Here is a 144,179-nt window from a genome sequence, read left to right on the forward strand (position 1 = left end):
GAAAAAACTGCCAATACAATTGATGTAGCCATAAAACCTGTGAACTTCATTAAACATGTGCTGTCCATGTCAGCATTGCCATTGAATTATGTGAGGGTTTGGGCCACCAAGACAGACTTCTCCTCTTCTGCTCACACCCTGCAAAGAACTCCATGGAGAATAACTTCTCTGAGCCAAAGGTATCCATGACAGCACCCAAGATGTCTGCAGTGCATATTGGCCATTAATCTGACCCCTGATTCACTTCTGATATGCTCCTGATTTTTGAACTCATAAGCAGTTAAAATCCTGTTGACTCCAAAGATGTGTTTGGGGATTTCCTAGGCAACTACATCAAAGGACTAAGATAAGATTCAGTCCTGCGGTAAGCAGCAGTGAGAGATTGATTCTAGAGGGATTCTGGTCATGTAATTTACAGATCTGAAAAACTATGCTAGAATTAAATCCAGTGGCCTTGCTTTCTTCTGTCATATCAGATGCTCACTCATCATTGCTGTGAAATGGCCCACAGTGAAATTTTTCCAACTATTCTGTCTGCATCAAAGTGATGAGAAATGTTGGAACGAAGTAAAGAGATTATTTGGAAGATCAGTGCTGTTCTCTTCATTAGTTGTGTTACTAGATGGCAGCCACTTAAGAATCACAGGTAATGAAAAAAAATGATTCTGAATTGTCTTTGCTGTGCTTTATGACATCTGTCTTAAGCTTCTGGTGAGGTTTAAAGCTGTTGCAGGCACTTACACAGGTGCTTAACTTTGTGTGCACAAACAGTGCCATGAAATGGGAATTCAGTGGGGATATCCCAAGCACAGAGTTCACTACATGCATTACTGCATAAAAGACGGCTTTCCAAGGCAGAAGGATTTTTTTTATTGCTCTTCATTAAAACCAAACTCTGCTGTAGCAGCTAGTTTTTAAAAAATGCCTTCAAGAAAACTATGGTTGAAATAACTGAAGTGCTCTATTGGGGATCATATCAAGAGGAAGCTGATGTACTATCAAATATACAGGGAATGGCAGAAGGAGGCGAGAGAAGAGAGGGAAATTGTTCTTTGGAAGAGCTGCAACATCATTTTAAAGCTTTGCTATTGCTTCATTTGACAAGAGGAAATAATAACTGGTGAACTGATATAAGATCACAAGAGCAAGGAGAACAGAACTGCTTCAGTTTAACTCCAGGCTTATACTCAGTGTAGCTTACTGAGGCAGAGGGGTAGCCTGGGAATTGAAACCTATCTTCTTAAGATGCTTAATCACTGTGAAAAAAACAAAAAAGAATAAACTTACGAAAGCACCTAGCAGAAGAGAACACACAGAGTAAGACATCCACTCAAACAATGGCAAAAAGAAATTAAATTAAAAAAAACCTCAAAACAGCAAAACAAGCAAACAAACCAAAATACCTGAATCATGCATTCATGGTCACTTCTCTGGAACATGAGCAGAAGAGATGTCATGGAGGTATAATTAATTCTCACCTAAAAGGAGCAAAGGCTTGTAGTGTGGTCTGTTCTAAATTGGTAGCTTCAGGAGTGGGGATAATGGTCTGGATTCTCTGAATTTCAAAAATCCAGTTCCATAAGGCACTCTTAAACTGAGTTTTCTATACTGTTCTTCTAAGAAGGTAATTCTTTTGCGGGGAGGAAGAGAAAACCAGCCAGATCAGTGCCCAGTAACCACAAGCAGTGTGCTATAGACATTTCTGCTTAGAGAAGTATAGTGAACACCCATCTCTTGTGCTATCCAAGCTCAAAACCACAAAATACTTGTCAATGCTCCATTTAATGCTTCTAGCACAACAGACCAAAAACCGTATACAGTACTGTGCACTAGAGGAGGAGATCTGAGAGACGTTTGAGCACATAGAGTAAAAAAACATTCAGACAATCCTAGGAAGGTGGCTATAACCTACATGACGAAAACAAGGAGCAAACATAATCAGGAAGCAAACAGAGATCCTAACCAACTTGGCCTGGGGGAAAATCATTTCTAAGGGACTAATTCACATTCAAACATATGATTTCTACATGCTCATCTGTACCTCAAAGACTTCAACACAGAATTGGATACTCAGTGCTTCAAATGTCACATAATGACATTTTACTTTGCTATTGTTTGCTCGCATGCATAACAGAGGCTTTGTGAATGTAGGTCTCTCCTTACGGGACACATATCTCTACCTTCATGAAAAAAACAAAAAAGTAAAAATCTGTTCATCAGAATAGGCAGGAAAGCAAAGAGAAGCAGAGCAGCAGTACAGACTGAATACCTGTTACCTAAACCTAAGCTAAATTTCACTCAACCAGATTGAATGTGAAATTAAATCTGAGTTTTAAATCCATTAAAAACTTCCAAATGATTGTTAACTTTCTGCGTTCTCTGGATACTCATGCAGGACACAAGCCCTTGGACAGATGTCCCATGCATGGGGGAACTCCACAGCCCTGAGCACCCCCAGGGAGAGGCCCACCTTGGGAGCTGGTGGAGGCAGCTCTGGCTCCCATATCTAGAGCACAATCCACATCACTCTCCTGGTGTGGTGGTTTCTGCTGTGTTACAAGTTCACAGGATCATAGAATGGTCTGGGTTGAAAAGGACCACAGTGATCATCTGGTTTCAACCCCCCTGCTGTGTGCAGGGTCACCAACCAGCAGACCAGGCTGCCCAGAGCCACATCCAGCCTGGCCTTGAATGCCTCCAGGGTTGGAGCATCCACAGCCTCCTTGGGTAATCTGTTCCAGTGTGTCACCACCCTCTGTGTGAAAAACTTCTTCTTGAAGATTCCTCTTCTTCTAGAAGAAACTCCTAAGTTTTATATATGAATCTTAAAAAAATATTGTTTTGGGGTGGAACAATTAGTTTTAAATAATCCCACATAAGGGCAATGTGACCTTAGAGCAAAGAAAGACTGATGGTATCCTGGGCTGCATTAGGCCAAGTGTTGCCAGCAGGTCAAGGGAAGTAATTCTTCCCCACTATTCAGCTCTGATGAGACACATCTGGAATGCTGAGTCCAGTTCTGGGCATCCCAGCACTGCAGAGACATAGATATACTAGAGGGAGTCCAGTGAAGACCATGGAGATGATGAAGGTCCTGGAGCACCTCTCCTGTGAGGAAAGGCTGAGAGATCTGGGCTGCCCAGAAGAGGAGATGCAGGGGAATCTCATCAGTGTCCATAATAACTATCGGGAGAGTGCAAAGAAGTCAGAACCAAGCTCTGTTCAGTGGTATGCAGTGCCAGGACTAGAGGCCATGGGCAAACACTGGCACACAAGAGATTTCCCTCTAAACATCAGGAGCAGTTCTGTTCACTGCAGGTGATGGATCCTTGGAAACTCAATGAATATTTTCATGATGATACCTTTTGAAAGTCTGCTTAATTCTTTTCCTTCTCTGTATCACCTTCACTACCATTATTCCCACCTTATACATAAACATTGATCTGCATCACATTCTTACAGGCACAGTTGTGATTTTGGAAGCAAAACTTCAGAGTCATCCCAATGCCAGCTGTCACAGTGGTAAAGGGGCTTCAGTAAGGTTCTTCTTCCACCTCCAGGACCAGACACAACATCACTCTATCAGTCAAGCTTGCAGCCTCTACCCTCAAGGAGAATACAAAAAAAAAGTACAAGAGAGGAAAAGCTTGAAGTGTTTTTAAGGGCCTTGAACAACAACTTCCATGAGATGTCTGTATGTGGGGAAATACTGATTAACAGGAGGGGAAATGCAACACAGGGCACAGTGGGTTGGGGAGAAAAGGAAAGCTAAAAGAAGTTATATGGGAAGAAAACGATAACAGGGAATTTTATAAATATTAACGAGGTAAAATGAAGGGTAAGGAAGAAAATTAAAAAGAGGAGAAAAAAAAAAACAGAAAAAGAAGAGAACATAAAAAAGTGAAGACTTGTAGAGAAACTGCAGGTTAGTATTTAATTAGCTTCCCTTGATGCCTTTTTTCCCAGGTACCATCATGCACTGGCACAGCATCACAATTTGACAGTTAATCAGCCATTTAGGGGCTCACCACCATGCTGTATTAACATCTCTGTAGCACGATGCAGCCTTCCTACAGGCTCCTAGTTCCTGAAGCACATCCCACAGCCCTATCCTCATCCTCTTACAGTGGCTGCATCACTCCCACCTTTCTAAAGCCAAAGGGAGAGAGAGGTAAGCAACAAAATTTCCCTTGGAGATGCATCTATGCTAAGAATGCTGCTGCTGCATGAAGTGCTATGGTAAATGGAGCAGAAGAAAACGCTCCAAATGAAGAACTGCCCTGCAAATGAGAGCCAATGTCTCTTCAAAGTGTTCCTTACGTAGGGGTGTATTAGGGACCTGCTTTACACATGGTGCCACTCCTGGGTGCTGCAGCTCAGTTTGCAATAGGTATATGCTATTAACAGCAAGGAAGTGAGCACCAGCTTGTATGCTCTGATTATACTGGTTGCTGGCATTACCCAGTAGTAGCATTTAAGTATCAGAGAAAGTCAACTAAAGCAGAGCCAGTGAGACACCACTGTCCAGCTGAGTCAGCCCCTGCCCTTCCATCAGAAGAAGCTGGGAGCTTCATTTGCAGCATTTTGTGAAAACACTGATAAGACTCAGATTCCTCATCATACAAACCTTCTTGAGGCTGAATTAAACTCTACGTGTTGGTACATCCCTCCCTAACAAGTCAAGCTCCATCTGTTAGAGACATCGACAAATTTGCTTATAACAAGGACACTCCTTTAAGAGTTTATGAAATAACCTTTTAGAACTATCATCCCTTTTCACAGCACTGAGACAGCCTCTTTGTAACAGCTACATGGGAAAACAAAGGCAAAGTAACAGGATGTAACTTACAATACCCAGTGTATATGCAAATCTATAAAATAATCTGGTGGTTTTTTTTCTGTTTAAGACATGCCCAAGAAAGGGAAGTAGTAATTGGATTATCTTGGATTGAATGTTATAGTGCTACTTTATGCCATGATAAAATTGATGTGATTGTACCAATGGAAAGCATAAAATCAGAAGCATTAAACTGAAGTTCTTGTAAATTTGGTGCTTCCCCTTCCCCGCTCCAGAGACCTTCAAAAAGTATGTATCTGTGTAAACTGCATTACAGCTAAGTCCTTCCCCAGTTCCCTCTCGTAAGCCTGAGGCACAAAGATGGAATGTACCTGGGAACAAAGAGGAAGAAATGTTTCCAGCATTGTGCTTAAGGTTTTATGCATGTGATTTCCATTATTTGCGCTAATATTTACATACAGAATTCCAACCTTGAAGAATTGAGCTACTTCAGAAAGATAATAGTTTATATATGTATAAAAAAAGCCAATAACCAATGAACTGCGCTTTCAGTGTTTTATTTAAAGAGTTATTTAAGTGGAAGAAAATAATAAGACGAGCCTGTGGGCACTGAAAACTGAACCATTTTATAGATGTAGATGCAGTTAGTCAGGTGAACAGAACAGTGCATGACAGCGTTTTACAGTTCAGGGACTGATGGGAACAAGGACATCATGCAAAATAATTTTCAATATAGAACTTTCTGTTTAAAAGAAACCACTGCTGCAACAACAATGAAAAATCAAAAGCAATTTATGAACAATGGCAAATAACCACACAGTCAAGAAAATGCATATGTTGATCGCTGCTCACTCTTGCAATGGGATTTTCTTACAGATTTTCAGTCAATGACCTTTTCAGAGTAAAACGTGATCCAACACTACTTTTTACCAAACCTCTGATAATTCCCTGAACGTAAATGATTACCAGGTTTAATGATTTGTAGCAAATAAACAAAAGAGATGAAACCACCTGAAGAAACAGCTGTTAACACCTGCACCGAAACTAACCAAGCAGCGGGTATTTTGCAGTAGCAGTGTCAGGCACATTATCTTGATACAGGCAAGGCTGAATAAATTATTTACATGCAGTAAGTCTGAAAAATCTGATAATCAGTTCAAAATAGCCATATATGTGCTTGAAAATGTTTGTGTCTGTACTAACTGAATCCCTTACTTTGTAATTTGGATTAACAGACAAAAAAACCCTCTTGCTCTCCTTTTCCATCTTCACAGGACCAACACAGTAAGGACATGAAGGCAAATTTCACAAAAGTGTCTGAAGAGGGTATAAATCACCTTGCTTAGGTTTTATCTAATAGAGAATCCAGTATAGGTGCATATTCCATGGGGAATATTCTTTTATTAAAGGGATCACTGAGGTTTAATATCTTGATATTTTTGCCTGTTGCTTATGAGTAAAAGAGACAATGTTGTGGAGGAATGAGACTGACAGCCTGTCCAGCTTTGAGAAAAGTCTTTGTGAACACCCCAGTGCACAAGACAAGACAGTATGGACAGTGCAGCTCCACTTGAGAGATTTTCCACGGACACATTATATACTCTATTCCACCTTACCCTGCCCACCTTGGGCTCAAGGCAGCATTAAAACACAGGGGCTAAAATGCTAATACCTTTGGAAATATTCTAAGCATTGTCATTCCTGTCACTGACAATTAACTAGGCACGAAAAGATTGCCAGTTTCTCACATAATCAAATTTCTCTCCTGCATCTCTCTGTAATACGTTTCACTTTCCCCATGTACAACACAAGAATCTTCATTCATTAATACTATTAGGTTCTTGTTCTACTGCTATAACTGAGCACTGCCATCTGTGCCTGGTAATCCTTTCTTGCATGTATCCAGCACACCCTTACAAATCTGTTTTGATCAGATAAATGCAATCTATATTAGCACTGGTCATCTGCGCTCCAGCTTGTTGTCTGATCCTGTTTATTTAATAAAGAGTTAGGATTTGGAAACCACTGGCAATAATTCAACAGTGAAAGACTAAGGATTTAAATGTTGTGGATTTACAAAAGTGGAGAGAAAACCAGATGATGTAGAGCCCTGCCAGTTCAGCTGTGGAGGAGGAGTTCTCCGCTTCATAACTCCCATGCTTGGCCCAGCCTGGCCTGGGGGACATCTGCCATACAGGGGAAATGGGAGCTCCTGGCCTTGTGTTCCCTCCTGGGAAAAGAAGAACATAGAGATAGAACTAAGAGATGGATTAAGTTGCTCAGATACAGCCAAGTTGAATTTTGTTTTCAATTTTGCTTAGTGACAGCTGCAGTTTTGACATCACAATAGGTAATTTATCAGCTCTTGATTTACGATCATTTTAACAAGCTTCCCCTTTCCTCGCCTCTATTTCTACCCTTAACTACAGAGCAGAAAATACAGAGAAAATGAAACATCAAAGCACGCATGGAAGCATCATTGCAGGTTATGAAAGAAAAGTCAATAATCCGTTTTCACATTACTTTGGACTGTCATTAAAACATCCTGTCCATTTAGAGATGACACAGCGGCCCCGCATGGAAGAACCATTCTAAAATGCCAGAAGGATCTCTCCCTACTCCAGCTTCTTCTGTGCTACAGTGCTTGTTAATACAATATCTCTGAAGTATTTAGGAATGAAGCCAAAAAATGGCATAGCAGCTACCTAGTGAGATAGAGAGAGAAATGAAAAATACAAATGTAAATACAAAACCAACATCCAGAGATAAAGTCTGGGGGGAGATGGGTAATCTAATCTGTGTAAGAACAGAGAAAAGAAAGTCATCCAACAGACTAGAGCCCCCTAAAAAGTTGGCTCTAAAATTCTGGTGCTACAGAAATGCTGAAGTGTGACAGTCAAGGCAGTGAAAAGAGAGCTCTTCAACTGTTCTCATAGAGAACACTCTGTACTCCATTTCATTAGTTAATCCAAGCTAAAAACAGCCCCAAAACAACTAAGCACAAAGTGCAGTGGCCTAATCTAAGGAGAGGACCACTGTGATTGGGCTGATGCAATAGGCTGATAACACCTACCTTAGTCCCAGTAAGCAGACCCTTGCCTTCCTTCCTGCCCTGCTGAATGCTCTGAACAAACATGAGGTGCACTGTTGTTCAGATGGAAAGTACCCCGAATTCTGACTGCTAATCACAGTAGTTCTGGATGCCCACAAATATCTCCTGAGGTGATGATGGGCACTGTTGCTTACAATCAATGAATCACAGTATAGTGGACCTTGTAAGGTACCTCTGAAGACCACCTCACTGCTCAGAGCAGGGTCAGCTGCAGCAGGTGGCTCAGGAGCATATCCAGTCATTCTGAAGGTCTATAGGTAGAGACTCCACAACCTCTCTACGAGCAAATTCCTTTACTGTTTAATCACTCTAGCGATAGAAAGGATTTTTCTTATGTTTAAGCAGACCTTTTTTTATATTTCAGTTTATGCCCATTACGTCTCGTTCTCTCACAGCACTACTGAGCAGAGCCTGTCTCTGCCCTTTGCACTCACCCTTCAGGTATTTATAGACACTGATGAGATCCCTGTGAGCCTCCTCTTCTCCAGGCTGAGCAGCCCCACCTCTCTCAGCCTCTCCTCACAAGAAAGGTGCTCCAGGTCCTTCATTGTCTTCATGGCCTTCACTGGACTCTTTCCCGTAGGACCATGCCTCCTGTGCTGGCTTGAGGAGGTAAAACTGGGCCCAGCACTCCAGGTATGGCCTCACCAGTGCTGACTGGAAGGAAGGACCACATCCTTCAACCTGCTGGCAGTGCTCTTCCTAATGTAACCCAGATGAATTTGCTTGTCCTTCTGTGCAGCTGCTTTCCAGCTGGTTAGCCTTCAGCACATAGACAGCTCAGGGATTAATCCTCCCTAGTGCAGGACTCTGAATTTCTCTTTGCTGGCTTTCACGATGTTACTGTTTGCCTGTTTCCTCAGCCTGCTGGTATCCTTCTGAATGATGATACTGCCACCAGTCCAGATGTATATCTCAACTCCAAGCTTGCCCCTCTGGAACAGGAGAGCTGATCAATGATACAATCAACTTCATCTGTTTTAACTTTGCTGCTTGCAGCCTCTAGTACAACACTCCAATAGTGAGAACACTGGTTTAGGCTTTGTGATTTAGCATACAGAAGGCTCTATTCCCATCAGCAAGCGCACAGAAGAGAAAATGTAGAGGCAGAAGATACTACAGTCTCCTGTGGAAGCTGGGTTACTGTGTGGCAGTCAAGAGATTTTCTCCAGTAGAACACAAGCAATCAATTTCTCCTGAATATTAGTGAGTTGAGCTGGAAATATGATGGATGTGGACTTCTAATCACTGTACCAATGCTGGTTTGATTTTTAATTTTGATATAAAATACAAACACACTTAAGGAATCTAAGCCATGGATACCAACACTGCTGTCTTCTGGCTGAGCACTCCGATCACGAGGTCGGAGTAAGGGTTTGACTCATCTGAACATCATCTACTCCATGGTTATTGTCTACCAATCAGCAAATAAAAGAGGTGTGACTACACAGTTAGAAAACAAAAAGAAAGCATGCTCTTGTCTCACGTAATCATAGCTTATGGGCTCAGAAATAACATTTCAGACTCAGAAAACAGTGACAGCCATGTGCCAATCTGCTCTAAAAGAAACCAGTCCTAAACAGTACAGACACAAGCTAGACTGTTACACTTGTCCTATAGATCAGGGAATTAGTGGAATTAGTCCCTAACTTCTTTTTAACACCATAGACAAAACCTTCAGGTGCAGCCCTGCTGTTAGCTCACACTCTGTCTCTGGGTTTCAATGACCTGTCTAGTTTTTTCTAAGTTGCACATGCTATAAAGAGGCAGTAGGTGATGGTAGGATTAAAAAAGAGTTGGTGTTGTTCTCAGGATCACATTTAATTCAGCAGTTTAAACACAGACAAAAGGACACAATATTTTTGCCTAGGATACTCTATTACTTTGTCATTAGGAGACGCTCCAGAGCAGAGAGGCTGACTAGAGCCATTAACATTTTGAGGCAATGCTCTGAGATTTGCTGTATTTCCTCTGCTGATGTTGAGAAATAATGTTTCCTGTTGCCCTGAATTTTCCTCAAAAGTAAATTCTACAGTACAAATCTTGGGTAGATGAAGATATTCATATTTCCTTTTGGCTTTCCTTCCTTTCAACTCAGCAAATGCTGGATTTAAACTGGATGCATCAGCTTTGGAGCTGGTGATTGGAGTAGCATCTTAAGCAATAGGAAGGAGGCATAGAATCATAGAATTATAGAATGGTTTGGGTTGGAAGGGACCTCAAGGACCATCAAGCTCCAACCCACCCTGCCACATGCAGGGCCACCAACCTCCATAAAATCCACATACTCAGCACAGCCAGTCAAAACACAAAAGCATTGTAATTAAATAACAAGAAGATTTATGAAGGATCCACTTTTTCTCTGTTGAAACTGTAAGAAATTTGCACTTCCGTTAAGTAGACTGACCCATCATCCCTTCTTTCCTTGCTCTACCCTACCAAAGAGAAAGAAACAAGAAATTTCACTTTGTGTAGCTTTGCCTCAGCTAAACAGGAATGATTTCATCATAAGCAACTAAAGGCTACTGTAAGAAGTCCACCGAAGCTGAAAAGTCTTAACAGTGAATTCCAGCTATAGCCTCACCTAGCTGGTTCTACAGTGCTCATCTCATCGTGTTTGCAGGGGTGTTATATACAATCCCATATTTTACTCCCACACTTTTCTGTGGAATCAGGGTGGGTCCTCCAACAGTTCTAAAATTAACAGGGTTGATACACCTTATACTGGAGGAAAAAATGGGGCAGAAAAGAAGACAGTGCAAAATAGCCTCCAGCCTCACAGAAAGGATCATGAGAATTTGAATTGCAGCATTACAATGTCTTGAACACGATTTACCAACCTACCCCTGGCTGCAGGACTTCCTCTGCTGCAGCTGCTTTCAATAATGAAGTCTCAATGCCTATTGTTTTGTTCCTTATATGCAAACAATTCCAAGTGGTCTCTTCAATTATGCCGAATACAAAGCCCAGACGTCTCTGGCCAGAATTGCTTTTGACAGTTACAACAGTTGCAAGGCTCCAGTCTTTCAGGCCTCCAGAATTTAACCTGTCTGCAAACAGTGTGCACAGCTCCAAGGTTTATCTTGCTGAGATGAAAACAGACAGAGCGGATGATCACTTTGCAACACCTTTCAGCTTAAAAAAGGCAAAACTTTAAAAACCCTTCAGAAATACAAAGAATGGGAACTGTTGCCTGCTGGCTCACAATGAAAATAATTGCAATTTGCTTGCTATTTCTTTGCTTTCAGAACAAAGTAAAATCCTATAGAACTCACTTCAGACAAAAAAAAAAAGCAATAAAAAAAAAAAAAGGCTATGGAGAAAGCCTAAGTTATTTTCTAATGCCAAACCAAACAAATATGAAATAAAGAAAACAAGTGAGAGAAAAAGGAATCCATTAAAATTTCAATGCACTATGGAGCCACTTTTAAACTGCGGTTTAGTTTGTGCCATGATATTGTAATGCCAAAGTAATGCAAGTGATATAAACAGAATTACTCTGCCTTTATACCAGCATGAATGAATTCACAGTTTGGCACTGAAAATTTTTTTATTGAAGTCATCGGTACAGTTGCTACACTCCTCTGTTTTATAGGTGTTTTAAAAGTGTTCAGTGAGCTGTAGTTATTTCCAGGATTTGGATATACTAAAAGAAATTAGCCAAAAACTAGGAGCCTGATCTTAAAGTGATGTGACTTTGTACCAATTATTATTGCCATGAGATATGCATCTGACCTGCTTTTAATGTGAACATTATTTAGGACAAAGTGGATCTGTAGAGTATTCTTATCTCTTTTCTAAAGTGCTGACCAACATAACAAATAGGTTCCCTTCCTTCTAATGGGGGCGAGGTTCACATGTCCCTCAGTCCAAAAAACTGATTGAATTCAAGTCTACGAAAGCCTTGGTGTGTGTGAGATTCAGAAGCTGTGCAAAATTTAGAGATTTGTTCTCTGCAATAAAGTGCACTTGCTAGCAATAACTCAGCCACTTATATAAAAGAACATATAGAGATTTAAAAAATACATAAGCTGCCAGAAATAGTTAAGTGGCTCTGAAAGTAATGCCTCCTATTCATTTCCATGGGAAATATAGTGCATACAAAGAGCACAGTAACAATATTTAATAGAGCAAATTATCAGCCACAAAACACTATTTTCCAACATAGTCACCATCATTAGCCATGCATTTTTGACAGCAATGAACAAGATCCTGTGTGCCACTCTTGTAAAAGTCTACATGGTCATCCAGATCTCTCATCCATGTCTTTCATGTTGCTGTCACCACTGCTGAAACGCACCATCACCACCTCCCTGTGCTCACATTCACTGTTTGGTCTCCATAGACATTCAGCAACTGTCAATGAATGTCAGTGGGTGTCATTTTATCCTCAAGGAGGAATTCAGTGACACCTTTGCTTCACTCACACTTCCATGTCAGATGCCATTCTGTCAGACTGTCCCGTTTCTGCTGTGTCACACGGCAACAAAATGTAATGGGATATTAGGTGGGAAGGTTCAATCTCTACCACCATACCACCAACATCTCTGATGTCATGGCCAACATAATAAAATAGGAGGCATTACTTTCAGAGCAGTACTGTACATTCTGGAATAAATACAGTTTTATAATTCAAAATAAAGAAGTTTCTTCTTAAGCCAAAGGAACGTTTCGGTGTCCCCATCAGGACTGTAACTTGTAACAAAGAATAGTAATTTTCTTGTATATTCAGTCTGTCCTATTCAGTGTCCTTGGCCTAAGGAATGAGACATAAGGTGCCAAAAATTCAATAACATTTTATGGCGGAATTAAAGGAAAAATTGACAAAATTGTAATTTTTCTCCACATTTTTCTCTTCAGTGGAGTAAGAAAAGATAATGGAACAATGACCAGATGGTGAATAGACTGGACTATAGCTCATTGTGTAGCAAAATAATCAGAGAAATTCAATGTAAAAATATCTGCTCCATGCAGAATGACATCAGTCCAAGCTTCCAAGGGAAGTGAAAACCTTTGCTACTTAGAGAGATGCTAAAACTTTCTAGAATCTGAAATATATGTTCCCTATTAGAACAGTCATTTATGATTTTCAGAAGAATTGTGTCCTACAGTAGCTCTTAGATGAAACCATGGCGATTGAAAATGTCTATAAAAGATGGATATGTTTGATATCATGGCCTATAAGAGCCTGAAAAGTCAATAAAGCATACAGGGTTCACTGAGGAACTGAAACTCTTGGTGAACTACAGCAACACATGAATTTATTTGTTTTTGCAGTGATTAAAGTTTCAGATTTGTAAGTCATCTGAAGTCATCATTTCTGTTTAAAGTGCTTTAGGGAGACCAGAGTGTGGCCTTTTTGCACAAGGAGCTCCTGTAGTTTGGTATCACATTCATGGCTCATGCAAAGCAACACACCTAAGTGTCTATGTCTCACTGCATAAGTGATCTTCCATGGCAAGAACAACATTGAAGCCATGGTTGTATGTGGGGTCGTAGCCAGCACTGAGTAAAGAAATGTAGAACCAAATAACTTGTGACCGAGATGGACCAATTCTCAGGATTGTAAGTCAAAAAGATGGAGAAGAATTACCTTTTCACACCTCCCTTCTATCTATGTTATAGAAAAACTTCAATTATCTCTTAGCAGTAAAGATTCTGAGACACATGGATGAATGAATTTGATTCCACTAGCACAGAGCACTAGTATGCATGTAAATTAGAGTTAATTATAAGACATTAAATCTTTCAGTATAATTCATATCTTGGGAGGCCAAAAACTTATTTAGTAGAAAGGAAAGGTGCCTTTCTTTTAATTACAAATTCTAGGCTACGCACTTGGAAAATTGAAAATTCATATAAGCATAGTTGTTCTCCACTGAATACCAATTTTTAAAGAGTCATTATCTGAAATAGATGAAACAAGATTAATTTAGATCATATTTTGTCAGTAATGGCTCATAAACATTTCTGCAGGCCCAGGTTTAAACCCATAAATAAATCAATTGCTACACTGGCAAAGCCCAAAGGTGCTTCTGGCCTGGAGGTCTGGCTCTGGTGCAGGGTATATCAGGAACTCTGAGGGAAATCTGTATCATTCCTGGGAGTGATTATCATCATCCTACACAGAATAGATTTGTTACTGCCTGTCCTGCCTCTTCTCCCTTGAATGAAGGTTCAACCAACTGCAAAATGTATCCCTGTGTTAAACGACAAAGAATATGCTTACTGACACGTGTAATGAATTAGTATGTATGTATTGCATATGCTTTCAAATAAGAAAGTTTACTTGTTTAAAAATAATGACACTAATTTTAAATTATTCCTTCACAACGTTTTTCACCCTATGTAGTTTTTCCTTTATTTCAAAAACATTTGCCACCTTTCTACAAAAGTGGGCCACTTCAATTCTATCTTATGAAATACCTTCTGTTCTTACCTTGTTTCTAGCTGGTCTGTGTGCCTTTTGATTGTGTTACATCCTCTATATCTTGCTGTTCTATTCTTCCTTGGAATACAAATGCCAGTTTTATTAAATCTGTGACACCAATTCTATGCAGGAGTATTTGGGGCTCTAGTATGATCTCATTGATGCCTTTAGAAAATATTTGTCCTCTAAATTAATGGCTGCTAGTCAGACAATAATCTTGTCATGACAATAAGGAGAAAGCTATTGTGCAGATGTTAAATTTAGAATTTAAGTACCAAAAGAATTTTAACCATCTTCCAGGTACGTATTTTTCCTGCCCTGTACACCTGCAGTTTGCTGTTTCTCATTACAAGCATTTGTGTGATTCTGAAGAAAGTTAAAAGCGTTTGCATTTGTGTGGTCATATCCCAACCCATGCAGAACTAGTTAACTGGACAAACTGTACAGTTCACTCAATTCATAGGAAGACTGGGCACATGCTGACTGAGACAGTCACAGCAGCAAAAAAAAACACACCAGCTCCTCTGCCCGTAAGAGTCTTGCTTCCTGAAAATTTGCTTTATGTATAAATATAACCTAAATTAGAGACAATTCTGTATACTTGTCTACTATTTAAAAATCAGGTTAAAATTTTAAATAGAATTTTCAATCTGCACTCTCGACCAGTTACATATCTGATAGGTTGGATTTAGTTCTGTGTCTATGTTACTACCGTATTTTGCCCACTGGCTATTTAACTCCTGAACACATTTACTGTTGCATACCATTGGACGACGGTCAGGACACAGCACGAACTTATCTGTGACTGTGTAGAATGGATGGTTTATTACTGCACCCATCCCTGGAGATGCTCAAGACCATGTTGGATGGGGCCCTGGGCAGCCTGTGCTGCTGGCTGTCAGCCCTGCCTGTGGCACAGGGTTGGAACTAGACGATCTTTAAGGTCCCTTCCAACCAAAACCATTCTATAATTCTATAATTTTCCCCATGTATTATGCTGCTTTAAATTCATGAGAAGACTTTCATTCTTTCATTCTGTGGTTTCTAAGTTTACTAACAAATTCCTATGAAAAAAAACTTTTTATCAAACCCTTCCTAAAGGACAAACTAAGCCCATCTGTTCATCAGGCACCAGGCTGAAAATGCATTCAAAAACATTAATAAATTAGAGAAATACATTTTTTAGTAGGTGCTGTGTTCTAGTTTTCATTTTCCCCTCCCACTACTCAGCAAAGGCTTTGTGAGCTTTGCTTTGCCCATACTGACAGCACATACTGCGGGTTCCAGCTGGGTGACGTGTAGGAGGACCTGAGGGTGTACAACATGGTGAGCCCACCTGCTGACCAGAGATTGTTATTTTTCACTGCCTCCCTGCATTTAACAGAATGTCTCCACACAGTGGAGGCCGAATGAGAAGTCCTTGGGCTCCAGTTACGTACCTGGTTAAAAACATTACAACCTTGCATTCTTTGTGGGAAATTAATCAGGATCAATCTGGACTCCACTAAGGAGCAGACAAGGCTTATGCTGTTGTAGCAAGATGGCTGTTGACTCACAATTGCCTTTCCATCGCCTTTACTCCCCTGCCTGCTAACGACCCCATGCTTTCTCCTCAGTTCCGGTCTGAGCTGCCTTTGTGGCAGACATAAGCACACTGCTTCCAGCTCATGTTGGTTATAAAATATTCATTCTGATGCATCTGTACTGTGGTAATACAATTGCACTTGAAATGGAATAACCGCATTAGCTGAACTGGTAGAGTTGTTCCTTATTGGGCACTGCACCATGCTAGGGAAAATGCAGCCCCTGGACAACAGCCATTCGTATCTCTAAGCAAAAGTTTACAAAGGTGAATTGTAAGCTCTTTTGTCCACGTCTTTGCAGTGCCTTGCACCATAGGGCCCCAGTCCATGACCCTAAGTACCCCTCCATGGTAAATAGTTAAAACAGTGCTCAGTTATTTGTGTAACATACAGGCAAGAGCCTGTGTAGACAGGGACCAGCTGCCAAAAGCTCTCATTTTTTTCCAAAGGACCCCATATCAAGGAGGAACAACAGCAGTGTGCCAGAAAGCGCTTGCACTTCACTTCTGAAATACTGCAGAGGCACTTGCAGGGTGTATAAGCACAGTGAGTTTTATCTTGACAAATTGACTGGATGAGAGCCTCTTCACAGAAGCCTGAATTTCATCTGAATGCTAATGCTGGCATTGTGTTGACTTTACAATGCAGAGTTCTCACACTCACTCTACCAGTTCAATGACCATACAAATTCCCTTCATTATTGCTGTGGCCTCACAATCCAAAACCCTCCCTTGCAGGAAATTACATGCATTTCAACACTGGCAACAAACGAGATCTGACAAGTAAATATTTTGCTGTGATGGGATTTGGAATCTGGACTTTGAATGCCAGATGATACAGTATCACTTGTTTCTTCACATGAAGCTTTAAGTGGGCAACCTCTTTGCAAAGCCACAAAAAGAATCACTGAGGAGTGTGAAATTTAGATTCACATTGGCTCCCAAAAGTTAAACCAATTAGAGAAAGATATTTGGAATGTGTACATTTTCAGCAGATTGAAGGTTGGGAAATCTTAAAAAAAGTGTTTTGAAAGTCTCTGTCTTCTCAATTACACCAATGAAAATCCAAGGCTGTTAGAGCTGGTACTTCAAGTTGTACAGCTAATACAAAAATTATACAGAATCTATACCAGCCCTGTCCTCATTATGCAACGATGATAATTTATCCTACACAACCAAATCCAAACCTAAACTCTATTTTGAGAAACCATCCAGCCTGATGCAGATTATCTTTACTGGTGATTTGCAAATATCAAAAGCCCTTGCAGTGGGAAACTGGCGTATACCAAAGTGTGGTAATAACACATCTGGCATGTGCTGTGTTTTGCCAACCATAGCCTGAGGAAACTTCTCTTTAGGTCCACAGGGTACATTTTAGAAGGCATCAGGTTGTAAGATACTGCCAAATCAGTAGTGCTCTGCAACAAGCAGATGCAACTTGCTCTATCATCATCCTATTTTCTGCTGTTGTTTCAGCAATTCAGCACCAGTTCTATATTACAAAATAAAATGCAGCTCCATGTTTTAAGAATGTGTAATTTGCATCCTTCAAATCCTTTTTAGCATTACTATATGCCATTATGCCTTATAAGCTCCAAGATCAGTATACTCTGCATAAAATATGACAGACTGACACTTCCGTCTCGTGTCCCTCTCATCTCACTGTTCTACCACCATTTCTAACTCTCTGTGATTTGCTCTGATTTGCCCTCTTTCATGTTTCAGCTGTTACCTCTGTGTATAGTAAACAAAGCTGTTACCTCTGTGCGTAGCAACGAAATTTTCCCTTTGTATTTTTTAAGGACCTCAAAATCCTGGTGCTCTGTGTGCCACACTCACCTAGGTCCATGGCCTTGGGGAGAGCAAACACATATGGAACATCTAGTCATCACTGCCTTACAAAATCATAGAATCACAGAATATCCAGCATTGGAAGGGATCCATATAAGGATTATATTTGCAGATGACACCAAGCTGGGAGAGTGTTGAACTACCAGATGGTAGAAAAGCACTGTAGAGGGACCTGGATAGACTGGATCGATGGGCCAGACTAAACTGTTTGAGTGCCGTTGTAAAGCTGCCTGATGGAAAGGGACCTTGGTGCACTCACTGATGGACAGTTGGCTGAATATGAGCTGGCAGTGTGCCCAGGTGGCCAAGAAGGCCAATGGCATCCTGGCTTGTATCAGGAATGGTGTGGTGAGCAGGACTAGGGAAATCATCCTGCCCCTGTACTCGGCACTGGTGAGGCCTCACCTCGAGTGCTGTGTTCAGCTTTGGGCACCTCGGTACAGAAAGGACATGGAGGTGCTGGAGCAGGTCCAAAGAAAGGCAACAAGGCTTGTGAAGGGTTTGGAGAACATGGCCTATGAGGAGAGACTGAAGGAACTGGGGGCTGTTTAGTCTGGGGAAAAGGAGGCTGAGGGGAGACCTTATTGCTCTCTTCCAGTATCTGAAAGGTGCTTACAGCAAGAATGGGGCTGGTCTCTTCTCACTGCTGACAGGTGACAGGATGAGGGGAAATGGCCTCAAGTTGTTTCAGAATAAGTTTATGTTGGATATCAGGAAACACTTTTTTACAGAAAGGGTTGTTAAGCACTGGCATAGGCTGCCCAGGGAGGTGGTTGAGTCACCATCCCTGGATGTGTTTAAAAACCATTTGGATGTGGTGCTCAGGGACATGATTTAGCAGAGGGTTGTTAGTGTAGGATGGTTAGGTTGCGGTTGGACTTGATCTTTAAGGTCTTTTCCAACCTGAGCAATTCTATGATTCTATGATTCTATGATTCTATGATTCTATGACCACTGAATCCAACTCCTGGCTCCACACAGGACCACACAAAAATCAGATCCTTTGTCAGAGAAGTACAAGGGTACAGGATAATCTATACTCACCTATTCCTTGGTGGGTTTGTACTTCCTTCCTCTACACACACCAAATTTTCTGTGTATGTTGTAACTTGGTACCTTTGAGCCTGTTACCTGTCCATTATTTTGGTTAAAATCAGCCATCATTTTAACAAATTTCTGGGGAAAGGAGTGTATGGCACACAGAGCAACATCAATGCATGAACTGAGTATCCTTCAGAAAGCAGGAAATGAATATTAAGTAATTGGATTCTGTAATGACTGACTTTGTTTAAATGGGTCTGAATTAATCTGCAAGACAAATATTTGTGAAAAGAAGAAAAGAAAAACTCATAATGCCATTTATTTTTCCTCCACAAAAATCTGCTGCCAGCACAGGTTAGTGTTTCTCCTCTTTGTTTATTGCAGTTCATTTTATCTTCAGGCAGGCACGTATTTTAATCTGAGCTGTTCCTGGAGATTCTGTAGACGTTGTGGAGTCGCTGCATATTTTCACCAAGGTAACTAAACTCAGCAGACATATATTGTCATTTTGTTTTCCTTGCTTTCTGTTCTGTGCACAGCCTTTCCGTTCTTTTGTCTGCATTGCTGCTCCAGGTTTCCACTGCACAAAATATTCCCCAAAGTCCCTGTTCCTTGAAACACAGCATTTTCTTTAAAAGGCTGAAATGACTTTGTGGTCTGACACTGGAGTACCTGGGGGATTTCTACTGAACTCAATGTGTTAATGTTGACAGAATCAGCAGGAGAGAAATAGAAGATTTACTCTTCTAAACAGGGTCATGGAAACGCCACTATATCTATAATGGAATGTATAAATCCCCAAATCCCTTTGTTCATTGTTCTGCAAGAACTTCCTTAAACTAAACTAAACAAAAAACACTTGTGCAGCAATTCCGTTAGATTGCACCAACAATAGAGGAATAAATGAATACTCTAGTCACAGCCTGTTGAAGTCTCCCTCCAAAATTCCTTGCTTTTCACGATACTGATTTATATCAGTAGAAGACACCATGCACAGTGTATTACTAACAATATGTTACAGGTAGTGTACAGCAACATCTGCAGTAATAAAACAGTCACTGGATTTTGGCTGACAAAATATGATAAATGGCTTCCTGTGAATATCTTCACTGTTCGACTTCTCATTAGCAAGTAACCACCAGTGGGAGCATCACTGGGAGACGATGCGCCACTTGCTACTAAAATCATTGAGCCTCATCTTCATTTGGAGTGCGCTGGGGGAGAAGTGTTAAAAAAGACACATAAAACTCCATTCATTTTTAAGTAATTAAAAAAACCACAGTGCCAAACAGAGCCTTAAGGGCTCCAAAAATACCTATGCAGCAAGAGTGGAGAGGAATATAGGAGGTTCAAATGAGAAAAAAAAAATAAAATTAGATTAGGAGAGCTTTATACCACATCATTACCCACCTCTGTTTACAAAGTGGGGTGAATTACTTCAGATGTTTTAAGTTATATATGTGCATTCTGTCATGCTGCACATTTTCCTCAATCTTCTCTCTCCTTAGAGAGAAAACAAGACAGAAACATGAAATGCATGCTACCCTACCTTTTCCTAATGGAAAGTACACAGAATACAGTGATCAAGATTTTTACTGTTTATTCCAAACTAAAGGCATGACTACATTTGCATTTGACATCTATGAGCACAACCAAAATGAGAACACAGAGGACACATCTGTGCACGTGAAAAATGGGAAGAATATGCAGAAGAGTTCTATACTTCTGAGGACTACATTAAAGAAGGTTCACATGGCATATCTCTCCATTCCCTTTCTGTATACAAGTATAAAAATATCTCTTGTCCATTTCTGTTCCTTTGATAAAATCAAAGTTGCATCAGTCTAATTGGGGATGTGTCAACATGGCATTCTAAGGTGTAATTCTGGTTTCAGTGATTATGCCCAAATTTTAAAGTATCTAGTTAGTGTACTCAAAATACTGTAGCTGTGGATGGAATCCAAAATTTTTGCTGACAATTATGCCAGAAAATATTAAGTACTAAAATTTTGTCCAGACTGAGTTGTGTTATAAAGCCCATTTAACTCAATTTTCTTTCCAAATCCAGGATAAACTGCTGCAGAGATGTAAATATACAAGATGCAACTCTTTATTTGGGTTACCCTGATCGTAGCTCTGTGACACCATGTCTAGTGGTATTAATATTGCAGCCAACAACAATAATTGAAATGTGCTTGGAACTGTGCTGGCACTGAGGCTAACTGGGACACAACAGCCAACTGGGACATAACAGAGAAACCAAAAACTCTTACTGCTTTGTATAGGCTGGCTGCACCTGTACTGGCTTGTGAGAGTCTCTGGCCCATGTTTACTCCTGACTCAGGGCCAGGGTTTGTTTATGACTACAAGTATGGTCAAAATTGTGCCAGCACAGTGTTGAAGTGAGCCAGGGACTGAGTTAGAGGGGATCTCTGCTCACCTGCAGTGCTTAACCCTTGAGCTTCTTTGCCTGCACTGCGGTTTAGCCAGTCCCTCAGCAGTGACTGCTTGTTCACGATGTGATATGGTATGGAAGATCCCTTTGGCTGGTTTAGGTCAGGTGTCCTGGTTCTGTCCCCTCCCAGCTCATTGTGTCCCTTATCCCCCTCACTGGCAGGACAGTATGAGAAGCTGAGAAACTGAAACATCCTAGTCTGTATGCAGGGCCGCTCAGCATCAAATAAAACATCCGTGTGTTATCAACAGTGTTTTTCTGCTGAAGCCAAAACGTAAAACATAGCAACATAGCAGACACCATGAAGAAAATCTACTCTGTGTCAGCTGAAACCAGGCCGGACTGGATCTCTCCAAGACACCCAAGGCAGGAGCAGAGCTCACTCTAGAGACTGTCTGCAATGCACGAAAGAGTTGTAACTGTAGCTAGGTGGCTTATGATAGTCTTGGTTGTGATCTTGAAGCTCTTGCATGTGCTCTCCTGCCACATCTCAGGGCATGACATAATTCTTGTGTCACACTGCACAAACATGAATGTAGAGAGCTCCAGCAAAGGTGTCACAGTATTTCAGACAACTCAACCTAACAAAATACTGTTTAAAAAGGCATCGCTTGAGATGTAGGGAAACTCATAGTCAAATATGTGCTTGCATCCCAGGTAGTCAACGGTATCCTGGGCTCCATCAAAAAGGTGTGGACAGCAAGGAGGGGGAGGGGATTGTCACCCTCTGCTCCACCCTCATGAGCCTCACTGGAAGATGGTAGCCAGGCTTGGAGCCCCCAGCACAAAGAAGATATGGAGCTTTTGGAAGGGGTCCAGACGAGAGCCACGAAGGTGATCAGATGGCTGTAGCACCCCTCCTACAAAGACAGGCTGAGGGAGCTGGGCTTTTTCAGCATGGTGACAAAAAGGTTCTGGGGAGACCTCATTGCAGCCTTCCAGTATTCCAAAGGAGATTATGAACATGAGGGAAATGAACGTTTTACATGGATAGATAGTGATAGGAGAAGTGGAGATGATTTTAAACTGCAAGAGAGGAAAATTAAATTAAGTATCAGGAGGAAGTTTTTCACAGAGAAGGTGGTGAGGCACTGGCACAGGCTGCATGGTGAAGCTGTGGATGCCCCATCCCTGGAGGTGTTCAAGGCCAGGCTGGATGGGGCCCTGGGCAGCCTGAGCTAGTATTTAAGCTGTTGGGAACCTGCCTGTGGAAGCTGGATTGGAACTAGATAATCTTTGAGGTCCCTTCCAATCCAAGCCATTTTATGATTCTATAGACTGAATGAAGCCAATCTGCTCGACAAAGATCTTGCCCCGGGCAATCAAGATGCGAACCAGCTTGCCTCAAATGGCCTTATGTTCAAGTATTTCTCTGTAGCACATTCCTGTTAAGCAGTACAGAAAGAGAAACAGCTTATGAGATTTTGCAGCGATGCAGGATAACTCAATACTCCTTTGATTTCCCTTTCTGTATCCATTATATCTAGAGCCTTTCCTTCCTTATCCTAAAATTTTCTCTCTGCAAACTCTTACATAGCATGGACAATATTAAATTCATCTTAGCGGCATCATGAAATCCTTTACAGCCCCTCTTGTGCTCTGGACATTGACAAAAGGGATGTGATGCCCCTTGAAATGTCTGGTCAGTTTTGAAGGTGCCTTCAAACTCAGGTCTGCGAACTAACTATATTACAAACCTCTACATTCCCACCAGATAAATTCAGTCAGAAACTACTACACTTTTAGCTCGCCCCAGCTCATCCCCTTTGCCGGCATTTCCTTTGTGTTGTTGTCTGAGAACGGGAAGTCAGTGACCATCCTACAGAGTCCTTCATATTCTGTGCTTCTGACCTGCAATTCTTTGGCACCTCTTTTTGCTGTCCATAGAGTCCAGCTGGAAAAACAGCCAAGACATCTAAGCAGGCCTCTCTTTTGCAACTAAGAAGCAGAAAATGTGGGCTTCTCTGCTATGCATGGTAAAAGAGATATAGAGGGTGTAATATAGCTCATGTGGTTCGGTATAACTGAGAGGGAAACTTAGGATAGACCTTAGAATATAGACAGATTATACATCCTTTGCAGATGGCACACATATCAGATGATTCATAAACTCTTCACTCCACAAAAGTAAAAGCTTCCTGCCTTCTAAATAAAAAGATCCAACAAACGGATACAGCTGAAATGAAGCAATCAATAAAGGTCATTAGGTCTGTTTCCTTAGCTTGACAGTGTGCACGACTGACCAAAAATTAGGAAAAAGACCTCTTTTACTTAAATTATGGACACAACATGATTTCAGTCCTTCTAGATACACATAGAAGAAAAGGATTTTCTCTCTCCTTTTTGAATGACATTGGGAATATTTTGTTTTAATCAATTGAAGTCTGATGTTGCTACACTACAATCAAAATAAACTCCAACTGTATTATACATTTTCTCCTTTCCTAGTCTGTTTCTACTTTCTAGCTGCAAAATGCTCCTAGCTGTAAATTATTTCTGCATTTCAGATTCCCACAGAAATATGTATAAACCAAATGAAGAAATGAAAATATATTCATGCAGCTGTTTCTGCCTATCACCTTTAATCTTTCATGCACTTTAAAATATGTGCTTCCCACAAAGGGAGAGAGATCTATTTTTGCTGTATGTGAATATAAAAGTAATTTGTTGCCATAGCAATATTTTTCCATCCAAATGTTCTGAATGCCACAGTTGCTTCAGGTTTTGGGCAAACTGTAACTATCCCAAAAAAACATGTAACGCTTTATGCTTCAATAATGCCTTCAGTTCCATTATAATCACATTTTTCTGCTAGGCATTATTAGCACAAAATAATTCAATACAGATGTTTATGTCTGTACAAGCTTACTCCTGGAGACCGATTTCAAAATCATCTGCTTGCATCTTGTTTAATTGAATTTACATTAATTTTCTGTAGAAAGACAAAAAAACAAAACAAAACAAAACAAAAAAACCCAACAACAAATCACCCAATCTCTGCCCATTTGGCAAAATTCAAAAACCCACAGAAACTGTGAGCTTCGGATTAAACAAAGATGTTAAACCCCTCCACTCTGCTCTTTTAAAAATGTTCCCCATCCTCTATCATAGTGCTCTTTAGCAGTTCTTGATGATGTTCATTTCCATAGCAACCCTCTCAACAGAGTGGAACAATTTGTTGAAATTGCTGGGGCTCAGCCTTTGAAAACAGCAATACACAAAGATTAGCAGAAGAATCCTCCCAGAGCTTGAGCCAGGAATAACGAGTACCATTTTTTCACTTTAGTTTTGACCTTATCCTGGGAACAACAACTTCCATGGCTCTGGGAGGACATTTCATGCAAGCTGGAATGACAGATTATGGTATGCGAGACGCAGTGCCTGGCTGGACCTTGCTGTATATTCTTACTGCAAAAATTCATTATGTTTAAAGACAAATAAAACAAGCAAGAAGCATAGAATCCCCAAGATCTTATTAAAGTATGTACCAGAACACACAGATGTCAGCAGCTTTCCACTCTCTTTCACGTATGTCTTAGTAGTGATTTTGTAGGGGGGGAACTGGTGTTGATTGGGCCTGGTGTTGATTGGGCCCCAACCCACTCATGTGGTAGAACTCCACCAAAATCTCCACACTGGCCACCTGGTGCTCACGTGTCCTGTGATGATCTCCAGATGTTACCAAAGTGAAATCATCACACCTGTGGAAAGCAGGCACTTTTTGTATGTATGCATTTTTCCACTTTTTTTGACTGTACAGAATGGGTGTACTGTTGTGCACCCATAGCTATCCTTGCTATACTGCACACATATTCCCCAGGCCTGGTCTGCTTATTTCTCTTTTGGTGCACACCCTTAGGTCTGTGCAGCCTGACTACACATTCAGGTGCCTGCAAACTGTTTGGGGATATTCATTAAATATCCTACATGACCCCAGGCCAGTGAGCTTCTCTTTTTGGCTACAATACAAATACTAAACATACATACTTGTTCTATGCCAGACATGTTACTGCAGTATCTTCTTTCTTACAAAATCTAACATATGCTTTCTTAATTCAGATGTAGTTCACAATTTAACGTTGCATTTAAATTGCCATCATCATATTTAAAGTTGACATGAAATGCAAATTGGTCTTTTTTTTCCACTCAATCATAGTCAAGCTGAAATGCAATATGCATTATACATTTCAGATGACTCCACTGCAGACTGCCCATTCAGAAATGATTTCTGTGGCAGCCCTTCTGTGCATTCATTTGCACCAGTGGTGCCTGCATGAGTCTCATAGAGCAAGAGAGGGAAGAGACAGCAAAATAGACTCAGTGTCATTTCCAGCCCATGAAAAGTGATGAGAGATGCTTCGATAGATAGGTATTTACAGTACAGAAATTATTCTAACATGTTATATATACTATAACATGTATGAGGTGAAGTTTCAAAGTTGGCTTCACAAAACCTAAATGTGTATCCTATTGTACAAGGACTGCTCCAAAAGTAATGCCTCCTGTTTTATTATGCTGGTCCGCGACTTCAGAGGCGGATGTTGGTGGTATGAGAACAGAGGTTGAAGGTTTTCATCAATACACGTTGTTGCCATGTGGCAGATGGCAGCAGAGAGGTAGACTGACAGAATGGTGTCTGACATTGGAGTGTGCATGAAGAAAAGGTGTGTTATTGAATTCCTCGGTATGGAAAACATGGCACTCAATGATGTTCATCAATGCTTGCTAATAACTATCAATCCGTATGTGACACTGCAGCTTGCTGCCAAGGAAAGAAACTTGCTTTAAACAATGTTTCTACAAGACAGGCAATTGTTTAGGTCATTATTTTATGGAGAAAGAAAGAAACTAACTACATTGGTTTTTATCTCTACGGGCAAACAGAAGCTACCTAAAGCAGGATAGAAGGAAAAATTTTCTGCCTCTTAAGTCATGTAACTTAATGACAAAGGTACCTTTTTTTGTATATGAATCTTTGCTGCATGTATAAGTGTATCCATATATATATGTATGTCAGTTTCACAAGAAATATGTACAACAGCAAAAAAACCTGACTTTCTGTGTTCAAAACAAAATGACAACTGATTTGACAAGCTCTAGTAAATTACAGGAACAATGAAGAAAATTAAAAAGCAGAATGAGCGCAGAATAATATTATATAGCTTCATAGATATACTTAATTCTTAGCTGCTTTTTTGCACCTTCAGTCAACAATAAAGAACCATTGCATAAGGTACACTGCTAACTTCTCGATGTGATTTGAGATGGTTTTTTTATTGTTATTATTTAATGTGAAATTGAAACAGTTTTGGTTTACCAACAATCAGTGGGAGTTAATATCATTGCATCAGTGCTTAGTGTTTATTGCTATTATTTTGTTGGTAAGCACAACTGAACACTTCTTGACATGTAGACAACATAAATTATTTTAATCACAATGGCAGATCAGCTCTGCTGTTGCTTGCATTAGCATCACCATTTTAGAACTGCCAGCTAACAGTGAGCAGAATAGGTGATCAGGCACTGAATTGCTCTCCTTCCTGCTGCTGAGTTTCTCTCTTCAGGCAGTTCCCTGATTGGCAATGCTCCAAATGGCATGGAGATTCATATATGCAAAAATGTATTAAGTATGCAAACATTATGGATCAGTGTGCCCTGAAATATGCATTTTCTTAAAACATAGCAATGTAGTTTCCTGCTGATATGTAATGACATCTGACAGCTCGTATTCTACACAGATTTCCTTCTGGAGGAAGAATTAGTGGGAAATGCAAATAGAAAGATGCAAGAAAGGGAAATAAGTATGCTTATGAAAAGAAAGAAAATGGAAGGGCAAACACAGAACTCCCCAGTGTTGACCATGCTATGGAAACTCCTGATGATATTGTGGTGTATGGTACAGAAGGTGTGTTCCCCCAAAGCACACAATAGAGGTGTTTGGAACATTTGGGAAAGGGGAAATGTGAACTCCAGAGCAGAGGTGTGCTCATGAATCTGCAAGTGCACAGGCTTCCCAGCCAAACTGCTCTCAAAAGAAGGATGAAGCAACTGTGAAGGTACTCATGGGGGCAGATGCACAACCTGCACAATCTATGGCTCATTTATCATGCTTTAGGTCACAGCTCTACCCTTTGTGAGGTCAGGGATTTGCTCCTCTTTTCATACTGCGAAGCATCCATCAAAGTTGTTTAGTTAGCAGCTTCACCAGATGGAAACAATGTGCAAGAGAGATATTTTTATTCAAGCAAGTAAAATACTGATTCCTACAGTTGCATAAAAACCTTTTATGCCTCCCTGACCAATAAAGGCAGGCAATAAGATCCTGGGAAGAGAAAACAGCTCGGTGGAGAGCTGGGATTGAGACATGCATCTGTGTCCTACGTCCTTGAGGAAGTCCAAAGATGTGGAGCAACACTACAGTGCAGGTGGTTAGAGCACAGCCAGACAACCTGCTGGCTGCAGAGGCACCCAAAAACCTCATTCAAGAGGAGAGGGAACCCAACTGGAATGGTGATCCCATTGCCACCCAGCCAGACTCTAATCCCCAGTGTGTGGCTGTGTCTTCCTGAGATACTTTTACCCAAGAGGGATTTCCACGACAGGGTTTACCCCAACGAAATAAACTTCGAATTCCAATTTATCTGTTTTGCAGACTTATGAAGGGCTTCAAAATATATAAAGTATTTTTTTACAGTGGGATGCAGAAGGTGGGCTGCAGGGGCTCAGGGCATTACCAACTTGGAAAACTAAGCCTGGAAAAGAAAATGCTGCAAAAAAAAAATCCTCTCCATCTTTTTCCATATCCCTCCATAAATGAATAGTAGGGAAAGTAAAACCAGGAAAGTTTCATTGCCTCCCCTATCCTAACCTGCACCTGATTTATGTCCTCCAGGCTGGTCTAGGTGCAGGCAGAGGCATAAGGCCTGAAGTCAGAAACCCACCTGTGACACTGGCTAAGGATACCAGGTACTTCTAGTCCCCACCAGTGCTCGCTAGTCTTACAAACTGCTTTTGAATATAAATACAGATGTTCACTTAGGTTCACTATACAATGGAAAATAGTTTATTTAATTCTAATAGTGTATTTCAGAACTGAAAGAAAAATCAGTTTCAGTTTTATGGCCACTATAAGACAAGAATGCAGGACACTGATGTAGGTATAAAAGTAAAGAAGCTGGAAGAGTGGGAAATGCTGTCATAAAACAAAAAGCTTAGCCCTCAGGCCTCACACATTTTATGAACAGAAATGAATGAGGAATTGCAGACAATGATACCCAGCTTTGGATCCTAATAGTTTCACCACTGACTTGCTGTACAAAATTGCTCTGAATCACTGAATTTATACGCAGGTTTCGTTCCTTTCAAAATAGAGATAACAAGTTTTACCTCCCTGTGAGATGCTTCAGTTTCCATGGAAGAAAAGTGGTTATGTATGAGTCTCCTTACTATTTAATGAGTAAAATCTACTAGGCAAAGTCTACCGTTTTGTTTTATATTTGTACAGCACTTGGTATAATATGGGTCTTTCTCTGCTGCTAGGACTCGAAGGTACTTGCAGGCCATTAGAAGTATATAGTTATACTTTCAGTTATTATCCTTTCAGTATCTATAGGGGAGTTACAAGGAATAAGGGGACAGATTGTTTAGCAAAGTCTGTTGTGATAGGACAAGGGGAAATGGCTTCAGACTAAAACAAGAGAGATTTATACTGATATAAGGAAGAATTTTTTATAATGAGGGTAGTGAGGCACTGGAACAGGTTGCCCTGTCCCTGTAGAAATTCAAGGTAAGGTTGGATGGGGCTCTGAGCAGCCTGATGGAGCTGTAGGTGCCCCTGTTCATCGCAGGGGAGTTGGATGAGGTCACCTTAAGGGTCCCTTCCAGCTCAAACAATTCCATGATTCTGTGATACTATCATTGCATTATATACAGAGGGCCATTATAAACAAAGCTGATATTGTGATTGGTTATATGGCAACAGGAAAAATTAAAACTGACACATACAATAGCATTTGGTAAGATATTATGCCAAAATTATTTGTTTATCCTTCTAAAGGATGAAAATGCATTGTTTAAGAACATTTTCTTTCATGGTTTTTCTTTATCGGTTGTAATCTGATATACTTAGACCAGATATAGTATTTTTAAAGAAAAAACTTGTTAAATTATTTTCTAGATTGAAGTAACCATGTGAGAAAATGAGAAAACCTTTTTATTCAATCTAAATCTGAACAGATCTCACACTGAAAATAAAAAACTGCTGAAAAAAGTTGAAATTAATCAGAGATGTGTAGCTATGTTTTTCATTGTTCTGCTGAAAATTCCGATTTAAGATGATTGTACTTTAATAACACCTGATAGCAGAGAGTAAATTATATTAAATGGATAAAAGCAAGAATCTTCCATATTTAATGGTACTTCTGTGAATATATTAAATAAATGAATATTGATTAGATAATGTCTCAGGATCCCATTAGTTATGAACATGAAAGCACAAAGAGGTGGATGGAATGTAATACCTATACGAGGACTGCAAATATGATCTGTGAAAAGGTATGTATGAATGAAATCCATGCCCCAGAAAATCCTTCCTCTTGTGTATTCATGGGAGTTTCTGCTGCAGTGATTAATATGCAGCATATAGTGTATTGCAAGAGTTCAATGACCATCTGTACATTCATTCTTTTTAGATGTAATAGATAAAATGGTAAAAATCCCACATTTCACAATAATTAATATTCTCTGAGGAAAGTGTTGCTGAGCTAAACCTTCCACTCCTTGTGTTCTTCTGCAAGGGCTTGAAAAGAAGTATCTCAATCCACAGAGGCTTTCACTGTGGGAAGATACCTGCATGGGCCTGAACAAAGATGAGAGTGCTGGGGATGGTGCAGGGGCTGCAGAGATTCATTTCATACAGTCATCCAGGCAGCCAGAGAATGTAGAGCATGCTGCAAAATGCACCATTGAAGAGTTACTTGTGCAACGCTATGATTTCTTCTCTGTCACTGTGTTGACAATTGCAAATCATGAGACACCAAGACATGGCCCCAGATGATCACAAAGGTTAAACTGTTGGAATGATTCCTGGTGCTGTTATGTTATCAATGTTATAGCATTCAGGAGTTAACAAACTTCTGAGTCAAATATCTGTTCAAAGAGGCAGGTTGGATGTGGCTATTTTGCCTTGGAGGAAGGCAGCTTAATTGTATGGTCATGGCCAAAGCATTCCTCTAAGCCAGTGAACAGGCTTTTAGTCATGAACCAGCAGTGTGCCCTGGTGGCCAATAAGGACAATGGCATCCTGGGGTGCATTAAAAGGAGGTAATCCTCCCCCTCTATTCTGCCCTGGTCAGGCCTCATCTGGAGTACTGTATCTGGTTCTGGGCACCCCCAGTACAAGAAAGACAGGGATCTCCTGGAAAGAGTCCACCAGGCAGCCACGAAGATGATAAAGGGCCTGGAACACCTCTCTTACGAGGAAAGGCTGAGTGACCAGGGTCTGTTCAGCCTTAAGGAAAGAAGACTCAAAGGGAGTCTGATTAATGCCTATAAATATCTAAGGTGTGGGAGGCAAAGGTATGAGGACAGACTATTTTTTTTTGTGATGTGTGGTGGTAAGAAAAGGGGAAAGGCCGGAAAATGAATCTTAGGATGTTCTGCACAAATGTGTGTAAGAACTTCACAGTGAGGGTGACAAAGCACTGCACAGGCTGTCCTGGCCTATTCTATGCAGGGCAGCTGTGGATTCTCCTTCTCTGGAGATGTTCAAGACCTGCCTGGATGCCTACCTGTGCAGCCTGCTGTAGGGGGCCTGCTTTGCAGGGGGACTGGACTCAATGATCTCTTCCAACCCTTCCAACCCCACAGTTCTGTGATTCTGTAATTCTGTGAATAGGCCCAGGCATCACCAGCTAGTGAGAAGTTTTAAATCTTGTACTTTACTAACCTTTGTTGACCTCTGAAGTTTCCTTCTTCCAAAGGCAGTCAGTTGGATTACCCACTATAAGCACAGTTACTCATAGCCATTAGTCAGGATGGGTTTAAGAGCCTTGTATAGATGTGAAATATATTTTTCTTGTGTTACATCCTGGATAGAATAAGCTCCCTTCACACACCTTCACAGTAGCCCCATGCTGACTCAGTTCTTAACACTGATCTCTAAACCCTCCCTGAAATTCATGCTTTTTAGGCTACATTCCTCAGCTCTGTAGTACAGCTTGTTTCACTTGTTCCTGGCTACTGGGTATTGATTTCTATTTTCCTAAAAAGTAGCTTTAAGGGTCCGAAGTATAAATTACTCTCATGTCTTTTCTGTGCTCACTATTATTATTTTTTTTTAACATTCAGAATCTGATAATATTTTTTAATACAACCTCTGAGGGGTTACTTATAAACACTATTATTTAATAATGATTTTGTACTGAGTACTGCTTTCTGAAATCTGATAGATAGAGTTTCCAACCCATGCAAGACCTTTTTTTCTTCTAGGGTTTTACTGTGATTATAAAACTCTAATTCCCATAGAAGCAAGGTGTCTGCTTTTGCCCTCACTCTGCCAATAATTTTTCAGCCTGTTTATCACTTTGAAGCATGTTTGTGGAGAGATAAACATATCAAACATAGCTATATTTCATAAGAGTAGATAGTTATAGAAAAACACTACTAGAGTTCAAATATTAGTCTCAATAATTTCTAATTCCACTGAGTGTTTTCTATAGTTAAAAATGGCACCATGTTGGTCAGTTCTAACTACTCTGCAGCAGGAAATAATAGCCCTGTGTTGATATATGCAGAGTAAACAGAAAATCTAAGTGTAATACTGTTGAACAGTCAATTAACCAAGAGAGAGGCAATTCCCTAGAAAGCCAGGTTTTGTTAGCTCTCTGAGCTTCTTGTTTAATCAGGTTGTCATGTGATACAAAGGCAAATACCTCACAAACCTCTGCCACACTTCCTTTATCAAACAAATTTGTAGTGTAAAAAAATGAGATTGGTTTGACCAGATTGATTTAGCTTCTTGAAATTCTATTCTCATCTCTTACTACAGTTTTTCTGTTATTAGGTCCTGGCCTATTCCATGCTCAAAAGACCTACCAGCCATTGCAGTATCCTTTTGTGAACACTGACATAACATTAGCACTGTTTTTGTCCTTAGGAATTTCCTTAGTAATCTGAGATTTATTAAAAATTAACCTAAACCATTTGTTCTCCAATATCCACATCTCAGAGGCATTCAATTTAACACCCTTCTTCTTTACTAGGGATGGACTGGGAAGCACTTCTTTGCCTTCTTATGAAATTAGATATTTATTGAGTTCTTCTGTCTTTCCTACATCATTATTTAAACATCTCCTTGATTATATGTCTTATTAATGAGATCAGTGTCAAAGTGCTTCCTGAATTATTCATGGTAGTTTGTGGTGATGAAAACATGGAACAGAGCAGAAGATGAATGGTTTTGTGGTTAAGACATTTTCGTGACATTAAGAGATCCAGGTTTCAGTTTTACAGACTTCCATTATCAAATTAGAACTCTTTTGGTGTCATAGACCTACCGCTCTCTGGAGCTGCTAGTGAAGAAGTTAAAAACTTTCCTGTTTTCCTAAATGCATTTTCTGTGCTTCCTTCATGGCACACTTAATTCATGAAGACATTTATTCTCAACCTCCCCTTTCTAGAAGCTATCATAACCCATGGTCTTATCATATCAAAAGAAAATGAAACGTGTTCTCAGACATGTCGCAAGGATCTCATGCATCTTTGGAAACCATCTTTGATCTTCATGTTTTACCTTCCAGTTTCTCAGTTTATCAAACACTGTACAGAATCATTATATTGAATTGCCATCTATCAGCTTTCCCATACACAGGCCCTCCACTGTAATGTTCAGTGAAAATCTTACAATGCAGACTTCTGTGAACTCGTGCCATGGATGTTTCCTGAATCACAACATCATATATTTTTGACAGTCATCGATATCTTAGACTGGAATTCTTCATTTTTCATATTCTTATGCTTGTCACAGTTTTGTGTTTTTTGGTTTTCAGTATTTCATATCATAATGTCATGTAGTGCACTGGGAATTAAAATGTTAATGCTCCAATTCCAGGTACCTATCCCTATACATTATGGAAGTCGTGGGATCTGGCCCTTCTGGGTGCGGCGCTCTCTTACTGCCTTGCAGTGGGTGTTGGAGGGTGCTTTCCTAGCTGTTCCAAGCTCTTCAGGTTTGACTCGGTCTCAGGAACTCTCTTCTATCTTATTTGATTTATTAGTCTCAATTTTAATTAGATTGTATTATATTGTGTTATCTTGCATTTCGATATCATAGTTAGTAAAACAAGTTTTCCTCCATAGATCGTTGCCGCTGTTTTTTTTTTCCTTCCTTGAGCCCAGCTCCTATCTCCCTATTCCTTTTCCCTTTCCCTTCCCATTTTGTGGGGCTGGGGGGACCCAGGGGCCTACTGCCCCCCTGTCACGGGCATAGATTGATCTAGTTAACCCTGTGACAATGGTTCAGGTTGTCAGGTTGTGCCTACAGCAGTTCCTTCTTTTATTTTGATTTTTTAAGAATTTAATAGCTAAACAAAAGGGAAGATTTCAAGAATTTCACCACATCGGTGGCTGTTTCACTCCTACTGCCTGATAATTTCTGTTTTAATACTTTTGTCTAATAATATTTTTTGTCTGAAGTACAAGAATAAGTGCCAGGTCCTGCACTTTGGTAAAAAAAAAAACCCCAAAACAACAAAAACAACAATCACCCAGGCAACACTACAGGCTTGGACCAGAGTTGCTGGAAGACTTCATAGAGGAAAAGGACCTGAGGGTATTGGTCGATGCTTGGCTGAACATGAGCCAACAGTGTGCCCAGGTGGCCAAGGCCAGAGGCATCCTAGCTTGTATCAGAAACAGTGCAGCCAGCAGGAGCAGGAAGGTCATCATCCCTCTATACTCAGCACTGGTGAGGCTGAACCTCGAGTACTGTATTCAGTTTTGGGCCCCTCACTGCAAGAAAGACACTGAGGCCCTGGAATGTGTCTAGAGAAGTGAAGGGTCTGGAGCACAAATCTTATGGGAAGAGGCTGAGGGAGCTGGGATTGTTCCGTGTGGAGAAGAGGAGGCTCAGGGGAGACCTTATTGCCCTCTACAACTGCTTGAAAGGAGATTGTATTGAGGTGGGGGTCAGCCTCTTCTGACACAGTGATAGGATGAGAAGGAATGGCCTCAAGTTGTGCCAGGGAAGTTCAGGTAGGATAGCATGAAAATCTTATTCTCTGAAAGAGCAGTCAGACACTGTAATGGGCTGCCCAGGGAGGTGTTTGAGTCACCGTCCCTGGAGGTGTTCCAGAAATGTTTCAGTGTTGTACTAAGGAACATGGTTTAGGGAGGAAATGCTGTTGTTAGCTGGATGGTTGGCCTAGATGACATTGGAGGACTTTTCCAACCTTAATGATTCTATGATTCAGTGATTTGTATCTTCCTTGCACTGAAAATAATCTTGACTGGCATCATGCTTTGTCTGACTAGCTTAATGCAAGGAATGAGAAGGTTTGCTGATAATCCAGGAAATCAGATTTAATCATAATTGGGGCTAGCTAGGGTATCTTTGCAAGCAAGACTGGGGCCATCAGTAGCAGTGTAGCAGTGCTTTCTATCCACTGAACATTGTTTCTGGATGAATATTTCCAGATGATAGCAAAACAGGCTATTTCTGTATTCAGGTTTATAAAGGCTTCTGCTTTTCTTATTCTAGACTGAATTGCAACTCGATTCATCCACAGTCATCTACTTTAGTCAGGTCTTATTATTAAGAATCACAAACCAGGTGCTATTCTTTGTGGCTTTATAATATCCCCGAACTTGCAAATGAACAGTTTGCCACTGCTATTTCTGAATTCACATTCTGTTCATTTTATGTTCCATTCACCACCTTCTACCAGTTCTCATTTCAGAGAAGTTTCTGTCTCTGAAAAACTCGATTCACCATGTGAACCACAAACAAGACAAAGCTATTTCCTGTTATGGCAGCTTAAAAATAGCCTATCAGCATGCAAAGAATTTACCTTGAAAAGTACATAATTACTGAAGTTCAGTACTGTGTGTAGATCAAGCTTGGGAAGTATAAATAGCATGGTGTAAGCTCACAAGCTTGTGCTTTTGCACCAGGAGGTAGAAGCATGCCCTACTCAGCACCCATAACAGCCTTTTCCTCCCCAAACTCATTTTAATTGAGTAGTCTAATACAAACAAGAAAATGCTCTCAAGGGGGAATCCCAGTTTCATAGTAGAGCAACTGGCAACAAATAAGACTCAAATGATTTACCAAGTATGCTGACTTTGAAAAAATTGAAGTCTTGTGTGGACAGAACTGGGAATGATGCCAGGACCAATGCCAGGACTGAGGCAGGGCAATGCATAGACTTCTAACACATTCCACAATCCGTTAAGCTTATGCATCCTATTTACTATTACCTGTAAGTATGTCTATATTAATATATCTGGGAGGAATTTCCTGAGTTTTGGAAACGAAGCACTTTTACAGTGTGCTCATTTTAATTTAAATGCAGAGACTACAAAATAACTTTTTATAATTCATCTTCTGTCTCCTCCTTCCAATTGCATCTCACCTGATCTCATACATTCAAAACGGCAGGCAAACAGGGAAAAAACGAACATAAAACCCCTCTGGTTCTATAAGCAGGCCTTTGCAATTTTTGCCATGATTAATGAGTTAAATTCATAGCCTGAGTAGGGTTTTTATACAATTGATTTCAGTGAGTGGTTGCATTACTCATTTCTGGGTTTTATGCGTTTGCTGTAAAACACTGATTGGGTTTTAAAAGCATATTGGCCAGTAAAATGCAAAGGTGGTAATTGCCAAAGTACTGAGACAATAGCTGTAGTCTGTTCTCATTTTGGCTGTTCCATGTGGGGGGGTTGCAGAGGACTGGTATTTCTTGCTCAGGAAATACCAGGTCTCAGTGGCTCAAAAATCTCTGATTTAAATAATATGGAAACATATGAAGAGCTGTGAGATAAAGAGTACAGTAGCCATTACTGGCATATGGATGTATGTAAAGTCCCTTTAGGTCTTCTCCACTCTGTATTATGTGTGTTTCTCTACATAATTGTAGTTTTGGAGTTGCCATCAAACATATTAACATGATGAAAAGTATAAGAATATTTTTACTAAGTTGCAATACATACAAGTCATGTGGACTGCACATGGAATGCCTCATACAAATTGGAGACACAGCTGTTATATGAAATTGATTATGACAGTGACCTCTATGTCCTAAAATCAAGATGTAGTACTGAAACTAAACTTCTTTCTCCAAGGCAAATAAAGCCTGGGACAAGTGTCCTCTAGCAGTTTCCTTCCTTCACCTGGGCACTCTGCTTCCACTGCTGATACTCAGCAAGATGTAATCCCATTCTCTGCTTTAGCTCTCATGTCTGATATGTACCACTGGATGCAGAGGAGTTGCATGGACATTGCATTATTCTTGAACTAAGTCCACTTTGCTGTGAATGTTCAATGTTTTTTCTTCCAGCTTAGCAAATGCATGGGGAGTATTTTAGAGGATTTGTTCCCTTCTTTAACTTGGAAACATTCCATCTAAGGTTTGAATTTTCATTTCTGACAGAAAACAAACCCAAATCACCTCTACGCTGGAAATGTGAAGAAGAGGCAGGTGTCCCACAAAAAGCACAAGTCACTTCTTAATGATCATATTTTTTCTAGGTAGGGAACCTGCAGCATGCTCCTACAAGTATCAGTACTGAGCAAATATACTCAGAGACTCAGTATAGAAATAGGTATCTGAGATATAGAGGATCTGTACAAAGCTGAGGACAGAGTTCGAGCTCATCTGAACAGGATGTGGTTGCTTACACTGCAGATGAAGCCCTTGATATGTTCTGTAAATCTGCCCCTGCCTTAAGCCTACAGAAATGATTGCAAAATTTCTCTGAGAAGTCTTTACACCTTGATCTGTGACATATCTAAAAAAATTATTTTGATACCAGCAGTTGTTTGTAACATATTCTATTTTTCCACCACTCAGTTAAATAAGCAAAAGATGCTGACAGAAAGCTGAACATGTGAGAACTCAAGCTGCTAGAAACCTGATCTGTTTATCAGAAATTTGCCTTCAATATGATGGCTTGCATCTGTGAAATGAAAAAGCGAAGGCATTACAAGTGCAAATCAGATCTGATCTTTAAGGTTCCTAACGCATTGCTAAAGTGATATGGAAAATCTTTAAGACTTTTCCTTAGTAGAGATTTCTCTCTCCTTGTCATTATTGTTGATGATACAATGGAGTCCTTAAACATGAAGAGGTACTCTCGTGCTATCTGAGTATTTCTCCTGCTCTTTGGTAAGCCTCTGACTTTCAAACAGCCCTCCTCTGTGTGCCTCAGAGAATGGGATTCTTGAAGTTTTGGGCATAAAAGGAATGCTGCTGCCTAAAACTGTGATTTTAGGGTTTGGTATGATGGTGTGCTAATTAAATCATCCATCAAAAACAGCAACAAAAATCAAAGTTGGATTTTTAAAAATACAGCACTGTGATATCATTCAGCATATAGACAAATGTTCATATCTGGACAAATTCTGTGAAAGAAAAACCTGCAGCCAGCTTAACCACTTAGAATGTGCACCTCCTTATATGTAGTACAAAGGAGTTTTGCTGTTAAGAACACACTCATTCATTATCTTCATTATACTGCAAGCTATGCTTTCTATAATGCAAAAGATTTCCCCTCCACAAAGAAACAGCACTGCAATCTGATTTCAAAACATAAGTGATCTGCCAATATTAAAGCACTCCCAGCAGTAACTCAACATGGCATAATAAGCTTTTCTGGAATATATTTTTAGAAATGATCTGTGCTTTCCCCAGTTTTTTTGTCTTGGAAAAAAAAAAAAAAAAAAAAAAGAAGAAAAAAAAGGAAAAGAAAAAAAAAAAAGAAGAAAAAAGGAAAAAAAGAAAAAAAAGAAGAAAAAAAGAAAAATCAGAAGTAATCACAGTGTCAGTGAGAGTAAAAAGCTCTGATTAATTATAACCATCAGGCACAAACTGTATTGAACGACAACCACTACTGGAGTTTTTAGACATCTTGACTCACTGTTGAAATTGTGTCCCAAGGGAACGCAACAGAGAATATGTTTGACTGCAGAGTGTACGAACATGCGGTTGTGGGAACAGAATTCAAAGCTCAGCACAGACCCTAAAATCAATGTGGTTGCACCAAAGTAACTGAGAGCAGAATGTACTATATCTTAAGATTGAAAGTCCTGTCATGAGTCAGGCCAAGAAGAAATATACAGCATGCACAAAATGTAACATGAATGATAGGAACTAGCCATTTGCTATTATGAATAACTTGAAATCTTTTGCATTCCGTAAAGAATAAATTTTAATTTTAAAATATTAGGACTGTACTAAAAGGCATCATTGAAACTGCACTTCTCTTTGTTAAGAGCTCTTTCTCTTTCATTGTAACTGGTTTACTTCTATTACAGCAGTAGCTAGAGGGTGCAGCAAGGGCTGAATAAAAGTTGGAATTTCCATCCGCTTTGGGACAAGAAGTCAAAATATCAACATGCGCCGTGGGACAGAATGTTCTGCAATCCATGGGTTCAGAAACAATTGAACATTTCTTCTTTTCCCAGCTAAGCACAAAAGCTGCATATTTCCAGTGTTGCGCTGCCTAGTGGGGTTTGGAGTTTGAATCTCCTATTGTGCCCTTCTGCCCTCTGTGGTATGACCTTGGGCAAGGGCTGCATCTCCGGCACTGCACTGCAGCAGTGGGGATGACCGCAAGAGGAGGGAGTGCATTGTGCCTGTATATAGGGACTGAGCAGGGAATTAACCACAGGAGATGGAAGACGCTAAAACTGCATGCTCTATTATCCAGTTCCTACTGAACTGCACTAAAACAAAACGTTGTGATTCAAACAATTTTTGCCTTAGAATTTTTTTTTCCCATGAGAAAGTAATTCTTACTCAAAACACTCAGGTGGCAGTTTGACTTTCTCCAGGACTGTACAAACCTAACTGGGCAAGACAACATATATCTGGAGAGATTAGGGCTTCCTTCCTCCCTGTCACAAACACAGCCGCTATGCACTGTTAGCTGATTCTACTCCTTCGCATGGTGCTCTGTCTACACCAATCACAGAATCATGGAATTGAGTTGGAACGGATCCTTAAAAGTCATCTGGTCCAACTCCCTGCAGTGAACAGGGATACCTACAGCTACATCAGGTTGCTTGGAGCCCGGTCCAGCCTGATCTTGAATGCTTCTGAGGACGTGAGACGGGACAGTAAACTGAGTAGGCTCGAAATAGGCCTCTGTCAGCACAGTTTTGGCCTTCACCATCTAACACCATGTTCAGACCTGGTTTAGGATACAGTATAGATCTTAGTAAGCAATATGGATGAGTTCATCTTAATTTTGAGGAAAAATTAACTATGGTAGAGGATACCTTGCCACACCTTTTGCCCATGACCCATTTTACTTGCTTGCATACACTCTGCCAGATGGCAACTGTCATGCTATGGAGATGGGCAGCGTATGTAGGATGGTATGAATCTTTTTTCTGGATCGTTTTTGGTCCAAGTTTGTTTATCAGTTCTATTTGACATGCAATTGCACCACCATTCACGCAGGGACGTGAGAAAGGGAGGAGTGTGCACCAAGGTGCTAGAGGGCAGAGAAAGAGTAGGACTGCTGTTTTTATTGACTTAAAATATTTGTGAAATTCAGATCAGCAGTGCCATACCTCATTGTAGATGCTTACTTGCAGGAGTTTTTTTGAACTGTAGTTGCTAGATCAGGTCTGCCTTCTGTGTCAAAGAATGAGTGTTTGATATGAGCACAATGAAGTTCAGGATATGAAGTTCTTGTTGGGCTATCACTCAGGGCCCAAATGGATGGATGTGACCTACGGAGGAACACACAGAAAGTGTCAGGGAGAGCATGTTGTCCAAAATGCCTGGATACCGGCATAAACCATAAGAACATATTTCACCATAAGAACATATTTCTCCTGTGGCAGAGGTTTGACTTATTAATGCATTCATTTCTCTGAACATTTTATAATTGAACCATGTACATGGAAATGAACATGGAATATGCAGGCTACAGAATTGAGAGTGCATGTACTTAGAAATTGAAAGGAGAAATTCTAGCTGTAAATTGCTTCACTATACCACTTTATTCTAGTGAAAATTCAGGGGCTGTTTAGAACTGCCTGCTTTCTTCTTTTGTTATCAAAATGTACATCAGCTGCTGAAGTGCAATTAAAGTCCTATGGGCCCTCTTTTACAGCTAAGAAAAATTTGCATAAATTGAGTTCATTAGAGCAATATTGATTTTCAGCACCTGAGTTTTAACTTAATTTTTTAAAGCATTTAATTACCTCCTATCGCAAGAAGTTGGAGAGTCAGGAAGAAGTCAGTATGAAAGAAGAAACAAATACATCTTCAGTGTCTTAAGTAAAGGTTATCATAAAGAAAAAAAAAATTAAAGGAATACGTATTTTCATTTTCCTTGCGTGTTATTTTAATTTGTGCCCATAATAATGTAATAGGGATAAAAATACCAGCAGAACTGAGTCCAGAACCATCTGCTAAACAGGCACTTTCATCTGTATTGAAATACATGATGGTAAGATAAGCCTACCGAGGGAATTATGGAAAGCTTTTTTCTCTCTAAATGAAAGGATGACTTCTCCCTCAGTTATCATTATTGTAGGTTGGTACCATTCATGTAAAAAGTAAACAAGGCTCTAAGTAAATTGTCCTATGCACTAATAGATGGGGTCACATAAATGAAAAAAGTGAATATGAGATGTACCTCAGGGACTGAGAGAGTGTGTATAGTACTTGTAGCTTTGTAGTACTTAATTTGTTCTGGTACATTTAGAATAAACATCTGTGGAGAAAGTTCCATCTTAAAATCCATATTTGTGTCATTGAGCACTTCCTAAATGATGCTTTTGTGATACTCCATCAGTAGAAAAGGATATTTGATAATATCAAATGACAGCTGCACTTGACTGCATTTTCTGTCCTTCCTACAGGATGGTCATTGTGCAGAGCAGCTTTTTTAGGGTGTATATTGATGAACTCTTAGTGAGGGTTTGGTATAATTTTCAATAATTTAAAGCAATGTTTTATTAATCACCTCTGGCCTCTTCTACAGAGCAAAAAATGTGTTCCATTTAAAAATCGAACAGATAAGCCTGCCTTTATCCAAAGAAAAATATCTAAAAAGAATATTCAGGGGGAATATACAGTACCTTTTGTCCCACTCCAAAAAATTGTCTGTGGCCAACAAAGCCAAGGGGCCTTGGTGCCCTGCACCAAAACCCAGCAAGTGTGTGAAGAAAGGCATAGCACAGGATGGGGAAGTGATTTGCTTTGGAGGGCTACCAGCAGCAGCCTCAACTCCTTAACACCCATAAAGAAGCAATTGATGAAAATGCTGTCTAATATGTAGTGCATAAAGAAGTCTTCAGTGGGATTTCGTGGGAGAGAAGGTTTTTTTCTGCCTGTCATGGTTGGCACTGGGTGGAAGTGTGTGTTCTGCTCTTTGGTCAGATCCAGTGAGGTCACGTGGGAGAGGAGCTGTGAGGATTAGGAAAGGAAGGAAGCACTTGTTTTATATAATCATTTGATCATTTAGAATAAACAATCAACCTTGTGCTGGAACTAGGGTCCTACAACTATGCAGAAACAGTAAACAAAGAAAGGGAAGGGAGGAAAAGGGGGAAAAAAAAAAACAACAAAAAAAACAAGCCTTTACCTACTACTACCATCTAGTGGTAAAAAGAGAGAAATAAAATAAGGGACACACAAAAGCAGTTGAGCAGGGATAAGGGATCAGAGGACTGCTGTAGGCAGACTCTTGCTCCTGAACTGCAGCCGCACATCATCCTCCTTCAGCGGCCGTCACCCTGCTCCTCATCCTAAGCAGAAAGGCAGAAATGCTCAGTCAAGGAAACATATCCCTATAGGCCTCAGAATTTACATCTGCTTCATAGAAGAATATGATTTAAGAGCTTCCAGCTATCGATGTGTTTTCATTTGTATATATATGATTGCTAACAAAATAGGACTAAGAAGGCTGTGGAATCACTGACTCACAGCAGGTGGAGGTGAAAAGGAACCGCTGGAGGTCACCTGGACTGATCCCTGCTCCAGCAGGGACATCCAGAGCAGGGTGCCCACGGCTACGTCCAGCCGGCTTTTGGAGATCTCCAAGGAGCAAGCTTCCCCTACCTCCCTTCTCTGTGAAATACAATAAAATACTAGGTCACTTACATAACTGAATATTGCTCCTGTCATGGGAGTTGCACTCAGTGGAAATTAGTTCAGAATGATGGCGTCATCTTCTGGTTTGTCTCCAGCTGTCCCTCCCAGGTGGGTGAGGGAAACCCTGCCTGTGGGCTGCTAGTACACACTTGCCAAATTCCCCTTTGGCCTTACTGCCAGGGGAAGCAGAGCCTTGGTGCTTTTCTGAGACTGCTGCTGGTGGCTGAGAGATCCCTGGTGGGAAAGCACTGGGGCTCCAGGTCTGTGGGCTCTCTGTCCAGGGGCATGCAGTACTTGCACCTTGCCAGAACTATTGCTTGTCTACAGGCAAACTTCCACCCTCCCAGCAAAATGAGTTAAATCTGACTGAAATGCAAAGGTAAGGGATCGGTTTCTATATTTAGGACAAGCACAGGGAAGGGAAATAATAACAAACTTTACAGCTATCTTGCACATTGTTTTGGCTTCAAGCTGTGTTCCCTTCAGCTCACAGATGAGCTGCTTCTCAAGGTGATTCACTTAGAGAGCTGGCATCCAACTCTTCAAATTTGCCTTGGTCCCCATCAGAGCCTGCTTTCCCTCAGCCGGGGATAATCCTAATGCTTTTTAGCTGGTGGGAATCATGATAGAAAATGCAATTGTAGGATTGTGTGTGTCTATACATTTATAATGCAAAGGAATTTAGGAGGCTAGTATACAAAATGAAAACAGTACAGGTTGTACATTATTAAGATAATATTAAGATAATATTAATAGGACAAGTAAAACTAGTTGTTATACATTAGAAGACAGAATAAAATGTCATTAATTTGTGAAGAATGTTGTAATTTTATCCTATGCACCATTTTCATGCTTTGCCTAAGTTGCAGCCTACCTGTCTGCATGTGCTCGGGGCAGCTCTACTGAGTGCTGCTGTGCATCATCTCAGAACTCTAACACATTTAAGCATTTATAAAATACATATAATATATATATGTTGAATGTATTATGTGTTGTACTCATTACATGGTCTTACAACTTCTCTCAGAGATGTGTATTCTTAAGCACAGTGCAAGAAGGGGCAAGGAGGAAAATGAACTTTAGAAAATAATACCCACTTTTTGTTTTCTGGCATAAGACTAAATATTATTTCTTGTTAGGACTCTTCTCCTAATGAATAACCTGCACCATTTGTGCTTGCTACAGTAATAAATGTGTCATCTACTTTAGGGGGGATGGATCCCACAGTCCCCTAGGGATACGAGGAGTACCCCTTCATAATACGATACTGAGTTGAAGTCAGCTGCTGTTTGCCCATATTTCGGTAGGGTTCCTGATGCATATGTATGAATTGTTGCAGCTTCCTGCAAGCTTCAGTAATTATTTCATCAAGGCATGAAATTTTGTGTCGTGTGTAATTGGAATCATATGCAGCACATCTCCAGCCATTGGTGTGCTGGGTGTCCTTGGGGCAACTCTTCCTCCTGACTGAACCTGGACAACTTTCACGTGAAGCTGATTGCAGTCAAATGTATCTATATAACGCAAATGTGCCTTTACCTTACAGACTGAACACTGAACATAGTCAAAAATTTCTGTATCTAAGTTCAAAGCAGGCTGGTCCTATTTGGTCATGATTGATTGCAGCCTTAAAGTCTGCAGTCATAGAGGAATGAACCACCCAGCAAAGTACAACTCCTAACTGTGCAAATAATGATCAGTACTCCAAATATCGTTTCAAACTTAAAGTTGATTCCTAAATAGGGTGATCAACTACTGAAAGTACTCCACTGATTGTGGTGGAAGCTTAGTGACCAACTTCAGTACAGGATACAAGAGCTGAAATTAGGTGGGCTCAGATTTGGCATTAAGTGGGAGCTTTCATTTCTGATAGAGTACTTAAGAACAGGGAGAAAAAGACAAGGCAGAAGTTCCCTATTGACTGTTCTTTTGGGAAAAAGCAGCAGTTGGCCAACAACTTGTTCTAGAAGAAAAGCTTAGGGAACAAAATGCCATCCTAAAAATAGGCAGATTGGATCTCCTTTAGCCAAATGATGTCTATTCGCTGAAGGGCTTGTCAATGTTTTATCAGCATCACTGCGGGAGGTTCTGATCTATCTATCAGTAGCATGAAACTCCACCAAGTCAGGGAGACAGCTCAGTTCCATGTTCCAGGTGGCACTCAAGCATCAGTTTTTTTTGCAAAAACCTGTAGCAGTAACAAAGATAAATAATTCATGATCCATCTCCTTATCTCCCCAGTTTCTCCTACAGTCATTTGTTAGAATGATGCTGTCTCACATTTATTCAAGTATCTATTGCTGAGAGACTTGAGAAAATAGAAAAATAATTATTATTCATCAGGATGCAGTCACATTTATGGAAACATTTGTTATATTTATAGAAGTGTTATTTACTTAAACAGTTATTCATATAAGTTTATATGCTAAGAGATTTTGCAGTATTTATAGTTGGAAGAAATGAAGAACTTTAAATTAAAATGGCACACAGAACTAATGGCTTAGTTTTCATAGAATTTGCTTTTGCCATTGCATCTATTTAATTAATCTATTCATTCATTGATTAATTTCAAGCTATACCTTGGATATTCTTTCACCTTCCTGTATGTTTACATTTTGTGTCATCTTTTTTACTGGTAATTGTACATCACTCTCCTCAGGAAACGTCTAAAGTGTGTTCCTCCTCAGAGGCCTTATTTTTGACCAGTATGTTTAAACTCAATTTAATACATCTCACAGACAATAAAAAAAAAAAAAAAACAACAGATGAATAATATTGAGATCCTCCAATTATTCTGATTAGGCGTTGGCATCCTGCCTAATCAGGTAAAAGTGGCTTTTGTTTGCAAACTATTAACCCTGCACATCAGCATTTAGTCCTGTGAAGATGATGTTTTCTCTCTCTCTCTCTCTATTTTTTTTTTTTTTCCCTCTGGTTTTAAGAGAAATATTGACAATGAGATTGTGTTATCTCATTGTCCTCTACTTCCTTTGCCCCTTAATGTCTGGCTTTAACCAATTTTGGTGGAGGCCTCAAAGGCTACTAAATGTTACACATTTTCTGGTAAGTGGGGGACCAAGTAGAGGAGACTGATCCTGTTCGTGCTTCTTCTGAGTGAAAGGAATAAATCTGATCTTGATTTACTTCTTACTTCTGGTGAATGATTGGTGAGATTCTAATTCTGTACCTGTGTTGCTTCTCACCAGCCAGCAAGTCCTAAGAGGCAGACAGGGGAGAGATGTGTGGGCAGATGGAGGTACTATGATGTGGGATACATGTGACAAATCCATATAAAGCAAGGTTTTTTTTTAGCACTGCTGTTCATCTACTAACTTTGTTCACTGCTCATTTACCAACCTATTTCTTGTATTTTCATTCCTTTATTGTTTTCCAGAACTGTGTTCATCCTTTGAAACACTCTCCATCTATCCTAGATTCTTCTGCACTGGGCTCTTTTATAATTTCTTGCTCATTATCATCGTTTTCTAAAGTGAAAAGCTATCTAAAGCGAATGTATGCTTCAGCTTTTTTATTACTTTCCATTTGCCAAAAGTATTTTTCCTTGTGTGTAAATGCATTATGTCACCTTTCGTTTTCTTTGTGTTTATTTTAACTCCCCAGTTCTTGCTTGCTGCATAAAGATAATTTATTATCCTCTTCTCTGCGGCTGCTAGATAGTCAAAAATTGCAATGTTATGTGCAAACTGCATAGGTACTTCTCATTTATTTTCTATAATCTTACTGCAGTACAGCTTTCTGAAAACATTCACCAAACGGGTAAAAAAAGAAGAGGATGAATAGAATTGCATTAGCAAATTTCTTTATTTCACTCTAACTTTTAAAAAGTATTTTTCTGTTGCTCTTTGGCAGTTGTTACTATGGGGAGATAAGATAGATCCTTTAGCTTCAAATTAATGAACTTTTTAAAAAAATTACTGGGTAAAATTTCATCCTCTACGTGATGCAAGTCAAATTAGATGGCTCTCCTGGAATTAAAATTTATCAATCTATAAGTTTCTGTTTCTCATTTGTCCTTGTAACGCTTCCTAACAATTACAACAAGTAAAAGCTCTCTCATCTATCGAATACCCGAAGCTGAAGTAAATTATTCTGAATGGACTTCAATACTTTTCTATCATTTTGTGTCCAGTTTTACAGATGTTGTGTCTCCAAAGCTCTCAATAGATTAGGAGATATGGGTGTCTAGAGCTGCTAACATTTTTTATACTACTTTAGTGTATTGAGGGACTTGTCCTACGTATCTTGCCATGTAGAATCCTGTGTAACTAGCTGGCTTGAGGATTAATATGTTTATAATTCACAGGGAACTTATATATATATTTCTGGATTCATTATAATGATGGAAACAATTGATTTATACTTATGCTCTTAGAAATGTATTACATTTGTGTGTAACTGCTGCAACCTCCATGGGCCTGGCTGTAAACCATCCCCTGCCATCCAGGCTTTCTGACCATGGGCTTGGACCCAAGATGAAGCTCTGATACAACACAACTGCATGACCTCAACACGAAATGCTCAGAAAAAGATGTGAGAAAGTCTGTATGGAGAAAAAGTCCTACAGAAAAGGCATTAGGGAAGCTGATCAGGTTAGTTGAGGGCTAGTTGTGAACCATCAGCTCAAATTGTCAGTGCCATGATGATGATAACGCAGTGACAGAGGTTGTATGTTTTATCACACCCTAACTGTAACTGTAACCATGACCCAAACCCTAACCCTAACCTTAACTGTAATCTTATTATATAACCCACTGTTTTGGGCTATATTTAATTAATTGCTTTTTTTTTTTTCTTTTCTTCTCTAGGAATTTCTGCAGTCTCATATAAAAAAAGATAAAAAGCACATTTGACATGTAGATTTGAAACATACTCAGAATAAGTTGAATTCTTCATAAAAATCTATGTTACTTGGTTGGACTACAAGGATAGTGCCTGGCACATCACAGGTGTGTATTTTCATTGCTTGTCAAACAAAAGTCTGGATTGAAGTTGTACTGAAGATTCCCCAGAAGGGAGAAAGGAGAGCATCTGCCAGTGGAAGAAAATGACCAGAAATCAGCTGTGGACCCTTTCCAGTCTGCCTGACTTTGGGGTCTGTCCCACAGTTTGTAGGTAGTCTAAAGATCCCTTTAGAGCTATTATGGGCTAGGAGAAATTACTGCTTTGAAGACCCTTGAAATGTCCCTGATGGCCCTGTGAGAGGGCTGAAGGAAGGAGTTTTGTGTTCATCCTGAATGGCAGTCAGGTACATGACACTCAGAGAGACCAGCCAGCCGTTGTAACAAGGTATTATTATCACTGAGAACTTGGCAGGTTAGACATCTACTCTCTTCAAATTGGCTTATCAAAATGATTTTTCTAATGAGTTATCTGTAGAAAACACCTTGAGAGAAGCAACCATAATGGCAGATTCTGATTTAGACCTGCAAGGCAGAAAAAGATAGGTAAGACAAGAAAAGATAGGATGTTGTGTTGAGGGACATGATTTAGTGGGAGCTATTGGTAATAGGTGAACGGTTGGACTGGATGATCCTTTAGTTCTTTTCCAACCTTGGTGATTCTATGATTCTATGATTCTATGATTCTATGAATGTGTTGGAACTTTTTTTCCAAATTTGTTGAGGGAAGGGATGGGAAAACACAAGATATTTGTAGTACTTTTTAGGTTAAGTCAGCACTGTTAACCAAAAATAGTAAGGTGACTATTCAAAGGGACTATTGTAATTGTTTGTAAAGAGAGACTTTCAAAACTGTCAGCATAAAAACAGGGAAGGCAAAAGACAGTGAAGAGTTTTTTCATAATACTGGGAGGAAAATGACAGCCACGTAAATAAATACTCACTTGGCTACATGGTTTATTAATTTTTGATTAAATTTCATTGTTGGAACAGAAGCTTGCTAATGAAGGATTGTTTTTAGCAAACATTCTGCCTACTACATATTATGTGCATCGTGGCAACATTTTTATTAACATCGAGTCTAATAAGTTTTGAAAGGAATTACAATCTCACTATTTCAGTATTGGTTTCTCTATTTGCTTTAATGTCAAAGTTTTACAGATTTCTTCCTCTAACCTCAAGTGCTGAGATATTTCCTCCACCCAACTCTTAATTGCCTCAGCCAGGGAGTTTAGGCACTTAGGAAAAACATCAAATATCAATGAGATAAATAAAAGTAGTGCAGCTGACAACTTTGATAGCTTCTCCAAGCTATACAGTGAATGATCTCACTCCACATTTGTAGAGTAAAATATCCTGCAGGTGTTATGACTTAAATAAGTGAAAAAAACAAACTGTTGAAGAAAGGAAAGTATTCTCACAGTGTCTCATAAACACATCCATCCATGGAGATTTATAAAATAAAACACAGAAAGCAGTTGTTTTGCAGTTTGGAGGAAGCAAGTTTGCAGCATATTTCAGTTTATACTTCTATCAAATATCTTTCGCTCTGATAAACTCTGCTCTTCGGGCAAAATTGAGTCTCTTTCTGAATGCAGTAAGCAGGATTACATTGGTTGTCCACTGCAGAGTAGGAATGTGATTCTTATGTCATTGAAGTTGAGAGGAGGATAGTTGCAAGAGCTATTTAAATCAACTTATTTGTGTGGGTGGTCTTTATCAGATTGCATCTTATGTTGAACACATCTTTTATTAGGGTATTCATTTACTTTTCTGCTGTCTGAAATCAGGCAATAAATCCTCTATGAGAGAATAAAAGTCCATTCGAAAAGAAAAAAAGACAAAGAGAGAGTTGAAGGTTAAAAAAAAAAAAAAAAAATGATGAGAACAGTTACTTTTTTTCTGGAGCAAACAAACTTAATGGATGCTTCCCCATCTCAACAGTTGTATATATGCATAATTACAACTTTTCTTCATTGGAAAGCAAAAGGAACGTGAGGTAGTTGTGAGGACTGCTTACTTTGAGTAAGTTAAATGAGAATAGTGTCCTTTCTTGGAAGCTGGCGTGATATTTGCCTGATGAACAAAAATATTTCATTTCATCCCTTAGGAAACTTCTATCCCAATAAAATCCCCCTTTACCCCCCTTTTTATTCCCACTTAGTATTCTGTGCTTTTCCTAATTTGCTGAAACAGAACAGATAAATCGTTGGAAAATACAGAAAGTACAGATACACAATTAGATATGTAGACGTATGGAAAGTAATTTGCAGAAGAAGTGAAACTCAGTTACTTTATACTCTGATAATTTTAACTCAAATTTTCATACTTATCTCTTTACAGAACTGCAGTATATTTTGACAGGTATAAAAAAGCTCTTAGGAAAAGTTTCTAAACTCTTTCTGAGATTCCCCCCCCCCCCCCCCATATGTTGTATCTGCACAGTGTTATAAATTAGAATTTGCAATCATCTCCAATACATTGTAATGATTCCACATTCCCTTCCTGTGCCTACAAGGGTGAGACCTTTTCCTGCCTTATGCTGAAACACTAAGTGGCTTTGTGTTATTCATTTCTATTAATTGACTTTTTCTATCCGTGTTTTTAAAGCAGGATTAAAAAGCACAAGTTAATTAAAAAAAAAAAAAAAGTGTGAATTATCATCCACTACAAAGATTATCTGAGTTTTTCTCTGGAAATAAACTCTGTTACCTTTTCGGCATTACTAGCTTCATCATGATATCTCTCTCTTTTTGTTCTACTGTTTTCTTTCTGTTTCTTTATTTTTTTCCATTAAAGAATTAAAGAAATGAAGGTCAGTTCTAGTATAAGTTCTAATATAATAACACTGAACTATTCCATGTAGCCAGAGAAACAAACTGAGAAATCTCACTCAGAGGGTCTTTTCAATACAGATTAATTTTTGCTGATGCAAGGAGTCGGAGACATAGGGGTTGGAAGGGACCTCTGGACATCATCGCATAATCTAGTCTAGTGCCCTGCTAAAGCAGGTTCCCTGTGGCAGGTTGCACTGGAAAGCATCCAGGCACATGTTGAATATCTCCAGAGGAGGAGCCTCCACAAACTCTCTGGGCAGCTTGTTCCAGTGCTTTCTCACTCCTAAAGTAAAGTTTTCCCCATGTCTGTATGGAATTTCCTGTGTTCCAGTTTGACCTATTGTCCCCTGCCCCTTCCACATCTGAAAAAGACTTCCACCCAATAGGTATTTATAAATACCAATAGGTATTTATCTTATATTGATAAGATGCTCAGTCTTTTCCACTCAGTCTTCTCCAGGCTTAAAGCCCCAGGTTTGTCAGCCTTTCCAGACAATAGAGATGCACTGTGCTCCTAATTGTCTTTGTTGCTTGGACTCTCTCCAGTAGTTCATCTTTCTTGAACTGAGGAGCTCAAATCTGGACACTCCAGTACTCCAGATGTGGCCTCACTAGGAAAAGTAGAGGGGAACAATCAGCTCTTCAACCTGCTGGACATGTTCTTTTTGATGCACCCCAGGATACCATTGACCTTCTTGTCCACAAGGGCACACTGTTGGTTCATGGCCCACCTGTTGCCCACCAGGACCCCTAAGTCCTTCTCCCCACAGCTCCTTTCCAGCAGGTCAGCCCCTAACCTTTACTGATATATGTGGTTATTCCTCCATAGGTGTAGGAATGTGCAATTCCTTTGTTGAACCTCATCAAATTCTCTGCACAACTGTCTGTTCAGGTCTCACTGAATAGTATTACAGCTTTCTGGTGTGTCAACCACTCCTCCCAACTCTGTATCGTCAGCAAACTTGCTGAGGATGTATTCTATCTCCTTGTCCAGGTCATTGATGAAGATGTTAAACAAGACTGTATCCAGTACCAACCCCTGTAGAGGGTAGCCACTAGCTACAGGCCTCCAAATAGACTCTGCATCACTGAACACTGTCCTCTTAGCTCTGACAGTCGATCAGACAGTTCTCAATCCATCCTGCTGTCTATTCATCTATCCCATACTTCTGAAGTTTGCCTACAAGTACTTACACAGCAGTGCTCTGATAGAGCACCTGCAGAGCGAACACAAGTTAGAGTAAATCTGCCTATTTTTGGATGATCCCTGAGCCACAGAAATGCAAAACTAAGTGCCCCTACGTTAGAGTGTATTCTTTCTATACATGCTTCAGCATTCAATCCTAAAAAATTTTAGTTGATGATCTTCCAGAAATGAAGTCTCTGCTCAGGTGTATAGGATTACACTTCTCTTTTAAAGATATTGTGTCTGTGTCTCCACAAGTGAAATGCCATTATAGAAGGTTAAAGGACAGCTTGAAAGTGTTCGTTGGACTTTACCAGAGCTTGTTTTCACATTTGAATTGTTGACTGTGGTGTCAATTCTGGGCCCATTATTGATCTGTGCTTATACTTAAAACTGTACTTTTCCATCTATTCTACATTCTGCTCAAGATTACTGGTCTTTCAATTATAATCAAGTGGGTGATTTACTATTATGGCTAAAAGCAGTGGAATTAGCCCATCATAAATTCAAGGTAATCTGTTTTTCCATTACTAGCTTTAGTTTGACTGCTAATGAAGGCAGAAGCCAGCGCACTAGGGAATTATTGTAAGGTGGTATTTTAATGAGTACATCACTTTTGGGGATTCAAAAAGGAATATGCAGGCACAAACCCCACTGGGGTGTTGAAGGCTGGCCTCACTTTCTTTCGTCTGATTTAAATAACTTCCAGAATGCTTTTATGTTAAGTATGTCTCAAACTGGCCGTTCATTCCACGCACAAAGAATGAAACAGTCCAATTCACTAAACCGAAAGACAAGTCCTTTTCCAGGCAGGGCATGACTGCTCACTAGTAATTCAAGTCATGAAAAAAGTACTCTTTATTTGAGGGTGGACTCCAAGTATGATGTGTCTTACGACCATTCTACTATAAAAGATTGATCAAGAATATTTCTGAGCTATGCCCCAGAGTTAAAAAATCTTTCTATGAGTACATCCTGATACAAGTTTGAATAGAAACATGTTCCTACTTATAGGTATGTGCCATGTCCTTAATCCACTTGCTATGTCTCATATACTTGTGGTTGGATTTCCTTCAGTTTGTAACACTAACTACCACACCGATGAAATAAAATAACACAGAATCACAGAATGGCCAAGGTTGGAAGGAACCCCAAGGATCATAAATCTCCAACCCCACTGCCACATGCACAGCCACCAACCTCCCCATTTAATACTAGACCAGGCTGCCCAGGGCCCCATCCAACCTGGCCTTGAATACCTCCAGGGATGGGGCATCCACAACCTCTCTGGGCAGCCTGTTCCAGCACCTCCCCACTCTCTTTGTAAAGAACTTCCCCCTGACATCCAACCTAAATCTTTCCTGCTTCAACTTAAAACCATTTCCCCTTGTCCTGCTGTTATCTGCTCTTTCAAAGAGTTGATTCCCCTCCTGTTTGTAGGCTCCCTTTAGATACTGAAAGGCTGCAATGAGGTCACCCTGCAGCCTTCTTTTCTCCAGTCTGAACAAACCCAGCTTCCTCAGCCTGTCTTCATAGGGGAGGTGCTCCAGCCCCCTGATCATCTTTAAATACCTATATTTCTCTGTTTCCAGCCACTAATATGTCACTATTCTTCTTCATATTGTGTGCTTGTGAAAGCATTCAACATTTCATGCTATTTCCAGACAGAAGTTATCTTCTGTTGTCAAAAAAATGCCGCATTTCTCTATTTAATCTCTATTATAAAAGCACAGGCACAGTTCTGGGGAAATTAAAAGGAAAAGAGAAGTCAAGGAGAGGAGCTTTGGTTCCTCTAGAGCGGTGCCCATGGAGAAGTTGTATGCCTGTACCTTATCTGGCCAGGTATGTAGCTGAAGGGACAATACCTGGGAGATGGCATTGTGTACTCTCTAGTTTCTACAGGCAGTTTCCGCAATAATCTTTGTTTGCAGTGTTGGACTGAGGCTGGTAAGCATCAACATTTCTATTCCAACTCAAGGTTTTCTGAATTCCAAATTCAAGGCCTGGAAGTTAATTTTGAAAAGTGGTAAAAAACTGAACTTTGATATGCTTTTATGTAGGAGCGTTACTTGCAAGTGAAATGAGTGCGGCATCTGGGAACCCATCCATTGTGATATCCTCAGTCCAGTGAGCACTCTTATGCAGATAGACGATAAGCCTGACTAATCCTGGATGCCAGCTGCTTTCCACCAGCAGGCTAGCAGGAAGCAGATGCTGTGGAGCCAAGTGCCTCTCATTGTGAGTACAGGCTGGAATAACTGCATGAAGTGTGAGACAGAGAGTGATCCAGCTTCTTGTACTGCTTGGGCTACTGATATGACATGATTGCTTGTAGCATCAAGGGACCAGAATCAATGACCCCAGCAGCCCCTTTTGGTTATATGCAAACATGCTTATCATAGAATGGCTTAGGTTGCAAGGGACCCCAAGGATCATCAAGCTTCATCCTGTCTGCAGTAGGCAGGGCTGCCACTCACCAGATCAGGTTGCCCAGGGCCCCATCCAACCTGGCCTTGAACACTTCCATGAATTGAATGCTTCCAGGGATTGTTGTTGCCTTTTTGTAGGAGATACTCTTTTCTCAGAAACAGTCAAAGAGCTCTGCAGTCTGTGAACATAGCATATTGGTTTACAAAACAATGCTCCCTCCTTTACACTCAGCTCTAGCATAACTTGCTAGGTGTGTACGTGAAGTTGAAGATGCAAGCATGAATCTGAGAAACTGGTTGTTCATGCTAAGTGGTGATATGTTCAAAACTCATTTCAATGACCCTCTGTAGAATTTTATTGAGTTTAGGTAATGACAAGTCCCTTAGAAGGATGCTTTCAGTGGCTATAGCAGCTGAGCAGGCATCATTAGTTTAGGATCTCCGTGACAAACTGAGCTGAAATTAGCAATAACATTTAAAAATGTACACTTCTGTAATAAATAGGTTTGCTTTCGAATGTTACAGCAGAAAAAAATGAGTAATCTGTGGGGTCAAAAATGAAGTTTAGAAAAGCTTGTTGACTCAAATGTATCTTATTTTAAACAACAGTGTTAATCTTAAGGTTTTCAATTATAAGAAGGAAGAATAAGTGCAAGTATCTTTTTGAACATTGTATTAAAATGTGAGTAATTGAAGAAATGAGAACACTCTGTCCCTCTGTGGAACTGCTTTATAATATTTGCTCAAATTATGATAGCATAACAAACTGAATGCAGCTCACACTGCTGTTAGCGAGAAGCATTATTTTCAAAATCAACGGGGCAATTACGAATGAAGAAAAGAATAAAATCCTACATGCCATTTTATTATGGTATCAAAATAGAGTTGGTGAAGCAAAGTCAGGATTTAAGAAACTGGATAGCTCTTATTTAGGTTGGCTGGATATTTGTACAGTACCTGATAAAAATGGGATTCTAGAAATGCTTTTGAAAATGTTATTTGCAAAGTACACTTCGTAGTGCTGAGATTTGTACTCTGAATTTTGCATATAAAAAGACAGTCTATGAATTGACAGGAAGTTTTATGCCTTTCCAAATAATCACACAGTAAGGAATAAAGAAAGTAAAAGCTGGAGAAGTCCTGCTCTACCTTCCAGTCTAGGTCACTTGTCAGAGGAAGATCATTTCTTATCATGTATTCTCTGGCGTATTGTTCAGCCTGGTTTTAAATTCTCAGGTGATGATACTTGCACAGTTTTCCTTGTAAGATAGCCCCAGAGTTCAGGTCTGCTGTGAAGCAAAGAAATGTCAGTAGTGTCCTGATTTGTCACATAATGGCAGAGGTTCCCAAATACACTATTTTGGGACACAAGTGCTCCATCACTGTAACTGTAAAATGCCAAAGAATTTTAAACAATGACCCATTATTTTCTCAGCACACCATCTCAGTGACCTTGCTATGTGTATGCCCTTCTTGATTCACCTCTAGAACTGTAGGTGGGAATTCCCCTCAAGAACTGCACTCCGTGGGCCACAGAGGTGAATGTGATCTAGTGATCCTTCAATGCCCCGCACAGTTCAGCACCTTTCTCACACAAGCAAATTTTGTGAGCAGACATCCAGGTCTCCTGACTGTTAAATTTTCCTGCAGCCACTTTGGTTTCTGATGCTTTTTTCTATGGAAGAAAACTAACTACTATGGCTGATTTTTTCACACAGGACGAGCAACTGTTTTGCTGAGGATAAGGAAGTGGAGGATGAGGTTATGCTGCTCTGCATCTCTTGTGATAGGTGTAACAATTTAAATTTTAGTTGTTTTAATTAATAGTGTGAGTATAACTGACAGAATTCGTGTGTATTCTAGGAATTCCTGCAATGTTTTTCATAGTGCTTCAGGAGTAGGGACTCAGCTACAAGCTCCCTTGTAAGAAATTTCACACTGTAAGAAGCTACTAAACAAAATTAGGTGTGACTGTGAAAGCCAGGCTCTGACAATGCAACTGATAAAGTGAGAAAAATTGATGCAGAAAAACCAAACTGACAAAGCTGACATTTGGGAGACCCCCAAGAAGTTTAAAAGAGAGGCAACTTTCTACCACAGTGGAAGAGTTAAAGGGTTTGAAAACACAGCAAACACTTGGAATAAAAGAGAAGAATGAAATTGCAGGTTTTCTGAAAGTATTGGAGATTTCACTGTAGAACCAGCAGAGGTGGTCATCGTGAGTATAATTCCCTTCCTTGCAATTTGTAGTCTCTTAATTAAAATTGAAACTGGGCTCCAAATAGAGATTGTAGATGCAGTCAGAAGTGCTTAATAACATCTTGTGACTGGTTGCCAGCCAGATTTATCTCCATTCACCATCAGTCTCTGGGTCCAGCCGTCCAGCCAGTTCTTTACCTAGCAAAGAGTGTATCTGTCCAAGCCATGGGCTGCCAGCTTTTCCAGGAGAATACAGAATACTATGGGAGACAGTGATGAAGGCTTTACTCCAATCTACACAGACTACATCAACAGCCTTTATTGTCAACAGCTCTGTTTCTAGGTGGAGGCCAGTCATGACTGATATGCCCCAGGGGTCCATCTTGGGACTCATGCTCTTCAAGATCTTTATCAATGATATAGACAGTTAATCGAGTGTATACTCAGCAAGTTTGCTGATGACACTAAGCTGAGCAGTGTAATTGACACAATAGAAGGAAGGGACACCATCCAGAGGACTTGGACACATTTGAAAAGTGGGTACAAAATAATCTTATGAGATTTAACAAAAAGTGTTGCACTTCAGTTGAGGCATTCCCAGATATGAGTACCGTGCGAGAGAAACACTCATTGAGAGCAGCACTATGGAGAAGGACTTCTTAAATTGTGGCACCCAGTGCTGGAGGTGGGGCCATACAGCACTGAAGGAACAGTCTCTCCCCTTGCCCAGTGGCAAGGCTGGGCCCGATGCACCCCAGGGCAGGATTGACTCTTTTGGCTGCCAGGACACACTGCTGTCTCACACTGAATCTGTCTCCAACTAGGATTCCCTGATCCTTTTCCACAGGGCTGCTCTCTAACATCTCATCCTCCCAGTCTGTATGTAGATCTAGAACTGCCCTATCCCAGGTGCAGAATATTGCAGTTGCCAAATTAAACTTTGTGCAGTTGGTTGCTCAGCCCCCCAATTTGTCTAAATCTCTTTATAATGCCTTTCTACCCTTGATTATGACCAGTGATACTGTTGAAAGGTCAATATAACAGCTATATCAGGAAATCTTTGCTGACTAGATGCTCCCCCAAAGCCAAGGAAAAATGTAGTCCTGCACTTCTATTGCTCAGACCACAAGAGGTGTAGCAAGTCAAGATCTTACGGATGACCCTCTTGGACAGAGGGGATGTTCTATGACTGCATGATACTCACTGCTACAGGGTAAAGAATTTGAAAATTCAGAATTGTAAAAAAGATGCTGCAAGAAAGATGTCTTCAGCTGTTAGAACAGTATTTTCATTTTATATCTGCATACTTCTGGCATCTTTACAATGTTGGGAGAAGAAGAGTGCAATTTTAATTCAAGCCCCTATGTCTCTTACTCAGAAAGTTGCATGTGCTTGTTCAAGCAAATTCTTCGGTTATCAGTATCTTAATGGAAAGCTCGCTGTGTTTAGAGTATGTTCAGACTTCATGAAAAAAGAGTAAATGAAGAATTTGAGAGAAGATACTGCTGTTCCTTACATAATAGCTGCCATCTTGGTGCTAAAGCAACTCTACAAAATTTTCCCAAACCAACCGTACTGTCACTATATATCAGTATTTACATTTTCTCATGGCTTGAGGGGAGGTATGAAAACCTTTCAGTGTTTGCTTCTTTCTCAGCCTTCCAGCTGATGCATAACACTGTGAAACTATCTGACAAGACAAGTTATTGTGTCACTCAGTTTATGGCAAGTGTATCACTCAGTTTATGACAAGGACGTGATAAGTTTATGCTGCTGTAGAATTGCATTTCTTACCTGAATGCGAAGATCAGAAGGTGGCAGGAGGTAATGTTAACAGAGATATTAATAACATCCCTGTGACACAATCACTTCATGCAAGAAAGTCTTCTGAAGCAAGGCTTTGTGGCAAAACATATATTAGTAGGCAATGCAGCCCAAGAGGAATGGATTTGCAGAGCAAAGCATCCGAGTCTGTGGACCTGGTGTCTATCTGCATTTCAAGGAGTCTTACTGTGGTGTAGCTCTATCCTTCTTGCTTGAATTGAACAGCCACGAGTGGTTTGAGTGCCTGACATTCTCCCCTGAAATACATCTCCCAGTTTAGGTCCACTGAGAGAGACCTAGCTGGAGCATACTGACTCTTCTCCACAGCGTCAACCAAGGTACTGAAAGTAGGGAACAACTAGGAGGCTTCTTTCAAAACTGCCACAGAATAAAATGCTTCTATAGATTCTTCTAACGTGCTACTACATTGATGCAACCCATATATCACGACCTGAAAAAGATTTGCAGTTCAGTTTGAGTCACTGGACACAGGTGAACCTGATCCACTAATTGTGTTTGCTCTGTTGATGATTTTTTATTTCTTTTAAGTGCTTCAAACAAGCAAAATAATGAGACTAAGTAAAGCAAGACAATATTATGAGACAAATTACTGTGGTGTGAACAGGGAATTCTTCTTCAGGCAGGAGATGTATTACTGTCTGTATATTTCCAATGGAATGAGAAGAGATTTGTTTTACTTCATCTATTGATGACTGAGTGATTTGGTTTAGAGAATGTCTTCAAGCAAAAATGATGCCCAATGAACTATAAGATGAGACTAGCTAAGAAATAAGTACCTATATTTTCGTATTCATCTCCACCTTATTCCCTTATTCAGAAAAATGGGGAGCCTACAGTGGCACCTTTATCAGGCCAATCTTCTAGCATGGTTTTATAAAATCAGAAACAATTTGAAATATTTCTCAAATTGAAGGCAGTGGTGTTCATTACTCTGCTGCCCATTCTGATATTTATTTCTGAATCATGTAAACATAGATAGGATAGAAGTATCCAGAGTGAAATTACAGTTGAGGAGGTAACAGATGGTTATGGGAACACTGAATAAACTCTCTCTTGCTGCTGACTGCAAAATGGAGACCTGTCAGTAACAATACATTCTGGTCACCTCCCCACATCTGAAGATGACTTGGAGTCTATTTTCAGCCTGAACATATTTTAACCAGGTGGGAAAACCTTCAGTACGTGAATGTGAAAAAATAGTTACTCTTCAAGGTGTGAGGTTAGGATCATATGAATTCTAAAGACTAGGAGTATTAAAATGATGTTACCTGACAGAGCCTCTGTAGCCTCTACATGTTTCTACATAGATCTAGGTACAGAGGCAGTGGCACTGCCTATGTTTGAGTTGCTTCTACAGAAAGTTTAATCTTAAATGATGCTAGCATTATATGTTGTATATAAATTGCTGCTGAGAAATTTTGTGTCCATTAAAGCCTGGACCATAATTTGAAAGCAACTGAGTGTATGCTTGCAGATTCCTAACTACAGCAACAAACATATGATTTTAAAAACAGAAATTCACACGTGTATACCTTAGGTTATTTGTAATTGCTGAAAACAAACAAACAAACAAAAAAACAACCCCCAAACCATTCAATTTTAACAAATCATTTGAAATCCACCCCCAGAATGACAACAGTTTACACTCCCTGTCAGAAATATTATTGTCGAGATTGGCTCCATGTAACAGTCTCAATAACAGGCAGAAAAATGTGAAATGAACAATGTAGTCAGCCCTGAGCTGGTGGTTTCAGCTCATGGGCAGGGCACTGAGTATAAATGAGTAACTTCAAGCTCATGGAATTTGGATTTTAAAGTTAACAAAGAAGGAATGGCATGGTAGGGAAATGCAGTTTTTGACTCAACCCTTTCAGAAACAAAATATATGCATATGTTGTTTGAAGATGGAGTTGCTATGGTAATTTGTTATTTACCAGAGAGGAGTAATTGAACACATTTTTTTCATGACTGGTTTATGAACAAGTCACACCTGTTCCTGAGTGGGTTTAAATTACTCACTCTTCTTTTCTATGCCAAACTTTTCATGTTCAATTGCTTTGCTATTTCAGATTCCATGCGCTCTGTTCACTGATGACTGGTGCCACTTTTTATCTGCAAATATTCTTTTTTTTTTCTAGCTTAAAACTTTTTTAAAAAGAGAGAAAAAAATACTTTTTTATTTAGAAACTCCTTATAATTCAATAAAACCTATACATTGATTATGTCTTATATTTATATGTAGATAAATATACATATAGATGTATCTATATAGACATCTGTATTTCACTGAAACTCAGGTAGGCACTATTCTTCATTAGATTGAGGAGACTTAATATTCATCAGTTTTTCTTCTACAAACTCTGTTCATACCAAATGAATTCTTAGAACAAATGAGAAATTGGATCTGCAGAAGAGAGTGTACAAAAAGAAATTGTTTCCAAAATTAATTAAACTTCAACTTTGCACAGTATATTGTGCACTAAGCTAGAAAAACATATAGGGGCAAATGACACCTACTGAATTTTAGCAACTGGGAAGCTTCCTCTGCCGTTTGCTGTGTGTAGATTTTTTTTCCTTTTCCTTTGTTTTGTTTTTCAAGATAAACTTCTACACAGCAGTAAATTACACATTGAATAAAAGCAACTTGTAGCCAATGTCTTAGCTGGCTCTAAGTGTCCATTAGTATCACTTGACAAAATCTTGCTAGAAGAGAGGAATGGGATCAAAAAATCGTGGGCATATTATGATTTGATCCTACCATGAATTCAATTACATGAAAGCTTACTAGCTCCAAACGCCATTTTTAATTTTATACTAATGCCTCAGGGCAGAGAAATGGGTGCCACGGCAGACATGTTCTGTGATGATAACTGAGACATTTAAGACTCAAAATATTCCTGATTTTAAGGGCTATAATGGTAGCTTTAAGCTTTTTAATTAACACCTTCTGCATGCATTAAATATGCTGCTTTCAGCCAACAAAGACTTTTTGTTAATCTCAAATTCTCTGAAAAAGAGTTTTGCTTTAGGTCTTTTATCACTATCAAGAAATAATAGCAACCACCACATTAAAAAAAAATTAACCGACAAAATGAAAGATTTGCTTGGCTGAGAATATGAGAGAATGCGTACAGTTGTAGTTTAGCTCTTACTTACTATTAATTATATTACCGTCGTCTTCAGAGAAGGACATAAGATGGTTTAGTCAAGATGACAGGGAATGGTAGGGGCCCAAAGGTTACAGTGAGGGGGTGGGCAGACACAGAATTCTTTCCAAAGAGCTGATGAGCAATTTTAATCCTACGCATATACATATCTAATACAACCCAGGCAAATGTTGAATCTGCAAGTACAGAGATCAGCACTGCTGACAAATGCAGTTGCTAGTCACTTGCATATCAGTGGGTAGAGGATGTGTGAGACCACTCCCAACTTGCTGGCTTGAACCAACATATAGACCACTGGCAGGTTACCATGAGGATCCTCTTTCATAGAATCATAAAATAGTTGGTGTTGGAAGGGATCTTAAAACCATCTAGTCCTAGCCCCCTGCCATGGGCAGGGACACCTCTCATGGTGCATAGGGACCCATGCAATGCGGCCTTTCAGGTTCCAGAGGCCCATCACCCTCTAGAGAACATGCCAGGTTCTTCAAGGTGAGAACTTTTGTGCTTCTTTGAGCACAAAAGAAGCATTTACTGCTTGCTAGGAAGAAACAACTTTTGTTTCCTATTTATTCCCACCACCTTTCCCCAGCTTCCTTTGCTTTTTCTTTCACAGTGGCTATTTTCCTCTTGGATTCCTGTGCTTTTACTTTTTACATGCTTTGTTTTTCAGCCCCAAAACACACACACTATATACTATATATTTCCTCAATTCAGATTTGCTGAAACATTTTTTTTCTCTGACCCTCCTTTCTTCACTCTCTCTCTGTTTTTTTTTTTTTTTTTTTTTTTTTTTTTTTTTTTTTCCCAGTCCTGCCCTTATTTCTCTTTGATTTCAAGTTTGTATGTTTTTTTTTGCAGGGCTCCAAACTGCAAAAGCACCTAAAATTAGTAAATGAGTCTGAAATTTGAGGCTGCTGTTTGCACATGGCCCATTTGACCTTGCTTCCTGCCCCATACAGGGAATATGCAGTACTTTGCAGCAAGGCTTGGGATGATTGGAGACAATGGCTATTAATTAGTGGGTTGGTAAAACCAGAAAGTTAACAAAAAGCTTAACAATTCAGGGAAATGTTACTGATTAGTCATGCAAATCAACTTTTTTTTTTACTTACTCTGCTGTACTGAATTCTGCTGCAGCAATGCCTATCTGTCCCAGGGGCATTACTGTACTGAGTATTAAAGGAAAAAGTGTTCCATTTTGGGAATGGTACAGTTTGAAGAATTTGTACGGCCTCAGTGTGAATTCCATGCTCATTTCATAGCAAGATTTAAGATCCTACCATTCCAAGGTCTTATTTTTGCATGACGTGCCAGTGGAGAGACTCCTGAGGTACATATGTGGGCAGTGTCAGATGTTAAGGTAGAGGGTTTAGTTTCAACTGTGGTCAATCTCTTACAGTTTGTAACACTGTGATCTAGATGACCAGATAAAAGAAATAAAAAAGGTTTGCTTCCAGCCAGTGGCTGGAATTTACATACTGGCATGTCTCCTCCTTGGCATACAACACACAGAGGAGGAGGAAACAGAACTGGAGCAATGGTGAAGGTTTGTTCCGTGTGATGCTGCATGCTTCATCTTTGCAACACTGAAGCATTTTCTTGATCTGCATCAGCACTCTCCAAGCTTTGAAAGAAATGATGTCCTCAGCTCTTCTACCTTTATACTGTATTTTAAAATCTTTTCTCAGATGCTTTTAAGTCCCTATACAAAAGTTTCTGAAGTTTTTACCCCCAAGGAAGTGTGCTTTCAGAGCTTGTTTTGTGGTCAAGATCTGCTTCCAATTCAAATACCCCTAACAGTGGGTTTTTGTGAAAACTGCATCTAATGACAGACTTCTGGAGGGCCCAGAACTCAGTCAGGGTCTTTCAGATACCTTTCCCTCTAGGAACTGGTAACCTATTTATAACCTGAAAGACTGGGTTTTGTTCCTTTGTTTTTGATATTTCTTTTCAAGCTAGCAAATATGAAAGATGAAATAACTCCGAATCTTGGGATTTAAAGAAATCTGAAACAGTTTGGCAAAGTAGATTCAAAGATTCGCAACTGTAAATGTGTGGAAGAGCTTCAGTGTTCTTCTGCCTATACGGTGCATCTACAGCGCAGGCTGGTAACGCAGGCCTTGTCTTGTGATTGAGCTACAGTGGTTTTTTTGAAGACATCTGCTCTTGATTTAAGGATTTCAAGTGGTGGACAATCTCACACATTCCTTGATAGATTGCTCTTGTAGTTTCGTATTTATAATTCTGACCATCCATTAGAGCAAACAGTGACAACTTGTTTATTTTTGTCTGAATTTGTCTGATGTCAGCTTCTACACACTGCCCTGCCTTTTGTTCTTATCTTATGCTTGCTTGATATGAGAGATATCATCGTGAGAAATATTCTTCCCCTGTCACTATTTGCAAAATGATGGAATAATTGCATGAATTGCATAGATCTGAATTAAAATCCTAATGTAGTACTGATATAATGAAAAAGTGTAGGGCAGTGTCTTCAAAACAGATCTCTGGTTGAAGAGAAAGGCTTCATTTCAGACACGGTGATCTGCACTTGTTACCCCAAAGCTTGGATTCAGAGGAAGATCATCTCAGATGTAAGCTTCTTCCTCCTTGTGCCTCTGTCATCCTTCTCACAAAACAAGGGAAGGAATGGTTACACAGCAACAATGTGGAGGTCCTGTCTGTCCCTCGTGTGCTGGATATGCCACTCAGAAAGACCTTAGCCCAGCTACAGCCACCCACAAAAGCAGCAGGGGTGGTGGCCTACCCCTTAGACAAGCCAACAGTGGGGGATGGAGAGGACAACAGGTCCTGACCGGCTCTGGATCACACTCAATGCTTGGTACTTGTAAGGAAAACTCGTGATTTGGGCAGATGATGATATCTCTGTGGTCAGTCCTGCACTGTGGTGCCTTTGTTAGCCAGCATGACTAATGCTGCAATTACACACTGGGATTTATCTGCACTGTGAACAGACATTTGACAAAGTGAATATCTCTCTTCAAAATCCATTTTTTGCTGGGAATAAGCTGGAATTTTTAATTTTATTTAATTTTATTTTTTTTCTGCCTGAGTGCTTAATATCTATGCTCCAATCAACCTAAATCAAAATATAAGGCTTAGATGAAAACTACAAATTCCTCCTAGTTTTTGTATGAATTTACCAAATCTATCTTGACCAAAAATGCTTTTAGCATTTACTTTGATCCTAGAGACACCAGCTTCCAGCAGAGACTAAAAACAACCTTGGCCATTTCTTTCTGCCTGCGTAAATTCCCTCTGCAGTTTCATCTCCGCAGTCTTCTTTAGGAATACTTTCCTAAATTGCTGTTTTGCATTAATGGGAATTGTTATATGGTCCTTTTTGCTGGAAAAAAAAAAAAAAAAAAAAAAAATCAGTGTTTTTTAAAAATGTAATATTAGCAAAAAAATGGTGAAATCTTGACTGGAAAACAAGTATGTAACTTTTAACATGTTATTCTATTAGGGCATTATGTAGAATACCTGGTGTTGTTAAAGGGCTTTCATTAGCACAGAAATCAGTTGACTGATGTGAAAAGGAGTTTTACTATTAACTCCAGTGGAGCCAGGATTTCAACCATCGTTTTAAGGGTTTTATTATGGAAGAAAATTAACTGAGAGATTTTACAGTTTTGACACAAGAAAATCTGCCCAGCTTCCCGTCTTATTTTTATACCAATAGCTCAGAAGTGATACCCAGACAAAATCTGTAAAAAACAAATTTATTTTATAGGCAATGGAAAATGTACCGAGTTGAATTTAGTTTGGTTGTGTTTGATCAGCTGCTCCTGTGGCTCTGCATGCACTGTCTGTGTGCAGTGAGTGCATGGTCAGCCTGCTGGAAAGGAACTGTACTGGCGAAAAATGGAGAGGAGACTCATTTTCTGGTAAAATCAGTAACAGTGTAACATTGGATTTAAAAGAACCACATGGAACTTCATGGAAGACACACAGCCACAACAGGATGAATTCTTCTGGCTAATTGAACAAACCTGAACACAGTAGGGTTCAAACTTCAAGTCATTGGGTTGATGTGTTTTTTGTATAAAATAATGAAAGGCAGAGTAAATAAAATATCCAATGAGCTTGTAAAATGAAGAAAGGCATCAGATGGAGAAAGAAGTGCAGAATATGTACAATCTTTTTTTCTTCCCTCTGATGTGGTTTTAAATAATATAGAATAACTTGCTGGATCTTGCATTTCTAACCTAGCGGTTTTTGCTGCATACAAAGCAATCTTTGTTGAACCACTGTATTTGATATTCTTGCCTGGCAAAAATTAATTTTCTGGCAATACATTCTCAGAAGATTTCTGATGGATGTTCACATGAATTGGCTTACTTTCCTGCAGTGAATTACACACAGAGGTTCTGGGCTATAATCTATATTTCTAGCTTTCTGCTGCAGACCCAGCTTGAATGGAATACTACCTCTGACTCTTTCCTTGCAAACCAAGATTTTTAGAGCCAGGCCTTAAACCTGAAAAGAAGACAGTTTACTTCATCCTTCACCAGAGAAGTATGTATCTAAAATGTATTTCAGAGGTCAAAATGGGGAAAAAAATAGAGAGACAGAAAAAAAAGAAAAAAAAAAAAGAAAAAAAAAAAAAAGAAGGAAATAAAGAAATAAAGGCCTTACTATTTTTTATTTTATTCTTACTATGCTTGCAGCATATCCATAAATATAAAGAACAATACGGAGTTTTTATAGTGGTTTCGATACTTTCACTCATAGATACAAATTTCCCAAGTCATAGACCAGAGCACACAAGACAGAGGAGGGCTGAAGACCCCTGCACTGGTGCCAGAGCACTTGCAGGCTGACAGTATCTCGATCTGTGCTGAGAGATGAGTGTTCACAAGAGCCTGTGCCAGAGAAGCGCAGCCAGGAAGGGGTGAGAAGGGAGATCTGCTCAGAGAGAACTGCAGGTTTCAGTGTTTTCTCTTGCCTTTTGCTCTGCAGCAGTGAAGGTGTTGGATGCTCACTGCCTGCTGTGCAGCACAACTCATGGATAATGGCCCAGATTTTCTCTCCAAAGAAGCAAGTCTTTTGGAAACTGCATTACACCATCAGCATGGTATTAGATACTCCTTGCCAGGCAATCCCATTGAATGCCAGCTGGAATAAGATTAGCTTCTCCTGAACCTGAGACATGAAACAATGGCTGCCAGAGACTCCTGGTAGGCATTTAATTTTGCTTGGCTTCCTTCAGGATGGAATAAGCCTTCTCTTTTATAAACTACGTGGCACATTCATCTGAAATGATTTTCCTCTTGAGAAATTGCTCTGAGGATATTGTTTATAAGCTGCTGACCTTTAAATGGTCTTCTTGTTCTGTTAACATGGTTCTTGAGTATTTAAAGCCCCAGGTCACTTTCACTTCTAATTGTGCTTTATTATTCTCCATTGTTGCAGAATGATTCAGTCAATTTAACTAGAAGGGAGTCTTAGACTCTTCCTTAATAGGTTGAATCCAGGTCATAACAAAATGAACAATTATCCTTGCCTATTTTATTAATTTTAATTTTGTCTGATTTATTTTTAAGTTTTGGCAGCTGCAAATGGAGTTTATTGTTAGCAGGAGGAAGTTCTCTGCTGCTGAAAATGGAAGAGAGCTGAGGGAGAAGTATGGAGTGGGGGGAGCTGAATGCCACTAGGATTTTGAAGTAATTCAAAAGTTCATATATTTATGTTAGAGAAAATGAAAATTAATAAAGCCAGTCTTGTCTGGCATTCAGTCCTAATAGTATTCTTCCAATAATGTAGATACAATTTTGTTGAGCAGAAAGTAAGCCCGCATTCATTCCTGAGCAAGATTTACTAATTATAATCTAGTGGTAAAGTGTTAGACCGTAGTTCATACAAAATCATGCAACTTCCAATTAACAAATGTGATTATGAAACATGTAAAACACATTACAGTAACTTCAAATGCTCTTTTAATAACACTCTTGCAGAGCTGTAAGATGCCACTTAGCTTGCTTGCTGCAAGCTTCAACATGAAAAGTGGCTGGCATTTATTTTTAATTCTGATTGTTCTCATTTTCTCCCACTCCATCCTAATTCTGCCTTTCTCTTCTTACACCCTTTTTGCTCACTTTCTTCTCCTACTCTACTCTTATTCAGCTTCCTTGTCCTTCTAGCACACTGTTCTCTATTTTAATTTTAGATACTACCTTATTTCAATTGAAGGATAGTTGCTATTTCAGATGGTACAAAAACTGTACAAGGGGATTTGACACTAGAGAAAAATTCAGGTGCTTGCAATTCCTCAAAGTTCAAAGTTTCTATCTAACTTGAAACACCTAACCAAATGCCATTAACATCTAGGGTACCAAGGCTTTCACTTGAAAGCTCCCTTTTATGCCAAAATTTTCTCCTCCTTGAGTCAGTGCCCTAATATGATGACAGCTCAGATAAGAATCTTTTTGCCTGTAAGCCCTTAGATCTCTGATTCTTCAGTAATGCAGAGTTCATGATGCAAAGATTCGATTCCTCACAAAAAAATGTAGTTGTGTTTACTTTCCTTTCACACACTAGGTTAAATGCCACGAGGTGCCTATGAAGCAGCCCTAATTCTTTCCTAAGTCTCAGTAGTTTAACATCTTTATCTTGTTTGTTCTAGAAGAGCGCCCATGAAAATATAGGTAAAGGACAAAGAGAAAAAATTGCATTCCCATATCAATCTGTGCAGTGTGTCTAAGAAGCAGGAAACAGGAACAGGAGTGCCATTTTCTTCTCTCTGTTTTTGTTTCTGAAGGGAAATTTCACCAAGTTTCTTCTCATACTTGCTCTCTTGCCTCATTCCTGTCTGCAGCAAGGAAGAGCTTCTGCAGGATGTTGTCTCTACTTCCCCATTTCAGCCTTAGGCAAGTGTAGAATGGCTCAGGAAACCACGTAGGAAGAGGGCAGCAGAAGAACAAAGTGACTGCAGGTCTCCCGTTTCACTGTTGATGTTTGTACACGTGTGGCTGAGTAGTGGTGTCAGGGGCATTAGGGTGTTAGTAGTGGGAGCATATATACCTGAATCTAATTCTGATATGGTAACACGTGAAGGTTTTTCTAGGCACTGACTTCCTTTATGAGTTCTGCCTCTTCCTCCTTCCAGCCATGTGATGGCCCTATTTCGCTGCAGTCTTCCTCATCCTCTTCTTTCATCTCTTTCATAGTAGGAGATTCTTTTCTTACCAAATAAGCTGATTTTTGCAGCCATTGTTTTGTCTTGTATATAGGAGCAACTCAGCAGCACAGGTTGATTCTCTGTTTTAGATGTAAGGGTTGGAGTGACCACAGGGCCTGTCACAGGAAGTGAGCAGCAGCAGAGTCTGTTGTGGGAGCTGGAGCAACAACAGCAATTTATGCTGATGTTTGGCATTTGTGCTGCTGACCAATTCCCATGGAAAAAAAAAAAAAAGGGATAGAGTGGGTATTGTGTTGTTCTGTTGTAGTCTAAGAATAATAGCAAAGGGATTTTTATTTGCAGAACTAATCCTTTCTGTAGAACACTTCAAAGAGTTGAAAAATTATGGCATGTGTGCAGTTTTGTGCATAACGAGAACCAGCAGAAAGCAGCTCTGTGCACGTAAGAATCATGCAGTACCTGCATTGAGCTCATGGACTGAGTCCAACTGATACAGCTGTTGAATGACGTTAAGTAGTGGTGGGATTCACCTCACTTAGTGTTAGACATCTCGTGTGGTTGTGTCTGGAATACTTCTAAAAGGCATGTGCCCTTTAGAAGTAATGAAGTCAGTTCTAGGCAGTGTCCTGTGCTGCTTTAAATGGGTTGCTCTGTAGAACTTCATATTCCCTTCACGGCCAGTGAAGGGAACACAGACAATTAGGTCACATTAGACCGTATGCTTTCAGCTGTCTACCTTTCATTCAACAAATCTTTCCCAATGAGTTTTACTTGTAGAAGGATCATGTGGTGATTCTTGTGGTATGTTGGCCAGAGAACAGATTTTGGCAAGAATCAGGCAAGGATTGAGAAGCTCAAGTATAATCCTGAAATGCTAGGCATCTCCTACTTTCACTAAGGGGAGAACACTCATTTCATTCAGGAAGTTCTTAATATCAGAAAATGCATGCCTTGTGGGGAAGAACTTGTAGACAGTTAACATAGTTTATTGTGATAATATAGCACCTCATGATGGAAATAGGTTAAAGCTTTAAATTCATAAACTTTGTAAATAATAGTGGTAGCAAAGGAATTATTTGACTATTGTTTTGAGGGATATATTGGGTGATCAATAACTGGGTGACAGTATTAAGATCGCAGAAGTTGCCAGACTGAATCAAAACAGTAGTGTGTGAAGGGTTTTTGTGCAGATAGTACAATATCGCAAGTGTTAGTTACTAAGTTACATCTTAAAAGATAAGGATTCTTAGCTAAGGAAACATTTGTTTTGTACATTTGTGTGAGTTTTCATGCTGTGTTGGCAACCACCAGATACTATTTGGTCATCCTAAGTTATTACACTCATTGATTAAATTTATGCCAGTAAATATAACAGATCCAGGGCCATTGTCTGCCTGAGGGCAAGTGTTATGGCACATCTTGCATTTCAGAAGGCCAGGAAATGATCTCCATCCCCAGGACTGATGGCACCATCTGGCTAACATTCAGACTGCCACTTCACACTGGAGTGTGTCATAATAAAACAGATTGGCTTAGTATTTCCTGAAGACTCAAATAGTAGTCCTAGGGCATAATAATTATTTTCTTTTTTTTATTATTATTATTTTTTCCCCTCAAAGTATCTGACATAGCATCAGCACTATGTCAGAATCTACTGGGGACATGTCTTTTGTGGCCTAGAGAGCATCTGGAAATATCTGGGCCTTTGAGGATACCCTCAGATGACAGAACAGTGCAGAAGGAGACAAACTGGTGTTTTATCATCTATACAGGTTGTTGTGCCCAAAGGGAACTACTTCCAAATATTGCTTTGCAAGAAAGCAAATTGATGCTGCTGAGAAGAGAGTCAAGAATTAAGGTAACACTTAAGCAATTGAAATGCCCAGAGGCCCAGCAACTCTCTGGTCCACTTTTTACTTAGCAGTGTAGAAACCTTTGGTGACAACTTGTCGTAGTGAATTCTGAGTCCAATTATATTTCATCAAAATATATGTATTCTTACAGCAGTTTTCAGCTGGGTAACCGTTGATTTCATTAAACATTCTTTGCCTCTCATGCAACATCAGGGGATAAAGCAGAGCACATGGCCTGTACTTGTGCAGCTTGCCCCATCCCTGGAGGTCTTCAAGGCCAGGTGCAAGGAGCTTTGGGCAACCTGACCTACTGGAAGACATTCCTGTCCACAAGTGGGTTGGAACTAAATGATCTACAAGGTTCCTTCCTACCCAAATAGTTCTATGATTCTGTGATATCATGATTCTTTTGTTTCACAGACCTCTGCCATTTCCTCTCTCTTATGCAACAACAGTTGGTTGAATTTTAGACTATTATTTAGACTATTTTGGGTAGAAAGTATTTGTTTGTTATGTGCACACAGGTGTGCAGCAAAGAGAAGAATCTGACTTTTAGACATTACTATATTAGAAATCATGAACAGTGATTTTTTTTTTTTTTTTGTTACTTTCTGTATCAAAATCTTTCCAGCTTTATGATTAGTTCCAGTACCTGCAATATTTTTAGGGAAATGCATAGCAAGATGTTAGCTTAGAAAACCTATTTGGTCATTTGATGTTTTATATTGATTTTGTGAACTACCATGCACAAAGGCAAAACCTCTTAAAATGACAACACAAAGTAATCTGTGCCCTCACAGCTAGGCGTGAAGTTGTTTTCATAGAGGTGAACACATGCTGCTCTTGTGCAATTTGGAATGTTTGGTACTACTGTTTGTAAACCAGGTCATTCTAAACTATGACATGTAGCTCAAAATCCACCATTGAAATTCCAAATGCAGACCCACCCTGGCTTTATTTTGAACCATCTTGGACCTTATTTTTTCACTGAAATGATAAACTCCACTGTAAGTGCTGTATGTACTCTTTCCTTTTCCTTTATAGTAAATCTTCTAAAAAATCTCTAGATTTTTAAGAAAGACAGCGGGTTTAAATGTGGTGCTGTGTAGAATTGAAGTACATCTGTGACTTACCTGACAGAAATGTCCATCTACTTTCAAGGGCTTTCTTTCCATAGGCCTTCTTAATGACAGAATTGAGTTTATCTTTTAAAAATGCTGCTTTTAAAATTATTATTTTAGAAATTCCTTCCGTAGGAGTCCCTGCCATTTGTCTTTGTGGTTGTGCTTACATTTTAGACTAAACAAAGTACCATGCCTTCGGTAAACAAAGAAGAGAGATCCGTGAGGAGTCTAAGAGTGATAAGATATCAATCTGCAAAATATCAGACGCTGTTTGCTCCAGAAAATATAAGCAGTTAGTTAATGTTTAGTTTCAAATTACATTTCGATGATCTATTTATATACTCAATATAATCTGTGCTGTCAATTGCTTTTTTACAGACTCTGTATAGTGAAGTTACTGTCACTTGGGGAAACAATGGTATGTCCCCTCCTCTACCTCCATTACTGCTTTATGATCCACAGAACTTCTATTAAGACCGAGTTTGCACATACCTCAGAACAGAGTCCAAATCCAGTAACTGTTGTTAAGAAGTAGCTAAAATGCTTTTTTGTTAAGAAAAGAGTACTCTCCTAATTTAGTTTTGAATATTAATTCTAAATATGAATTTGCAATTTCATATTTGTTTTGCATTGAATATGCTACCTAAAATACCTAAAAGTGGGAAGGAAAATCATACAATTTTGCAAGAATAATGAGAATAAAAAAAGAATTAGCAATATTTTAAAATAAGAGTGAACTACAAATGACTTTGAGAGTTACAAGATAATTAGGAAGAGAAAGGAGAGGACAGTAGAAGGCAAAAAAAACCCAAAGAAACAAATTTTCTGTGATCTGGGGCTTTGTATATCACAGTGCAGTCCATCTCACTGGAATAACACGAAGCATTAGGAAGACGAAATGTGGTGTTGAGAAGAATAGCAGAAACACTTAGTGTAACTGCTGGCCCCCGCTGTGTGTTCTTACAAGCAGCATTGTGATATTTCCTAAAGAACTCTGTCAATCAATGCAGTTTAAGACAGGCTTGCCACAACAGAGAGAAAAGCCACCTCTTCTGTCTTAAATTCTGTCAAATTGGCCATTGTGAAGAAATGAGCAACAATTAGAAGCTGATCAGAAACTTTGGTGCAAAGTCTTTTCCAGTGAAAAATGCAGTCTGACAGCACAAAAATATTTTATACTTTGATGTCTAGAAGAGCTGCCAGCTTTGTCTTTGTTTCTCTCTTACTTAATTGCTCATAAAGCTTTTAGAAAGGTGGGCCTATATAACGTGTCTCAAGCCTTAAAGTTACAGAATCATTGCTTTTTCTTCAGTGTCTCTTGCAATTACTTGTTTACATTATTTTCCTTTTGGTTTTAGGTCTGATATGAGACAATTTTCATTGTTTAACTTGGAAACAGTGCATTGGTGCAGTATTTGTAATCTGCGAAGACTGGCATTTGCCTAATCTCAGCTACAGACATTCAGCTCACAGATAATAAAATGTTCAAAGAATTTAATTGACCCCCCCATCTGATCCCTTATTGAACTGGTGGTTGGCCTTGGCCTTGTAGCTGAGCTTAAGATACAATTATGTATATTCAACCTATGTCACACTGCGACCCACCTAAGCATCTTATTTCAGACGCAGCCATATGGAAGGAGCATGCCAAGGCTATATAGCATACTTACTGCAATTTTGAGAACTGAGATGGCACAGCAATTGTCCCCAAACCCTTAGCATCCATGAATGATTTGCATTTCTTCAGGGAGCAGTTTTCCTGCCGGACAAATAGTAGTTGGCAGAAAAGTAAGCTTCAACAACTAATTTCATTTAAAAGCATGCATTCTGTTACAAATAAACACTTTAGCATTAACTGGAGCTGTGAATCTTAAAGTGTGATAGTACCAGGAAAATCTACATTTTCAGATATTCTTTTGAAATATATGATTAAATACTAATCAGGGAAATAGAAGAGGGTCACTTCTTCTTTATTATCTTAGTTACATGATTGTATTTTTGTCAATCCTGCTTACCAGAGAGTGTAATACTGAGAACTTGTATTCCCTCTCTTGAATTAAAACAAAGATCCAGAAGGCTGCATTTCAATGGGATGCTGATTTCTTTACCCTTTGATGAATTAAATGATTTTGAAGGCATGCCATATGCCTTTGCTTATTTCCCGACCACTTTCCACAGCTAGTAGACCCTCAAAGTTCTGATTGCTTTTTCTTCAAAAATGTGATGTATTTGCATTGAAAATCCAATTTATTGCCAAGAAAACCTCGCAAGAACAGACACTATTCACCTCTAGCTGTATTTGCTGGCTCTTTTGAGATTATCTCAGGCAAATAATAGGCATTATCAGCCCATCCATTAATAAATGTCTCTAAGGCAGCAGAAATGCTTTGCCCATCAGAGCATATTACAGACCTGATAACCACACTCTACAATGCTTTGCCTTTCTTGGAAGCCACATCAAAATAAAAGAAGACAAATAGCAATTGAAGCCTAGAAGGGAAAGTGTTTTGATATGTAAAGTACCATAGAAAATAGTAAGGCATCTTGATTAAAATATCCATTATTCTATACATTTGTGTATCATCTTAAAGGTCTTATGAGTACAGTTTTGGTGGGGGGTATTTATTTATGGTTTGTAAGTTCAATTTAAATGACATCATGCTGATTCTCTTAGTGAATTTCAACCTTCTGGTGCACTGATCATCTCACGTTATCACTCCATGGAAGGAATGCTGATTTTGCTGTTTGAATTTTGATTAAAAGAGCCATAGCACAGGACAAATTCCAGGTTCTGAAGTAACCTTCCTTTTTTCTTTACCACTACAGACTTGTTTCAAATATATTGTCTTAAAATTTAGTAATTTTATCCTCGGTGGTGACGTGTATGAAAATCCTGAAGCAAACACTCTTCAATTCTTTGTGTAAAAATTCATTAAAGCGTGATGTTGATGTATTGGCAACTTCAGATCCATTGTCAAAACCTTGCCCAGAGGATTTCACAGTTTAAGGTTTGCAATCACATCTATATTCAACAAGACTTAGTGCCTATTTTTAAAATCATCTACTGATCTGTGCTTATTTTCAGTGATCTTGGAATATTACCGTTTGCAATTACAGTATATTTTCAGGTGCCATATTTTGCTATTTTTCAGATGAAAATAAGCCAAATTCTTTTAGTTTTAATCTTTCTTCCAGCTGTCTTGTCACATGAACCAGTAGTGAGGGAAACCCCTTTGCACAGATCCCTCAGTTTAGATTGATTTTGCTCTGAAAGGGTTTGTTTTCAGAATGTTTACATTTCTGCACAAAGAAAATTCCCACAGCTTTCTCATAACCTCCAACTGCCTCAGATCCACGCTGTTATACTTGCTTCCTCTTACTATGGATTCACTAAATGAATCGTTGGATAAGTAACGGAATTCAATTTACATCTATTTTACAAAAGTCATTTTCATCTGAAAAGTAAACATTTTAAAACCTACTGGAGATGAAGATGATATGTTAGAGTATAATTAACTACATTTTAAGCTAAGAAATTTGTCACTGATTTTTACTATGCCACCTTGCTTGATGTTCCTTCACTTTATTGAGAAAGGCATTCATATGGAGCAGCTAGCTTGGAGATGGCTGTGCATGCAAGTTGGTACATTCTGTTATTAAGGATCATTAGGAATGAGAAAGGAGAACTCTGAAAACAGGAAGTGTCATAAACCATTTTGTTGCTTCTGGACTATGTCTCGGGTAACTTTGTTTATGTCTTGGCTTCAACACTGACATTTTGTGACTGCTGCCTCATTTAATAAATATAAATGTGATTACCTTGAATAGTCTGAGCTGTTCGGAGTGTACTGTAACAAGATTTTTCCCTTTCGCATTATGCGAGTCTTCTGAAATGTTTATGCTTTTTTTCCCCTTGTTCATTAGGACCAAATCCCAGACTCACTTCTCAGGTCAAGGAGCTGGAGGAGCTGGTGGAAATGTCAGAGTAAGAGGGAGCAGAAGTAGCTTGTCAGGACAGAGATGCTGCAGCCTTCTCTACACCAAGTGAGACTTCAGTGGTCTAATTGCTGCTGCCTCTGGCCCTAAAATTCCAAAGTCTTCATCACAGTTTTTTTTATTGGGACACTGAGGCAGAGAGAGGCCACTTTCATGCAAAGAATAAATTTGAAGCAGTGCAGACAATAATGAACTGATTCCCCTTAATGCAAAGCAGATTAGGTGACTAAAAAAATTCTCCACCTCATTTTGTTTTTCATAGTTATGAGACAATGACAGTGTGATGCACTCTGTGCGTATTTGGAGAAGAAGAAGGGTAATAAAGTTATGAATTAGATGCTATCCCTGTGGGCCATTAGTGGTCCTTGCACAACAGGGGAATAAACATATGGAGGGTAAATACCAGGGTAAAATTTGATTAGAAAATCAATACTTAGAACAGTATCCTTGCACTTTAGTCAATTAAGGCAATGATCAACAAAAGTCCCTGGACTGCTTACGCATATTACATTAGATCTTTATTTGATAAAAGCCATATTCAGGAAACAGAACTCCCTTCTCCTACCTGTGTGACCTAACTTTGAAGCAGAAGCCACAGTCCTTCACTCTAGGTCTTTCTGGCTTGTGAATGCTCCTTCTTGGCTGTCCAGAAATCATCTAGAATCTCTCTACTCTTTCCTTGATCCAAGAAAGTCTAAAGTCTGTTGCATTTGTGCTCTCATTTGTATACAACCTCATCAGGCAGGAGAACATGGGGTCAAGATCTCAGCCGCCATGCCTCTCCATTGCTCATTCTGTAGCTTGAAATAAGTGAGTGCTGTGTGTTTGAGTGCCTCCCCTTAGCCGAGGCTCAGCACTCTGGGCAGAAGTGTTGTTGTTGTGACCAGAATCAAGCCCTCAGAAGGGTGGAAATTCCCTAGTGACTGCCTCTAGGACAAGGCTCATGTAGAATGGTGCTCCAGAGAGAATCTCCTACTTGGCTCCATCCTTTACTTTTCAATCCCTCCATTGCCTATAAAGGGAGATTTCAATTCACAGTAAAATGTTCCAGTGAATATCAAGACAGTACAGGATAGATCTTGGTCATTGTTCCCCCCCCCCCCCCCCCTTTTTAGGGGGTCTATTTATTTTAGCTCTATTTATTTTATCTCCTTTGGAGCACTGGAGGACCTAGTGCTCATCATGAATTTTTCACATGCAGGATCCTGGCTCATTGTCAGAGTACGTATTCTTTGTGAAACATTTCTTTTTGCATGAAGCCTCTTGTCCATCAGCCTCTGAGTAAGCTGAAATCAGAGACCTTTTTTTGCAAACTACTTTAGTCAAGAATTTTGTAATCTGAATATGCACCGTGGATATTAATAATGTAATTAGATATCAAGCTTCAGTTCATGCTCTCCATTTCCTTAATGTGATTGGATAGTATTTTATTTCCTGATTTGAAATATTGGGTCTGGATGTCAGGCTCGTAAAAAAATGTTTGATTGTTAATTGCAGAACGGTGGATCAAATCAATGATAAGAAACCAAGAGTGCATTTTACACATTAGCTGAGAGCTATGTCCATCTGACCTCATTCACACTCAGTTTTATGTTACTGTCCTTTCACTGATGTAATGGAGTTAAACCAGGTTTGCAAGACTATGCAAGGCAGAGCACACAAAAAAGGAGAAGATACCTCCCTGCAGCTCTGATCATAGTCAAATGTGGAGATAGATTGAGAAGTGTTGTACCCCTACGTGTCTGCACCTCAGAGAGAAGAGGACGGTCACTTCGGCTTGCCTGGGCTTTGTCTTGTTTAAGCTCACATTTTCCTTAATACTATTTAAAACATCAAAGCAGCATAAAAGCCTTTAAATTGGGAGTGAAAGACAAGCACTTTGGTCCTTTTGGAGAGAAGTTTTTGGGAAAGACATTTTCCTTCTATTCTGTGCTGCACCGAGCCTTGGTATTAATAGTGTCCATTAAAGTGGTAGTAACTCCATACCCCAAACAGCAGCAGTGGTCCAGGTATCTCTCAAAAATTTAGACCTGTCTGGAAATAAATTGATTTGTTCTCAGTCTGAGCTTCTCCTGCTAGGCCTCAGGCATGGACTGAACTAGATGAATTCCTTGCATTTTGTAATTCAGTAGGATTCATTTAATTCAACATATTCTGTAAAGAACCTGGATGTTTCTTGACTGTGAGCTCTATTTTACTCAATTCATCTCTTCCACTACTGAGATTTTTATCACCTTAGAAGCAGTGCCAGAATTAGGCGCTCCATTACCCCAGCCATGTTGTAAAGCACATTTATGTATTGATGTCCAGCAGGTTCTTTTCAGCTATTTGATGTGTGCACTAAAGGTGATGATAACATTGTTGAAAGTACTGCAGATGTTGTTAATGCTTGGTGTCAGTAAAAGATGTGATGGTACTGGGTAATCCCTTAAGAATAGCATTGTAGGAGTGAGAGCTGGCTGCTTAATATTTCTTCTTTGTCTGCTATAACGGAAGACATTTGAAGATCTATAGATCCACAGTAAAATGGCTTTTGTGGGGAACTTATTGATATGTTTTCTCAGGTAATATTTGTGCAGTGCTAAGAGTGTCTTGTGCACCACATGGAATTATTTCCATGACAAAGTTTGTACCCTGAGGAGCTTGCATATTAACATCTCCATTCAGCTCTACCATCTTCTTGGTTGTGAACTGCAAGAACAGGCCTTAAAAAAAGCAATAAGTTGGTATGGGGAAATGTAACAAATGGTGTATGGTGAAACTTCATGGCAGCAGCCATTAAGCTTGTGGCTTGGTATTTCTGTTATTTAATTTAACTATTTAATGCTGTTTCAGTTTTAGCCATTTTGCATGCATCTCATCTCACAGTGAACTAGTAGGATTTGACTGGGGAAGAAAGGACCAAGACAAATATCCTTGCAAGCAAATTAGCTGAAAGAAAAGAAGTGCTACCATTGTTAGTTAATTTCCAAGGATACAGAATTATTACCAGAAACCTGTCAAGAGTTTGCAATTATTTAAAATATGTTTGTCATTACTATATCTAGGACTTCAAGCAGACCTCCTGGTTTGGATTTGCCTGTGAAATTCTTGTAAGTTTTCAATTATTTTTCTGACTTTCACTCCAGTAGTGTGTAAGAAAAAACCAAACAGATATGATCATAATAATGAAAAAATAAAAATTTCTGAGTTGCAGTCATATGTCATTTTGCTTCTTTGACTCCTTGTTTCACAAACTGTAAGATCTGGACAAGTCTGTGGAAAATATTCAGTATCAGTTTGGTCTCAGACATAATGGCGCACTAATCTCAGGTGGTGCTTATTCTTAGGTAGTGGAGAACCTAACTCATACCTCCTTCCATTTTTCAGCTTGTTTGAGGTCCTTCTTTGCTTTCCACCATTTCTATAGGTTTTTTTGTGGGGTGGAAATTTTCTAGATTTTGACCATTTTTAATATTATTCTTTTTTAAATATAACTCACTCTACATATTTACTTCCTAATGCTTCTTCTCATTTTTCAGCTTCTAGTTAGCAGTATTGAATCTTAGCATTATAATTGTATATTGTGTTATTTACTCTTAGAGCACTGAAGGACCCAAGTAAACATGTAACAACTTAATTGTGTCAGAGAAATGAACAAATGAACAAATAACATACCTTTGCCACAGAGTGCAGTGACTTCATGAATTCAAATGAAATCAAATTTGAGAGGATGGTCTGTTTATATTGGATGGACAGAGACTGGAAGAATTAGAAAGCTGCATAGTGTAATGTTCTTCATTTCAGGAGAGGTTTCTGAGATGGATGAAATAAAATCTTCATCTATGGAAGAGGTTTTGCCATTCCATTGTGCTTTGGAGGAGCCTTGACAACTGTTTCATCTATCAATCCGAATTTTTATGTGGCTAGAGTTACGTGAGATCAATCTCAACTATTGTCTATTTTATAATCAATCATCTCAGATGGTAGGATCTTCATGAAGGAAGTAGTGTTTCCTGCCCACTCATGTAGTAACTAGTGTAATGGCATTTGATTTCAGTTGAGGCCTATAAATGAAAGTAATAAAATAAAATTACTTTGCTATTTTCTGTTCTATCACTGCTGATTTTTCAAGGTTTTCATTAGCTTTACAAAGTGGATCTTAAAATATGTTTCTGTGCAGTACTGAACATAAACATTCACACACAGAACAGCCATTATTTTAAGGAAGGCTTCTAGGATTTGAAATGATAGATAGGTCGAATTGACTGCTCAGATAACTGAATTCAAAACACTTGACTAATCTGTCGCACTAATTAGATTTTATAATATATTTCACATATTTTACTTTCAGCACTATCAGCTAAAAAAAAAAAAAAAAAAATTATACCTGTGTACTCTTTATCAGTAGAAATGTTTCATCACATTTAGAATCATAGAAAGACTTGAGTTGGAAGATCGTCCAGTTCTAACCCCCCTGCAATGGGCTGGTTGCCACTCAGCAGATGAGGCTGCCCAGGATGTCATCCAAACTGGTCTGGAACACCTCCAGGGATGGGGTATCCACAACTTCTCTGGGCAGCTGTGCCAGTGCCTCACTGCCCTCTGAGTAAAAAATGTACTCCTAACACCTAATCTAAATTTCCTCTCTTTTGCATTAATGCCGCTGTCCCTTTCTTCTATCACTATCAGACCATATAAAAAGTTGTTGTCCTCCCTGCTTATAAGCTCCCTTCAATTACTGGAAGGCCAGAATGAGGTCCCCCAGAGCCTTCTCTTCTCCAGACAAAACAAGCCCATCTCCTCAACCTTTCTTCACAAGATAGGTGCTCCAGCCCTCTGAGCATCTTTATAGCCCTCCTCTGGACCTGCTTCAAGAGCTCCATGACTTCCTTGTTCTGAGGTCCAACACCTGGACACAGATCTCCAGATGGGCTCTCATGAGGGCAGAGCAGAGGGAACCATCACCTCCCTTTTCCTGATGTCCACCCCTCTTTTAATGCAGCCCAGGATACAGTTGGACTGCCACATATTTTCTGAACTACAAATGTTTCCTCAGAATCTTTGCCTCTGCTGTTTACCAATGCAAAAGCTTTCATTATCATCCAAGCAGCCCTGAGGCTGAGCAGAGCAGGGTATCTCAGGGTCCTGGGAGGCTCCCAGAGCTATGCCTGGGCTCAAAAGTGACAGCTGTAGCACCCACACTCTGAGCACAAGGATGGCTGAATGCAGATGCAGATCATTACTGTCACTTTGTTTGTACACCACGTGCCATCGTTAGCAATATGAAAAATATGACATTTTCTTCTTTTCAAGTTGAAGAGGGTGCTTGCTCCTTATGATGCTATTCAGCCAACCCAAATCTGCTTCTCATGTAGCTGTGATTCTTCCTTCCATTTTATCTCTCTGCTCCTGAAGAGCGAGCAACAGCTAGTCATGGGAGCAGACACCCGCCTTAGTAGCTTTTCCCTTTTTTTTCCCTTTTCATTGGAATGCAGTGTGATGTTTAATCTTCTCTTTATTCTTTTTGAATCTTCAGTTCCTGCTTTTCACATGCCTATCACTCATGTGTCAGCATTATATAATAAATTAAACTATTTTCTGCAAATACAAAGCCACCCAACTGTTCAGAGTTTCAGATGCAGTGGTGCAGGGTATATACTATTACTAGACGACATATTATTTTGCAAATCAATTTAGTGTTGTCATTTCTTTTTTTTCTGCTCAATATTGTTGAATATTTCCTTCAATCAAGAAGAAACATACAGATAACAAAAGTGAGGTTTTGAACATGCAAGTGAAGTATGCATCAAGTATTGTAAACAGAGATCTGCTAAATATAAACATAACAAACCTTTAACACAGGCTTAAAAAATGAGGTAGATATGAATTATTTTTGAGACAAAAATATCGGCATGCAGCCATAAAGAATTTCATTCTCTCATGTTATTATCTCTTTATTTATTGAAAAGTGCTGCTGGTTCTTGTAAGTGGTTATGACAGGCAAAGGCCCGAATGACTCAAGATAACAGAGTGCTAGGGAGACAGCTGTGTACATCCAGCAAACAGGAGTTGTAGGTGGTCATGGGAGATGCATGATATGGAGTGCCTGGGCATGTTGCCAAGGAGAAATCGGAGACTGAATGTGGTGTCCTAATATTTTGAATCATTTTAACTCTCATACAGAAAAAGGCAATCTGATATTCACATGAAAGATGACAGCACTCAGGAATGGAGTAGGGGAAGGGGCTTCTGACCCATGAGGCTACATGCAGTAGAAAATTCTTCTGGGAGACAGAATGCTTTTATTGCCTAAAATAACTGAGTTTGAGAAGATCACAGAATGGCTGTTAAAATTAAGGTGCATATTTACTAGTTGCATCTATAATGCTATTATAAAGGAATGTATGCAACTCCCTGTAACAGACTTAACAGCATGCTCACTCACTGCTTTATGTGTTGCTATTGTAGCAACATTAATGAAAACAGTTTGGGCATCTGCTGGGTGTACAGACGTGCAGGCATGTGAGGACATGGAACTGGCAAACTCAGGAACTCTGTCCTCACTGCTGAGGCTTAAGAGTGCTTGCCAAGGACTGCGAAGGTTGCCAGCCCTGCTACCATCCTGACACTATCTGTCTCTGGGTTGCTCTTGATGCAACCTTGAGTGAACTGACTGGTGCCCAGTAGACACGTGCAACACATTTCCTGTCATCACCTTTCACCTTCTGCCAGGAACATCATGACTTGGAAGTCTGTCCTTCCAACCAACTCGAAGACAAAGGTAAGGGTGGATTTGAAAAGTGACACAATGCCCAGCTGATGTGCTAAGTCCCAAATATATTTTTACTGGGAGAATCTCACTCTCAATGCCTATTAAATCCATCTGTCGATCAATGGATGCTTCTATTTTCCACTGCTCCTTGGCAGCTCATATGCATTGTGACTGACTGGTTCAGACAGCCAGGTCAGAACAAATTGTACTAATTACATACAAGCATTTTCCTTTTAAACTTCATCCTTTGCAAGGGTGACTTAGAGGTAATCATAGGTACAGCACCTATTTGATTATTTCTTTAATTAAACACGAAAGACTGTTCATTAGAACATCGACTTCAGATGATTTTGATTTGGGGGTACAAAAGCTCCTACCATTCCTCCATTCTCAGAGTCCTCTGGAGGTTTCTTTGTTGCTTGTGCTTCAGGCTATCTTCCCTGACAGCACCAGTGGAGTCAGCATCATTTAGTGTCTTTACCAGGTACTCTCAGGCCTTCCCCAGGACAGAAAAGAAGCAGAAGTGAGATAAGCAAGTCTCTGTGCTTTTCCAATTATGAGTTTTTCCCTTGGGAGGGCAGGGAAATAGGGAGAGGAGAAGTGTTTTGCAGAAGAAGGCATCCACTCCTATTTTTCTCATTGCCTTGCTATAGGACTTTTCTATGAATACTTGCCCAATGCCTGGCCACTCTCAGGAGAGCCATAATTAACTGGTTATTAACACACAGAGGGCCTGTCTTATGGCTAGATTTATTCACAGGATCATTTCAGGTCTCCTGAGGAGCAATGCTGTGTTCTCTCAGGAATACCTAGCATGGCTCTACAGGAAAAACTCCCTTTCAGTTAAGAAAGCTATCAAGTGACGGCAGTAAGAAAATGTATTAAACTACATAACTCAGAAGTCTTTCTAGGAATAGTCCCTTCCCCCTCTTTTCCAGTGAATACATTATTGGCGGGAAGGTAGGAAATGTTTCAATTGAGTTGAAAAGGGATGAGGCATTCACAGCTTCTCTGGGCAGCCTCACCATGCTCTGAGTAAAGATTTTCTTCCTAACACCAAATCTAAATATCCCTTCTTTTTGTTTAATGCCATTCTCTCTTATCCTATCACTGGTAGATCATGCAAAAATCCACTCCTGTTCCTGCTTGTAAGATCCCTTCAAGTACTGGAAGACCACAATGAGTTCTCCTCAGAGCCTTTTCTTCTCCGACCTAAACAAGCCCAACTCTTCAACCTTCCTTCATAGGACAGATGCTCCAGCCCTTCTCCGAACCCACTCCAACAGCTTGTGCTGGAGACCCAGGCTTGGACACAGTACTCCAGAAGAGGCCTTATGAGGGCAGAGTAGAAGGAGACCATCACCAACCTGCCCTGCTGGCCACCTCTCTTTTGATGCAGCCCAGGATACTGTTGGCTTTCCATGCTGCAGGTGCATACTGCTGGTTCATGTCCAACTTTTTGTCCACCAGAACTTCTCAATTAACTCTTCTCCCAGACTTTACTCATATCTGGGATTGCCCCAACCTAGGTGCAATACTTAGCACTTGAACTTGTTAAACTTCATCAGATTCTCATGTACCCACTTTTCAAGCCTATGTCTCAGGGTGGCATCTCATCCTTCTATTTTGACAATTGTACCACTCAGCTTAGTGTAATCAGCAAACTTGCTGAGTGTATGCTCAATCAAACTGTCTATGCCATTGATAAAGATGTTGAAGAGTATTGGTCCCAAGACGGACCCTGTGGGGCACCACTTGTGACCAGCCTCCACCTGGAAATAAACCTATTGACAACAAACCTCTGGCTATGACCATCCAACTAATCCTTTATCCACTGAATAGTCTAGCCTTCAAATCCAAATTTCTCCACTCATTAATGTTCTCACTCTATTGTAGAAGGCCACCAGATTGGTCAGGCATAATCTGCCCTTTGTGAAGCCATGCTGACTGTCTTGGATCACCTTCTCATCTTGGATGTACCTTAACATCTCTTCCAGGAGGATCTGTTTCATGATCTTCCCAGGAAGAAAAGTGAGACTCGCTGGCCTGTAGTGCCCCTAGTGTTCCTTTCTCCCTTTCTTGAATATGAGAGTGGTGTTTCCCTTTCTCCAGTCACTGGAGATTTTGTCTGACAGCCATGACTTTTCAAATATGATGGAGAGTGGCTTCCTTCTCATTTATCAGAGACGGTATACGCTCTCCTTTGTCTATCTCTTCTGACCAAGGTACCTGTAGAACCCTTTCTTGTTGTGTTTCACATCCCTTGCCAAGTTCAGTTCCATCTGCACCTTGGCTTTCCTAATCCCATCTCTGCATGTCTAGATATTATCCCCGTATTCTTCTCAGGCCTTGTACTGCATGTACGTCTCCTTCTTTTCCTTCAGTTTGACCAGCAGGTCCTTGCTTAGCTATGCCGATTTCCTTCCTTTTCTTCTTGACTTCTTACTCCTGTCCTAAATATTAATTTGTGAACCAAGGTTTGATTCAGCACTTTCCATGGAATAGCTGCCTTCTAATTCAAGAACAACAGCAATATTGAATCCACCATCACCAACGATATGCAGTCACTTCTTTAAGTGGGAGGACAGAACTACACTCCATCTTTAGTTTTGTTAAAATCTGCAGCTCTCCTGCAAATTAATGGGATTGTTCTATCTGATATTCCCTCCTCCCCCCCTCCCTCCCTAGTTACATCCCTTTGCTATTCACCATTACAGCACACCACACTGTATAAATCTATACCCTCTCTCTAGAGAGCAAGTGGGCAGCTCCTGTCTTTCTCCACTCACCAAAAAATTACTCTAAATGGTTAACATGGATTAGCTGAATCCCACTTTTTGTTGCATATTTCTAGTTAAAATTTTCTGCAATAGAACTCCTGCAGTAAATTTATGAACTACATTTCTAGGAGATAAAGTTGTCTCCATACAAATCCTTCCCCATGGATGATTCCAGAAATTAAAGTATAAGAAGGAAAGTACTTGTCATGGGTAAGAAAAAAGAGCGCAGAAAAGTTTGTGTTGTGGTCTGATACTGAATGAATATAGTCAAGTTAAGTGATCAGATAAAAAAATCTACTTTTTGTTTTTTAAATGGAGTAGTTTTTCTAGAAAATAATATATTCTGCTAATGTAAGGGTGTTTAATTGGAAAGTGCTGTATTTTTGCAAATCTTTGAATAGGAAAAAGGTGAACACTTTCTTTAAAAGATTTTTTGTTAATTCTTTTTGTGGCAATAAGATGCTTTTTGTATGCTTTTTGATAACATTTTGTATGTCTCTATACAATATCATATATCCTTGTCTCATTTGAATGCTGATGTAAAAAAATTCTGAGCAGAACAATTGAAATGCAGCATTCTGAGCATCTCAGATATTTTTATTGGTCCCACTTTTTTCCCCAGAATTTTATTAATTTTCTTAATTTTCTGTGATTCATGATGAATGATGATCCTTCAGTTTAGACTTCTAAAAAGTCTAGTTAAAAGAATTGTGTGTGAATAATGCATTCTTGTTGCCAATCATCCCTAGCAATTTTTCATAGAATCGTAGAATCAGACTTTTAAGACTTTTAAGATCATCTAGTTCCAACTCCCCTGCTATAGGCAGGAGGTACCTCTCACTAGACCAGATTGCTCAAAGCCCCATCCAGCCTGGTCTTGAATGCTTCCAGAGAGGGGGTATTCACAGCCTCTGCAGGCAACCTGTTCTAGTGTCTCACCAGCCTCACAGTAAGGAATTTCTTCCTAATACCAAGTCTAGATCCATCCTCTCCCAGTTGAAAACTGTTTCTCCTTGTCCTGTCACTACATGCCCATATAAAAAGTCCCTCTCCAGCTTCCTTTTCTCCTGATTGAAGAGCCCCAGCCCTCTCAAGCTGTCCTCAGAGAGGAGATATTCCAGTCCTCCGATCATCTTCATTGTCCTTTTCCGGACCTGCCCTAACAGCTCCATGTCCGTCTTGTGTTGGGTGCTCCAGAACTGGATGTAGTACTGCAGGTGGAGTATGACAAGAGCAAAGCAGAATCACCTCCCTCAAGTCACGCTGCTCTTCATGCAACCCAGGATATGGTTGGCCTTCTGGGCTGCAAGTGCACATTGTCAGCCCATGTTGAATCTTTCATCAAATGACATGCCAAATCCTTCTTCCTCAAGGGCTGCTCTCAAGCCATTATATACCCAAACTATATCTGTGCTTGGGATTGCTCTGACCCAGGTGCAGGACCTTGCACTTGGCTTTGTTGAACTCCACGAGGTTGGCATGGCTCCATCTCTCAAGCCTATCCAGGTCCCTCTGGATGGTATCCCTTCCCTCTAGCATGTCAATTGCACCACTCAGCTTGGTGCCATCTGTGATCTTGCTGAGGGTGTGCTCAATCCCAGTGTCCATGTCACCTACAAAGATATGAAATAGCACCAGTCCTGGCACCAACCTGCGAAGAATGCCACTCATCACCAGTCTCCACTTGGACATAGAGCCATTGACTGCAACTCTGAGTGTGACCATTCAGCCAATTCCTCATCCACTGAGTGGTCCATCCATCAAATCCATTTTCCTCCAATTTGGTGACCAGGACGTCAGGTGGGACAGTATCAAATGCTTTGCACAAGTCCAGACAGTTTCTCTTCCTTTATCCACTGATGCTGTAACTCCATCATAAAAGACCACCAAGTTTGTCAGGCATGATTTGCCCTTGGTGAAGCCATGTTGATTCCCACCAATCACATCATCTTTATTTTCCTTGTGTCTTAGTAGGGCCTTCAGGAGAATATGCTCCATGATCTTGCCAGGCATAGAGGTGAGGCTAACAGCCCTGTAGTTCCCTGAATCTTCTTTTTTTCCCTTCTTATAAATGGGGGTTGTGTTTCTCCTTTTTCAAACAGTGGGAAATTCACCAAATTGCTATTACCTTTTAAATGTGATGGATAACAGCTTGCAACTTCATCTGCCAGTTCCCTCAGAACAAGTGGATGGATCTCATTTGGTCCTATGGACTTGTGCACCTTCAGGTTCTTTAGATGGTCTCAAACCTGATATTCACTTACAGCGAGAAAATCTTCCTTCTCCCTGTTTTTACCATTTCTTCCTGCAGCTTGGGTGGCTAGAGCCCTTGCAAGTGAAGATTAAGGAAAAGAAGTCATTGAGCACCTCAGCTTTCTTTGTATCCCTTGTAACCAAGTTTCTGGAAGGAATCTAGAGTTTATTATAAAACTTTCCCCTTCTGAAGTGGTAGTCATAGCTGATGCTGCTAGGTAGGTGTAGTCCGTGTATTTACTTAGCTGCTTCCTACTAACTTGCAACTTTATCAGTAAGGATAAAGTATGTGTATGTATACTGAACACTATACAAACACAGGTGTGTGCTATAATAGTAACTCCTTGCTGATTACTTAAATGAAGACCAATTTAAAACACACAGCTGTTTTGATACACTTAAAGTTCTCTCTTAACTACCATTTTTTGAAAGTTGTGAATTTTGCTCCAAGGAGCATTTTGACACATCTGCTAGTAAATGCTGAACATGTGATAGAAGAGTTTTATGCTGAATAGCATGAAAATTTGTTAAAAATATCCACAGTGAAATCATCCTCCTCTCCTCTCCTCTCCTCTCCTCTCCTCTCCTCTCCTCTCCTCTCCTCTCCTCTCCTCTCCTCTCCTCTCCTCTCCTCTCCTCGTGGACTTACTGTTTAAAAGCTAGGATCCCAGTCAGCAAAAATGACTGGAGACTGAGGGCAACAGAGGGAGGGCACTGGTAAACTTATATTGAATGGGCACCAGGACTGTTAAACAAATTCATAAACAATCTATAGAAGAAGACACTAACGTGACAAAGGTTACTGATGATGCAAAATTATTAGTAGTGGGACTGAGGGCAAAGGCTGAATGTGAAGACTAGCAGAAAGATCTTTGGATGATTGGACAATAAAAATGGGTGAAATTCAATGTAGATAAATAAAATTATGAAAGTGAAAGGTAAAAAACAAACACAACAACCATAAATTTGCACGTGAAATAATGGCCTTTTAGCTGACCATTCCCAGTCAAGAGCAAGATCTTGAAGTTACAATAAATATTTCCAAATGTCAGTCTTGATATCCAGAAGACACAACTGGAATTGTCAGGAATCATTAGACGGAAATAAAGAACAAAATAAAAAATGTTACAATGCCATTGTAAAGATTCATGGTTTGCCCATGTTTTAAGTACAACATAGAACACTGGTGTCCTCATCTTCAAAAGGAGATATTAGACATGATGAAGGTTCTGTGAGGAGCAGCAAAAATGAGTATGTGAACTGAACAACTTCCACTTGAGCATCAACTGCCTGTTCAGGCTGGGAAAGAGGTTTGTGTGGAAGTGGATAAGACAGGATCCCAAAGCACCATGACAGGTATGAAGAGGAGGATTAGGGCTTGATATCCACCACCTTTCCCAATAAATGTAGTAGCAAAATTTGAGTATACAAGGCAATTTAAAATCAAGCAAAGAAAAAGAGATATTTTTCTAGCGTAGTCAACCTGTGAACAAAGTGCCTGTGGCTTTTGTGGATGCTAAAGCTTAAATGGGAGGACAGACCAGCCTGTGGAAGAGAAATTCAGATGCAGTTCCTAAATATCTGTCACAACCAGGTGAGGAAGCTCCTGGGCTGGAATCAGATAGGACTGATTTTGGATCTGCAAATGACTATCAGAGAGAGAGCTGAAACTCCTGTTTTTCAAATTGCACTTAAACATTATAACCCACAGTTACCTTTGAGTTCTTTTGTCATTGTTTTCTTTAATGAGTTTTTCATTCTCCTTCTCTTCACTGTGTTAGAGGCATTTACTTCATGCTATTCTGTTCCTGTAAATGTACATGTCAACAGTTTGGCCCAGTTCCATGAAAAAGGGAAACAGAGGACCCCAAAGTAATTAAAAACAGTGGCAACAATCTGAGGAGAAACAAACTAATTTACTAAATACAGTATCAATATGCAAGATAACACATTATAATACAATATAATTAGAATTGAAGCTAATAAATCAGATATAATGAGAGTGTCCGAAAGACAGAGAGGACTCACCATAACACTGAGGTGAGACGCTCAGTCTGGTTGAACAGCAGGGAGAGCCTGATGAAGAAGAGCACAACAGGTGACTTTGCCAGGGGTTCTATCTCCTCTCTGACTGCAAAGCCCCCCGGATTACGTAGTTCTTCTTCTCTTTTGGACAGGTACCCAGAACTGGAGCATTAACACTTTAACTCCCAGTGCACTACATGATGTGATGATGTGGAATACTGATAACCAAAAATCATAAAACCGTGACAGTACACCAATAAAGATCAGTTTAGCCATGAATATTTTACCTAAAATACACATCATAAAGCCAGAAATAGGCATCGGAATTTCCAAAGATATGACTTTTATATTACAAATATCTTTTATTCTGGTATAAGGAAATAGCTCTATATTGCATACAAATTTATTTGGGAAAACTGTTCTTTTTTTACAGGGAAAAAAAAAAAAAAAAAAACCCAACCTGAATCTCTAATGAGGTCAGTAGGTATATCTGTGCACATAAAACATTTAAAATTTGCTCCATAATGTGATAAAGAATTCCTAGACCACATTAATATATCCAATCTACTCTGAAAGTATTGATTTTCCCAAACAAAATCTGTATTTCCTATTCCTCATTCATACTTGTGTAGCATATATTTCTTTTAGTTCCATGAACTTTGTGTTTATTACAGTTTTCCCTCAAGACAATGATGAAAATTTTATGGTGGGTAAGAAACATTTCCATTGGTTCAGGTTGTCATAACTAGTAGTATATAGAAAAAAGTATCTGTGATTAAGTTATTAGACAGGTTAAAATAGCTATGTGGAATACAATAATTGGGAGGCTTTCCTATTATTTGACATGCAATTAAATAGTCTTATATGCTGAAAAGCAGAAAGATGACAGCTTTAGGGAATATTGCAACTCATACCTTTGGCCTTAATTAGTTTAAACCTTACATTTTGTGAATATTTTTTACATATAATTAGAGTCTAAAATCCCTGCCATATCTGGAAGGCAGCGTAATGTAAAGATAAATGACAGAAAAAATCCCAAACCTAGGAAAAATATAGAATCATTTGGATTGGAAGGGACTCTTAAAGGTCATCTAGTCCTTTGCAATGAATAGAGACACCTACAGCTTGATCAAGTTGCTCAGAGTGCCATCCAGCCTGACCTTGGATGTCTCCAGGCACGATGCATCCACCATCTCCCTGGGCAAACTGTACCAGACCTAACCTAAATTCCTCCTCTTTAAGTTTGAAAACATTTCCCCTTATTCTATCAGAACAGAGTTTTCCCTTATCCTATCACAACAGAGTCTGTTGAAGAGACTGTCCCTTTCTTAAATTCATACCATCACTGGTAAAATATCTCAGCAAGTATTTATCTTTTGTTCTTGCCACAAAAGGTACCAACAGCTTAACATCCTTTGGTGTTTATACATCATCCAATGTTTTTTCTTTTGTAGTACGGAATAAATAGAAAGACTCACACTTCCTGAAGACTGCTGAAAAGAGGGAAGTTGAAATGATAAAAGTGTGTGTGAGTTCAGAGTTCATAATCACAGGAAAATACTTTGTTACTTCAACATATCAAGGTGCAACCTCAGGCAAAATAGACTTTAGTCTTCTCCTGCTGTTTGGCTTGCAACCACAGAAGGAGATGAATAGGATTTTTTCCCCATGCTAAATCAGTTCTGTGCAGTTCAGAGATCGGCACAGCTCTACTCTTGCTGATGGAAGCTGATGTAATCCTTCACATTTGCTCTTTAATAGCAATTAAATATTTTGACGGCCTGAATGACAATGCTCTTTCTCTAGCAGTTACTTTCATCATTGGTTAATATTAAAGCATTTTTTGGTCATGAATTATAATTGCACAGGCTAGTTTGTTCTTTTATATTTTATTTTCCTTCTGACAGGTCAACACAGATACCTGTAAAGATCTGGAACAAGTAGAGAATTGCCTGATTTCTGCTGCTATTATAAATCTGACCAATCAAATTGCAGTGTATGAGAGGTGCAGCAACCAGGTACTTTTGAGAGGAAGCACTTAGAGACTTATTGGGAAGAGGGAGAAAAAAACCTTTTTGAAAATCTTTGGGAGCGTGATATGACCTAAGATGGGTAAAGTCAAGCACAACCCTATTTCTCCTCTCTTAAATATGATGAAATATTGTCTGGGAAAAACAAAAAATTAGTGTTTGCAAATCTCAAGAGGAATGAAAAGGCAAAAATACAGGAAAAATGCTAAAGGAAAAAGAGTAAGCATCAGACTTGCTTTCTTCCAAAAGGCATCACTAAGTTTCAGCTATTTCCTAGCTTCTCATGAGGTTATTTCTTCTTTTTAGATTTTGAATGTATATATGTAATTAAAGGTTTAGTACATTTACAATTGTTTGGTAAGACTTCCAGTTGTTTTGGTAATAATTGAATTTTATGTTTATAGCATTTCCTGCGCTCAGTTATGATCCTCATTCGTCCAGAAAGAGGAAACATCCACAGTGTGCTTTGTTTCACTGTTTCTTTCCCTCTTTCTGAGTCTCTGAGAATCTCTTCAAATAGCTTCAGGAGTTATCCCTGTGTACTGCAATGAACAGTAATACATGCATACAAGGGTACAAGGATTTTAGCCAAGGTACTTGGAAGTATTGCATTCTAATAAGATTACTGAGAGCCTGAATGCTCTGAATAACTGCTTATTCCACTTCTTCCTTCCCTGGAAAGATGAGAAACCTTGTGTTGGGCTTTGTGATGCTGCCTGCCCACTGCAGTTCTGGGTTTGTGGAGAGGTCACCCAGGAAAGCCCATGTGAGGCTCACAGCTTGCCAGTGCATGAACATGTAAAGGATGCCCACATTTGAGTCACGAAGTAATGGTGCTGCATGTATTTCATGCCAGTGCATTTGCAAAATTAAGTCTAAAACCAGAAACGTTGTTGCTGGAATTCCTCTAGAGCTTGGGAATATCTGGAGGACTAAAACAGAGAGTAAGCTGAACTCTCACAGCATAAATTTAATGAAGTTTGAGAATAAAAAATGACGTGGCTTCAGAGAGGTCTGAGTCCTGGTCTCCTCTTGTGAATGTTGACTTTGAATGATTTTGAGACATCACTTTCTTCTCACTATTGCACATTATAATCTGTCATGTTTTTTTTCTTTCTGTTCAAGCTTCAAACTTTATGACATCAGGATGCTAGGCTTCCTTGCAGTTTTTACTGCCAAGTCTTGAGAAAGTCCTGATGTTTAGTCTTCTGAGCTCACTAATAGCTGAAAACAATAACTTTTTTTTTTTGTTTTGTTAAAAATGAGTGTCTTAGGGTTTCTAAAACAATTGCTTGCTTTTTAGGCCCTGACACAATGCTTTTGAACACATGGCATTGAGTTGTAATGATTTCCTCATCTGTGAAACTGGGATAAATATAACTAACTGCCTCAAAGCAATGCTGCAGTGCTAATCACTTGGAAGAACATATGAGATGGAAGTTACTGTATGCCTGTAAAGTATTAGTGTTATTAGTTGCAATATTTTGGGCAATTAAAATATAAATTTTGCTAAACTCAGGCTTTTAACTAACAACAGAGCGTAAAGTATGTTTTCTCTTCATGTGTAATACCCCGGAGGAAAGCTTAAATCTATATTTACTGTCCAACAGAAGGGATGAGTTGGCTTGTTCAAGGCAAATTGCATTAAGTGTAGAAACCCAGCAAAACATCAATTACTGTGTTAGCCCTTATGCACTCAGCTTGAGGTTGTTCACCAATCATGTGGGAACAATTATCTTTATGGATTATTGATTATATTCAACCCTCAGGCAGCTGTGGGCCTCGTAAGGCACTTTGCGGTTTCGAAAAGGGTAAATTTTGTAGGCTCTTTCGAGAGCCTTCCTGAATAATTTGAGAACGTATTAATCAATCTCCAGGGTCAGTTACCACCAGTAATCAGACTAGATGGATAATTTGATTAATTAGGGATTCTTTAGGACATAAATAGGTACAGTAATATTGTTAAGTAAACTAAGAATACAGGGTATTGACACAGAGGTCTCATTAATGCATATACAAAGAAAGTAAATTGTAAATATTTTGAGAGCTGCGGTTGGAAACAGTCATTGTTTTCTCCAGAGATTACTTGAATGAAGGAAAGTACAGCACATCCTTCTCCTGATGATTGTCTCAGTGGGGCAAAACAGCAGTTTCCTCAGCTGTTTCTGAACAATAGAAGTCTTTTTTTCCAAGGATGAACCAATTGAAAGTAATGGGGTTTGAGTAAAAGCCTACCAAACTCTGTAGAAACCATTCTGTTTTGAATGTTACTGTACTAGTATGAGACACTCTTTAATTCTGAAATATCTGGATCCATTCCTTGGTTTTACAGCCAAGTCTTGAGTTTCCATTTTGCCACTCTTCTGTCTTTGTAGCTTTTCTCACACTCGTTTGGGGGCATTCTTTACATACTGGTTATACAATTGTGCCATAAGTAACATTCCTGCTGTAAATAACTTAGCATAGCTGTTTCTACCTATCATGCACACCTTTTTTTCTTTAATCTTCTGTTGTGTTTTTTATGCTTTATTATTTATTTTTAAATTTTCTGACATTTTTTTCTCTCTCGTAGCATTTTCTGCAATTCCATTTAAGTTCAAATTGTAAATCACTAATTACTGGCTATTAAATCAGTAATTCTAGTAAGTCTTTCCAAGAGAGCTTCCAGGGACGCCCAGAAGTTCAAGGAAAAACATATCTTATATCCTTGGCATGTCAATATCAATGAAAAGTTCTCTCCGGCTTTTCAAATTGATATTTTCCCACTTATTCCTTGAAGCAGAGGCAAGATGTGCTTGGAACAAGGACTGCTGTTCGGAAACAGGCCTGGCAGAATTTCGGAGGCGATACAAATCTTACTGAGCACTGAAGGTCACCAAACAAACTAGAATTAATAAGGACGGAACTGTGGCTTAAGTTATACCCCGTAAAAAACTTTCCTAACTGGCGCATGGACAGGCATTCCTGTCTGTTTCTTCCATTTATGAAAACTGCCTTTCTCAGATACCTGAAACGTAGACCCTGTCATTCACTTTTTAAGCAGCTTGTAGCCCAGAGTCTTGTACACCTTCACAGACAATTCGGATTTCAGAAATTTGTGGAGCCAGAAGTAGCCCATAGGAATGCATCTCCTCCCAGGAAAAAGACAAAAGTGCATGAACAAAATTTGCATGCCATTGCATGGTTGTTTTCCTAAGCAAAGGCTTAATAAATAGCAGAATGAAATTGCAGAATAATAATGAATAACAATAAAGCCAGATTTGGATCTAGTGTGTTAGATTTTTAACAAGACCAATTCTGACTGAGCACGTTTCTGTTAGACAGGAGGCCAGACCTTGCATATTAGATTTCAGCATTCCTATCTCAGAGAAATTCATGTCCAAAAACGTATCTGTGGCTTGTTCTTAATTAACAGTTACAGCAAATGTAAGCTGAATCTCTAATGTTGCATAAAGTGTATAATCAAAAATACGTGTTTATATGGAGCCATTTTAATTCTTCTGATACATTATGCCTTGAATAGAGTATCACTCAGCACGTTTGAGATCGTATCCCCAAGACAAATGTGTCTGGCTTATTTATGTTCTTGCAACTATTGAACAGTGTTTGAGACTGGATTTGCTTCATCGTTTTAAGAAACAAAAAGAAAGGCAAGATCTTACATGGTATAGCTCTCTCTATACTTTTGCTAAATATGTACTGCATATGGAAACACAGAAAGTAGTATTTTCCAAGCAGCTATCAGAAGAGGGAGGAGAATGTTTATGAAGACTGAAATTTAGAGCAGAATATTTTCCTTTCTTCTAAAGAACTCCTTCCTGGACATCTAAGGAAAGACCAGTTGGGTTTCTGTGTGTTTGTCAACCATACCCTATAGCATTGCAGTGCCTGGAAGGTACTCATTTCTGCTCCTGTGCTGGGTACTTGTGCCTTGAGGCATGCCAAAGTCATGTGAGATAATTATTCGTACTTAGGTTTCTATTCTAATATGGAAGGAAGAAAGAGGGCAATAAATAATTGTGATAGATACTTTTGACCTTGCTTCTGTTACTTTCTCAGTGAGAATAAGGAAAGCTGCTGATCCAGGGCCTCTTGACTGGGCTGCGTGGTGGCAGCAGTTGCAGCTCCAGCTGGGTCCCATGGGTGAACCTTAGCTGAAAGCATCTCCCAGGGGCATGGGTTGGCTCTGGCAGCAGCATCTGTCAGGTGTCAGCAGATGTCCCTTGTGTAGCTGGTGATGTACACCTACAAAGAAAGATGGAAGGGAGGACTACTAATGTGGAAATCTTATGGCAACTTTGCAGCAAGCTGGAAATCACCCTGAGGTCAGGACAGTTTGAGAGAGGTTAATGTAACCAAGTATTTTGTGTCTAGAAATGACTAATAGCATCTATCCAGAAGAGAATAAAAGCAGGGCATGTGTGCAAAGTGCATCACACAGGGACTTGCCTAAGCCAGGGGTTGATATGTTTCTGTAAACAACTGTACAGACAAGAAAAAAATATTTTTGCAGGGTGAAGAGGAAGAAAGAAAGGAACACCTGTGTCAAGGAAACCACAACTCTGTGGCAGCCTGAGGTGTTCTCTGACTGAGGATAGTTTTAATACCATATGTTTTCCCTGTATCTGTCCTGTGAACTGGTGCAATTTCCTAAATTAATTGATATTTTTTTCCATAAAGTTTGCACTGCTTATGTTTGCCGTATCAAAAGCTGTGCACCTGTCAGACCTTCTGCATGTTAGATAGAATGTGTTTCTGTACTCCATTCTTTTGCAGATCTGGATTTGAACTCTCCAGAAGATGAAGTGTCCTTCCATCTCTACTTCTTCTTCTTCCCCGTGAAAGTCAAGCTGTGAGCATGTGAGGGGGCAGTGCATCTCAATTGCATCCTGCCATCATCCTGATAAATCCAGCAGCATGTGGCAGGTAAGTGGTAGGCAGACTTCAGCTATAAGTAAGATAAATGCTGTTCACTTTTCCAACAAAGAGCTTCATAAAAATATGAAGTCACTCAGGCCATGATCCGGGCCTCTTCCTTTGGGGAGATGAAGTATTTTCCCTTCTGCTGCATAGAGGAAAGGCTCATCTGTAAAACTTGAGAGTCTGGAGAAGTGAGATGGTAAATTATATAGTGTCTATTGTTAAAGTAGAAAGAATGGTGCTAACAGACGTGACTGCTACAAATGGTGGTGAATTTGATCTATGACTTGTGAGGATGTCAGCTGTTCAGAGAAGAATTAAGGAAGGTCAGAGGGATTTCATTTTGTATCAAATCCTCTGCAGAAAGACTCGTGCAATGTTGGACCCAGTGCTGCTAAGCCAGGACGATAAAAGGTAAATCAGAAATCAGCATATGGTAGCACCTCCATCCTTATCGAACTGCCAAATTCCATCTAATTTGCATGCATTGGGAGAGCATCTTTAGTTTTCTCTTCTCCTCCATAAACTTTATATTTTGCACTTTTGACTTCCTTCTCTGAAATGGCAAAATGTCCTTTTTCATTCTAATAGTAATAAAGCACATAGACATTCTGCTGGTGAGGTTTAGCTTTAAAGTTTCAGATGAGTCGTTGCTCATTGCTTCGGGTTGCCTCTCACCATAGGGCACAGTGAGACCAGGAGATGGCTGTAAATGGGCACTGCTTTGCTCCTGCTGCTTCAAAGGAGGGCCAGAGGATACCAGCTCAGTGGGACAATCAGCTGTGAACAGATGTGAGCCTCTGCAGCCTCTCTGCATTCTTCTTCCATGGGCATTACTGACTTAGTGCCTTTGTTTTTTTTGGCACCATGACTAGTATTGAATGTACATGCATGCAAGCCTGGGTGCATGGCAGAAAAATGATTATCACCTTTGCCTTATGATTCCTGTCTTATTCTGTGCTACACTATCTATGTTACATTATGCTCTGTATATGCTTTACTCTGTCCTGTTATCCTGCCCATGGGTCTCATGTGAACAAAGCTATGCAGTTTTCTGAATCACAGTAGTGGGGCTGCCCAGAGAACAGTAACAGGTGTGCTACAGCACATAGACAAAGTCATTCTATAAGGCTACCTGTATTTTCATGGATGCTAATTTTTGCTTAAGGAGGTGAAAAAGATTAATCAAATTGAAATAGAACACTGAAGGTGAGGTAGAGCAGCATCAGTTTGTGTTTGTTACATCTGCTCAGGCATTACTTCAAACAAATCATGCCCTCTTTTCCAGATAGATTTTCACTAAATACTTACCTACGTGTTTGTGCAACTTAAACATTTCATTTTGTAGTTCACATTGCTATATAACACAATGATAACAGTGCCGCAGTAAAAAGATGCCAGCTTCTTATTGCAGTGGTTTAAGCTCCAATTCATTTGGAATAAAAACCAGAATTATACATTATTGATGTTCTTCAGCTATAGAATACGTAAAGAGTCATGATTCTCCTCCGTTACTGTAAGAATGATGTAAAATATGTGGCAAAGTACATTAGTTAACTATTACTCAAAGATTCTCATATTTCTAACACTACATGAAGTGCCTCAAAATCTAAATAAATGCCTGTTTTTTGCTTTGTTTTGTTTTGTTTTTTAATATGTATGTATATATATATACATTTTTAAAATATTTTTCTCCAGCTCTGGTCATCACTTGAACTTCTCATTACGCTTTCCTGTGTAGTACTGATTTACACATTCTAGAGACTTTGAAATAATGTAACCAGCTTTGCCTTTCTTCTACTTAGTAAGAGAAATACAGCCTCACAGACACTCCCTGAGTTGCACAGGCTTTTCCCAGGCTTGTTTTCCAAAGAAGCAGCTGTTACAAGCCCACAGATTCTGTAGCTGAGTCATAGAATCATTTTTTTGTTAGAATGAACCTTAAAGATCATCTAGTTCCAACAACCCTGTCATAGGAAAGGGATACTTCTTACTAGACTAGATTGTTCAAAATCCCATTCAAGCTGGCCTTGAACACTTCCAGGGATGGGACATCCACAGCTTCTCTGGGCAGCCTGTGCCTCACCACTCTCATAGTGAATAATTTCTTCTTTATATCTAATCTGAGTCTCCTTGGAGCCTTCTCTTCTCCAGTCGGAACAACCTCAACTCCCTCAGCATGACTTCATAGGAGAGATGATCCATCTCTCTGACCATCATGACTGGTCCATGACCTTGCGCTGGGAGCCTCAGAGCTGAACATAGTACTGCAGGTGAGATCTCCTGAGAGTGGGATAGAGAGGGACAATCAGCTCCCTCACCCTGCTGGTCATATTTCAGTTGATGCAGCCCAGAACACAATTGGTTTTCTGGGCTGCAAGTGCACATTGCTGACTCTGTTCACAGAGCCCACCCAACAGCCTTACAGCTGTGCAAACCTTATCATGTAATACCAGATGACTTCTTCAGTATCCTTTGAATGGGTGAAAAAATCACTTTATCTCATCCATAGCTACAAAGACATGTGATCTGACCTTCCAGCCAATTGCTCCTGTACAATGACTCTGTTTGGGCTGCTCAGTAATGATTTGTGGGATCTCATATGGGAACACTCAGGAAAACAACTGTCATTACATGCAAAGATTGTACCTGAGTAGGTTGAGGTAACTGTATTATAACAGACTTATATAATAGGGACTCCTTCACTGTGCCAGGTCACATTAGTTCTTGCTGTTCAAAGGTGCATTGCTGCAATTGTAATCCAATTTCATAGAATTAAGTAATCATTTGAGTTGGAAAGAACCTCTAAAAGTTCAACTTCCCTACAATGAACAGGGACACCTAAAGCTTGATCTGGGTGGTCGGAGCCTGATCCCTCCTGACGTTGTATGTCTCCAAGGATGGGGCATTTACCACCTCTCTGGGCAACCTGTGCCAGTGCCTCACCATGTGTACTGTAAAAAAACTTATTTATGTTCAATCTAAATCTCCTCTCTTTCAGTTTGAAACCATTTCCCCCTTATCCTATCACAACATGAAGAGTCTGTCCCCTTCTTTCTTACAGCTACCTTTAGATACTGAAAGGCCGCTCTCAGATCTCCCTGCAGACTTCTCTTCTCCAGGCTGAACAGCCCCAGCTCTCTCAGTTTGTCCTCACAGGAGAGGTGCTCCATCTCTTGGATCACTGTTGTGGCCCTTCTCTAAACGCGCTCCAACAGCTCCATGTCTTTCCTGTACTGAGGACTCCACACCTGGATGCAGTACTCCAGGTGAAGTCTCACAGTGCAAAGCAGAGGGGCAGGATCACTCCCTTGACTTGCTACCCATGCTCCTTTTGAGCAGCCCAGGATATGGTTGGATTTCTGGGCTGCGAGAGCACATTGCTGGCTCATGTCCACTTGCCATCCACCATTACCACCATGTCCTTTTTGGTAGGACTATGCTCAATTTGCCAAATGGAGTATGTGAAATAAGAGGACTTGATACCTTCAATTCAGTCTTTGAGAGATCTGAATTATTTTCTTGGAGATGAAGTTGCTAACCTTCAAAGCTAAGCTTAACCTAAAACTGTGAAGAGGTAGCCCTTTTGAGTTTCTGGGTTTTACCAACTGTGTTTTAACATGCTTTATTCTGCCAAAACAAACAAACAAACAAAAAAAAACCCCACACAATGAAATATTCCCACTAGTTAAGAGTGACCTTGGAAGTAATTCACAAATGTTAAGCACAGTTACACTGCTGCATGGGCAGATTGTTTGAAGCTATAGTTATTAAGCAAAGATATCTCAGAAAGAAACCATGCACTGAAACACTGTGGCAGGACGTATGCAAAATAATAAATCTTTTACAAAGTTCCACCAATACTGGGAAAATTCTTCATGATTGGTGGACTTTGCATGTGTCCCAGCTGATTCAAAGTCAATGGTCATGCAGTTATGCCATACTGTATATCGTCTAAAAAGCAATTTTCTCTCCATTTGCAGGAAAGCTTCAGATTTGATCGATCATACTGCTTTTTGCCTGAATTTTACCTGTACAGATCGATGACTGCCATACTATACATGTAGTACCTGAGCAAATAAACTAAGCTTGCTATAATTTTATTTATGGGGCATATTTAAGGGATATTTACATTCTTTATATTTTATTTACATTCTGATACATTGGGTTATGATGAATGGTTTTTCTTCAAGCTGTTTACTCAGTTGTGTGCCTTGACAAATATGGTTTCACTAAGCAAGGAGTAATTTTGTTTGCTTGCCCCAGGCTGATTCCTTTTTGCAGTTGAAAGAATGCCTCATGCAAAAGGAAGGGTCTGTCTGGGAGAGTACAGCCAATAACTTGCAAATCAGAAGTAGAGAATTATGCCATAAGTGACATAATGCCATCTTTTTTCTCTCCTAACCCGGTTTGAGTTAACCGACTTAGAGAAAATAAGATTATGCCTGCATCAATGTGAGGGGACACCCTGATGCATTGCACGTCTTTTCCTGACTTTCTAATTTCATCTGCTGGGGCAGAGCTTCACAGAAGGGTACAGATACAACTAAAAGTAGGTGATAAATGAGGAAATGGTCTATTTCTGACCACTTCCCCAGAAATCATGTATCAACCATGAACCTCTGAACTTCTTGGAATCCAAACTACACCCCACTTCCTGTTCCCTGCTTTGAGCGAAGTCCTGTCAGCATGTTTGTTCATAGGATGAGGATGGAGGAGGAGTTACAGCCCCCTACCCCTATCGATATTTGCTTTTTCTCACAGCCCCACTGGAAGTGCCAAGGCTGCACTATTCCTTGGCACACTTTCCTCATGATCCTCAAAACATCATATCACAAGAGTTTCCTAACTAATACTTTAGAAAATATCAAGGTCTTATTTTCTTTTTTAACTAAAAATTTGAAATAAGCTTGTTTCCAAATGCAATTCACTATAAAGAAGAACCCAAAGCTGAGTTTCCTGCCCTAATAGGGTATAGCAATGGATTGCTAGGATGCCAGTGTGCCAGTCCATAAGCAGTATGCTGGTTTGTAAAACAGCTGGGCAGCTCATTACTTGTTTATAGTTAATGAAGAAAACTTCACCTCCTCAGCTATTTCTTAATGAAATTGTGGCTTATTCCTTGGTTAGTAAATCAAATTAAACTGCATTTACACACATTTTTGCAACCAGCTAATAAGAGTCTGTGTTTCAAACACAGCTCATAGATAATTAATGCACATTCAGTGCTTACAATTAAAATTACTAACACGTAAAATACTGTATCTGAGAGAAATTTGTAATGTTAAGAATATGAATCCAATTAAAAAAAAAAAAGAAATATTAGGAAATAACCTTTGACATCAACTTAGATTTTATTCATGTTTTAAAAATGATTTATAGTTCAAATAAGTATTTCAACATCTTTTTATGGAATGATGTGAAGTAATTTGTAGTTGTGTGGCATGGTAGAAAGTACTACTGAGAGACTGTTTTCTTGCCCCAATCATTTGATTCAGGCGATTGTTTCATGAGATTAATACTCTTGTCACATAACACTTGCCTCTGTCTAGTGTTATATCTTCCTCTTGTGAGAAAGATATTGTGTCTGTGAATCAAATGTAAATAAAATTGTGCCAAATAAATTTGTCAAGAATAGAATAAGATGCTTAGTCAATTTCTTGATGCCTCTGAAAGGCCAGAAGAGATTTTTTTCCCCCATATTTTTCATCTTGTTTAGTGATGGAATAAGAAGCCATTCCCTTGCAATTCCTTACAGTTCTGTACTGGGTAAGGGTGGTGTTGATGGCAGCCTCTGCTCCTCAGCACCTCTGACTGCTAATTCTACACTGAGGTGATAGCAGAGTACTGCAGAACAGTTGCAGCAGCTGAACAAAAAACATAAAGTTGTTGGTGATTTCTAATATTTTCTTCTGGTAACAGGGAAGGCTCTGAAAGGTGCACTAAATATGGAGTAATGCTCCCTGAAGTGCACGCTTTCAAGGCTCTGGTAATTGGGACACCGGGTCATAAGACTGTTGGCAATTGGTACAGCCTTTCCAAATATAAGTAAGAATATGAAAAACAGTATGTAGGATCATATCCTGTGTGATTATAGTGTTAAAATTGGAGTAGGAGTGATTGTGGAAGGCTGTATCCATCCTGCTCCCATGACCTACTGCCCTACTTATGTGCACTCGAAGGATGCTCTCCACAAGCTGTTGCAGTATTCAGATTATACCATGGAACATCTTAAGCCTCAAACTGTTATTCCTGACTCTCTGCTAAGCTATATCACTGATCTCTTTTACTCGTCCTTTTTCCTGACAAAATTGCTGGTGTACTGGTTTCTCTTGTGTGCTGGAGAAACAGCTTTCTACAAGGAGAAACTCCTAAATGAGAACTAATGAAAAGGCACTGAGAAGAGAGGGAGTTGAGGGAATCTCTGATGGCCACTTTAGAGCCAGAGTGTGAAGATCTTCATTTTCTGACAAAAATGAGGCTCACTGTTTCAGTCCAGGTTTCATCTAGCAAAAGAAGCTGATTTTTTCAATGACTGCATTTCTTGAGGAATGCATTTATCTTGGGACAATTTGTGAACTTGGGTAGAGATTTTAAGCAGAAAGGAAGGTGATGGAGGAGGCAAAACTCTCAGGAGGTGATATTACTACTTTTTCTGACACCTACTCCCTTATGTATAAGAATGGGAACACTCACTAAGGTAGGTGATGGAGGACCCAGGTTCAACTCTTCTGCAGAGGTACAAGATTACATTGTTTCCACAAGAGAACTTCCAGAGACACAAGAACTGTGTGGGGCAGAGAGGAAAAGGCCTTTCCTGACAGTATAACACTGCTTTGCATAAATAATCCTTAATGAGGGGATTGTAAATCTGCTTTCCAATGTCCCTGATGCATATCTCCACAGTGACAGTCATTTGCTATTAGCAGATGTCTCAGTATGCCCTGTGGAGGGCACAGCTCCAACACAAGTGATGGAGCAGCTGCTGCTCCAGAGCTGAGACTTTTGTGTCCTCTTTTGTGGCATAATGACATACTTTAGTACAAAAGCCCCGAGGCTCCATGCATCTGGAGCAGCTTTAGCAGGTGGAAGTATGAGGCCAGGAACATCAGGGAGCCTACAAGCAGGAAGGGAATCAACTCTTTGAAAGGGTAGATAACAGCAGGACAAGGGGAAATGGTTTTAAGTTGAGGGAGGGAAGATTTAGGCTGGATGTCAGGGGGAAGTTCTTTACAAAGAGAGTGGGGAGGTGCTGGAACAGGCTGCCCAGAGAGGTTGTGGATTCCCCATCCCTGGAGATGTTCAAGGTCAGGTTGGATGGGGCCCTGGGCAGCCTGGTCCAGTATTAAATGTGGAGGTTGGTGGCTGTGCATGTGTCAGGGGGGTTGGAGATTCATGATCTTTGAGGTCCCTTCCAACCCTGGCCATTCTGTGATTCTGTTATTTTGCAGGATGAAGACCTGAGGAAGGTAAGATGCTGAGAGTGCTATTTCATTTCTGCTGAAGGTGTAACCTAGTTATGACTATTCCATTCATGTCTGCCTACTTCCATGTCAAAAAACGCACTGCTTCTCTGGTTGTTCCTATAAATAAAAGGCCATTTTGTTATGTATAAATCTGTCCTGTGTCTTTGTTTCGTTTTAAAACCCCACCCTGTGATGAAATTTCAAAGGAGAAACATGTCTAAGCAAAGAAGAGCTGTTAACAGCTGAGAGAACAGACATGTTCTCCATGATACCTTCAGAAATGGTGACACCAAATCAGTCAAGATTCACAGACTCACAGAATGATTTGAAGTGGAGGAGACATTGAAGCCCACTCAATCCCAAGCCTATGGTGCGAATAGGGTTGCTACCCACAAGATCAGGCTGCTTAAGGCCCCATCCAGCCTGGTGTTGGATGCCTTCAGGGATGGGGCATCCACAGCTTCTCAGAACAGCCTATGCCAGTGCCTCACCACTCTCTCAGTAAAAAACTTCCTTCTAATATCTAATCTAAATCTCCCTTCTTTTAGCTTAACCCCCCCCCGCCCCCCCCATCCTATCACTATCAGACCATGTGAAATGTCAGATCTCCAGCTGAAGCATTAAGGGACAAATAGCAAAGCCTCTCATGTCTGGATGAAGGCCTTGAGAACCATGAAGTCCTCATGAGGAGGTCCTGGAAGCTGCTAAAGAGCAAGATCCCTTCTTCAGAGGGAGATGAATTAGGACTTCTCTGTGTTTGATTTCAACCCTTTTAGCCACAGATTTACCAGTCTTTTGTGATCCGCGTATGAATTTCATGGGCTTTGATGTTCCAGATGCACAGATTCACATCTACCCTCGAGTTCCTGAGATGCCAGTTCTAACAGATTGGAGCTGTTTTCTGGGGAACAAAGGTAACCTTTGATATTTCAGTGAGAAAGAGAGTGAAGGAAAGGAGTTGTCCAGCATTGGTTCCAGGAGAGCTGGACACTGGAGTGCCATACTTTAAAAGAATCCCAGATGTCAACTGAGGGCGGCCATGTCATAGCCAGCACCTCTGACTTGAGGCAAACTGGCCAGGAGATTTAAGGGTAGATGATGTGTCTGATTGTCATTGTTTAACTCAGCAGGTGTCTCATCATGTCATAGTTTTTGCTTATTCCCCTCCTTCCCAGTGGGATGAAGAATAAAATCAGGGAAAAAAAAAAACAACAAAAAAAACCCAACAAAACAGAACTCACAGGTTGAGATAAAAGTATTTACTAAAATAGAGAAAAGGAAAAGGATAAAATTATGACAAAAATATATATATGTATATGTATACGTAAATGTATATATCAACTTATGCACAAGCAATTGCTCATTACCTCCCAACCAGTGCCCAAATTGCCCCCAGAGCAGTGGAAGAGAGCAAGATTAACTCCTACCCCCCTTCAAAACTTCTTTTTGATGTCATATGGTATGGAATATCCTTTTTGCCAGTTTAGTCTGCTGTCCTCATTCTGTTCCCTCCCAGTTCCTTGGGCCCTTCTCCATGAATCTTGGCTCTGCACAGCAATGCTTAGCAGCAGCTGTAAGCATTAGCATGTTATCAACACTGTTTTTCTGCTAGAACCAAGATATAACATCATACCAGACAATGCTAAGAAAACAATTCCATTCCAGCTGAAAATAAGACACTGATGCTGAGTTTGTCCTAGGTGGCAGCTGTATTACTGAGTGAGGATATGCAAAAAAGTTATGCAAAATTTTAACATCTGCAAAACAGAAGAATGCCTCCTCCTCTACTGATTCAATAAGTAAGGAAAATTAGATGTACCACTTTTTTTTTTTTTTTTTTTTTTTTGAATGTACAATAAATAAAATGCTTCTGCTGCTTCTAGACAAGAAGTTCTCTTAAAATAGTTATCTAACCTGTACCTTTCCCTTTCAGCTGCTATAATTTCTCTGCCACTCAGCAACCCAGAGAGCAATGCTCAGCATGTTTTACAAGCACTTTATGTAACTTGAGGAGAAGAATAAAAAGGTCATCTTTCTAATACTGTGTAATTCTGCACAATATTAAGAGCCAAGGTACTTCTCTTTTGTACCAATTGTACTGAAAAACAGGAATGAAAGTCACGAGCTTTTAGGAAGTATTCTGTTGGGCATCAAAGCCAGGAATGGGCCTTGGCTGAAGGAGAAATAGTAGGTGTGTTTTCAAGTTGCAACACTTCTATTATCTTGCCAAAGTTCTATAGCATGTACTGTCAGCTGTTTCCAGTGGATCTATGTAGTGGATGTGCTTTCATTTTAATGTCTGCTATAAATATTGATTATCTGAACAAATGATGCTAAAGCAGCTAAGTGATGTTAACCCATCTTGAAAAGATAATTGGCCAAATTCATTCCTGATGTAAGTATTCCAATCAGTGAAATTCTGTCAAGGACAAATTTCTCTTGAGAGAAGAATTCCAAGAGATGTGCCTGTTAAACCAAAGCGGTTTCCAAGAATAAATTAGGGAAAACAAAATGAAAAATTAGGGAAAATGAAGCAGATTCCCTCCCCTCCCCAAAGCCCCACAGCTTAGCCAAATTAGTGCTCCTGCTGGGATCCAGAAAGACATCAGTAGAAGGCAAATTCTTGTGGCAGCATATTGTCTTTGCTCAAGTGACTGGGCTGCAGAGACCGCTCCGGTCCAGTACCTGAAGGGCTTGGCCTGGGTCTCCCCTGAGATGCATTTCCATAATGGACTAGGGTCAGAGAGGTGCCAGGGGAGTCCATAGAGACCTCCTTACCCTCTATACCTCTCAATAAATCCTGGCACTGATCTATACATGATGACCTTAACCATGCCTATGGCTAGTACTGCTTAGAGTGCATGTGAATGGGAAACAGCTAGTTAGTGAGATCGAAACAGAGCTCTTTTTATCTATCAGCATAAACATCCCCAGGGGGCTAGATTAAATGTTTGCTTGCTGGGGAAAACAGACTATGCCAGCAGAAAGGATGAATCACTTGTATAGACAGATGCATCTTGCATTCAGCTTCTGAGCCTGCCAAACTGCCCTGCACCTTATTACCCAGGAGACTCAAGTCTCTATGTGATTTTCTAGTTCTGGCAGATATTTTTCGTCAAGTTCCATCTAACTTTCACACTCCTTAAATGCTAACTTTCAACTCAATGCCTGCTCTCTTTGTGGCATTTTGTGCTTTGAGATTCCTGGGTGAATGGGTTGATCTGTAACGTCGGTAACCCTAATGAATAAATAAAAGTCAATTTGATATTTTGTAAAGTAAAATAATACAGCTGTTCTTGGTAATATGCTAGTAGTTTTACCTTTACAGCAATTCTGATCTCATTTTCAGTGAGTTTTCAAACCTATCTAATATAGATGTGAACGAACAATTCATTATGAATAATTTATGCAGGAGATTTGACCCACTTTTCAGTTTGCAAATTACTATAATTCCTCTGTAATGACTGCATTTTTTCTCTCCAGTTTTTGCCCTCCCAGTGTAGATCGAAGCCAAGTAAGGGTATTCTAAAATAAATGGTAATTCAAGTCTACCTACTGCTTGCTTCTAGGCTGTGAATGTAACTTCTCGATGAGCAAATATGACAAAAAATGACATTGTGATTTAAATGTTGAACTATTCCTTGTTGAAGAGAAGGGATAGAGGCAATTGGTTGTTTGGTGGCAGTTTTATGGTGCATTTATAGAGTTTACTGGTCGTTTGCATCTTCTGGCCAGTCATCTCAGCATTACTAATGTTGCAAATTGCTTAACAAAGTTGATTTTTGCAAAGAATTAAAAAAAAAAAGATGAAGAAGAAGAAAAAGAATGGCATAGAAACATCAGTGTGAACTACAAAACCTCCTCGTTCCAGAGCTTTATCTTTGAGCCTCACTTGTAAAAAATCTGACTTCTTTCCTGATTGATGAGAGATGTTGCAAGCACATTTATCTGGGCTGGTTTAGAAGAGTTCACTTCCCTCCCCCCCCCCCCGGAAATAATTTAAACAATGAAATGATATATTCACAGTCTTTGTCATGAACTATGTGGTAACAACTCTCCCTCTTTCTAATTAATTATAACATCTAAGTAAATGCTGTCCTGAGACGTTGGGCAGTTCACGCACATTGCTCTCTATACGCAGTTTGAAAGAGTTTCTTATGGCAAGTGGGGAAATTAAGCCATCTCCACCTGTAATAATCCCAGTGGTTCTGATGTTGAGATAGATGCCGAGCAGTTCTTTGGAGATCGTGCAACTCTTCAATTAGTTCTTTTGTTTGCTTTTCAGAATACAATGTGGCAGTATGTATTTCTGCCTCAATAAGGTACAGCATTTGGCACTGAGCCTTTTTAAAGAGACTCTTATTCCTTTGATAGATAGCTTGGTCATGGAAAGGGGAACATAGCCTCTGAAAGAAATGGGAACAATGTACAAATGAGGCAGTAAAAATAAATGACACATTAGATTCTGTAGCCAAGCAAGGTGCTACAGCCTACATAAAGGCAAAGATGCTGACTTCATAGGACCCTCTAAGCAAAGCTTCTGTAGGCAGCAGCAATTTAAAATTACTGGTACATTAACAAGAGTATGTGTTAAGTGAATTTCTGGTAAATATTGGTAAATGCTGTTCTCATTAAAAGTCAATCTATTGTTGGCACTAAAGTCATTGTTTTCAGATATGTGTACATATTGCACCATAAAAAAAAAATGTCGTTCTGGCTTATCATCTGGCAAACAGAGTTGCAGCAAGAGGTGAAGCTTTAGTTTAGCAGATGCTGAATGGAAAATCCCTTTAAGCCAATGAAAAGCCATACATATATAAGAAGACACTACAATAAACTTTTCTGTTATTTTCCTGCAGAAAGGCAGAGGAAGCAGAATTTTTGTTTTTAAGAAATGTTTGAAGTGAGAAAGTGCTACTAATTCTGAAAAGTGATGGAGGGCCGAGACAGAGGGCTTGGGGAATTTTGCATTTCAGATGTTGGAAAGTAAATTCTTGGAGTCTCCCTCACCTGTTTGGTTTGGGGTGGACAGTCTTTTTTCTGTCATGTCCATGTTGTTCTTGGTTACTTATATCCAAGTTCGTAAATGGATTGGGGCTTCCATTTTTTCACCTGACCTTGTAATATTTGCTGAAGAAGACTCATTCTGGAAGACATTCTAGGGAAGCACGACTCCTCTAACAGATGTTGAGCTAGCAAAAGAAGTGGGGAAATTTGACTTTGGAAAGCATTATCTAATCAAGGACTGGACCAAAAATATTGTCTTTGACTTCTTACTTATGCATGCACTGGCCAGTCCAGCTTTGTTTCAGCAATTTGACTGAAGTGTTAAGTCTCAGTGAAATGTGAAGGATCCCACAGTGATGTGAATAAGGATACTAAGATCTGTACACCCCAGAAAATGAATTTTTAACTGGAGAAGACATCAGTGGAATGTGGAGAACAATAGGAAAAGATTTGCTGAGTCATGTAGTGGGTTTCATTCACTTTTTTTTAGAGGCAATTTTGTACTTTGTCATCAAGGCTTATAGATAGAAAATGAAATTACCCTCTTTTAGCTTTAGTTCTGTTAAGCTTTGCTTCCTAAGCATCTATGAACTGTTATAGTATCCCTGCTTCCTTACTGGTTATTTCATGTTTGTATGACTATCTTCTTATTAAGTGACTCTTGGGAGACATGACTTTTTTGGTTAAAGACTCTTTCAGTATCCCATATTGATATGAACTATGATCAGACTGACTGAAGGGAACACGTAAAGTATAGTGTATGTAAAATAAAGCACTTTTGCCCCAGAATGCTTGTGGTTACACAGGCAAGAGTTTCTGAGTGACTCAAAGGTCCAAGTAAAAGAATGGTGATAATACATTTGCACAACTGTAATCTTGGGGAACATTATGCAAATGAATTGAGTTCTGCCTCTTTGCTGACAGGCTTTATAAACAGTGCCTGTTGACACACAAGTCTTGGTGTCATAATGGTGAAGCTGATTGGACCTAAAAGCTTCCTTCTGAAATGTGAGAGTCAAGTCGATGGGGACAGTCTCTTTTTAGTGGCATGCAGCAGTAGAACAGGTGGCAGTGGGCAGAAACTGGAACACAGAAGATCCATGTGAACAAAGGAAGAACATCCTTACTGTCAGAGTGACAGAGCAGTAAAACAGGCTTTCCAGAGAGGCTTTCCAGAGATTCCTTCTCTGGAGATACTCAAGACCTGTGTGACCTATTGTAGAGTACCTTCTTCAGCAGGGAGGTTGGATTCAATGATCTCTGGAGGTCCCTTCCAACCCCTGCAATTCTGTGTTTCTGTACTACCATTTGGAAAATCTCACATGGCCATGCAGCTGGGGCAGATGCTAGAGGTCAATAGTCCAACTATGAGCCGGGAATATGGCCTGTGGTTAACTATAAGGAAGCCAGGAAAGAGAAAGAGACAGTCTAGTTTCTTGAGATAATGGTGTGGAAGGATTCCTGGACTGGCTATTTGTCTTTCAGAGTATATTGCAGCTTCTCTTTGTGCAGTATATCATAGGCTGAATGAAGAACATGTTCTCACTCTTTAAGTGGGCCTATTGCCCACACTGGGGTCAGGCTGCAGGAGAATGATCCAGAAACCCCACTCTGGCTTGCCAAAAGTAATTTTTTGGGCGTGGTTGTTCAAAGTGCTGTCATTCTGACAACACTTAAGAGATGCTGTCAGGGTCAACACAGAGAGCTCCTATCTTGGAGACAGCCATTGTACATGTTTCACTTCATGAAATAGTGAGGGCTGAAAGTACTTTTCAACTTCTCGTTGCAAGTACTGAAGAAGACTGTGTGATCTCACTCAGCAGGAGATGGATACTATCATCTACAGTGCAGATGTTTGGTGCTTCTTTCCAGTCATGAGGAGAAATTGTCAATGAAGGCAGACCAGATGAGCATACTCTCTGGGTCTAGTTGCAGTGTCCACATAGCGGTCTCTGAGTAATCTGCCTTATGATAACGTGATAATTATTCCTTGTGGCTTCTACCCACAGTAAATCTTGTACACAGAGGAAAATGATAGCTTATCACTTAGTCAAGGAAACTACCAGAAAAAAACTGTAATGGTGGTCTAGCAGAAATGCAGAATGTTTCAAATGACTTAATATGCCTGTTTGAATGAAACACAGCAAGTACACATTCAGCTTCTTTCAAAGGCAGGTAAAAATTTCCTTCAGCATGTATGTTTCTGAGTTTACAAAGTGCTGTGCACACTTATGGTGTTTTCATGAAAACCCCAGAGAAGTGCAACGGCTTTTTCAGTGTTTAACTAATATATCCAGCAATAGCACTAGTGGTTAAACCAATATATTTGTGTGTTCTCTTTTGAACATTTCCTCATAAGTTTTTTTTGTACTGTATTTTCAGATAGTTTTCAACTCATATAATTTCATTGCTAGTATAGGAAATAAAGAAGTGCTTTTGTAAAGCAGGTAGTGTAAGATAGTGTTTGACCTTTTTTCTAATGAAAAGACAAAGTACAGAAGAAACATAGAGTGGATGCTTTTGTCTCAGAGTGAAAACAACATACTCTATGCATAATTCCAGTAGTACCTGGTGATTCAAAACATCATACTGAGAGGGATAGTGTATAGAGACAGCCACTGTAGCTCTAGAAACTCTTGTCCATTGATAGACACAAGATATTGAAGTGAGTGTTGCAAGGAAAGCACATTTATTCACTCTGGCTAGAAAATATATTCTGGAGTGTATGTTAATGCGAGTATTCTTCTGAAGAATCAGAACTCATTCAAATGAATAACAGATATGCAACCCACTGTCTTTTAAAAACAGCAGTACAGGTTCTGGTACCTATCCATGGAGGTAGAGACCTAGGTTCAAGTTGGTTTTGTATTTGACAGAACTCTTTTATACCCCACTGGAGGGTCTTCCCTCCAGTGGAAGGGAAGACCCCTTCCTCTGCCTGACGATGCAGAAAGATGACTGAATGAGTTCCCTATCCAGGGTGTGGGTTCTTACCTGGAATAGTGAGTTTCACACTTCTAGGTTGCAGGGGACCAAGGCTGTTCACTTGCTGAACAGAGTATCTAATTCACTGTTTTCTGAACAACAACAAAAATAGATAAATAAATAAAATCAACAATCCTGCCTTGTCTTCTAGTAGACCGTTTAACATTATGTACCATTTTGACAATGACATTATGTTGCAAAATGAACTCACAACCAACAATGCTGAAAATGCAAATATGTACCTTGAAGATTTGAAAAAGACAAGAGAAATAAAAGATTTCTGGTGCCCTACCTCTTATGTTTGCCTCTGGTTGAACTAGATGTATTTCACACAACATGTTGGCTACTGTGACATCCTTTTTAAATGGATTATTTCTCCGAATATCATACAGGAACCTGGATTTTTAGACTGATTTGTGATCAGCACTTTCACATCTGGATGTCTCCATAGCTGCAGTGTGGAAGAAAAACAAGGTTTAACAGAAAAAGGCATGCCATGGGGAGTTGGCCTGGGTGACAAATGGGGCCTCATGTTATCTTTTGTATAATGCATTTCCTGTGGAGGAAACCTAAGCAATAATATTCATTGTGGGATATCTTAGTATATCCCTTATTTGTTTACAGAACAGTGTGGAAAACAGAACAAAATAAGCTTTCTCACTTCGTCCCTTGGCATCGTGACAGTTTTGTTGTCTTTACACTACAGCTTCTATGAGGCTTCCAGTGGGACTGAGTACAGCAAAGAGAACAGAGAAATGCTCTTTTTACAAGTGATGAACATCTGCTTAATGCTGTTAGCAGCTTTGTCATGCAAACGCCTCACTTTTTACCAGTTTCTTCCTCCACAGCCTCTGTTTCAAAAATGTTTCCATTCTGGGGATCAAAAGGCAAATATTCCATGGTAGTCAAAAGCTCCCTGACAGTTTGTTTAGATTGGAGCAAAGATTCAGTGACTCCAGTTTAAGACAGTGAGGTAGTTCATTCTTTGAATAGACTGAAGTAAAGCTGCCCATAAGATCAAGCATCACGGCCTTGTTTCTTGTTGTCCAGGAAAGCAAAACGATCCCTTGCTGACCAGAAAAGCAAGTTCACAAGCTCTGGAATGGATTTAGGAAGGAACTGCCAACTCTAGATGAGATTTAAAATGACCACAGCCAAATTAGTAATTAGAGAAACAGGATCCTTGGGATTCACAGTGGCATTTTCTGGTCTCCTGATATCTAAAGTCATTGAGATAAATGAGTCTATTGAACATTTGCAGTAACTCAGTTTCAGTGAGTACAAATACTTTAAGATTAAATCCAACCGCATAGAGTGTCATGAGATGGACCATATAAAGCTTAACATAATCAGAAAACTGTATCTATTAAAGACAATTTCTGGCCAGCTAAGCCATTAACAGTTAAAATGTAAAAGCATTGGCCTGAAATGCTGAATCTAAACAAAGCAAAGCAGATGAAACACATTACTTTGTGGTATTATTATACTCCTTTATCTATAACTGTGGACACCTCAAACTTTTTTTCTCACTTAGTGATTTGCTGCTTGAGGAAACTAAGAGTTCCAGAACACTGACTGTAGCAATGCTTTAAGTACACTGGCCATATCAACTACCAAAAATAATGAAGATCTACAGCTTACAAGATAGAAACATACTTCCTCCATTGCTTCTTTTAATTCAAACTGATGGAGTCTTAGAATTGGCTGAGTTTTGCATAAATCACAAATGGTAATACTTTTTCAAGGGTAATCACAACATTAATATCCCTGGCAAGGCAAGAAATAATTAAAATGTAGTAGAGTCCATATAGAAGTTTCCAATATTAATGTGAAGCACCTTTAGTCAATAAAAATGAGCAGTATCTTTGGTTCATGGAAATGAATATTTTAAAACAATATTATAATGCATTTTCTCTCAATTGCTTTTTTGCTTTTTTCTTCTTTTTTTTCCTCCTTGAAGTCTTCATTCTTCTTGTTAATAATGGCATCTTCTTTCTCCAACTAATAGCTTTCATTTTTGTTTTATAAGAGCTGGAATGATGACACATCTCCCACATCCCTCCCCCATCACTGGGCAGCAATATATAGCTCCATGGATACATCTCAGATCAATTGGGTAGCAGATTGCTCTTTCCACAAAAGGAATCAGACTTTAAATTCTTTGATTACAGGCCCATCTCAACTGCCTGTTCACACAGAAGAGTTTGTATAAGAAAACTGAAACTCCCCACAGAAGGTGGCAAGCTCTGGTACATGTCTGCAGCTGTCGAATACAGCAGCACTTCAGAGAAATACTTTCACTTTCTCCAAGATCTTTTTTTCTAATTATCTTTGAAATGTAGCTCTCTTTGAGCACGACCCCATTAATACACAAGTTATTGTGATATTTCTTTACTGTTTACTGGCATGCATCCACAATAGACCTGAAATGCAAAAGCAGAATAGAGGGAACACTCTGGAGTCCTTATAAACTAGTAACAAACAAGTATTTGGATTCAATACCACTATAATGAACTTCAGATTACGAACGAAATAGCTAATTAACCATATATTACTTCCTTCCTACTAGCATAAATAATAGGGATGGAGTTACATATTCTTACCCTCTTCTTGGATCTTCCAAGGCAAAATGGCTATTTGCAAATAATTGAATTGGATGCAGAGAGACAACTCAAGATAACTCAACGGCTTTACCATTTTAAAAAAGAAATTGGCTGCTTGGGAATAAGTTAATGGCACAAACAAATGCCAGCATTGGAGAGTTACTGTCAAAGCCAGGTTTTGACATCTGATCCCTGTGACTGCCAACTTTATTCAATGAATGATTGCAATGGATGACTGTGTTAAAAAGAAAATAGAGGTAGAGCTGAGTAGGGATGCAAACCAACCACCTTTTCCTCCCACCTCTTCTGTTCTTCCACCCCCATATGTCACAGTGCTAGTGAAAGGAATGGTATCCTGCCAAATTAGCAGTCCAATCCCATGCCCGTGACAATATTTTTGGAATGCAAAAGCAGTTCTAAAAGCTAAGCTTGTATCAAAGTCTAATCTGTGACCTACAATGTGGGATGTGTTTGGAGAAGAGCTCAGCAAACTGGCTTGTTTGAGTCCAGTAGAATCAGGTCATCCAAATTCAGTGTCATCACGTTGTTTTAAAAATATTTTTTACTGCTCTGTAAATGCAACAGTAGATTGTGTCAGCAGACTGCTGGGAAAGCCATGGCACACCTAATAGCCATCAGCAATGGCTGACTGAGAACCATGACATTCTATATTGCTGTTTGTTGGCCACTCTTCTTTTGGCATTTATTTATTTATTTGTTTGTTTGTTTATTCATTTATTTATTTAAGAGTGTTCTTAATCCCTTCTTAGGGGCTTATACACTATAATAAATAACTCCCATTCAGAGCTTGTCCACATTTTGATGCTGAGGGAAAAATTCCTAAATTAAACATAGAGATTTGAAATTGATTACTGAAGTTACATGAATCCCCCATGCCAGTAAAAACTACTGTATGAAATGAAGTATACTTTCAGTTACAATAATTTACTTCCCTTTGGATTTTAGAAGAAAAGCAAATGAAATTGAATTTAGCCCTGTTTAGCTTAGTGTCCGTGTAAGAAACTTAATCTAGTTTTACAGCTATTTAGACTTTCCTGAGAAAGATGACAGAAATTTAATGGGAGAAGATAAATAGAGACTACAGACAAGTCTTTTAGAACGTGTAAATTCTTTCTTAGTTCCTGACCCTTTTCAAGAGAAACTGCATAGTCAGTGACCGTTTTATGTAATTAAACTGCCATGGGAATATTGAAATAACTTGCAGTGTAGGCCTTACTCTTACTAAAACATATTCACAAATCCTTTGTGAATAGATGGATGTCCTTTGAAATCAGTGGATTACTTCAAGTATATAAGCCAATCACAGAATCACAGTCACAGAATGTCAGGGATTGTAAGGGACCTCTGGTGAAGCAGGAGCACCTAGATTAGGTCACACAGGAATGCGTTCAGGCAGGTTTTGAATGTCTCCAAGAATCAGACCCCACAAACTCTAAGATTCTGTGTCTCATTGTTCTGTTACGATCACCACGAAGAAGTTCTTTTTGGGATTTATGTGGAATCTCCTATGTTCCAACTTGCACGCATTGTCCTTTGTCCTATCATTGGATGTCACTGAGAACAGTCTGGCTCCATCCACTTTTACATATTTATAAACATTAATGAGGTCACCTCTCAGTCTCTTCTTCTCCAAACTAAAGAGACCCAGATCCTTCAGCCTTTCCTTGTAAGGTAGATGTTCCACTCCCTTAATAATCTCTGTGGCTCTCAAGAACTTTCCTGTCCTTCTTGAGCTGAGGGGTCCAGAACTGGACACAATATACCAGAAGCAGACTCACCAAGGCAGAGTAGAAGGGGAGGAGAACCTCTTCAGACTTACTAACCACACTCCCTCTAATATAGCCCAGGATGCCATTGGCCTCCTTGGCCACAAGGGCACAGTGCTGGCTCATGGCCATCCTGCTGTCCATCAGGACTCCCAGGTCCCTTTCCCCTACGCTGCTCTCTAACAGGTCAGTCCCTAACCTATATTAATACTTGGGGTTGTTGTTGCCCAGATGCAGGAGTCTACATTTGCCCTTGTTGTATTTAATTAAATTTCTCCCCGCCCAACTCTCCAGCCTGTCTCGGTTCTTATGGATGGCTGCACAGCTCTCTGGCATGTCAGCCACTGCTCCCAGTGCAATGTATTCCCACATCCACCCATGTTCATGTTCACAAAATACTGGCCTTAAAATAAAATACAAGAAGGAGAAGAAGGAGAGGCCTAATAACTATCATTGATCAGTTCCTGAGTATCAGCAGGGTAAAGAGTAAAAATTTTTCAACACATTTCACCATGCTACAACTAGGCATGTATGCCGTTATTCACTTATTGCAGATTTTGGTGACTAGCTGTAGACATCTACTGTGAACATCTATATCTGAACTTTCCATCTATGTCTTCTATTAGCCCGTGGAAAGAAGCAAGAGCTTCTCAGGTTCTGTAAATCTCATCTTGAAGTAGCTATGAAGTCATGCTCTAAAAAAATCTATTTCTCTCCTTAACAGAGGAGCCCTCAGTTACACTAAAAGTTGGTGTCTATTGTGTGGATACCCTAAGCCAAGTGAGATCAATTAGTCTCTTTGCTGTACTGCATTCCCAGAGACTCAGAAGAATATTCAAAGAGTGTGTTTTCTGTCCTCTGGCAATGCTAAGTTTCCTCTGTTCATCATGGTCATGTGTGTCTTTGAGAAAAGTTTTTGAAAAAGAGATTATTTCATTTTCATCTCAAAGTTTCTAAGTATGGCAATGACCAATGTAATATTTATGCAAACTTGGATAACTAGTTCTCCTCCCATGAAGAGGGAAGTTACAGAGAGAGAAAGAATTGCTGTTATTAAGTTTGTTTACATTGTCAGCGTAATCTACATCACTTTAATATTCTACTGGACACCACCTTACTTTCAAAGGCCCAAAGTAAATGTTTTTTTTTCTCCAACTGCTTGATTAATAAAACATACTGAGAAGATTTCTTCATTCAGGAGATCATTATAATTCACCATTTCATTCTAAGCTTTATTTATAATCACTTTATGCTTTCATCAGAAATTCATTTAAAATCATTTTATTTTGCATATGTAATCAATAAAATGAACAAGCCAAATATTCTAACACAAGCTTATTCCAGGTATCTGCTTAAATGCATTTCATTCACCTTTTTTTAACAATGTACTATGTGTCCACATGAGGTACACAGGCGGGGCTATATCCCACTTACTGTGTGAGAGGGTTATTTAAGGATAACCTTTCTACCTTCCTCAATTTGTGCAAAAGGCTTTGCAGAAGAATCATAGAATTGCTCAGGTTGGAAATGACCTTAAAGATCATTGATTCCAACCACAACCTAACCATCCTACCCTAACCCTAACAATCCTCTGCTAAATCATGTCCCTGAGCATCACATCCAAGCAGTTTTTAAACACATCCAGAGATGGTGACTCAACCACCTCTCGGGGCACCCTTTCTGTAAAGAACGGTTTCCTGACATCCAACATAAACTTACCCTGGTGTAACTTGAGGCCATTTCCCCTTGTTCTGTCACCTGTCACCAGTGAGAAGAGATCAACCCCATTTTTGCTGTAAGCACCTTTCAGATACTGGAAGAGAGCAATAAGGTCTCCCCTCAGCCTCCTTTTCCCTAGACTAAACAGCCCCTTCAGTCTCTCCTCATTAGGCATATTTTCCAAACCCTTCACAAGCCTTGTTGCCTTTTTTTGGACCTGCTCCAGCACCTCCATGTCCTTTCTGTACTGATGTGCCCAAAGCTGAACACAGCACTCGAGATGAGGCCTCACCAGTGCCAAGTACAGGTGCAGGATGGCTTCCCTAGTCCTGCTCACCACTCCATTCCTGATACAAGCCAGGATGCCATTGGCCTTCTTGGCCACCTGGGCACACTGCCAGCTCATATTCAGCCAACTGTCCATCAGTGCACCAAGGTCCCTTTCCATCAGGCAGCTTTCCAGCCATTCCTTCCCAAGCCTGTAGGGTTGTCTGGGGTTGTTGTGACCAAAATGCAGGACCCGACACTTGGCCCTATTGAAACTCAAACAGTTAAGACATCCATAATGGCCTCGTTCTTTGTCTGCCAAAGGTTATGGAAAATTTCATGTGTGAGTGGTCTCTGCTGTCAGATTCTCAAAGATGCCCCCCAGAAACAGTACTGCACAAGTGATTTCCTAGTGATTCAACTACCCTCTTGGTTTTAAAGGACAAAAAAATGACAGTGCCATGGCCTGAAGCACACCCCTTTTTTGCTTCTTCACTTTTAAAAGGACGGAACAAAATACAAGATGTACTATTCTATAAAGCCAGTAGGAATGTGATTAGCTCCAAGCAGTAGCAATGGCCTGGAGATGAAGCCAAGCATGTACTGCCAGTTCAGACTCTGTCCTTTCCAGATACGAAATCCAGCTCTCCAAGCCGATGAGACATTAAGATTACTGCAAAAACCCAAAGTGAAGCCAGTCAAGGTGTATGTGTCAGCCTCAAATGTAGTTCTGAGGTGATAAATTTGGTTAGCTGTCTGCATATTTGTCATTTCCATAGACTCAAGACTGCAAAAAAGCTTTTATATGTGCTCAATATTGCTGGATTTTTGGTCCTAGAGAAATTTATTACACTTGTCATTGAGTTTCTGTGTGGTATATTGTTAAGTGGAACAGTTCAGAGGCCGTATGGGGATTCCTCCTCTCTCAAAAGGCAATAGTACAGCATTTTATAGAGCATCCTGGTCTTTCCAAAGGAAAAAGGTGCCAGGTACATTTCTCTAACGAGAGTCGGTGCCAAACAGTCTGGTAGTCCAGCTTGACCTCCTGAGTGTAGTTCAACTCTTGCAGTGACAGCCAGGAGATGAACTGGATTCAGAGCCATCTGGAGAAAACAAAAAGGTGGTGAAGGCTGGACAGAAAGCAAAAGAACACCTCTATAGCTCTACACACAGCTCCAAATTTTAAAATGTTTTATTACAGTACCAACTTTACACTTACGCTGTGCAGATAACCAACCAGCCAGATTTTGTAAGGTAGCTAGAAAGCATTTAGAAAGCGCTAGATTGGAAACACATGGAACATGTGTGAGCATCCATCTATTCCAGTATATGATGGCTGATTATAACAGATTAGGATTAATGTTTTCTGGCTTTCCTACTCATCAAAATTCAGGCTTGGCCAGGAAAAGGATGTGTGAAACAATATCAAGGTAGAACTGAAAAATTCCTGAATTGTATTGCAGAAGTTTCATCCTCCTGCTCTCTGCTCAGTTTCACTTTCAAGGACTCAAATAAACTGTATTTAAGAATTTCAGCTTCAGCTTACATGCAGTTTGATACAAGAGATCACTTCTCTACCATCCTTGCGGAGACTGTTGCTGTCCAGTGAGCAGTATGCTCTTCAGTGTGTCCAGTGTGTCCAAAGTATGTATATGAAAAATATAAGTAAAGTATCTTCTTGCAATCTTGTCTCAGTTAAATTGAGAGGGTCAGAGTTTAAGACCTTCTGTCATGTTCTGTTTTTCCCAATGACAAGACTTAGACAGCTGTTACTGCAAGGATCATGTCCCTTTGATAACTGAGTTTTTGAAGCCAAATCTCAACTCTGGGTTTCACCCTGAGAGCTGAGAGCCCCCGCAAAGACCCTGAGCAACATCATTTTCAGGTTCTCATGTCTTCAAAACTGGATCATCCAAATATCAAGACGTATTGAAGAACATGGAGAGAATGCATGTGTGAGGTGACATGGAGAAATGGTTATATATGAAAAGTGGCTGAAGAGCACTAAAGGTTGAAGGAAACCCATGCTCAAAATTTTGCACAGTGTTATTGTATGCACCTGCATTTAGGGGCGGTGATGTAGGGGAAATGAGAGGATTAAAGGCTTCTCACAGTCCACATTCTTTCCATGATTATTTAAGCATTACTCGAAGCAGATTCCAGCTCACGCAAATATCCGATTAGTGCAGCTAAGACTGACGTGGAACAGGCGCTTAGTGCATGAGGCCAGATTTATTTTGCTGGAATCGAATGTGCTTAGGAAAAGCATTTTGGTCCACCAAGGGAAGGGAGAAGGTTTGGGTAATTCAATTCCTTCCCTAACTTTTTTTTTTTTTTTTAATTCATTCAGAATAGAGTAGACTTCACAGCGTCGGTGAAAAGTCTGGATGAAAAAGTTTTGCTGAAGTTGTAGTTAGCGAGGAACATGAAAACTGCAGTTTGTAGGTAGTTTATTCAGGAAAAATGTGCCAGTATAAAGTTTGGTGCTTACAAGCATGATGTAATGCTGCCAGTAAAATTGTTCCTTTTTAGGACATGAGCTGCATCCCTGTTAGGGGGCTTTGACAATCTAATTTCAGTACTATAGACTAAGCTATAGAAAGACAACTGCTTCGCTGTGCGGTTTTTATTTGCCAGCACGTCTTTGGAAAAATGTCTAATAAATCCAGATCACTTTAGTAAGGACTAAGGAAGAATACCTCCCATCTGCTCCTATGGAATGGAGAAGAGCATCTGAACATGTGCTCTTGGTTGAACTGAACACAGCGATGGGCTTCAGGAGAGCCTGGGCATGTTCCAGCCAGTGATGGGCATTCAGTCCATGAGGGCAGAGCTACCTGAAGTACTGATTCCTGAAGCCCTGGCCAAGTGGCCTCCAGTACCTCAGCTCCTGGTGTTTCACCCTGCAGATCCATTGTTATTGCACGGCACTTCTGACTAATGCAGACATAAATCAAGTATTGGAGTTAAGACTTTGGGAAAAGAGGAAGCCTATTAAAGCATTTTTATTCTTCTTTCTTATTTTTCTTCAGCCTTACTTTTTGTCATTGAGAAACACAGGCATTTTTCCCACTTAAGACAAAGATTTGAAGAGTGATTAGACTTGCACTGTGTATTTCATACCTCAGTTACTAACTGCATTTATTATTTCATAACAGATTTTATTTTCCACTACGTGAGCAACCAAAACAGCATGACTCCTCCTCTCCCTTCAGGACTTCAGGACTAGAGAAAGGCTGATGCGATGCAACTGAATCAAAACTGTTATGATGTTATTGAAGAGTCTCCTCTGTATGTGAGCAGATATGCGTGGGGGAAAAAAGTGCCTGTAAGGCTTCTTCCTGGGCTGCAGGAGCAAGGACAGCTCAGTGATTCTATACTAATTTTTTACACAGGAAGGAAGAGTGCTGAAGCTAAACTTTGGGCTTCAGCTGTCACAAAGTTGCTTGAAGGCTCTGGCTGAGCTTCTGTCACTGTCAGTGGGGAGAGGCATTCTCAGAGGGCAGTGCCTTAGCCATCTCTCTTAGATATCACATACTGTGAGAGATAGCTTTCTTCCTCTCCCAGAGATTACTTTAGACCAGATATTTAACATTTAGTTTACTGAAGTGCTGAGATGACTTTCATCCTAAATTTCTGTTCCCAGTTCTGCCATCTCCAATGTGCTACAGCCAGGTTTATGTCAGTTTGTCTGCAAGACAAAATCCTATTTATAAAACCAGAATGAAATACCTTTTCTACCTCATGATATCATTTTTGTAGTTATTTCAATAAATATTTTTGGTCAGTTTCTTTGGTACTGAAGAAAGAAAGTACTAAAGATCCTAAAAATAGTCATTAAGCATTACATGAAGTGTTTTCACACCATGTATAACCCTACATTGAAAACGTGGCTCATAATTCTGTGATAATTTTTTGTCAGGTATGTTCTTTAAAAAGCCTTAAGAAGTTTGGAAAATATGAATTCACTGAACAACTTTTTTTTGAGAAGTCCTGGTAAGTCTGTATCTTTGGGCTGATTTTACACCAGAGTTAACTAACTCACAAGGCTTAAAATGACTCTGTTAGACAGAGGCCAGACTACAATGCAATGTGGGGCATCCTGATTACAAAATCCATTACTGGTTAGATATCTTGTTCCACCTGGAGTGGGGAGAGAATGCCATAGTGCAGAGTAGCATGTTCTCCTCTGCTTGTCCTTCTTTCCTCTCAGTGTTCTACTCAAAGAGAAGGAGAGTTTGCGGTGAATTGCTTTTAAAAAATTAAAGATCTGCAGAAAACTGCAAGCTGAAATGAACAGTTCATGCTCTAAATGGAAAACGATCTGATAAGTGTGGTGCTTTTTCCATTTAAGAAACCCAAGTACCAGAAAAATAGGGTCTCCGGGTGAATTATTTGCACATACATGGGACTGTCTCAGCACCTAAAATTAGTTCTTACACCTCCTGAAGTGAGGTTTGTTGTGCTAACCACACAGTTTTCTCCATAGTGAACAAACTACTCACAGCAAGAGCAAAACCATCCAGTAGTTCTGTTCTGAGCTGCAAAGAGCTTGGGACCTCTTGTATTCTTCTGTAGAGTTGCCTCCATACAAAACCTCACTTAAATATTTACATTCATTCAGTTCATACTGCTGTGATACCAATTAAAATAACATCTCCCAGCCCATCTCTATCTGTTGTCTGGGAGTCCTAATACACCTATGACCAATAATCCTGAACTATTCTAATGTGAGGCAGTGAATGAATTCTTGTGAAGCTATGTGCGCTCCAATAAAATGTACTCAGCTAAAAAACTGTGAGTCTGCAATTCCTTATTTACTGGAGAGGACAGGCACGGGGCAACCAGCAACTTCACTGCTGGAGGGAACTCCAAATATGTGTGACACTGAGTGATGCTTAGAAAAAGAAAGTACTAAACCTGGTTTTGCATGTGCCTGACAAATAAACAGGAACTGTATTTCTATACAATGCCTTTAGTACTATCCTTAGTGTCCCTTAGTTGATATTATTTTCTCTCTTTAGTTTGATTTGGACATTACCAAAACAACTGTTAAGTGGTGTTTGGAGGAAGGATACAGTTCTTGAGCCTGAAATTAGTCTGTCTCTTCAGCCTTCAAGAAGGGAACAAGCTTACTATCTGGCTGCTGCCAGAGTTCCAGTATCTGCCTTGCCAAAACTTGTCCTGATTGCTGCTTATTTCTATAGCCTAAGCTTCTCCTGGTTCTGCAGCTGGCATTCAGACATGAGTAATGATAGTCAGGCATTTGTTTTTCAGGTGAACATCCATACATCTCAGTCAGGGGACAAAAGAGCAGCTCAGGGGAATGCAATATATGAATATTTACAGTCACACAGAACACACGATTTTCTCCTCAATGCTTGAAAAAGCCAGGCTAGGTTGGCAAAAGAAAAACATTAGTCCTGGTTTAGTATTTGGCTGACAAACAAACAGGAGGTGTATTTCCATTATAATATTTTCACTGACATTTTTAGTATAATCTATTTAATGTAATCCTATTTTGATTCATAAATACTTTCTGACATGTATTTGATATGCAAAATATACTCTGCATGTATTTTTATAACCAAATGACCCCTACTCTTTTCTTTCCTTTAGGGGAACAACAAAATATTGAACAATAACTGGGCTTTACATTTTCAGGCAGTTTTATATAAATATATTCAAAATTAATAATTCATTAGTTTGTATAATGAAACAATAAGCTAAAGCACATAGAGGATGACCAGTTTTTCCTTCCTTTGGAAGTATCAGCACCTGTGAACCACGCTGATCTGAGTATTATCACTGCTAAAAATACACACCAATGAACATTAAAAAAAAACCCTGCTCATTATGAAAATTCTACTCATTAAAATAAAAATAGCACTTTGGAAGTCTTTAGGAACTGTTTGCATATCAGAGAAAGGAATCCAATTTGGAAGAACTCTTATAGCACGGTTTACTAGCTGGTTTGCCTGAGATTAAACTAATCAGCTGGCACTGAAGGAGCTGGCATTTGGTCTTACTGATGCATTACAAAAGCGCACTGTTGCATTCCCTGCTACTGTAAGCTTTGATTAAGGTTTTACATAGCTGATAGAAAAATGCCTTGTTGCAGCAGGGAGAAAATTTACATTCTCTGGGTCCATGTGGTTGGATGTTATGAATGAGAAAGGATTGAGTCAGAAGGAATGCGATCTGGATTAAAACATGCAGATTTCTGCTTGTCAGCTCTAACAGCAGAGCAGAGTTCAATTTACCTTGTGCTTAGTAAGCAGTAACATACAAACAAATAGGATCTAAGAAAAGGGAGGGGGTGAGGAGAAAGCAGAGACTGCCTGGGGAAAGTAGAGGAAAGTTTTCAGCTCACCACCAAGTTAGGGTGCAGACATTGTGCTTGAGGGCAAGGCTGCCAGAGGGTCATGGGCAGCCTGGGGGAATGGGCCAACAGCAGCCTCCTGACATTCAAAAAGGAAAAATTGAAAGCTCTTCTCTGGGGTGGGGAGGATCACTGGCAATAATACAGGCCTAGAAGAGCTGCTGTAGGATAGCTCTGCTAAAGCTGTCCTGGGTGTTGGTAGATGGGGAGATAGACATGAGCTAGCAGTGGGCCTGCTCAGCACTCATTAGACCACTTTTAGGACATTGCATCCAGCTTTGGTCCACTCAGTTCAAGAAAGACATTTGTGAATTGGAGGGAGTTCATCAGATGTTACTATAATGATAGGGGGCTGGAGCATTTGCTCTGCACAGAGAAGCTGAGGGATCTGGGCTTGTTCAGTTCGGAGAACAGACAGATGTGTTGGGATCCAGTAACACGCCCAGAACCTACAGTGAAGATGAAGCCAGACATCGAAGTGGCGTCTGGTGGGAGGTTGCTGAACTCATAGCTAACCATGCTAAGGCAAGTGGTTGTACTAGAAAAATGAGGTCTGTTGCAAACTGGTTCTATAAATAGCAAGATAGAGGAATAAGACAGGCCACTGAAATGAGATTTAATGAAATAAAATGACTAGAACAATTTATCTGCCAGAGATTCTTATGCAGAAATGTTTGTCCTGGTCTGGATCACAATTGCTTTCTATGCACCAGTTTTGGCAGTACAAAGAGGCGACATAGTGTGTCAGCAGATAGATTTCCTGATGGATAAGCACTCCAAAAACGCTGCCATCCCTGGGAGGAAAGAAAAGTATGTGAAATTTCAAAAGACAGTGAAAAATGGAGAGAAAAAATGAGGAACTCTGAAAGAGTTGACTTGTCAGGGTACCTTTTGAGACTGGGAGATGCTCTGCAAGCACACGTCAGACTGGAGCTGGACACTGGGTTTCTGAGTTCTGATAAGTAGCTGATTTGAAGCTTGTTTACATACAAGAAGAAATGAAACCAAATTAAAGAGCCTTAAAAGCACTCTGGTTGGCTTTATGCAGAAGTGACTGAGTAAAGAAGAGTACTGAGCTTTTCGGTATGGGAGAGATATAGACAGGTTGGAACACATCCAGAGGAGAGCCACAGAAATGATTCTAGGAATGGAACATCTCTCCTACAAGGACAGGCTGAGGGTACTGGGGCTGTTCAGCTTGGAGAAGAGAAAAATCTGAGGAGACCTGAGAGCAGCCTTTCAATATCTAAAGGGGAGATACAGTAAAGAAAGGGACAGATTCTTTAGGAGGGACTGTTATGATAGGACAAGGGGAAATGGTTTCAAACTAAAAGAGGAGAGATTTAGGTTAGATATAAAGAAAACTCACTCTTTTACAGTGAGTGAGGTGAAGCACTGAAACAGGTTGTTCAGAGATTTGGTGGATATTCCACCCTTGTAGACATTCATGGTCAGGCTGGATGGGGCTCTGAGCAACACCTGATCTAGCTGTAGGTGTCCCTTTTCACTGCAGGGAAGTTGGACTATATGCCATTTAAAGGTCTTTTCCAGTGCTAAGGATACTATGATTTGTGGTGGTTAAAAACTGAAATAAGAAGAAAAGATAAAATGCACAATTTAAAGTTACAAGAGAACATGAGTCACATGCTGAATGCCACAAAATCAGGTCTCAGGCTGAGATACCATTAAAATACTCTAGTTAAAAATCTGCATTCTGTTTTAGAAGGAAGTTGCAGCCAATTTGCTGATTAATCCTTGTTCAATCCCATAGAACAAGTACTCTTTGGCCTACATAAAAAGCATTAGAGGCTAAAACTCCAGGGCCCTTGGATACATTTTTTAACGAAGCTATTTTAATCAGCACTGAAGAATTAAATATATTCAGAGAGTCGGTATGTTTTAGGTGATTTCTAATGGATGACTGAGCCTTTCATTTTATATCACCAATTTGAACACTGCCCAGCACTGAAGTGCTTGGATATCATCACTACTATCTGCTGGTGTCTGTCCAATTTCCAGCTGTGAAGTGTCTTTACAGGAAAAAATACCAGTGTCACTAATTTGTGTCTTTATTGAGAATCAGAATAAAGTGGCAAATATTGAAATATGCGCGAGTCACAATTTCTTGTAGACAGAAATTGAGTGCTACAATAAGATGGAAGCATTCCTCGAAAATTGCATGTGTATTTTCTTTACATGCATGTACTCATAATCTGCCAATCAAACTTTCTAAAGCTCTTTGCATCACAACTTCTGCTTCATCTAGTGTTACTCTCAAAATATGTTTTTGTATAAGACTTCTTTGGATCAAAAACAGGGTGGAGAACTGCATTCCCATTCTTAACCACGCCTCCTTGCAATCACAGGATGTGAGAGCCCAGGTACCCACCAATGCCCACAGCTCTCACTAGCTGGTAGCTTCTTTGTGTAAAAAAAATTTTTCAGAAGAATGTCATTGAGTAAGAGCCCAGGTACTGAATCAATTTCAAGATTTGTCAGCCCCTCTGTATAGAAAATAGGAGAGACTGACCTTTTTTACTGGATTAGGACTAGAAAGGGAAACCAGATCTCTGCACATCCCATCAGTGGTTGAAGTCCTGGTCAGCCTCTCACCCTCAGCCACGTGAAGTGGAAGAGTGCGTGAGAAGGCTGAGAAAAAGCCTCATAGCACTGAGAGTAAAAAAGATTCGATTTCTCCCTCTGCTAAATGAGCAATGTGCAATGAAGTAGAGAAGTTGTTGGGACATTAGAATGAATGATGCAGCCAAACATTTTGTGATGCAGTCCACTCTAAAAATAGAAATATCTCTTTTGGCAACCTCATTTCCATGAGAGTGAAATACTCACCTAACCAATCCACTAGCCACTCTACGGTCTATTGCTTGTGGTCATAAATATACTTCATATGGCTTGGTGGTAATAAAGTTACTTAGCTGAGGAGGTTGTAGAGAGCTTAGACAAAATTGGGTTGGGTAGTCAAGGGGGAATATGAAATGTTAGATATGTAAAAGTGTTTTTTGTCTGTACGTTTGTTTGTTTGTTTTTCTAAAGTGCAAATCTTCCATTCGAATTGATAGAACTTGTTAATGATTTCACGTTTTTTACCACGACAAAGATGTTTTCAATTAAGCCAATAAGCATAAATATCTTCAGCTGGAGAAGATAACTTGTCTTATCCTTCTGTCTCTCTCTCTCTTTTTTGGCAGATATTTTCCTCTGTGGTTAACTTGAAAATGCAGCACCCACAGGTGCCTGTGCGCCCTGAAGAAATCTTTTCCTGGAATTCAATTCCTAGCTACTGCTGGATGGTGACTGAATGAAAACAATCAGATATTTATCCTTGCAGGCTCAGCCAAGTTGGTGGGAAATGGAGCTTGTACTCTCTCTGCTTTTCCACCTGCCATCATCACCTAACTAATCAATTTATGCAATGGTAACACTGTTGCTCAGCTTTGTCATTAGCTGTTAAAAACATGACCGGGAAAACAAATGCGTTGTTACATTTTCCTTCATCATCATATCAGTTGATTCCCAAATGAATGACAAGAGTATTCAAAATTGTTCTGAGCAGGTTTAACAGCTGTCAGGAAATTTAATTGGACTTCCGTTGAGTAGTTTTGAGTATGGGCTCCCTTGTGTCTCTGTAAATATTCTCACAGTCCTTATAGCAGTGTCAAAAATCCTGCATGAAATGTCTGTGCTGCCAAAGAAAGGGGGATTAGTTATAGTGCAAAGGTTTGGAGATATTTTTTTTGTTGTTGTTGCTGCTGATATTCACATTCATATTAAAAAATAAAAATATTTCTCAAATTATCACCACAATTTCACTGAGACAAAGCATTAACACCAGAATCACGTATTTAGCACAAAAAGAATTTCAGTTATGAATGTTTTGCTTTGTATGCCCTCTAAAGTCTCTGTAAGAACTATCCCAGTCAGTTACAATACCTGGACAGGAGAATTGTGCCTAGACACATAGAAACTTGGCTTATATGGACAAGGAAGGAGGTATGGGAGAGTTTGATAAGGTTTGTCCACTTCTATTTTTAATAGCTGTAAACACAAGAGAGTTATTTTCATTGCAGTTCAAATAATGAATGTATGAACCTGGGGTTACAAAAATACTGTAGACCCCAATAAATCATATCCTGTGTTCAATAAGAATGTAATCTATCACCTGTAGAATTAAATGAAAATATAGCCATAGCTTACTGGACTCTTTAAGACATCCCATTATAAGATTAAGCAGATGCTTAACTCCAAGTCATGACAAGAATCAACTTTAGCAAAGGGCCCTGTCTCATTTAGCATGAGATTTTTATACCCTCTCTTCTTTTCTTTGTGTTATTCCAGTCTCCCACATTCTCTGGCTTTTTAACTACCTGAGTTATGATTTACTCTGAAAAGCACTTCCCAATGGTTTCATCAAAGTGAAAGGGATTATGAATCAAATCACTTTTATATTCTACAAGTACAGAAGATCATTGTAATTGTAGCACCTTTACAGTTGCTTGGAGCTCCAAAACCTTAGAACAGAGTCCTCTAACTAGAGGAAAATAAGTGTCTGTACAAAGTGAAGACCTTCCCAAATAATGACTCTTTTGTACAGAACAGCTTTATTATTGTTAAAATGATACAGGTTTGTACAGAGAAAATCATTAAACAGGACCTGACAGTCACTTGTTTAGAGCATCACTTTGTTGACACTTTAATATAAGTAGCATTAGAATAATATTGGATATAAAAAATGTAAGAAGAAAATAAATGGGACTTTCAGATTCCGTGCTTTTTAATAACACTGAGTTATTTCGCAGTGTTCATATCTTTATCTGCTGATATGATTCAAAAGGAAATCACAGCTTAGTGTCAGGAAAAGTGTTGAATGAAGAAAGGAAAGCAGTATACTGCATGTAAGAAGAAAGATTCCTCCCCAGAGTAAATACAGTTTTGCTCAGTCTTCTGTTTTACAAAAAAATACAACCAGCATTAGGAGAGGCAGGTACAAGGTTGTAAATTAAAGCATATGTTTGCTACTCTCAACCTTGATCTTCTCAAAGAGGGTTTTTCATATCTTCTGGAAAAGGCAGGAATATCTCAGCACAGTGAAATGTTTGCAGGACCTTTTTTATGAATGTCCACAGGCAATGAAATAGTATGAACATTGTGGTTTTTGTGGCTTCCTTTCATAATCCAAAGACCTCTTGAGGCCCAAAGCTAGCCAGTAGGCATAAAGCAAAAAAACAAAAGATTTAAGGGAGATTGGGCTGTGTGATTCTGGGTTTGTGTTCAACTAGCCCTCTCTCATCCATTGCTTCTTGCAGTCTGTTTGTAGTTTTTAGTCTTCCTGCTCCATTAAAGGAATTTTCCCCTGTATTTGTCTTATGAGCTCACAACAATATTCACCTACCCTGAGCCCTACAGATTTTCCTAACACAATAATTGAAGTAAAATTGCTAGGAAAATGAGTGGAAGATCAATAGCAGCGTCAGAGATGTGACTGATTTTCTGTTGCTCCTTGGCCACGTGTATTTTTTCATGAGCTCAAAAAATGGAGCAAGGAGAAAAGAAGTTCAGAAAGACCTCGAGAAAAAAAAGAGGTCATTCTTCACAGAGAAGGGAAGATTCAACCTCATTTTGAAATATAAAACTTCCTTCCCACTCTAATCCCCAGCAAGAAGCACCAATTCACATTCCCTGTTTACATGGGATTTTCAGTGTTTTACTTGTAATGCAAGACTAAGTTTCAGTTCTTCTGGAAATAAAACCACCAAATGTGAGAACTGCAGTGATAATGTGGCACCGAGGGACATGGTGGTGTGCATGGTGGTGATGGCTTGACGTTTGGACTTGATCTTTAAGGTCTTTTCTAGCCTTAATGATTCTATGATTCTTTGATAATTCTCCACCTTTTATCTTAAAGCCTTTCCAATGTTCCACTGATAAAAATTTCTGACAGTTAGCAGCCTTGTAAATCCAACCTAATTCTGGAAAGCTAGCCTTCTTTTTGCCACTTTCTTACAACTTAAACTGTTCAAATTATGACTTCACTGAGAACACCATTGTCTGTAAATAAAAGCTACCCTGAAATTTGTTCATCATTTGCTGCTTTGTGGATCTGAGATTGTAATTAGAATTTGCAAATTATAATTTATAATTGGCTTCATGCCTTGATGTTAATAAACAGTTCCTGCATGGCTGAGAAGAAATAAAATCTAGTCCAGTGCTTTAGCACTATTGGCTTCATAGAGTTAACAGAGGCAAAAAGTAGTAAAAACTTACTTCTGTCATTAAAGTGAACAGATCCGCTTCTGAATACATTAAAGTGACAAATCTGATGAGTTAGAAGGTGACATTTTTACTTTGTCACTTTTCAGAATAAAGCTGCACTATTAAACATAATGTTAAAAGGCAAGGTCGCTTGTGCTCGTCAGGAACGTATTCCATCCAAGGAGAATAGGCAGCCACGGATAATGCAAAGAAGATGAGGGAAGCCGATGCATGTCGTGTGTCTTTATGAGTACAGAACTTATTATCTGAGCACCTCTTTATTGTCCAGTGTGAGCTGGTCTGGCAGGAGATTACCCACAGACTGGAACAAGGTGAGATTCAGAGCCGTATGTTGCAGGGAATATGGGCCTGGGCACCAGCAGCTACGCTATGGCTGCAAGCTGAGCTGGAGGCTGCTACTTATAGATAGGTGTTTTTCTTACAGAGGAGCATGGCTCTGGCTGCCTGCTGGGTGTGTTTCTGGATTTATTCTGCTTGTGGCTTGTCCAGCTCAGTGTTCATTGCACTTGTTTTTCTCTGGATGATAAAAATCCTTTCCTTTTTTAATGTGAAACCAACAGCAACTCTGCTAAGAGCACCACTGGAACAGACATTTTTTCCTCCTGTTATCATGGCAGGACTGTAGCATCCAGAGAAACTGAAACATTCAAGAGTATTAAGAAATAATTGCTTGCATGTGATTCACAAGGGATTTTTTTTTTTTTGTGAGGCAGGAGAGAGCAAGCTTAGTGTTGCGAATTTGTAGTGTGTGATGCTGTAAAGACATCTCCATGTGTGAATGTCTGGTGTTGTACTGCACTCCTCTGCCCTCCCAATTAACACCCATTGCCTTGCATCTTCCTGGCCCTAAGACACGAGCTACAACACCAAAGAATCCCCCCCCCCTTCCTCTGTTTCACATTGCTGCTGCAGCCAGCCCTCTGGCCTCATAATTTTCCAACAGACTTCCCATCTGTTAACGTTGTTTTGCCACAAGAGGATTTACATATGTGCCCACTTAGCACATAAATGGAGTAAGGAATCGAAGGTCACAATAAAAGTCATTGAAATAATGCTTTGAAAGTCACTGAAATAATGCTTTGAAATCACATGAGTGCTTTAAATTACAGTTTGGAGAAGATGGAAGAAAAAGTTGAAAGTTTTCAGCAGCTAAAATGTCTCCCTACTTGAAGGAATTGATGACATCTCCTGTCCTACTTTAAATATATCCAGACATGCTGAATAGAACCAAGACAGAATTCATTTTAGCATCTCACATACGACATTTGTGCAAAATCAGGAACAGGAAGGCTGAACACAGTTTATGTACAGCCATCATAAAGGTAGCTAAGGATGTTCAAGATAGAATTACCAGTAGATAACCACAGGGAAAAGTCCAGTTTACCATCTCTGTGACAATAATACTGTTGATAGGGACAGTAAATCAAGACTCAGGAAGCAAAGTGTTTTTCCTCTAAACTGTTTATTTCATACCCAATATATCTGCAGGAAAAAGAGGTCTAATGTCATGTGCTCCTGGGTACCATGGCTGTTCATTATCAGATCAGAAATGTACTTCACAGGCCAAACTTCCTGTAAAACAAATCACCTCGGCTTCATACGCTCTCCTGGAGCAAGTTCAATTTACATCAGCCAAGGATATCACAAAATATCTGAAGTCTTCAAAACTATTACCTGCTGCTGAAGCTCTGGATTCTCATTCTCCCCAATGGCAAATTGAGATTTTGAAACAGAAACAATGTCTAACCAATTACAGAAACTAAATGCAGGCTAGCAGGTCTGATTTCTCGTTATGTTACTTCAGTGGGCCAATGTTCACTAACATGGAGATGAATGAGGCCCCCAAAGCATATTACAGCACCGAGCATACGTTTATAAGCACATTTACTGGGCAGACTTGTTTTTTTGGGGCAAAGTGAAAAAAAAAAATAAGCAGGGAAAAGCAGTAGATATATGGATCTGAGTCATCCATGCTTCTTGCTGCATTTCATTAAACTTTATTTTTTAAAATGTATTCACACTCTCAAGGCTTGTAATCCATGTGATTGGGTTATCATGTGAAAAGAAAGCTAACTAAACGCTATTTGAAAAAGAAACATCAAGTAGCACAGTATTTTTGGGGCTAACTATTCGGTGAGGTAAAAGCTGGAAGAGACAATAAAAAAAACTAATGAAATTAACAGATGATACTTTCAGTATTTCAGCACATTTGGGTGATTGTAAAAAATCGTTTCTTCAACATTTCAGAACACAACAGAATATAATAACATAGTATCTACTTTCAGAAAAATTGGATGAAAATGACTAAGATGGAGATTTCAGTCTGAAAGAAGAAAACTAGATGATAATGGTGGTAAACAAAGGACAAGAATGACTTTTCATTGTTTGTTTATTAAATGGGCTCCAAAGAGATTGTTTTTCACTGTATGAAACCAGTGTATTCAGTCAGACCCTGATGATTATATAGACATGTACACCCACATGACAACATACTCATGGACACAGTGACATGGGAGATCTGTCATCTATCCAGATCCATTCTGTATGGATCATTCTGTAGCTATTCACCTTACTTTTTCTTTTTTTCTATTATTCAGCTGAGGCCTTTCCCATCCCTGGTTTGTGTACCAAGCAAGATATTGTCTTGGTGTTCAATGTGACAGCAAAGTACCTGCAAGGTCCTGGCTTATACATTCAGAAATGTTATGCAGGGAGTGGTGTTCAAATCCAGACACAGTGAAATGTGGATGTATAAATGTGAGACATTCATCTAAATTTCCACTACAGAGAATGAAGATTTAGCTTCTACATTCAACAGTCTCGACGTTTTTTGGCTAGAAACCTGCATTTGAGCAGCTGAATAGTTCTTGAGGACTTGGTGACTCGTGAAGCTAGGAAATGATTGGTACAATCATTGCTTTCAGCTTTAGGAAACAGAGGCATGTTCAAAGCAGTGCAATAAAGGTTGTAAAAAAATGTCAAGAAAATGTTGGGGAGTAATATAAATCAGAGACAGGGGAAAGATCCTAACTCTACTAGTGTTTGAAATGAAGCATTTGTTTCAAAATGCTGCTTGATTGGGTCACAGTGTGGTCAGGAAACAAAAAGACTCTATCCCAAAGGAGTCACAACAGTAAACAAGTCATAAGACACTACAAAGGAATCTGTCTGTCAACAAGAGAGGTAATGGCTGTCTTCATCCTGAAAGAGAAAGCAGGGAACAATAAAGAGCTGTGCCTCTCCACTCTGAAAAAGACTTGATATATTGTATATCTTCAAGCAGAAATGAGAAACTATTAAACTGTCATGAATATTCATGTTAATCTTTAATTCTTGAGTAGCATTTTGTGGGGATGAAGGACAGTGTAATGTGGGACTTCAGGTTTATTAGCTTTAAAATGAATGGAAAAATAAAGTTTGAATAATGAATCACAGCTACAGGTCTATTTAAAAAGAAAAAAAAAAGACAGGTAAGGAGACTGCCTGTGTGATACGTGAAGGAAGTCAAGTGGACAAAACTAGTAGTGCTAATAGTGCTCTCTACTAGTAGTTGAGAGCATTGGTGGTGCAGGAGATAATAGCTAGTTTGTGCATTCTACCAATGCAATATACTTCAGGCTGAAGGTTGCTCTTTTCACACCCTTTACTTCCCCCTTACTATTTATTTAGCCTACTCACTGTCCTTTTCATGTGCAACGTTTTTGAAAAGCTTTGGATATGTCTCCTACCACATCTTCCCTCTTCAGGGGTGGAATCTTATCAGAAACAAGAATTTGAGACATCCTCAACAACCTTAACTATAGTGATACATAATCTCCAAATGTTCCTTTGCATAAATACTTCTTTTGCTACCCAACGATATTCTCTTAAATCTTTTCTGCTCGTGATATTCTTGATTTGTCAGTTGTACTTTATGTGGTTACCATGCTCCATCTGTAACAGACTTTTTAAAGAGAGAGTGTTGGAAATGATTCCAATGTGTGCAGATAGGTCAGTCACAGCAGAACCTCCTGTTTTCAGTTCTACCTCCTCCCAGTTTATTATTATTATTTTAAAAAAATATATTAATTTTCTTTTACTCTTCTAAGTACAATGTTACAATTCAAAAGTGTACTTTACCAGTAGAGAAGAAAGTAATTCTGGCTTCTGTTTTGTCGTCCATTTCATTATTCATTTTCCTATTTTATATGGGGTCCTAATTACACATTAATGAGCTTTGAAATACTATTGGATATATTTCTATCACCACAGGGGAAAAATGTCAGTGCCCTAATTAGAAGTTTATTGATGCATTTCCTTATATTTAGAATTATCCTACATAAAGTTTTGAAATGTTTTTCTTTGCAAAATCACATAAAAAAATAATATATCCTGAGGGCATTTATTAGTCAGGAGATAGAATATTTCAGGGCACACTTCTGGCAGTTAAGATAATGAAATACAAGATTCCATGCAATTTTCATTATTTTTTTCTGCAGTGTCTCTAGGTTAATTTGAATGTGCCAAAGCTATAGATGTGGAAGACTTGATCTTACACTATTTTACACCTTGTACATTATTTAAGTGGTGGTCATACTGGGCTGATATGTCACATAGGTGGTGTGTCATAACAACAGTTCTCCACAGATCAAAGGTATGTGATGATGTTTTTCAGGAACAGGTTGCAAGATGAATAGGCTTCAGGACTATTAGAATTCCAGTTTGGCAGTTGTATTAGAATCTGTACAAACGAAGTGTCATACACTGTCACCAGGCTAAGTACATTATGAATTCTCACTTGGAGATTTTTTGCATCTGATTCATTCAGTTGTAAGTTTTCAATAACAGTCAGAGACATTCTGCTAGGGATTGAATGGAAAATACCTAAATTTTATTGTATTACTTGTTCTATAAACACTAGAATTTGAGCTTTAGTTATGCCCCACTACATTGCTCCTGTTTCTTCATTCATAACTTCTGATTTTTTATTTTATCCTCATTTTATTTGTCTGATCCATTATCTATCCTATCAGAGAAAGTTATGAATATAAATGGAAGGACAAACCAAGCCTTTTTTCCTTCTCTGTCACATTTCAGAAGAACAGTGTTAAAAAAGGGCAAAATTATAAGGGAACTTATTTTATCCCTCCCAACAGCTTACTTGCTTTCCTTATTGATTTCACCAGAAAACCAATTGGTCTCCATCCAAGTTTTATACATGGTAAGATGCAGGTAATACTATTTACCTATCTAAAGGTACCAGAATCCCATCCTAAGTTTCACGTTTTTTGCCGTTACGTAGATGGATTTTGAAATGTCATAGTACATCCATAGTACATCTTCTTCGAAAGAGTAGTCAGGTGCTGGAATGGCCTGCTCTGGGAGGTGGTTGAATCACCATCTCTGGAGGTGTTCAAGAAACATTTAGATGTTGTACTGAAGGACACTGTTTAGTGAGAAATATGTGTGGTAGATGGACAGTTGCAGCGGATGATCTTGGAGGTCTTTTCCAACCTGGGTGATTCGATGAGTCTATGATCCAGAGTATCTAGAGAGTGTAAGTATATCTTACACTAGACTTTTAGGAGGAGATATGCCCACAGAATCAGAAGCTTGAGGCCAAATGATATCTCCAAGGACATCTCAAGTGGTTTCTCAAGTTCTGTTTTGAGAATCAAACTATGTCTTATTTCATCTACAGCACAAGAAGTGGGACTAAACTGACTAAGTGTAGTTTCCCTTTACCATTTTATCTGCTTTAAAAATCTTGTCTTTCTTCTAGTTCTAAGAAAGGAAAATTGATGTCCCATAGAACCTGTGCCTTGTCTGCAAGGGCCAGGAAGATTTCTGAGACTCCACAAGCTATCTGAAGAGTTATTTCAAAGTTTTATTTAGACAATGTAAATTTTCCCTAGTGAGTCTAACAGGATTAGTCTCTGTCCATATGTCAGTCCCTCTAATGAGTATCTAAAATGAAGTGGTATAAATTGTATGGTCTCTCAGCTCTCTTGTTCAGAGGTAAGTTTGGGTCTTATATACTACACATCTGGTTCTTTTGAAATACCACCAGGTACCCCTACTCGCCTCCAGCAGCTGTTAAAGAGAATCATTGCTGTGGCTCCTGCGTTGTGGTGGATGTGTTCCAGAAACAGGGCATCTCAGATGTCAGCAGATATCTCAGTGCTGACAAATGAATCAAACTCTCTTCTCCAAACACCTGGTGCAAAGCCATCACATTTCCAATACTTCAAAGAATATCTTACATTTGTCAGACTTGTTTCATAATTCCATGTTAAAATAGCACAACGGCCTTACCTACAAAAGAGTGAGAATTATGGAGAGCAGAGCTGAATGATATCTGGAATATCTATACATGCGAAATATTGGTGTTTTAATATCTATTTTTGTTCTGAAATAAAGCATAAACATCTTTATGAAAAGGACCACATAAAATATTATGGAATATAGAAGATACCTTAACCAAAAATGAGAACAAGATTCCCTTAAATACTCTCAATCTGTTGAACTGTATATGTTTGTATTTGGTTGATTATGATTCTGTTACTCAGTGGTGGGTTTTTGTTTTTGTTCTGTTCAGAGCACAGTGGCATTCACTGTCTTTCTTTACTACCATGTTGAATACTCTGGTTCCCCTGACAAGTGTTTTGGTGTCTTTCCATAACATCTACTGAAGCTAATGTGCAAAATTCTACTTGAAAATGTAAATTTGGGCATATATATTTTGTCTTCATTAAATCTTTAAGTTAACATGTAGAGCGATTACTTTGGAAAACTAAGTAAATTTGTAGAAGTCTTGACGGGTATAAAATAATGGAGAGAATGGAGGGAAAAAGAACTTGATTACACTGTCAAAAGACCTTCAGCAGTACCTAATAAAATGTTCATTTATCTGCTGAAAATAATAAATAAGACTAGTTAAATCCTCCAGCAAAGAATGTTCAAATAACTCAGTAATGGATAGTAGTATTTATTCATACATTTTTTTTTGAGAAAGAACAACACCTTCTTCCTATGTCTGTAATTTTCTTTAGATTCAAGCAGTGAACTAAACTTGCCTTTCACATCAATATAATTATTTGGTAAATTTCTGGAATGCTAATATGTCTCTAGTTAGCTACCATGCAATGTTTGAGCTTAGAAAACATGTTGCAAGACGTCCAAAAGCATATGAGCCATGAGACTATGGTAGTTACGTAGAGCCTGGTAAAGCCATTGTTTTTGTTCATCAGAAAACTTCTGCTGCAGTCAGAGCAATAAGTTGTTCCTCTCCTCCATATAATAACTGCCATTTTAGAATTTTTTTTCTTAGGCTAGTGTACCACCTTGCCACTATAAACAAAATCAAAGACATTTCCACAGAGGTCAGTAGCTGGCATTTTGTCTCAAAGATCTCAGAGACTAAATCCTTGCTGAAATTTATCCCACTGGCTTTGGTGTGATCGAGTAGCTAATGTTCCACTGCATGTGTTGCTTCCAAGGCCAAGTAAAGATTTATGCTGGTCTGAACTTCAAGTCATGCTCTTTTACTAGTGAAAACTGGAATAAAAAACTGAGGTCTGCCGTCATATGACAAGTGAAAAAAAGATGGAGATTTGTAATAACCTGAAAGAAATTTCATACATCACTGAAGACAAAGAAAACTGAAAATAAGAGATTGGTGTTTTATTTCTTTTTAATAATGTCAGTTAAAAAAAATGTTCCAGTCAGGAGTCTGAACACAGCACAAGTAGGACAAATTTACCACTTCACTTCACTGAATAACAATTTGAAAGCTCAGCAAAATCTCTGTAAGAGGAGATGGTGAAGCTTAAACTTCCTGTCAACAAAATACTTCAGACAAATAATGTGTTTTGATAAAATAGCTACCTGATCCTTGAACTGGAATATCTTAACAAGACAAAAGTTTTTAAAGAAAAGATGAAACGAATTTGTAAGGCATCAGTGATACTAAATGGACCTATTTTAGCTGTCACATACAAAAGAGCAGGGACAAAGCTGGGTGGTGCAGAGAGTCTTGTAGACTAACATGGATGAAAGCAGTGCTGTTGTACTTTGTATTTTTTGGGTTTTTTTTTTAATTGGTTGGTTTTGGGGGGTTTGGTTTTCCTTGGGTATGTGTAACTCCTTGAGTAGGAAAATGGCCTCAACCTACAAAAGTACACTTTATTTCATAATATGTTCTCATGAACAAATATTTACTGAAGCGATACAGAGACATTTCCATGTTTGTATTCTTAAAGTTACTCTGGATTTTGTTTACTTTCACTAACATTGCTAACTTACTGACTAGGTGAGTTACTGAATAGTACTTACGCTTTCAGATTGAACAGTAGATCTTACAAAGAGAAAGACAGCTAATACACAATAACAAAAGCATTCCAGATTGGATTACTGTTTGGTTTTTTCTTTTTTTAATTTTACAAATATTTTCTTTAAAAAGTTGAATATTTTAATGTTTCTGAATTGCCGGTATTATGACAGAGCTGAATGAATGTCATTTCCTTTATATGTGCTCATTCATTTCTCTTTTTTTTGTCTTTAATGCTCGCATTACACAAACTCTGCAGAAATGCAAAATGACTAATGTGAGACAACATCAGAGATGAAGCTTTATATTGACTGCAAGAAAAAATAACGATGAACATAGGAACACAGTTCAAAAAATGATTGAAAATTCAAAAATTATGGCCATCTCAGCATTTTGTATGTATACCTCATCTAACACTTACAAATCTCCTGAATAGAAGGTCAAAACTGAGCTTAACTCACAAAGAATTAAATAAAAATGCTACGACAAGAAATTAGTTCCTGTGACAATAAAAATGCACTACTTACAATAGATTATTTTATTCTTGACATTTTGAGTTGCTTACAAATCTGTAAGTTACCTTGCAGAATTTCTACAACCCTTGCTGAATGCTTCAAACTCTCTCCACAGTTCAGAGAGCCATTGGTGCTGCAAAAAAAGCTGTGTGAGGGACCTATCTGACGGTGCTATGTTCTTCTTAAATAAAATAAAGTGAATAAAGTGTTAGATAGCACAATAAAGTCTTCTGCTGTACCAATGAGAACTGAGTTTGCCTCTTTGAACAACAAAGGAAGTTTTAAAATATCTCCCAATGGCACAAGATGGAATAAATTTTGATTAATATTTCTGTTTTTCATGTGTTTTTAATTCATAGTAATGTAAGTTTGAGTGTCTGAAGCCAGCAGAGCTATCCCAGTATGAGAAGAGCTTGAGTTTTGTTGTTAACCCATTTTAACACTTATTTCCTCATTTCATTTATTTGGTTTCAATAATTTTCTTTTGAATGACAGAACTAAAAGCAACTGCTTATATGTAGTTGCTTTAATGCAGTAAAGTACATTTGACTTTCAGATGTTCAAGGACATCTTATAAACATTCTATCCACTGAAGTACATGCACAGACATGCATTCAGGTATATACACATTCATAAAATCATAGAATCAAATAGTGGTTTAGATTGGAATGGACCTTAAGGATCGTCCAGTTCCAGCCCTGTGGACTGATTATCACCCAGCAGATTATGCTGCCCAGAACTCCATCCCACCTGGCTTTGAATGCCTCCGGGGATGGGACATCCACAGCTTCTCTGGGCATTCTGTGACAGTGCCACACTAGTGATTAAAGATTTTTTTCCTCACTTCTAACCTAAATTTATCCTCTTTTAGTTTAAAGCCATTCTCCCACGTCCAGTCACTATCAGATTATGTTGAAAGCTGCTGCCCTTCCTGCTTATAAGAACTGGAGGGCTGCAGTGAGGTCTCCCTGGAGCCTTCTTGACTCCAAGCTAAACAAGCCCAAGTACTTCAACCTGTCTTCAAAGAAGAGGTGCTCCAGCCCTCTGATGATCTTTGTGGCCCTCCTCTGAATCTCCCAAGCCCCACATCCCTCCTGTGCTGGAGGCCCCAAACCTGGACGCAGTACTCCACATGGGGACAATTCCCTCCTTCTCCCTGCTGGACACCCTATTCTGATGCAACCCAGGGTACTTTAGGTCTTCTGGGCTGCAAGAGCACACTGCTTTTTGTCCACCATCTGTACGAGAGAGGTGAAGACGAACAATGAAGATGAATGATGAAGATGTGTCACTTTAATCTTTTATAGACTTGATTATTCCCAGCAGTAATTTATGTACCTAGGAGACATGGTGAGATTTAGTGGGAAAATTCATCTCAAAGGTTATCATCCTAAAAATAACCTTTGAAATGCTGAGCACTTTTAACAATAAAGAGAATTGTCACTGCTGTTGCCACAAAGCTGCAACAGTGGGCTTTTTGAAAGTTAAAGATAGCTGCGCCTACTGTGGTAGGAATTTGTCAGAGGTCCCAGCCTTGGAAGGAAGAGGCCCCAGAAGTGGCCACAGGCAGCATTAGTAACATTGTTTGCCAAAAAAAAAATATATATTAATGGCCTTTATAAAAGCTCTTGCTTAAAAACCAGACTCTTAAAGGGTCAATTCAACATGAAAATAGCAGAAAGAGGTCACAGTGCTCCTGGAGAAAAGAATACAGCAGGGTTTCTTTTTTTTAAAAAAGAGAATGAAATAAAATTGCATTAGACACTCTGTCAGAGAAATAATCCACAGGATAGCCTTGAGCACTAGCAGTCCTGACAAACAGCAATGGGTGAGGTGTGTGGGTGGGTGTTCCTTATGTCATACTGGTGACCACCAGAGAGGCTAATAAGACCAGGTGAAGAGAGAGAAAGGGAAAAAAGAATAAAACCCAGACATCCTTTCTAATGCTGTGAAATAGCAAAGGAGAAAGGCACTGCTGGAGGCATATCATACATTATGCAAGCAGTCACAGCTGTCCAGCTCATCCAGATCATCAGTATGGTTAACACCCGTGTAACTAACGATGCCAAATGTATGAGTGAGTGGGGGGGTGGAAACAGACTTAGTGGCTGAGAAGCCTTGAGTTTCCATACAGAATGAAAATAGAAAAACAGAGAAGGACATCCAAGCGCTTCATAAGGAGAAAACCTGCTGCCTGGGACTCTCACCAGGAGTTTGGTATTGCTGTTCCCTACTCCTTCCTGTCACTGGTGTGAGCTGAGTGATGCACTGGAAGCTACAGAGAGCCAAAAGTGGGAATGGTAGTGGAGAATGGAGTTAAGATGTTTCTGAAGGAAATACTGAAGTGCTCATGATTGAAATGCACACAATGGAGAATGTGCATTATTCAAAGATCCTATAAGGTAACCTGTAGCCAATTCTGCTCCCTCTTGATGGCCTAGGAGCTGTATCGCACTGCATGGCCTACTGGACAGCCCCTCCACTTCCTCATTCCTCCTCCAGCCTAGGCTCATAAGCCCTCTCCCACTGTGGGAGGAAATTGAACCACAGAATCATAGAATCCTTAGAGTTGGAAGGGGCCATTAAAGACCACCTGGTCCAACTCCTCTGCAGTAAACAGGGACATGCACATATAGATCAGGTTGCCAAGGGCCTTATCCAGCCTTGCCTTGAAAGTCTCCAGGATGGGGCATCAACTACATCTCTGGGTCTCTGGGCAACCTGTTCCAATGCCTCTCTGTAAAAAGACTTTTTCCTTATGTCCAACTTAAAGCTACCCTCTTTGATCTTGCAGCCTTTTCCCCTTTTTCTATAGCACAGATCCTGTTAAAGAGTCTGTCCCTTCAGATATTGAAAGGTCGCTCTCAGGTCTCCTGGAGCTTTCTCTTCTCCAGGCTGAACAGCCCCAGCTCTCTCAGCCTGTCCTCATAGGGAGGTGTTCTATCCCTTGGATCATTTTTGTGGCCCTTCTCTGGACACACTCCAATATGTTCATGTTTATCTTGTACTGAGGACTCCAAATCTGGATGCAGTACTCCAGGTGAGGCCTCACCCACACAGAACAGAGGGGCAGAATCATCTTCCTCAGCCTGCTTCCCACAGTTTTTATGATGCAACCCAGGATACAGCTGACTTTGCTGCAAGTGCACATTGCTGCTCATGTCCAGCTTGCCTTCTGCCAGGTTTTTTTTCACAAGGCTGAACTCAATCCTGTCATCCCCCAGCTTATACTGGTAGTGAGGTTTGCTTTGACCCAGGTGCAAGATGTTGCATTTGGATTTTTTGAAACTCATGAGGTTTACCTGCGATCACTGTTCAGGCCTGTTTAGGTCCATCTGGATGGCATCCTGTCTCTCTGATGTGTCAGCCACACCCCACAGCTTGGTGTCATCAGCAAACTTGCTGATGGTGTGCTTGGCCCCACTTTCAGTGACATTGATGAAGATATTAAAGAGTATTGGTCCTAGAACTGACCCCTGTGAGACACCACTTGTCACTGAACTCCGTCTTAGTATTCACCCACTGATCACCACTCTCTGGACTCAATCCTGCAGCCAGTTCTTCATCCATCAAACAGTCCCCCATGCTGCACCAGGGCTTTTCTCTTGGCCATGGAGTAGCTTCCACACTCTTGCTGCTTCTCCTCATCCTTCCTCCCAAACACATGGTTGATTGTTTTGTGTCCTTGTGCACCCAACGTTGCTCAGATAGTACAACAAACACTACTAAGTTACAGAAGGGCTTGAGAGGTCATACTGCTATTATAAAAGGTGATGCTTTTGACAGACATAAGTTTGCCTCAGTATCAATACAAACAGAATCTCACCAACGTAAACAGAAAACTAGCAGGTGTTCACCTTATTTGCAATTTCTGATAGAGCTCAAGAGCTCTATCTACCTTCTATGTTATCTTTTTCTTCCATATAAATGCTAAAAACACATTCTGTTTACAAAACATGCTTAAGAACTTCATTTTCCACAGCTCTAATCACATGAAACCGCATATATATAAGCGAGACAATTTGGGAAGAACAGCAGCATCTCTGCCCTTGCCTACTTTCTCCTTTAAATGTGCTTTTTCTAGTAGCTTCTTAATCTAAAGTTCTTCCATTCCATTGTCTTTCTCAGCAGATTCCCAATCTTCTACAACGGTAAAATAACCTGTCAGATGACAACGAGCCATTTCAAAGACATATGAAAAAAAGGAAAATTGTTTCCATCCCCTTGAATGAATTGCCTTTATAGATCTGATTTCTGCAGTGATCGAAGTGGACTTGGTTCCTCGGAGCAAAGCAAACACATGTGTTTAGGAAGGCTTTTAAACTACTTGGCACCAAATCACCTCTTGCCACCCAGAGAATATTTTTCAGTCTTAAGGGCTTCTGATGTGTCTGAAGAGCTGGCTTTCCGACTCCACATTTCTCTTTGAGATACAGTTGGTGGTGTGGTGTTATGTGTGACCTCAGACATCTGGACTTGCTGTCAGCCAGAATCTTCAGCATTTGCAGCACCATACTGAGGCTCTTTCACATCAGATGGAGAGAAAAATATTCCCAGATATTGGCTCTCTCCCAGAAACTGTACTTCCCTTGGATCACACCTCATGTGAAGCTTTATATGAACTGAATAGAGAGATGGGTTATTGGCTTATTTTACACAGCCTGTCTGTTGGCTTTATTGTAACAGACGACAGTTCCAGCCTGGAGGAGGCATGACTGCATGTTGCTTTCTGCATATATACTATTTTGCCTGTTGTTTCAATTTGATTCTGT

Source organism: Lagopus leucura, unplaced genomic scaffold, assembly GCF_019238085.1.
Source record: "Lagopus leucura isolate 7727_CA_CO unplaced genomic scaffold, USGS_WTPT01 Super-Scaffold_100001, whole genome shotgun sequence".
NCBI lineage: Eukaryota > Metazoa > Chordata > Aves > Galliformes > Phasianidae > Lagopus > Lagopus leucura.